We start from the raw sequence: 144,179 nt of genomic DNA, 5'->3' as shown, positions 1-144,179 counted from the left end.
ACGCCAGGCCTCCCTGTCCATCACCAACTCCCGGAGTTCACTCAAACTCATGTCCATCGAGTTGGTGATGCCATGCAGCCATCTCATTCTCTGTCGTCCCCTTCTCCTCCTGCCCCCAACCCCTCCCAGCATCAGAGTCTTTTCCAGTGAGTCAACTCTTCGCATGAGGTGGCCAAAGTATTGGAGTTTCAGCTTTAGCATCAGTCCTTCCAATGAACACCCAGGATTGATCTCCTTTAGAATGGACTGGTTGGATCTCCTTGCAGTTCAAGGGACTCTCAAGAGTCTTCTCCAGCACCACAGTTCAAAAGCATCAATTCTTCGGCGATCAGCTTTCTTCACAGTCCAACTCTCACATCCATACATGACCACGGGAAAAACCATAGCCTTGACTAGATGGACTTTTGTTGGCAAAGTCATGTCTCTGCTTTTTAATATGCTATCTAAGTTGGCCATAACTTTCCTTCCAAGGAGTAAGCGTCTTTTAATTTCATGCTGCAATCAGCATCCACAGTGATTTTGGAGCCCCAAAAAATAAAGTCTGGCACTGCTTCCACTGTTTCCCCATCTATTTCCCATGAAGTGATGGGACCAGATGCCATGATCTTTGTTTTCTGAATGTTGAGCTTCAAGCCAACTTTTTCACTCTCCTCTTTCACTTTCATCAAGAGGCTTTTTAGTTCCTCTTCACTTTCTGCCATAAGGGTGGTGTCATCTGCATATCTGAGGTTATTGATATTTCTCTCGGCAATCTTGATTCCAGTTTGTGCTTCTTCTAGCCCAGCGTTACTCATGATGTACTCTGCATATAAGTTAAATAAGCAGGGTGACAATATACAGCTTCGATGTACTCCTTTTCCTATTTGGAACCAGTCTGTTGTTCCATGTCCAGTTAGTTGCTTCCTGACCTGCATACAGGTTTCTCAGGAGGCAGGTCAGGTGGTCTGGTATTCCTATCTCTTGAAGAATTTTCCACAGCTTATTGTGATCCACACAGTCAAAGGCTTTGGCATAGTCAATAAAGCAGAAATAGATGTTTTTCTGGAACTCTCTTGCTTTTTCCATGATCCAGCGCATGTTGGCAATTTGATCTCGGGTTCCTCTGCCTTTTCTAAAACCAGCTTGAACATCTGGAAGTTTGCGGTTCACATATTACTGAAGCCTGGCTTGGAGAATTTTGAGCATGACTTTACTAGCGTGTGAGATGAGTGCAAATGTGCGGTAGTTTGAGCATTCTTTGGCATTGCCTTTCTTTGGGATTGGAATGAAAACTGACCTTTTCCAGTCCCGTGGCCACTGCTGAGTTTTCCAAATTGGCTGGCATATTCAGTGCAGCACTTTCACAGCATCATCTTTCAGGATTTGAAATAGCTCAACTGGAATTCCATCACCTCCACTGGCTTTGTTCGTAGAGATGCTTTCTAAGACCCACTTAACTTCACATTCCAAGATGTCTGGCTCTAGGTGAGTGATCACACCATCATGATTATCTTGGTCATGAAGATCTTTTTTGTACAGTTCTTCTGTGTATTCTTGCCACCTCTTCTTAATATCTTCTGCTTCTGTTAGGTCCATACCATTTCTGTCCTTTATGGAGCCCATCTTTGCATGAAATGTTCCCTTGGTATCTCTAATTTTCTTGAAGAGATCTCTTGTCTTTCCTATTCTGTTGTTTTCCTCTGTTTCTTTGCATTGATCGCTGAGGAAGGCTTTCTTATCTCTCCTCTGCTTCTGCTGCTAAGTCACTTCAGTCATGTCCGACTCTGTGCGACCCCATAGATGGCAGCCCACCCGGCTCCCCCGTCCCTGGGATTCTCCAGGCAAGAACACTGGAGTGGGCTGCCATTTCCTTCTCCACAGTAGCGTCTAATTGTTTGCGACCCCATGGACTGTAGCCCGCCAGGCTCCTCTGTCCATGGGATTCTCCAGGCCAGAATACTGGAGTGGGTTGCCATGCCCTCCTCCAGGGGATCTTCCAAACCTAGGGATCGAACCTAGGTCTCCCACATTGCAGGCGGATTCTTCACCACCTGAGCCACCAGGGAAGCCCATACATATCAATAGTTACCTTAAATATAAATGGATTAAATGCACCAACCAAAAGATATAGACTGGCTGGGCAGATGAAAACATGTGCATGTATGCACTTCCACTTACCACATCATTCTGCTTGACCCTCCAAATTGTATGTAATTATTTTATATTGTTACATTAATCATATTCCCATCATGGCCTGCAGTTATAATTATCTTTAATTTTTTGTCTGGTTACTGATTGTAAAGTTCACAAACATTTTTTACTATTGTGATTATGTAATTATTACTCACTTAATACCACTGTATCAGGAATGGTCAGCAGAAAAGTAATAAAATTCTATATCACCAAAACTACCATTTAATAAACAAACAAACCTGTAATCATTTTTAAAAATCCAGCTGTATATCAGAATTATCTTGGAATTTTTTTGAAAATTACAAATGTCTAGGTATCACTTTTTTTTCTCCAAAGCTCCAGATATGTTTCTAATGAGCAGCCGTGTTTAAAAACAACTGGACAATATGATGGTTTCTTACTTTTAACTAGTTTGTTTCATTTTTTCTTTTTTCTATTCAGTGCTTCCATTTCATTTATGTTTTCCAATTTCTCCATCTCTTTTTTGATGTTCTTTCTCAAGCCTTTATCAAGCACAGTAGAAAAGCTTTTGTATACATATATAGAGATAGTACGTATAATATATATATTTTAGAAACATGAACTTTTGCCTAATGAAAACATTTATGACATTTTGATTCCACATGTTTGAGTTAGTATGAATAGATGCTAGATTTCTAATTTAAAAAAATAGATATGCAATAAGCAACAAAAGTTTACTCTATGGCACAGGGAACAATAGTATGTTGTAATAACCTATAATGGAAAATAATTTTTAAAATAATTTATGTGTATATGTATAACTGAATCACTTTGATGTGTACTTGAAACATTGTAAGTCAACTATACCTCAATAAAATATATATATTAAAAAAAAATGCTGACTGCCCCAGTGAACCCAGAGACCCCCTTCCTGACTTCTGCTCTCTCTCAGCCTCCCGGGCACCAGCTGTCTGCAGGCTCTGGGCAAAACCTGGACTCAGCTCTCTTTCAAGAGTCACACAAATGTGCATCACCTTTAACCCCGCAGTCCCACACCTGAGAATGCATCCTAAGGGAATAAACCTCAGAGAATGAAAAAGCTCTTAAAGTTTCTGCATTCTATCTAACAGCAGGAAATGAAGGAACCTACGAATCTAGCTCTTGAGCACTGGTAAGCAGCACACCCCTTTGAAGAGCTAATTGGGAAGATCGTTGCAACATGCAAAAGCCGTGTTGAATGCAAAATTGCACTGGGCAGGAGACCGGCTGTGAAAATGTTGTTTTATGTGCCTGTAGAGGCCTGGAGAGGAACTGGGGGAAAAAAGAAAACCGAAACACCCACTTACTAGGTTTGGGATTGCGGATGATTCTTTTTCTGACTTCCAATACTGTTGTAACATTGTTTGTGTAAAAAACATGAGTATATAATAATAGTACTTATTATTAGTCTTGCGTTCAGGAAAGGCTTCTGAAGGTGCTTATTCAAAGCAGGTGTAAGTGAGCACAGGTCCTCACGTGGGCTGCCTCTGTGGCATATTTGCATTTGAAAGAAGCTGAAGTTTCAGGCAAACAGTCGTCTTCAGGCTGGGGCAGCAGAGCTATTTTACAGGCAGGGCAAGGCCCCGCAGCCCTCCCCTGTGAACCAACACCCACCCTCACAGGCAGGCAGCCTTCTCAGTCAGTGTGCCCCCTTTATGGGGCAACGGGAGAAGGGAGAACTTACAGGTTACTCAGCCTCTGAGCTTCACCTGCTCTGCACAACAATAAGAATACCTGTGGGGTCAAACAGGAACACCCGACTAGGTTCAAAGCTCGTGGGAGAGCTGAGCCCAGGCGGGTCTCAGCCAAGGGCAAGGGCCTCCTCCCCTCCACTTTCAGGTCTGTCCCCTGAGGAGGGGACCCAGTGCTATCTAGAACCACCCCAGCAGCCTGGATGGGCAAGGACACTTGCAGGAACAGGAGTGGGACAGAGGGCTGACTCGAGGGAGGAGGGGAGCTGGCACCGGGCCTGAGGCTTTCTTAACGTCTGGATGTGGACCTTTTGAAGTCTGTTCTCAGGAAAAGCCAGAGAAGCCTTGCTGTGTTCTCTGTCCCCACCCAGCTCAGGAGTGCTGAGAGGTGGGGGCAGAAAAGTTCCTCTGTGCTCTCCTGGGGCTTGAAGCTGGGCAGGGCGGCGCCAGACAGCTGATGAGCCCTGTGAAGTACCCTGCCGCTTAAGGCCTGGACACCCAGATTTACACAAAACATTTAGCAGAGCAAAGTCTTCACTTTGACAGGAGGACTGTTTTTTTTAAGTGTTTAGAATTTTTAATGATGTGAAATAATGATCATAAGATATTATCTCTAAGCAAACAGGTTGAAATAAATAATACTAACATAATCCCAACTTTCTAAATCAGTGTGTATGTCTGGTTATAAAAGAAATGTACTACCATGTGTAAAACAACCAGTACTACCATGTGTCAAACTTCCAGTGGGAAGTTGCTCTATAGCACAGGGAGATCAGCTCAGTCCTCTCTGATGACCCAGAGGGGAGGGATGGAGTTGGTGAGCGAGGGAGATTCAAGAGGGAGGGGAATATGACAGGAGGATTTCAAGAGATAGTCATAATCACTGTTTACCAAGCTCTTAATACAGACTAGGTACCCAGAGCTCTATAGACATGGAATCTCATTTAATGATCACTAAGAGTCATGACTATCTTTGTCCCCATTTCATAGACTGGAAAGTTAAGGTAGTGACTTAAGGTCGCACAGCTGGGACTCAGGACTGGTCCAAAGTTTGTGCCATCAACTTCTGTGCTACACTGTCTTCCTTGAGGATCAGAGGGTGCATTTCAATTTCCAGAAATGAAATATATGTACCATTTTTCCTGGAACATGTCGGCTCTGAGGTCCACCACAGCATATACCCTACAGGTACACTGAAAATATGACTTGTTCACACTAGCCAACCAATCTTGAGGCTTTCACAGGATCAAGCCTTTGAGAAATGGTCCACTTACAGGAAATAGGGTGTACTTGTAGTCAGTTTCCTACATTAGAAAACAGGGGTGTAGAGATCTATTAACTGTTGTAGGAACAGTGAGCTCCAAAGAGGGCGAGTTACTTCCATGAAATACAGGCTGAATCTGCATTAGATTGCCATCTGCCCTGCTGGAGTTTCTTCCTCCTCAGAGGTTGTTGTACAACTATTTTTGAGGTGGTTTCTGAATAAATATTAAAAGATCCGTTTGGGTCCAGCCTGTGTCAGACCTACCCTGCATCGTTTGTTGTGTTTGCCTTTTAAAGGTTTAAGTGCAGCATCTTTTAACACACCCATCTGGGAATCTGCTAAAAGCAAGTGGTCAACTTTGTCCTCACTCTCAAGTAACTTTCTGCACCACAGTTGGGTTTTCGAATACTCCTGAAACCCCTGCTCAATATTTTAGCATGGGGAGGGAGCTGCTAAAGAGAGGGAGAAGATAATTGAGGGCTGTGTAAATATTTAATTTAGCCCCAAACTGGTATCCTTAATTACAGAACATTGACATGTTTATCATAATATTCCCAAGTCTAACTAATGACAAACAGCCTTTTCTCAGGCTCACTTCAAAGCCCCGGTCAGAAGACACAAGGCCAAGCCTCTTCCCGTTACTTGCATGCTCTGTTCCCTCCAGCCTCCTAGCCCCGGCCCACATTAACCTCCACCTTCCTGGTTTGTCCTTCTCACCCAGGGTCAAATGGGATGGATTGAATCTCTGCTTACAGATGGGGAAACTGAGGCTTAAAGGCTCAGGGAAGCTGATGGAGCTCAGGTCTTCTCACCTAGATCCTGAGTTTTTTCTGCTCCTACTTCAGTGTGCACAGTGAGGCCCCCTAGATGCCTGGGGTCCCCACAACTCCTCCCCTCCATTCCCTGTAATGAATGACTAAATCAAGTCAGCAAATTGCACAGAGAGAAAGGGCCATGTAAGACCTAAAGCCTCACCCAGGCCTGCCAGGGCTGGGGCCAGGGCCCTCTGGGTAAGTGCCAGGCAATCAGACAGTCAGCACCGGCCCACCCCTGCAGCCCAGGCCCTGGCGGCAGCTCCCGTCTCACACCCTCCACCGCTGCCCTCACTCACCCTTCCAGGGCCTGGAACTTCATGCCTTACCGCTGGTTCTCTCATGACAGCCTGACAACCTAGCAACCCGGTAAGGCTGGCTTTGCCAGCCCACATTGCAGATCAAGTCACTGGGGAGGCGCAGAGTAGGGAGGTGGCGTGTTCAGGGTTATGCACTTGGCAAATGACTGAATCAGGACTTGACCCCAAAGAGCAGGTTCTGCAGACACCAAGCTCTCCAGAGGCCCCCCGTCTTCCTCTAATAGCCCTTCTTTGGATTGTGGGGCTGCTTTCCCCAGCATTTGGTGAGGGTGGCTGGCTGGGCTCCATCCTCAAATCTGAGCCTCATCTGCCCAACATACACTGCACCTGTCCATTTCCAGGTGCTGCGAATCACTGTGAGGTCCCATCATCTTGGAACCAGGTCAGATGCTTTATTTATTCTTTCTTCAGATCCTTGCTGACCATCTGCTCTGGGACAGGGGGTGTGGGAGGCTGAACAATGGTACCTCAAAGATGCTCCCGTCCTAATCCCAGATCCTCCGGATATGTTACCTTCCACAGTGAAAAGGATTTTGCAGATGTGATTAAGTTAAGGATCTCAAGAAGGGAAGATTGTCCTGGATTATCAGAGTGGGTCCCTTGTAATTGCAAGGGGTCTTACAAGAGGGAGGCAGGAGGGTCAGAGATCCGAGGAAGAGTGTGACAGTGAAACTAGAGGTCGGAGGGAATGCAGCCACAAGCCGAGGAATGTGAGCAGCCTCTGAAAGCCAGAAAAGGCAAGGAAACTGATTTTTCTCTAGAGCCTCCAGAAAGAACACATTTGTACCAACACCTTGATCTTAGCCCAGGAGACTGCTCTTGGGCTTCTGACCTCCAGAACCATAAGACAATAAATCTGAATTGTTTTAAGCCTTTGTGTTTGTGGAGATTTGTTATAGCTGCACTGTTGTTACTGTGTTTAGTCTCTCAGTTGTATCCAGCTCTTTGTGACCCTGTAGACTGTAGCCCACCAGGCTCCTCTGTTCATGGGGATTCTTCAGGAAAGAATACTGGAGTGGGTTGCCATACCCTCCTCCAGGGGATCTCCCCAACCCAAGGGTCGAACACAACTCTCCTGCTTGGCAGATGGATTCTTTACCATTGAGCCTCCCAGGAAGCCCTATAGCCGCATTAGGAAACTGATATAGATACCAAGCTAAATGAGATGTGGTCCCTTACCTCTAGGAGTCCTTTATGGGGCTGTGCAGAATCCCCTGCAGGGCTTATTTTTGTTTGTTTGTTTGTTTTGTTTTGAGGCAGGAATAGTGACTTTATTCAGAAATTTGGGCATCTGAGAAGATGGCAGATTGGAGAAGGGTCAGATGGTAAAGAATCTGCCTGCATTGGAGGAGGCCTGGGTTCCTCCCCAGGGTTCGATCCCTCAGTTGGAAAGATCCCCTGGAGAATGGAAAGGCAACCCACTCCAGTATTCTTGCCTGGAGAATCCCATGGACAGAGGAGCCTGGTGGGCTATAGTCTGCTGCCACTGCTGCTGCTAAGTCACTTCAGTAGTGTCCGACTCTGTGCGACCCCATAGACGTTAGCCCACCAGGCTCCCCTGTCCCTGGGATTTTCCAGGCAAGAACACAGGAGCAGGTTGCCATTTCCTTCTCCAATGCATGAAAGTGAAAAGTGAAAGTGAAGTCGCTCAGTCGTGTCCGACTCTTAGTGACCCCATGAACTGCAGCCCACCAGGCTCCTCTGTCCATGGGATTTTCCAGGCAAGAGCAATGTAGTGGGTTGCCATTGCCTTCTCCGGGGCTATAGTCTACGCGATGGCAAAGAGTCGGACAGAACTGAGTGACTTTCACTTGCACTTGGAGTCCTAGAGTACCATCTAATAGGGTCTGGATGCAGGCTTCTTTGATGGTACAGACAGGCAGAGGAGGTAAGGAAGTAAAGCTGGAGGGCTTGTTAAGCACAGTTCCTGGGCCCTACTCACAGAGTTTCTGATTCAGTAGAGATCACTGAAATCACCCCACTACACTGTGGGGTGTAGTGAGAGTCTGCACTCTGACAAGCTCCCAGGAGATGCTGAGGCGGCCGGCTAGGGAAAGACACTGTGAGGACGTCTGCTGTACAACAGACGTCCTCAAGGTTTAATGTGCTTCAGCCGTCCTGGGGACCTCATGAACATCGCAGGTTCTGAAGCTAATTTGTTCATTTGTTTGTTGCTGTTCATTGCCTGAACTCTTTAGACTGTCAGATCCTAAAAGCAGCACCTCTGCCGCTGCTGTTAGAGCAGGGCCTGGTAAGAGCTCTGTGATAAACATCTGCTGTTAGGATGGGAGGATGAGCAAGGGTCTGGAGCTCAGCGGAGCAGTTTAGGCCAGACATGGTGATGTCGGTGTCCTGAGTGCCCTTGCCGTTGCCACAGGGTGGATGAAACCCCAGGGGGACAGAATGAAGATCAGGAAGGAAAGGGGGTGGGAGGGGTCTGTGAGGACCCCTCATAGGAGAGGGTAGCATGAGTGTCCACAGTGGAAGAGTGCCTGGGGGACAGGGGTCTTCTTCCTCGGTGGCCCACTGCAAAGACCCAGCTTTGCAGTGCAGGTGACGCGCGTTTCACCTGTGGTCAGGGTGCTAAGCTCCCACGTGCCGTGGAGCAGCTAAGCCCACATGCCCCGACTCCTGAGCCCCGGTGCCCCAGAGCTGGCGCACCACAACTAGAGTGTGTGGGCCACCACGAAGGATCCCGCGCTGCAGTAACAAGGGTCCCGAGCCCCACAGTTAAGCCAAGTACATAAATAAAACGGAAGTCTCTTATCATTGTCATATTCAGAAACGAGCCCTGTTCACATTTCTTTGCATTTCCATCTTTATCAAATACATGTACGTAACACACACACTTTTCCTTCACATTGGGATATAGACTGTTTGTATGTTTAAATCCTGTTTCTTTTACTTAACACATTGTCCCATAAGTATTTTCCATGTTACTTTGAAGAGCAAAATATAATTTTGAAGAGTGGATAAAATGCCTTGGCACACATGCTCTTTAATCTAACCATACCCTTGTTTTTGAGATTCTAAGTTGTTGCACTGTGGTTTTCATTTGAATCACCTTAAGGCAAACAAGGTTCAACATCTTTCATGTGTTTATTTGCCTTATTTCTTCTTTGGCAAAGTGCCTGTTGAAATCTTTTGCCTATTTTTGTACTGGATTATTTCTTTTCCTATTGTTGAGTCCCTTATATATTCTGAGCATAAGTCGTTTGTCACAGATGTGATCTGTAAATATTTCCTCCCAGTCTGTGTTTTCATTTTCAGTGTCTTTTGTAGAGTAACGGGATTTTTTTTTTCATTTTTAAAAAGTAATTACTTTTAACTATTTTACTTTACAATATTGTGGTGGTTTTTGCCATACATTGACATGAATCAGCCAAGGGTGTACATGTGTCCCCCATCCTGACCCCCTCCCACCTCCCTCCCCATCCCATCCCTCAGGGTTGTCCCAGTGCACTGGCTTTGAGTGCCCTGTTTCATGCATCGAACTTCAACTGGTCATCTATTTCACATATGGTCATATACATGTTTCAGTGCTATTCTCTCAAATCATCCCACCCTCGCCTTCTCCCACAGAGTCCAACAGTCTGTTCTTTATCTGTGTCTCTTTTGCTGTCTCGCGTATAGGATCATCGCTACCGTCTTTCTAAATTCCGTATATATGCGTTAGTATACTGCATTGGTGCTTTTCTTTCTGACTTATTCACTCTGTGTAAGAGCAATGGGTTTTAATGATGAACTGATGAAGCTCAATTTATCAATTCTGTTTTCTTTTAAAGATTATGCTTTTGATATCTGAGGACTCTTTACCTAACCCAAGGTCACAAATGTTTTCTCCTATATCTTCTACAAGTTCTGTAGGTTTGCATTTTACATTTACAACTATGATTCATTTTGTAGTTAACTTTGTATATGGTACAGAGTATGTGAGGTCTCTCTTTTTATCTTGCCAATATATGTCGAATTGTCTCAATCACTCATGCACTCATACAAAGCACGTGAGTGTGCAACCTGGGGCTGACATATTCCCATTTACACACAGCATGAACACAGGAAGTTGCCTTTGCACCCCACTCCCACACCAGGGGAGACTGTGCTTGGCAAGAAGTGCCCTCGGCCCTTGCCCTGTTTCCAGCCTCCCGACTCTGCAAAAGAAGTTACACCACCTCCCTGGGCCTGGGTTTCATCATCTGTACATGGCAGTAACAATCCTGACCTCACTGGGTTGCTGTGAGGCTGTGGAGGTATGACTTGGAAGCAGGATTCTAGACACACACACACACACACAAACTGAGGAGCTTTATCAGGCAAGAAGATGGGTCTGAGTGACAGTCTGTGGTGGAGGGGCAGGGTTGGCTTGAATGGGACAGGTGTTCCTTTTTAAATCCACTTTTATGCATTTTAAAATTGAAATATAGTTAATTTACATGTGTTAGTTTCAAGTATACATCAAAGTGATTCAGTCTCACACACACACATATATCCTTTTTCAGATTATTTTCCATTATTGGTTATTATATTGTTCCCTGTGCTATACAGTAGGTCCTTGCTGTTTATTGATTTTACATATAGCAGTGCCTACATGTTGATCCCAAACTCCTAATTTATCTCTCCTCACTCTATCCCCTTTGGTAACATAGTCTGTTTTCTATGTCTGAGCGTCTATTTTTGTTTTGTAAATAAGCTCACTTGTATCGTTTTAAAAAGCCTGACATATAAGTGATAGCATATGTTCTTCCTCTTTCTCTGTCTGACTGACTTCACTTGGTTGATTATCTCTAGGTCCATCCACATTGCTGAAAATGACAATTGTTCATCCTTTTTAAGGCTGAGAGCTATTCCATTATATGTCTGCACCCCATCTTTATCCATTCATCTGTCGGTGGACACTTAGGTTGGTTTCATGTCTTGGTTATTGTCAATAGTGCTGCTATGAACATTGGAGTGCATATCTCATTTTGAATTAGAGTTTTCTTCAGATATATGCCCAGGAGTGAGATTCTAGAAAGAACGGTAGTTCTTTCTAGCTTCAGTTTTTTAAGGAATCTCTATACTGTTCTCCATCGGAGAAGGCAATGGCAAGCCACTCCAGTTCTCTTGCCTAGAAAATCCCATGGACGGAGGAGCCTGGTAGGCTGCAGTCCATGGGGTCGCTATGAGTTGGACACGACTGGGCGACTTCACTTTCACTTTTCACTTTCACGCATTGGAGAAGGAAATGGCAACCCACTCCAGTGTTCTTGCCTGGAAAATCCCAGGGACGGGAGAGCGAGCCTGGTGGGCTGCCATCTATGGGGTTGCACAGAGTTGGACACGACTGAAGCGACTCAGCAGCAGCAGCAGCATACTGTTCTCCATGGTGGCTGTACCAATTTACAGTCCCATCAATTATGTGGGACAAGAATTCTTGATAGATTTCTAGTGAACCATATCTCGGCAAACCCTGAGAAGCAGCTACAAAAAAACTGCCGGGAGTTTGCTCTATTCTTTGTTTTCCTGTAGTGAAAAGGGTTTCCATTGCAGTCTGAGGCATTGAGGTTGCTGCTGCTAAGTCACTTCAGTCGTGTCCGACTCTGTGCGACCCCATAGACGGAAGCCCACCAGGCTCCCCCGTCCCTGGGATTCTCCAGGCAAGAACACTGGAGTGGGTTGCCATTTCCTTCTCCAATGTGTGAAAGTGAAAAGTGAAAGTGAAGTCGCTCAGCCATGTCCGACTTGTAGCGACCCCATGGACTGCAGCCTACCAGGCTCCTCCGTCCATGGGATTTTCTAGGCAAGAGAAATGGAGTGGGGTGCCATTGCCTTCTCCGGAGGCATTGAGGTTAGCCATCAGGAAAAGCTTTCCCTCTAACAGAGGAAAAAGTGAAAATGGATAACTGAGTTATTGGTGTAGGGAGTAGCGTGCGTCTTTCCTGATTGCACCTGTCCAGACTTCCTTCCTTGTGGGATCCAGCTGGGCCTCTTCATGCTTGGGTCTTGCTCTGATGCAGGCAGTTTGCCCGAAAAAGGTCTTGCTGCCCTGCAGGTGGCGCCCTTGTGCTGGCCGAGCAGGTACCCAGCTCTGCTTCAGTTCAGTTCAGTCGCTCAGTCGTATCTGACTCTTTACGACACCATGGACTGCAGCACACCAGGCCTCCCTATCCATCGCCAACTCCTGGAGTTTACTCAAACTCATGTCCATTGAGTCGGTGATGCTATCCAACCATCTCATCCGCTGTTGTCCCCTTCTCCTCCTGCCTTCAGTCTTTCCCAGCATCAGGGTCTTTTCAAATGAGTCAGTTCTTCACATCAGGTGGCCAAAGTACTGGACTTTGAGCGTCAGCATCAGTCCTTCCAAAGAATATTCAGGACTGATTTCCTTTAGGATGGACTGGTTGGATCTCCTTGCAGTCCAAGGGACTCTCAAGAGTCTTCTCCAACACCACAGTTCAAAAGTATCAGTTCTTCGGCACTCAGCTTTCTTTATAGTCCAATTCTATATTGGACTATATTGGTCCAATCCCACGCTGGGGATTTGGGAATGTATGTATATACACCTAATATAAGTTAAGAGCATCTCTAATGAAAATGCAGTAGTTTGAGCATTCTTTGGCATTGTCTTTCTTTAGGATTGGAATGAAAACTGACCTTTTCCAGTCCTGTGGCCACTGCTGAGTTTTCCAAATTGGCTGGCATATTGAGTGCAGCACTTTCACAGCATCATCTTTCAGGATTTGAAATAGCTCAACTGGAATTCCATCACCTCCACTAGCTTTGTTTGTAGTGATGCTTTCTAAGACCCACTTGACTTCACCTTCGAAGATGTCTGGCTCTAGGTGAGTGATCACACCATCGAGATTATCTTGGTCATTAAGCTCTTTTTTGTACAATTCTTCTGTGTATTCTTGCCACTTCTTCTTAATATCTTCTGCTTCTGTTAGGTCCGTACCATTTCTGTCCTTTATCAAGCCCATCTTTGCATGAAATGTTCCCTTGGTATCTCTAATTTTCTTGAAGAGATCTCTAATCTTTCCCATTCCATTGTTTTCCTCAATTTCTTTGCACTCACCACTGAGGAAGGCTTTCTTATCTCTCCTTGCTATTCTTTGGAACATTGCATTCCAATGGTTATGTCTTTCCTTTTCTCCTTTGCCTTTCACTTCTCTTCTATTCACAGCTATTTGTAAGGCCTCCTCAGACAACCATTTTGCCTTTTTGCATTTCTTTTCCTTGGGGATGGTCTTGATCCTGTACAATGTCATGAACCTCCGTCCATAGTTCTTTAGGCACTCTATCAGATCTAATCCCTTGAATCTATTTGTCACTTCCACTGTATAATTGCAAGGGATTTGATTTAGGTCATACCAGAATGGTCGGTTTTCCCTTTCTTCAATTTAAGTCTGAATTTGGCAATAAGGGGTTCATGCATGAGCTCCACCATCTGCCAGTGTGGTCCCCACCTTGTGCCCCACAGAGCCTCAGGCTAGGGGTTGCAGAACCCCAGGCCTCAGGCCTGAGTGAACCAGAAGTAGCTGCTGTGGCATCAATGTGAAGGAGAAAACTCTGGGTTTGGGGCTACTGATCTGCCCAAAACAGCTCAGGGGCCCATCCTGTGTGCCTCTCCTAGGGTGGCACACAGTGTGTGCTGACTTAGGAAAACCCAGCACAAACCTTCACTCTGCCTCTCACTGCCTGAGGACACTCGGACGCACCCTTAGTTTCTGTTTCCCGTCCAAAGAGGTGAATGATCCCTCCTCCTTCATAAGGCCATCAGAACACCTAATAAGCACTTAACAGATGTTAGCAATATTGTTATTCAACAAACATGATGTATCAAAGCTTCAGGAAAGGTTATACTGCCAACTAGATGGATCCTGAATGCTAGAATCACAGTGGTCTTATTTTTAGAAAATATTAAAGAAAATTTAATTACAATCTCAAAAAACTAAGTTGAAAATTCCAGGTTTAAGTAACTTTGATTTTATGCTTTGATATCCATTACTTATCATTTGCATTTGGCCTTTAAAGTCTAATAGATATGTTTTAATATTTTAGAAAAAATAAATTTTTCACATACATTTTTAAAAAAGTTAATTTTTACAACTGACTTAATTTACATTTCTATGATGAAAATGCATTCAAATTTTATACTCTGGATGTAATTCATCTTCTTTTTAATCCTTTGGATCATTGAGAAGGAGTGCAAATAGACATCATGATAGAAAGAGCAATTATGGAAGTGGAACTCAGACCCAAAAAGGCACAAAGAAACAGAAAATCTTGAAAAAGACAGTCTGCTCAAAATGTAAAACACTGCCAAAAACAAGTGAGCAGATTTCACTGTACCCCTCCTCCCAAACAAACCCACTTATAATACTAGAAATGAAAAAGGAGATGAATAAGCTGCCAACTGTGGATAGTTTTCAATAAAGATAATAAGAAAAGTGGATGGGATGTTCTTAAAAGAATAAATTTATGAGCTTATATTCAGCCAAACATCATGTTTTATTTGGGGTGGAGAAAGTCACGAATATATAGAGACCAAAATAATAAAGCCTAGGTTTAGTAGAAATGACTAGAATCTTGATGCCAAAATAGACAGGTAAGATGGATTTTTTAAAAAATAAGGCAAAATAATTGCCTAGGACATCAAACTCAAAATGAAATCATTAACTTGGAGGGTAAGAAATGAAAAATGAAATTGAACCTAATTTTTTGAAGTGATTATTACTCAGCTCTGTTAGACTGTACTGGGGAAGGTCACATTTGAGTGACTGACATTTACTGTGTGAGGTTTTTTTTAATATTGGTTATTTGGTGTGCTGGGTCTCAGGGGCTGCAGGCAGCGCCCTCCCTTGTGGCACACAGACAGCCTACTTGCGGCTTGTGGATTCCGGAGCACGAGGGCTCAGTGGTTGTGGCGCTCTGGCTGAGTTGCTCCACGGCACTTGGTATTTTAGTTCCCTGACCAGGGTTCAAACCCACGTCCCCTGAATTGCAAAGTGGATTCTTAACCACTGGACCACCAGGGAAGTCCCTATTATGTGAATTTTGAACTACAGCAAAACAAAACAAAGTAAAAATTAAAGAGAATTTCATTGATTTTACACCTTTTATAGAAAGACCACCAGGGAGTTCACAAGAGTAAAGATTTCGATTAAAGTAACAAACTGAATAAAGCGCTTTCACATTAGGCATGACTTTTTAAAAACTGTCAAGTGTAAATCTACAATGATGCCACTGACATGATCATAAAGAAAACAGGGGTCTGAGCCAGAATTTTCACCCAAAATGCGAAGCAAGCTTTGTGTTATGTACAGCTCATGGTTTCAATTTGTTGTAGGGGATGTGGTTTCAATTGTGCCAGTGCATAGCATTCTTTGGACAATTCAAGGATTATATATGACATTTTATGTATCTGTCCCAAGGCAGAACATCTTGATGAAACACCTATTTGACTCACAGACTTGGTGGGAATGCCAGCAAGCAGTTTTTAAACTTGTCTTATAATCTGGACAAAATGCAGTGTCACTGGAAGAATTCAATGAAACACCAGATGATCCTCAAATAAAGAGCAAACCATGGACTTTGGCAGAATATGAAGGTATCTTTAAAAGTCTGTTAATTATGTACTTGCCACTAATAATGTTAGCAAAAGGTTATTTTTAAAAACAAACAAATTTAAATTGGATGTGTCATATTTTAAAGGACTAAAAATATTTTTAAATGCTTAGAGAAAAAAGTTTTTGTAAGTAGAACGTTCATATACAATATGTAATAAAACTAATAAAATGTAAGGAAACTAGAACGCAGAAATAAAACACTCATATGACTGTAAAAGAGAAGATTCACATCCACAAAGTCCAGTTTATAGAGTCTATTTTCTGACCATTGTGGATTAAGGCAGAATCTCAACTTCGAGATTTAGACAAATGAGCAAAATACTGGTATTTTGGGCTTTCTTTATAATGTCCCAGTGTTGAAAAATATAAAAGAACTTAAGAAATATTGCATGGATTCTTCATGCTAATCAAGGAATGTAAATTAACATATTGCTGCCTTTATCAGAAACTTGTCTATGAAAAAATACCAGCGGCATTAAAGAGTGTGCTTGGGCATAGTCTATCACAACCTCCCTGCCTCATCACAGACCTGCAACAAATACTTTATGGTCTGGCATTTGGGGTAGCACCAAACTAGATACTGATTCAGGAGGTGCTGAAATGTATATATACATATTTTTTGACCATGCTGCATGGCATGTGGGATCTTAGTTCCCGACCAGGAATTGAACTGTGACCCCCTGCATTGGAAGCTCAGAGTCTTAACCATTGGACAGTCAAGAAGTCCCCAAGAGATGTTGAAATCTATAATGAGAGAAATTTATAGGGGAAAATTAGAATATTATGTAACATATTATTATCATCATTATTTCTTGTTATAATGATGAGTGGAAAAGTTGGCTTAAAACTCAACCTTCAGAAAACTAAGATCATGGCATCTGGTCCCATTACTTCATGGCAAATAGATGGGGAAACAATGGAAACAGTGAGAAACTTTAATTTTTTGGGCTCTAAGATCACTGTAGATGGTGACTGCAGCCATGAAATTAAAAGACGCTTGCTCCTTGGAAGAAAATCTATGACCAACCTAGACAGCTTATTAAAAAGCAGAGACATTACTTTATCAACAAAGGTCCATCTAGTCAAAGCTACAGTTTTTCCAGTGGTCATGTATGGATGTGAGAGTTGGACTATAAAGAAGGCTGAGTGTCGAAGAATTAATGTTTTTGAACTGTGGTGTTGGAGAAGACTCTTGAGAGTCCCTTGGACTCCAAGGAGATCCAACCAGTCAATCTTAAAGGAAATCAGTCCTGAATATTCATTGGAAGGACTGATGCTGATGCTGAAAGTCCAGTAATTTGGCCACCTGATGCGAAGAACTGACTCATTTGAAAAGACCCTGATGCTGGGAAAGGTTGAAGACAGGAGGAGAAGGGGATGACAGAGGATGAGGTGGTTGGGTGGCACCACCAACACAATGGACATAAGTTTGAGAAAGCTCCGGGAGTTGGTGATGGACAGGGAGGCCTGGCGTGCTGCAGTCCATGGGGCTGCAAAGAGTCGGATGTGACTGAGCGACTGAACTGAACTGAATAAGCTTATTACATGATTTGAACATGTAAAATTTATGATTCACTTCTGAATCTAAGGACCACTTTAAGGAATATACAACTAATTCCAGTAGTTATTGTCTCAAAAAATTGAAGTGTCTCCACACAGAACTTAAAGAAAAACTAAGAACTCAAGAAAGGCTGTCTAGCTTGTCGTTTCTGTCAGTAGAATACAATTTTGTTACCTATTATTTAACATACTGATTTTGTTGAAATAAGAGAAAATTTATGCACTAAATGAATAATGTATTTGTTGTTGTTCAGTCACTCAGTCACGTCTGACCCTTTGCAACCCCATGGACTGCAGCACACCAGGCTTCCCTGTACTTCACTATCTCCCAGAGTTTGCTCAAACTCACGTCCATTGAGTTGACGATGCCATCCAACCATTTCATCCTCTGTTGCCCTCTTCTCCTCCTGCCCTCGACAGTCTTTCAAATATTATTAGCCCATTAACAGAACACTCAGATGTACATGTGTGCTAAGTTGCTTGACTTGTGTCTGACTCTTTGTGACCCTTTGGACGGTAGCCCTCCAGGCTCCCTGTCCATAAGATTCTCCAGGCAGAATACTGGGGTAGGTTGCCATTTCCTTCTCCAGGGGATCTTCCCAACACAGGGATCGAACCAGCGTCTCTTACATCTTTTGCATTGCAGGCAGGTTCTTTACCGCTGAGCCACCAGGGAACCCCCAGATGTACATGGTAATGATTAAATCCAGTCACCTTTGATATTTTACTAACTTTCAGCCATAAAAAAACCAGCTTTCCCAACACAACATTGTTAATCAACTATACTCCAATATAAAATAAAAAGCTAAGAAAAAAAAAACCAGTTTTTAGTCCCATGAAAAATACTATTTTTCAATTTTGTCATTATTAAGGTATATTTGTCAAGGTAGGAATTGAAAACAATTTTCTTTAAAGAAGCTGTGCACCTGATTGAGGACCTTCAAATATTTAGTCATGTGATAGGTGGGCCTCCATTTGCACTCTTGTTCCAGGCCCCAGAAAGGTTAGGAGGCCTCCTGAAAATTCTTCTTCAGAGAGGCTGTAAGGCATAACAGGGAACTCCTGAGTGCGGAACCAGAGGACCCAGCTTACTGGACTTATTTTCATTCCTCATTCATGAATCAGCAGTAACACGGCCTGCCTCACAGCGCTGTTTAGAAATTGTGGGACATATACGTGGAAGTGCTTCTTGACATGGAGACAATTCTCCAGGTGGAAACTCTTGTCCAAGAGCACTGGTTTCATGCCTTACCTCCTTCCTATAGACTGGCTCGTCCCAGCAGTTGACTCAGTGAAAGATCTAGGCCATGGTATTTTATACCACAGGCTTCCTCTTATGCCCAGTTGATCCAAGGGTGTTCAGGTGACCTACAACTTAAGAGTAGACAGAGCTGAGCCAGATCAGAGAATATTTCCATCCTCCCATCAATTCTCTCCCCTCCCCAGGACATCCTGTGCGCACCCAGAAACTCAGGAGTGCCGCTGATTCTCTCTATTCTGCCCGCTCTCTGGCCCCACCCTAGCTCTCCATCTCATAAACGGAGTCTCAACTGTCTTGTGGCATAAGCTAAGAAATCGTTAGAGACTTGTTAAGTCTTTTATCTAACACAGAAAAACTGAGATGGCTAAATTAGACAGGTTATCATCTTCGACATGAAAGAATCAAATATTCCTGATCAAATTTAGAACAAAAATTGACCCTGGAAAGTGGACTTGGTAGAAATAAGGTCACAGAAGAGAACTTGCCATGACGGACTCTATCAGTGAAATCTAGTACTGACCAAATTGTGATCTATGAACCGTATTTCTGACAGGAAACTTAGGTGAAAAAGAATTAGTCCCCATGAAAATAGGTTCAGTCAACTCAAAATGAAAAAAGCGAAAAAATTGGAAATGGCTTAACTGGGCTTTATAGAAAATTGATCAAGGAATTAAATTGACTTAATGGAGTCCTTTCCGGAAAGCCTTTTCCCAAGGAAAATTCATCAAAGTCAGTGTACTTCCTAGCTACATCTTTGTGTTCAAAATGTCTCCAGTGGATTCTCTCTGGAATCTTCATTTGGAGACTAGGACAAGTGGCCCACGGAGGCTGCACCTGAGACATCACAGTGTAGGTGCAGAGGGACTTGGAGAGTGTGGGCAGAGCCCTTTCCCCATAAAAATGTACTGCATTGGTATTAAGACAAATATAATCCGGACTGGATTCATTGTTTTATATTCACTAGTATTATGTTCATTTTTTCTTCTGATATTAGAAGAAATTAACATTAAAGCACTTGTGTGGGTTCCTAAAAAGCACTGTGTGCCCTAGGCACTGTGGCTACTGGATAAACTGGCTGTGGTCGGGGACCTGGTCAAGGGTAAGCAGGAAAGTCTGGATGAATCTGGGTGTAGGAGATGGGGCTCTGACTTCATCTTCTTCATGGAAGTTGCCAGAGTGACAGCTCCCAGCCCAGCCTTCTTGCAGCTGCTCTGTTTTTCTCAAGGCTTGGTTTCCACTCACTTATCTCCACAGTGAATGTTTCATCTCTCTCCCTGGATTTCTGTTCTTGCAACCTTAAGACCCCAACTAAACAATTCTAAGGCCCTCTCCCCACACTCATGAAGCCCCTCTCAGCAATCCATGTCGTGGTTGCCCTGCCCCAGTTGAACTGGCAGTGTGGAGGAAAGCCAGTGTGCACGTGGTCCCTTCCCTGACTCAGCCGTGTGTTCCTGGGCTGAGACTGGCTCTTTCTCTTTAGACCCCGTTGGGTACTTGAGTACCTCCTGCCTGCCAGCCCCTGGGGCATAGGCCCTCAGGCACAGCATTAAACAAGACAGACCTGACCTCCAGCAGCTTGTTCATGGCCAGCTGAGGGCAGTTTTTCTCAGCCTCAGGTCTACTGACACCTGGGCTGGATAATTCTTTGCTGTGGGTGGCCATCCCATGTGTTGTAGGATGTTCAGCAACACTCCTAGCCTCTACTCTCTAGATGCCTGCCCCAAACTTTGGCCATGAAAATATCTACCGCCAGGTTCCTCTGTCCATGGGATTCTCCAGGCAAGAATACTGGAGTGGATTGCTATGCTCTCCTCCAGGGGATCTTTCCAACCCAGGAATCAAACTGGCATCATTGGCAGGCAGGTTCTTTACCACTGGCGCCACCTGGAAAGCCCAAAATATCTGCTGCTACTGCTGCTGCTGCTGCTAAGTCGCTTCAGTCGTGTCCGACTCTGTGCGACCCCATAGACGGCAGCCCACCAGGCTCCCCTGTCCCTGGGATTCTCCAGGCAAGAATACTGGAGTGGGTTGCCATTTCCTTCTCCAGGGGATCTGCAGACAATGCTAAATGTCCCCTAGGTGGCAGACATTGCCCGAGTGAGAACCACTGGTTTAGAGAATGGGTGTTGACAGCTGAGTCAAAGGACTCAGGCATTACAATACAGCTCATCACGGGTCCCTTCAGAATGCCCACAGGAGCTGGAGGGGAGAGTGATGCAGTTTAGGCTGTCAGAGATGCTTCATCGCTGAAGTGCGGCTTTAATTTGGATCTCGGAGCTGAGCTTTGGCAGAACTGTCACAGCACAGAGGAGAAGAACTGAGGTAACCCTTATCATGTAAAATTGAGAAATGCTAATGGTCCAGTAGGAACGATGGGGGTTAGATAATGGGTAGATCTCATTATCAACTGGGGGTGAGGGCTGGTGTAAATACCTAGGAAATTCTAAGATAATGCCAGGTTTGTTATTGTTTAGTTGCCAACTTGTGTCCAACTCTTTATGACCCCATGGACTGTAGCCCACCAGGCTCCTCTGTCCATGGGATTTCCCAGGCAAGAATACTGGAACAGGTTGTCATTTTCTTCTCCAGGGGATCTTCCCCCCGAGGGATCAAACCAGTGTCTCCTGTATGGGCAGGAGGATTCTTTACTACTGAGCTACCAGGGAAGCCCAATACTTTAGGTCACCCATGAGTTAAATCTAGTTTAAAAATGTGTTCTGTTTGGTTCATCTAGTAAAACTTTAAGGTTTTTTTCTCTCTTTTTTGAAAAACTATTTTTGGTGGTGCTGGGTCTTTGTTGATGCATGTGGGCTTTCTCTAGCTGCAGCAGGTGGGGGCTCCTCTCTAGCTGTGGTGTGTGGGCTTCTCTTGTTGTGGGGCATGGACTCTAGGGTGCGTGGCCTTCAGTAGTTGTGGCACACAGGCTTCGTTGCCCTGAGGCATGTGGAATCTTCATGTTCCCAGGAATTGAACCCATGTCCTTTGCATAGGCAGGTGGATTCCCAACCACAGGACCACCAGAGAAGTCCCCAGCAAAACACTCTTAAAAAGGATGCAGCCACTCCATTTATACCAAGGTATACAATGGCAAGCCACTCCAGTACTCTTGCCTAGAAAATCCCATGGATGGAGGAGCCTGGTAGGCTGCAGTCCGTGGGGTCGCTAAGGGTCGGACACGACTGAGCGACTTCACTTTCACTTTTCACTTTCACACATTGGAGAAGGAAATGGCAGCCCACTCCTGTGTTCTTGCCTGGAGAATCCCAGGGACGGGGGAGCCTGGTGGGCTTTGGTCTATGGGGTCACACAGAGTTGGACATGACTGAAGTGACTTAGCAGCAGCAGCAGCAGCAGCAGCATACGATGTTACCAACAGCTTACAATTTAGTTCATATTTTGACTGGAATCAGAGTTTAGCCCAAGAGTCTCTAATTTCAAGGGTAGCTTGCTGGGGGTGAGAGAAGGGTGGGAGATAACTTTGGGGAGGGGTCTGTGAGGTGGGGCTTACGGGAACGGGCAGGGGTCCTAGCTTTAAACTCCAAGCCCTTTTCCTAAACTGAGAATTGGAATTATTCTTTGAACCACAAGACAGCTGGGGCATTTCTTCTGGGTGGTTCCAGTGTGGGGAGAGAGTCTCCTTCCCACTGAAAAGACAGCAGCTGTGTGTGGTTTCCCCGACTTCTCTGGGTTTTCTGTTAACCTTACTTCTCTGTAGCTTTTGCCCTCAGGATCTGCTGGGCCCACCAGGCCTGGGCTGAGTTCTGAATTTCCCAAAGGGGTGAGCAGGCTGCACTGCATATGTGTTTGTGTGTACACACTCACACACATGGGGCTGGGGCTCACTGTGACCCTGACCCATCTCCCAGAGAATTCAGTGCTGAGGACTCTGGGGAGCTGGTTTGTTTGGGGGGATGGAGTAAATGAGAAGCTGCAGGGAGGCCTGCATTCTGCCGTTAAAGGGAATGCCCACTCCACTGGTCCCCTAGGACCACCTTAAGGATAAACTTAAGGATAAGGATGAACGGAAAGATGCTAAAAAGTTTAATGTAGCAAGTTTCTTTAGAATTTCATTAATGCGAATTCTGATTTGAAATTTGTAATATTTTAAAATATTTTGTTTTCATAGCAGACCATACAATATGTGTGCCTCCTGAATCTGTTACCTCACTGATTACAGAGGGCAGGGACTCATTCTTACTCATCACTGTCTTCCCAGCAGCTGGCAGTGCCTGGTAACTGCTGCTATGAATCCTTTCAGATGCTTCCTGTGCATTTTCATATGTGTGTGCACATGCGCACACACACACTCTACTTAGATCCTACTCTGTAGCATACAGAGTTTTGAAAGTCCATTATGGAAGACAGTACACAGCAGGAGGGTGTTGGAGAGGTTTGGAAGGGCTGCAGTGCTAAGTCATCCAAAATCTAATGTAAATAGTCCAGGGGTGCAGATTAAGCAGGGCACACATCAAGGAGACCTGATCACTGAAGAAACCTCCTTTTTCTGGGCTCTTCTAATCATTTAGTGGAGCAAGTATCCATTTCAGCAGTTCTGATAGCATCCACAGATGAAATGGGCTCATTTCCCCATCTTGGGCCAACACTGAGGCTGTGACCTGCATCCCTAGTCGAGCCCCCTGTGGTGGAGTCAGGAGATAGTGGATCATGGTTATTGCTTGGGGATGATGGTTTGGAACATGGAATCTGGGGGCAGACATACCACACTGTCAAATTACTGAATGACTTCTGGCAAATTGTTTGACTTCTCCAAGTTCGTTTTTTCATCTGTGAAGTTCACATAGTACTTCCTCCTGAGACTGACAAAATAATTAAAAGGCGAGCACATGGAGTCCTTTTGCCTGAACCCACTACTGCTTGGCTCTGATTTGAGGAGGGAGAGGCTACGCAAAGCCCATCAAAGGAAGAACACTTTCAGCTGTGGCTCAGGGCAGGCATAGCATCTTCTTACCTTTGCTGTCCTGGGACAGGGAACACGTGAAAAGAGTTGCATGACCTTGAGAGAGCTGCTTAAACCGTGTTTTGTTTTCTCATCTACCACCTGAGTTAGGCCAAGCTGTACATGAGGTTGAGTTTGGGGGACAACAGTGGTACTTATTCCCGAGCAAAAATGATCTAGAAACACCAACCCAGAACCATAGTTTGCTGTACCCTGACGCTCAGAGCTCTGAATATTTACTCTAGCTGATAAGCTACCTGGGTAACACTTTCTGGTGGGTGTTTCCAGATGGAGGCAGAATCTCTTTTTGTTGCCCACAGGAGTGGAGATGTTGCGCTCTTCTCCTGATTACCTTGCCGCACCACTGATGGAATCTGGGAATTGGTTTGGGGCCTCCCACCCTATATTCCACTGAATTGCAGAGATTTCATTTCACTGGCATTAAAAAAAGAAAGGCAGAATAACAGGCAATAAATTAAGATCATGCACTTTTGCTAAAGACCCCACAACCCCCACTGGATCTCAGGGACTTCGGGTGAAGAATCCATCTGCAATGCAAGAGGCACAGGAGACCTAGGTTCGATCCCTGGGTCAGGAAGATCTTCTAGAGGAGGTAATGGCAACCCACTCCAGTAGTCTTGCCTGAAGAATTCCATGGACAGAGGAGCTTGGTGGGCTATAGCCCATGGAGTTGCAAAGAGTCGGTCGGACACAACTGAGCAACTGAGCACACTAGTCCCACCCAAAATTAACACTACTAGATTTTCTAAACTGAAACAGAGCAGTCATTCTTACCTCCGGGTGCTGATGAGAACAGAGCAAAATCCCAGGAAGGCACTGGCTCTTCCAGGTGCTCAGCTTAGAGGCATTGTGTGTGGGGTTGCCTGATAACATCCTACCTGAACTGTGTGTTTACCACCAGTTTGTGGGTTGCTCTATTTCTGATCCTTCACAGGACTTTCTTCTTTTGCTGTTCTCTTGGCTACAGCTCCTCCTTGATGGTTTACTTTGCAGTCCTGTCATTTCACAAAATCCTACTCCTGAAAAAGGATTAGCAAAATTACACAGTGTAGCTGCTACTTAACATTCAGGAAATGCAGCATCCACACACAAGTTACCAATCGTACTTACCAGATGGTAACTGTATCTTTTCCACCAGAAAGTGAGCAGCAAACACTGAAACTCATCACTAGTACATTTAAATTCACATCCATTTTTGATTTGACATCCTTGAGTTGGTATAATGAAAGCCAGTATTTTATCCCCTATTGTTCACTATTTATAATAGCTGCAGTAATACAGACTTGATATTTTTTTAAATTGTCATAAAAAAAATCTCACCATAACCTACAATTTTGATATATTCTGCATCTGAATATACTTTTTGCAATACTTCACAGTTCTATATTCAGAATTGGCTAATAGAAATGGCACATGGCAGGAAGGATAAAAATCTAGCAGTTAATGATAGTGTCCATATATTTTTCTAGAAACACTGCTTAAGTTTATTGATTACTTTATGGTAGTTTATTTAAAAAACTTTAAGATCAACCAGTTCTCTCTTATTGGACTATATTAGCAGCTGATGCCCAGGGGTGGAGTAAGTTCCTGATGTGATAACAGCAGAGCCAGAGAGCCGTTTTCTGAGTCCTAGGTCTAGATTTCAGCTCACTGAACATGCCCTAAAGATCTGAGTTCTGGCCTTAGCTGGGGATCAACAAATTAAATGGCAACCCTGGCTAATTCAGTTTTTGTGCACTTAATGAGTAAAGAGTGGTTGCTAATGGGCTGAATTGTGTCCCAATTCCATGGTGAAGTCCTAACCACTAGGACCTCAGATTGTGACTGTATTTGAAGAGAGGACCTTTCAAGAGGTGGTGGTGGTTTTGTCGCTAAATCATGTCCGACTCTTGTGACCCCATGGGTTGTAGCCTGCCAGGCTCCTCTGTCCATGGGATTCTCCAGGCAAGAATACTGGAGTGGGTTGCCATTTCCTTCTCCAGCAGATCTTCCTGACCCAGGGATCGAACCTAGGTCTCCTGCATTGCAGGCAGATTCTTTACCAACTGAGCTTGAAGGGAAGCCTCTTATAGAGGTAGCTAAGGTAAAATGAGGTTTGTGAATCAATGGGCCCAGGTTTAGTATGACAGGTTAGAAAACAGGCAATACACAGAGGGATGACCATGTGAGGATACAGTAAGAAGGTGGTCATCTGCTGCCAAGGGAAGAGGCCTCAGAAGAAACCAACCCTATGACATCTGGATTTTGGACTTATAGCCTCTAGAACTGCAAAGAAATAAATTCCCACTATTTAAGTCACACATTTCTGTGGCATTTTAAAAAATGGCAGCCCGAGCAAATACAGTAGTCCAGACTAAAGGAAAATGTAGAACTCACATTGTTTTTGTTTGTAACAGAAACACTATGTCGTCAAGCAGGATTCTTATAGAACCACAGCAGAATGCAGCAGGCCTCAGAAATGCATTGGATCCAGGGCCTGGAGCACTGCCAAGATTCTGTTCTCATCTCAGCTTTTCACTGTATATCTGCTTCAGTTTTTTCTTTTTTAATCCATCCCAATTTCCAGTTCCTGGGAAGAGACTGATTGGCCGATTGAATGAGGGACACACCCTGTCTACAGTCATGCCAGAGGAGGCAGTCACAGGGCACACAGTGGCCATTAGAGTCCTCTGGAGACAGAGGAAGCATTCTCAGCAAAGCAGAGCTCACCAGACCATGAGATAGGTTCTCTGTAGCATGGAGGGTCTGACCCACCTCAAGGGCTATAGGGAAGCTAATATGTGATGCTCAGTGTGCTGAAGTGGAACCATTGATGTATTAACTGTTTGGCTACAAATAGCAAACTTAAGGCAAGAGCAGCCTGAGACCTCATTCAGACCAAGGACTGCTTGAATCCTGATGACTGTTTCCCAACTAAGGATGAGAAAGAAGGAAGAAATGCCAACAATGCTGATTAGCAGCCTGTCAAAGGATACACACTCATCAGCTAGAAAAAGGTGACTGGTGATCAACTGGAATTCCAATATACAAATGGTGTGGAATATTTATAATCTAAAAAATAATGTGCAATGAAACATAACAGAAAGCCAGATTGGTCTCTGATTTCATACATATTTGGGAGCCTAAATCATTACTCTCTGAAAGGAAGAGGGGAAAAGATTAAGTAATGCTTTTTGTTCTAGAGAAGAGGGTAACATGGAAAATACAAGAACAAATTTTCAATTAAATCAGAATGAGTCAAAAATGGTTACCAGCCTGAATTGGCATGGGAAACGACATCCTCACCACTGTCATGGCACCCTGCTTTCGCTCACATTACCTCTTCTTCTTGCAGTTGGTACCCAAGCCTAAAGCCTGTGCTTAGCTCCATCTCCTCTGTAACACCCTCCCTGACTGACCATTATCATTTGGCATTTTATTTTTCTGAAACTGTTTGTGGACCTTGTGTTCTCCACCGCCTCACCCAGGACTAAACCTCCTTAAGGTGAAGGCCCATATGATATTCCCCAATTTGTCTTTAAGGGTCTTGGGGCTTCCCTGGTGGCTCAGAGGTTAAAGCGTCTGCCTCCAATGCGGGAGACCCGAGTTCGATCCCTGGGTCGGGAAGATCCCCTGGAGAAGGAAACGGTAACCCACTCCAGTATTCTTGCCTGGTGAATCCCATGGACAGAGAAGCCTGGTAGGCTACAGCCCACGGGGTCGCAAAGAGTCAGACACGACTGAGTGACAGAACGGAACGGAACACCTCTCACAAACATTTGTTGCGTGACTAGTTGCCACCAGCCGAACCAAAAATGGTCAGAAATCTGCTTGCTGGGCTCAAGTAATCTTAGAATAAACAGAGAAGAGAAACATCCAGGTATAGTCCTTTTAAGATAAAAACTTTATTTTACAATTATATAAAGCAGCTTTACATTAAGCACAAACAATCCATTTACTTTGTATAGAAACAAAATACCTTTCCATCTGCAAAAAATCAAGTTTTGCTGTATATAAAACTAACATGTGCACATTGTGCTTAAACTGCAAAGTCTGTACAGCTTTACAGAGGACTACCCTTCAGAAGGGCATCCAGTAAACACTTTATTGCATATTTAACGTACGGTCTATGACCCACATGTACAATGGAGAAACAAGAAAAACAATCATGAGGAGAATGACAATAGCAGCTTTCAGTGAAACTTTTGCACACCTATAAAGAAAAAGGACTGCCACATCTGAAGAGTTGTGCTTGTGTGTCATTTCTTGTATTTGCTCACGTACACTGGATGGTTTTTGGATGAAGCCTTTATGTACAGTAACTCTGAAAGGATCCAACTTGACCTCTATCTGGAAACTTTTGGCTGGTTTTATAACTGAAGTGGCAATAGATTTAATTAAACATCAAAGCTAACTCAAGATAAGTGTAAACAACTAATACCCATAATCTTGGAACAAGGAAAAATTTAAAGAATTAAAAAAAAAAACGGTAAAATACCTTCCCCATTCTCTCTAATCTCATACTAAACACTTTGCATGATTTAAAACCTTAGAAAACTCCATATGCTTAGGAACAAAAATGACGGATGGTCTTGGACAGTGTTTCTCCACATGTGTCCCTCAGATCATTTGCCTCAGAATTGCCTGAATGCGTCTTTTCAGAATGCAGACTACCATGCCTCACGGGCAGACTTACTGGATAGCTGGGACCTGTCTTTCAGTGAGCCCCCGGGTGGCCCTGAGGCGTTCTGAAGGTTGAGAGCCACTGGTCTGCACTGCCAGGGATGCTGCAGGTCCAACGCATCCTCTTTGAAAATTCCAGGGTCACAGGAAAAATCTAGTTGCTGCTGCAACATGGAAGGCAGTATGAGACCAACAGCAAAGAAACTGCAATGCCATTTCTAGCTCAGAAGATCTTTCTGTTTTCAGTGAGAAAAGACAGCCACATTGTTAAGGCACTGATATTTGTCACAGAAGCAGTACCATACTGTTTTCACTGATTCCCTCAATCGGAAGTAGCAGTATGCAAACAGAAGGCAGAAATCTGGACTGCTGTAAATAATAACAAATACAATGGAGTAAAAAGGATTTCCAGACTGGAGAAAGTTTATTTTTGAGAGGTGAAAATAAAAAAAAGGAGTCTAGATATTCTTGTTGAGACATCTAATGTATGAAGACTACAAAGGTCAACAGCTAAGGGGAAACCTAATACCCCACAACTGTTGTGTTGTGGCATAATTGATTTGTGGTCATATTAACTGGGAGTTTCAACTTACTTTTCCATGGCCAGTTTCCATGGGCTTCCCTGGTGGCTCAGATGGTAAAGACTCTGTCTGCAATGCAGGAGACCCAGGTTCAATCCCTGGGTTGGGAAGATTCCCTGGAGCAAGGGAATGGCTACTCACTCTAGTATTCTTGCCTTGAGTATTCCATGGACAGAGGAGCCTGGCGGGCTACAGTCCATGAGGTCACAAAGAGTTGGACACGACTTAGTGACTAACCCTTTCATGTCAGTTGTAGGTCCTCGTTCTGGCTGCTGATACAACATATATTTTGCACAAAGGCATGTATGCATTTTCTCATTTCTGAGTGGTGTTAGTAGGCTGAGTTCAGTCAAGATGCAGTGGGCAGGCAGGTGCCCACCTCGCTCTTGATGTTCATTTCATATAGGTCACACACACTGCACTGCATGTGTCAGACTCAGTCCTCTGAAAGTACCGGATCTCATATTTCCAATCTGTATAAGTTATTGTATTGATTTAACGTACTGTCATACACTGAAACAGAGACAGCAAAATCAACCTCCCTCAGTTCTGACCTACTGCCTAAGTCCTAGAGCAGACACTGCCCAGGGTATGAGGGCTATGATGCCTATTTATGTGAGGTATGTGGAATATAAAATCAAAATAAAGGTCTGATTACACATGAACAGCTAATATAGTAGCATCACTTTTATCCAAGAGCTGAAATAATTTAAAATTAAAAACTGCAAAGAAAAGACACCAATACAGAAAAGTTTGGAAAGCTTACACAAAAACTATATATTTTGTGTACATCAATAGTTTGGAAAGCTGTAGACCAAGAATGACCTAAGTAGGAAAAAAATCTGCTACAATCCTTATAATATCTGACCTAATATTTTTCTTTAAAGGGGAAAAGAATCTAGAAAAGGCAGTGGTAGTGGACTTATTAAAATTACTACCTCCTCCCCAAATTTAGGTTTATAGTAAAATTTCCCAAGTGTCCCCAAACTGTCCCCCCAAAATAGACAAAACTCCCGAGTGTAGTCTGAAATGAAATACAAAATTTGAGATAGTGGCAAAAAGAAACCACCACAATGGGGGAAGAGGAGGGGTATGCTGATTATCAAATCTTTACTGATTGTAGATCGTTTCATAAAACAGGTGACATTTTTGTTCTGTTTTGTAATTTCTTGTGCAGTCAACAAGTTTCATTTTAGTTGTGCTTACATTATATAACTGTGAAGCCTGAACACTGGTTGTGTTTTTAATTTACACACTTCAAACAAACCACAAATTCAAAATATTCTCCATATATAACAACTTGAACAAATGCAACAAATGCTCATCCACCCCTAAGAAATTAATTTATAGAAAAGAAAGATCATTTTTAAAGTTGCACACAGTCCACTATTCAGGCTACAAGTACATATTTACTGTATTTTAGCACATTATTTTTTTAAAGTCTGCTTTCAACATAAACATAAATAACCACATTTTAAAAGAGCCCCATACTAAGTTTTCAGACAAGTGCTGGACAACTGGCCATTAAGAGCTACTTACCATTGTCTTTCCCAAATCGAGAGAACTGGACTACCTGTGGAACTGAACAGGGAGATAAGCAAGGCCATGTTAAATATCTTCATTCAGCCGACTGACTAAACACTTTTCTGCTCTAAATGCCACCAACATTCTAAACACTAAACCCATGGAATGCAATTATCTCAAAAGACTGGTTTTAAGGATCATTTATCACTTTGATGTAATCCACAAAAACCTAGTATACAACCTTTTAAAATGTGCCTATGCTCTGCTGACATAGAGCCTCTAGTTTCTGTGTACAGCAGAGGCTGACGTAGGATTTTGGTTCTGAGCTCTAGTTGTGCTTTGCCCGGCTGCCTTTAAGGTAGCTCTTCCACCTCTTCACAAATTCTTTGAAGATTGGGGACTCATCAATGGTGCTGAGCAGCTGCAGTTGATTGATGTGGGTGGTGTGATAGTCCCAGCGGGCCAGGTTGGGGGCAATGCCCAGCATGAAGTGCCGGAGGTCATAGATGGTTCCTGAGCCAGTGTCATACAAGGGGAGCATGGCTTTAAGGGATTCCATGCCACGCTCATACAAGGACCTCGCTTCTTTCCCGAGTTTTTCCCCTGCAGTTTCTTTTAAGTCATATAGCCCAATTAAAGAATACATAAAGCCATTTAAAACAAAAGAGCTAGGTGTAGTTGGATATTCTTCATACCAGTCATGTCTATTCATAAACACAGCCTTGACTCCATGCTGCTCTGACAGAAACTTGTAAGGGGCTGTTGCCCTTAAAGCTGAATTGAGGAATATATGGTCTTTTGTTAACAGATAGGCCCTGACTAATGTAGAAATGGCTTGCCCTTGGGCCATGGCGGAGTACCACCCTGGCTCTAAAGACCTGAAACCTTCCCCTAACTTACGGGTCACCATAATTGGCCAGCCGCCTTTCTCATCCTGGTTCCTCACCAGCCAGTCACTGGCAGCGAAGAAGGCAGCCATGTGGGCTGTGGTAGAGATGGTAATGTTGTCAAGGAAGCCCTTCCCTTTCGCAATCAACCTAACCACCTTCTTGGGCATTATTCTCGTTGGCTTGACAGCTTTTGTGTTGGAAAGACCCACTCCTTTCCTGAGGTCAGTGACCAGGTCCCTGGTAACCGTGCTCCATGATGTTCTGGGCCCGATGCCATAGTATATGTCTCTTTCTTTAAAAGCAATTAGCTGGGTATTTGAGACATAATGTACAGTGAAGAGCTGATTCTTTTCTGTCGTCTCCAGAACCACAGACACACTTCCATTTGTTAAGAACTTGAGGTCAAATGAAATAATAAAATCTTTTGTGTTCCCCAGTTGCAAGGATACACCTTCACTGGTTTCTGTAGGGGAAAAAATATACCAAAAAAATACTGGTTAGAATAAAAGGTCTCTCTCTGTATTTAAAAGTTACTTGCAATTCATCCTTGATAACCACTGACCATACAAAATTAATACATCAATATTTTATATGTTGAATTATTATTTTTTAATTTTTATTTTTACTAAGTTAACCATAAACAAATGGCTGAATTGTTGAGTCCACGATGGCTTGTGAGCATCAGACCAAAGCTCTTTTACCTTTTGGCCTGTCTAGTTTACGTTCGGAGAAGGCAATGGCAACCCACTCCAGCACTCTTACCTGAAAAATCCCATGGACGGAGGAGCCTGGTAGGCTGCAGTCCATGGGGTCGCGAAGAGTCGGACACGACTGAGCGACTTCACTTTCACTTTTCACTTTCACACATTGGAGAAGGAAATGGCAACCCACTCCAGTGTTCTTGCCTGGAGAATCCCAGGGACGGCGGAGCCTTGTGGGCTGCCGTCTATGGGGTCACACAGAGTCGGACACGACTGCAGCGACTTAGCAGCAGCAGCAGCAGCAGTTTACATTAGAGGGGTTAATGGCCTTAGCAGATAGCTAAGGTACTGTGGTCAAACTGCCTTTTCTAGATCAAAAATTGGTTGATCAATAATCAATCACTGTCTCATATACCCATTCTACAAAAAGAAAAAAAAATAGCCAAAAGCTGGTTCAACACATAGTATTACAAGAAAGAGGCTAGAAGAAAAGAATGGTTAGACATAAATTGATGGAATAGACAATTATGGAAGTTGTATGGAGAATGAGAACATCTTAGACTTAAACATCAAATGATGCTTTGAGTAACATTTTGAAAACCAATTTCAAAATTTTTTTTTGGCTATGCTGCCTGCTTGTGGGATCGTAGTTCCCCCAGCAGCAACTGAACCCAGCTCTTCACAGTAGAAGCATGGAGTCCTAAACACTGGACTGCCAGGGAATTCCTTAAAAATTTTTTATTTAATTAATATTTGGTAAGTATTTACTGTGTTCTAAGTGCTTTACACATTAATTCATTTAGCCATTATAACAACTACAAGAGCAGTGCTATTATTACTCTTTATGGATGATGAACAGAGACAGGAAAGTTAAGTAACTTGCCTAAGGTACAAAGAGTTGAACCCAGGTTGTTTAGTCTGGCTCTATAAAGTACATGCTCTTAGTCACCCATCGTTGCTGGAAATGATAGGTTTGTTTTCAGACATTCACTGGAATTGTGAATAAAACTTCTGGAAATTAAGCAATGGGTTCCTGTAGTCAACAAAAAGTGAGGAATACTGGGGGAGATGGAGGGGAAAGCATAGGTTTTGGAGTTAAACAAACCTAGTTTGAATTATTAACTCCACCACTTACTAGCTTTGAGATGTTCAACAAGATACACCTTTGAGCCTCGGTTTCTTCATGTATTAAGTAGAGATAATATTACTTTGCAAGGAAACTGTGAGGAATAAAAAGAAAAAGGATAGTGGCTCGGAACATAGTAAAAAACAATGATGATAATTGTGAAGCCAAAGGTTTCAGAGACTGAAAAAACAGTAAGAGCTGTTCTATTTGGCAAAAAGTCAAACAGGAAATTTCTCTTGCATATCTATAGCATGAAGACAGCTGACTCTCGGAAAGTTGACTTCTATGATTAAAAGAAACTAAGCATATTAAAACCAAACTAGCAGCAGCCGGAGAAGGCAATGGCAAGCCACTCCAGTACTCTTGCCTGGAGAATCCCATGGATGGAGGAGTCTGATGGGCTGCAGTCCATGGGGTCGCTAGGAGTCGGACACGACTGAGCGACTTCACTTTCACACATTGGAGAAGGAAATGGCAACCCACTCCAGTGTTCTTGCCTGGAGAATCCCAGGGACGGAGCAGCCTGGTGGGCTTCCGTCTATGGGGTCACACAGAGTCGGACACGACTGAAGTGACTTAGCAGCAGCAGCAGCAGCAGCAGCAGCAGGAAGAAGAAGGAAGAAGAAATCGAACAACAAAATGTTTCTTCTTCCTGTTGCTGCTGCTGTTTGGTTATAATATGCTCAGTTTCTTTTACAGCTCTAAATAGAACAGAATTCAAGACATGGTTCTAAAAAGCTTCCCAGCCCTTGAGGAGATCAAGATGAGGGCTGCTGTTTTCCACCCTAATCCAGACTACACTATTCATCAGTGTAAAAATAAGCCCTCTAGATGCACCCAAAATCAAAAGTCCTTTTTAGTCTAAGCATTTTCCTGCTACAAGCCATAAGCTAAATATTCTTAAACATCTCCATGTACTTTCTCACCCAGCCAAGCCTGTTGTTTTACAATAGGCAAAGATGCTCTGTGTACTAGAATATCACAGAATGCCACAGGATAAAAGAAGTTTTAGTCACAGAATAAAAAACTAAAGGTCACTCATTATTTGTACTGCATTAAACACACATAAATCCATTACCTAAAGCCATCTAGAATGAGTAGATTTGTATTGTGGCTTTCAAGGTCTGTGAATTACACAGCCATCAATAAAGGACAAGGAGAGAATACAGAAAAGGTCTTCTAACCTTTTCTTTCTTTTTATTTACCAACTGGCAAGGCTGGTGGGAGGAAGGATGAGTTCTGTTCTTGACAACATTTCTCCACAGAAACCTAAGCCTGAGGTGCTAACTAAAATTATTCCATTGTCTTTTTAACTAATGAACTCATTAATTCTCATGGATATTGATTAGTGGAGAGAAATACATTACATCCCAATTAATGAGACTGTCTTAGTAAAAGGGGAAATGTTGCATAAAGTTAATTTGATTTTATAAAAGATTTTATTAATGAAATGGCTTTATATGAAGTTTGAAACAATCTAGCACATTAACAAAATTCCACATAGGAAGCAGGCCTGGTTGGTAATGCTATATTAGCTTGAAAAAATAAAAAGCTACTGGTAAAAAATAGGCAAAAGAAAGGATGGCTCTCTCTAGAAAGAAAATTTTCTACTTTAATGCAAAATAGTTTGAAAATTAAAGGATGAATACTACGGTGAAATATTAAACTGAGGAACTTCATTCCTGTGGGATAGAGATCTCTGGAAGGAGAAAGCCCTCATGCAGTAAACTGGTTCTTGTGACTTGGCTCTTCACACAGTAAATATTCCTTATATAACCTTGAAGTTAATAGCTGATCCATTTTTAGATTTCATTTGGGTGACACTATTTGTGTAATATCAAGGCATCTGCTAATGTGATTTTTACAACCACAAAAACCATTTTAAGGGAGTATCAGGTGCCATAAATCAACATAAAATTAGCAAACACACATAAAGCAGGACTTACCTGGAGCAATGAACTGTTTAACATTGGTGAATCTTGACTTATCAGCCACACTAGCCATAAAGCAGCCCTTGGGCACAGTCCAGTCATTGGGCTTGCTGTTTTTGTCCCTGTCTTCTGCTGTTTCATATACCTCTATATGAGGGGGTTTCTCAGTTAGATTCTTGCTGTAGTGACTTAATCCATACTGTGCAATCTGGATTGGGTAGAAATAGCCTTGAGGTCCCCACTGTGTAGATAAAGGTACACCTATAAAATAGAGAAACAAAATAAATAACTATCTCCAGACATTCATAATCCTATTCTGAATACCACTTTTCACTGTTTTACTTCCCAGGATTATACAGCAACTTTAAAGCTTCCTTATTACACTGTTTTCATAATTACTAAAAATAGTACCAAATTAACCAGAAATGAAAACCAAAATTAGTTTATTCATTCTTATTCATTATTTGTTGACAGATAACAATTCATTGTTGTAAACTATGTTTTAAGGACTGATTTTTAATGAGTGCTACTCTTGCTCATAGCTATAGATGTCATTTTTCATAATTCTATTTCATCATTCAAGTTCTATATAATTTAAACACATATATTGATAGTTAACAATTACCTGTTTTATTCTAGAGTATTAAACCTGAAATTTTCTTAACATATGTACTTAACAGTCAAGTTAATTATATATTCATCCTTCCCTCCAATGTCAAGATTTGGTCTAGCAACTATATCATCAGATGGTTAAAGTATTTGCTTAAGAAGCCAGCTATGACTACACAACTTAAAGTATAAACAATTTGCAATTCTTTCTCACATCCCTCATGTCAAAATGTAATTCCTGAGAATAAGGAGTACTTTTTTTTTTTTTAATGAATTACGGTTGTATATTTAACCATGGATTTTTTTAAAAATACATTTTAAAAAATTTATTTGGCTGTCCCAGGTCTTAGTTGCAGCATGTGGAATCTAGTTCCCCTACCAGGGATTGATCCCAGGCCCCCTCCATTGGGAGTCTTAACCACTGGACCACAAGGGAAGCCCCTTAACCATAGATTTTTGATAAATTCATTAATGGATTACCTCTTGTAAAGTTCTAAGTAAAACTTTCTAACGTTTGGTATGAGTGTTTACTGTAGTAATTGCTTACATGGGAAATACGGTAATACCACACTGTACAGAATATTTTATTATTGCATCATGGTGTATGTGTTTAGAGATAAACTCTTATTTGGAGTCCTAAAATAAGTTAACAAGCAACAGACGGGCACAGCAGAAACCAGGAACTTTTAAAACCATATGCCTTTTGGTGTAGTTTCAAAATAGTTTAAGGAATTGGGGACCATATAGGGTAAGAAACCTAGGCTGCAGATAGGCTTTCTAACTTCAATATTCTTTCTCCAAGAATCTTTATTTTTTCAAAAGATTTTCACTGAGTAAAAGGAAGGTTTATACTATCTTATTATATGGGTAATAACTATGATAATGTGCAACTGGCCTAAGAAGTGACAGACCAATCAATGGAACAGAATAGTAGGCCAGAAACATACTCTAGTTTTAAAATATTTAGTATAATGATAAAGATTTTATCATTGATCAGCAGGGGAAAGAAGATTCAATAAATGTTAGGGGGAAAAACATCTAAAATTAGACCTTGGCTTTGTACCATTTGTCAAAATATAAATCAGCTTAGAGGGACTAAAAAATTAAATATAAAAATACAAAACCCTAAAACTATTAGAGAAAATAAAGATGAATAGCTGATCATGGCATGGCAAATTATTTTCTAAGCATAAAAGTAGTAATTTTTTAAAAATTCCTAAGTTTAGTAAATAGGAGTAAAAATTTCTAAAACTAACAAATCATAAGTAAAATGAAAAGACAGTCAAATTAAAGAAAATATCTTTAACAAATGTAACAAGATGCTACTACCCTTGCTATATGTATATAAAAGGTCTCATGATATATTTTTCCAAAAAACACTAATCACAACAAAAAGAGAGGGGAGAGAAAATCAAGGCCATTCTATAACAGTTAAAAGGATATGAAAAAGATACCTGACCTCACTAATTGCTACAGAAAGCAAATTATGAGATCCCTTTGTAAATGACAGATTAAAAAATACTGTTTCATGATGGCAGGAGTGAGATGATGAGTACCCTTATACTCTGCTACCAGAAGCATGAATAGGGTCAACCTTCTTGGAAAATAGTTTGGTAAAACTGACTGATACTATTTGGCAAGGTAATTTATTTCCTAGGGGAACAACTCTGAGAATACATTTAAAACAGTAAATGATTAACTATGAACCATTAACTATATACCATTATGTATAATGACAAAAAATATATGACCTAACTATCCAACTAAAGAGCAAGGTTCCATACATTATTCCATACATTTTTATGGAATGTCCTGATTATGAGTATTAATGCTTAAAATGCTAAATAAATATTCATTAACAAGAGGAAATAATGCTGTTGAGGGGAAAAAATACAAAATCCACTACAGAGCATGATTCTAAACTGTTTAAAAAAATGTATATATACAACAACAACAAAAAGACTGGAAAAAACATCAAAATATTAACAGTGGTTATAGGTGTTTTTCACTTTTTCTTTAGCATTTAGGCACCTACTAAGCTTACACATGTTTAAAAACTACTGGGGGAAAAAGGTTTGGCAATGGAGAACTTTCAAGTCTCTAACAAATTACCCTCTTGAACACTGCACAATAAATATCACTACAGCTATGTTAAAACATATACCTAGGTATAAAGACCTTCTGAGAATATACAAAAATGGTAATCATTATCTTGAATAGTAAGAATCTATATGAATTTGGCCCCTTCCTTCTACTAAACATTCTGTAAAGATATTACAAAAATTAAAATATTAAGATATGAACATTACTTTTTATAACAAAATGAGAAAAATGAAATAAAACTCAAACCAAGCAATTTTAAAACACATTAAGTTCTTTCCTTTGATTAAATTATATACTTTAAAGTCAAACTCAGTTTGGCTTTCTGATCAATTCTAGGTTTGAAATATAAATTCCAAAACATCCATAAGGAAACCCTCAGTGCTCCAAATTTTAAAGACAAGGAAAGACAATATAGACAGCAGACTGTAGGAGTTCCAATATAGGTTCAGAGAAAATGGTACTATGTATTATCTTGTTCTGAGAACTTTAACCCTTCAACCAGAAATCATACCTGGCTAATCTGATAACAAGACAGCACTGGTACATTGATGGGTTCGCTGGATGGTCTGTCTCCCTTTCCCATCTCCTCTCATAGGATAATAACTGTTTATTTTAATGCAAAATTTCTGGAGATGCCGTGCCTTGACTTTACTGATAATTTCCAGGGCAGGTTAATAGCATAATCCTATTTAATCAGGTAAGATCTCACTGGAGCCCTTAAATCACCATCTAGAAAGCTGTCCAAGGTTCAGGTTTAACCTGTTCCTCCCTGCTAAGTCAGAGTGGTGATAGGTCTCTTGATAACAAGCTGTGTAAGTACTGGCTATGTAATTAACACTTACAGTCACTTATTTCTCAACACAGTCTGGATAGAAAAATGCAGTGGAGTAGACGGATACCAACCTTCAACCCCACTTATGCACTTGACTCTGTCTCGGACTTCCACATTGTAGCCTTCAAAGGACATAAACACACCATCAGGGTGATAAGGGGCTCTTTGTGCATAGACTTTGGAATAGCTATGAGAGAATTCAAACCGATCATAGCCATCATACTGAACCACCTTTCCATAAACGTCAAAGTATTTCTCTACCCAGGTGAATGGAAGAAAGACTTCATTCCCTTCTCGTCTCCCTTTAATTGTGTGTTCATCATTTATGAGGCAGTCAATTTCTTCATATTTGAGCCCTAACACCTTGCTTCCCCCATTGTTATTGAAGCCCCCAACAACAGGGGGCGCTTTCTGCTGTTCCTGAGGGAAGGCCTCCTCAGACTGCTTGGCCATGTGGTTCACATTGTTGTTGCTCTCAGACGCGGCCCCTCTTTTTTCTAAGGCATCCACTCTGAAGCCACTACTCAAGTGCCGTGGAACCTGGATCGCTTTGTCACTGGAACACTTATTCCACAAAAGTACTGTGACCAAAGTGAAGAGTGCGCAGATGATAATCAAAGTCTTATAGTTGACCCGAGCTGCCAAGCAACGCATATTCAGACCATACCTATGGAGGCAAGAAGAAAAATTCACACAAAGATGTACTACTGACATTTCACAGGATAAGGCTTACTTTTTTTATACTGAACCACCATACTAGGGCAGTTTTATTAACTGCATGTAATCTGATCACACTTAAAATTACTAACTCAAACTCTTCAGCAGAGACAAAGAAAAGGAAGAGATGCTTCCCCCTCTCAAGATGCTCAGTTAGCACGATCCTCTAAAGCAAAGATTCCCAAACTTTCCCTGTTTGTGCCTCCCTTGGATTCTTAATAATTTTTTCACAAAGCCTCTATGTCAAAAGAAATACCTATTCCTTCCAATTATGAAATAGGTGGGCTCCAACAACTTAATACATGCTTTTGTCCTAACTGAGTAGCTGTTTGGAAAAATATAATAGGTCTTGTCGAGGTAAATACTGACATCTATGGCGCCAAATCCAGCAATGCTCATTCTGTGTTACCTCTCAGGAGCATAAAACAGTAAATGGCTCTTTCCTTTCTGAAATACTTTCTTTCCTGACTTCCAGGGCACCGTTCTTTCTTGGTTCTCCTTATACCCCACTAGATGCTCCTCCTGGTCATCTTCGATCATTCCTTCTCATCTCCCTGAATCTTAATGTTGAAATGTCTTAGGGTTCAAGTCCTCAGACCTCTTCTTTATCTCTATTCACTCCCAGGTGATCTCACCCATGAATCACATGGCGTTAAATACAATTTATATGTTGACTTTCCCCCAAATTCTATCTCCAGGCCAGATCTTTCTTCAGAACTGCAGGCATACGTGTGTATGTGCCAATTCAAGTAACTGACATCTTTATTTGGAGGTCAGATGGATTTCTGAAACATAACATTCAAAATTTATTCCCTAAGCTTTCCCCTCAACCTGTTGTTTTACTGGTCAGACCAGAAATACTGAGTCCTTTTTTGTTCACCCCAAATCCAACCAGTCGGGAAATCCTGTTGGCCCTACCTTTAAATTATATCCAGATTCGAATCATTTTCACCAACTCCACGGTTAACACCATAGCAGAGCCACTGCGATCTTTCACTTAGAACACTGCAATGATGGGAGCTTCCCAGCTGTTGCAGTGGTTAAGAATCTACCTGCCAATGCGGGAGACACGGGTTTGATCCTTGGGTCAGGAAGATCCCCTGGAGTAAGAAATGGCAACCCACTCCAGTATTCTTGCCTGGAAGAATCCATGGACAGCAGAGCCTGGCAAACTACAGTCCATGGGGTCACAAAGAGTTGGACACAACCAAGTGACTGAGCACACTGTAATGATGTCTAAACTGCTCTCCCTGCTTTTTACCCTTGATCTACCATTCTGCCCCAAAGTCTACTGTCAACATAGCACTCAGAACGATGCATTTAAATATAAGCCAGATCATGTCATTCCAGTCATGATGGGAGAAGATGATGATGCTGTTGCCCCTACCGGTCTTGTGGTATACCAACCAGTTGTGACTGTATATAGTAGTACTGGCTTGCTTGTTGCTGGGGTCATTGGGAAATATGGAGAACTATAGGTTAGTTTTATGTGCAACATATGGAATATCTCAGTATACTGAAAGTAAAGAGTGTAGACTTATTGCTGTTTGCTATAGTAGCTCTAATTTATTTCATGGTGTAAATCTACAACTACTCATTTTATGGTTGTAATCCTTCTTTCCCCTTTTCCTCTCAATAAACCCTTCTGGCAGCAATGAGATTTTTAAAAAATCAAACTGTTAAAAGAAAAGGTTTAATGAAAAACTACATAATGATTTTCTGTTTTTCAGGAAAGCTGATGATGAATGTGTAATTCACTCACTTCTTTTAATTCCAAGAGGAGGTAAACCCTGAGCCCTTGCATGTCTGAAAGCAACTTAATTCTGCTCTCACCTTTGATTAATAGTTTGGCAGGATACAGAATCCTTGGGTTGCATACGATTTTCTTTCTAAATGCTGAAGGCAATATTTTACTTTCTTAAAGCATTACCAGCTACTGATGAGAGGTCTGATTTCAGTCTGATACATGTCATTTTGTGCATAACTTCCCTCTGGATCTTGTTTACCCTAGGACTTCTTCAGTTTTACAAAAATGTGTTACAGTGTGATATTTAATTCACTATTTCAGAATGGTGTCCTCTTTCAATCTGAAGCCTTACATTCTCTTATTCTTATTCAACAGATGTAGTATCCTTTTGCAGCTCTGAGTATGTCAGAGTTCTGTTCTCGTAAGTTTCTCTGATATCTCTATTTTCTTTAGTGGTAATTTTCCTGGTTATTTTAGTCTCTTTTGCAGTATTCGCTTTCCTGACATGCTTGTGATCTTTGGTTACTCACTCATCTTTAGGCTTGAATGACTCATGAGTCAACACAGATTTCCTCTGTTATTGTGAAGATGGTCTGATTTCTAGCTAGACTTCTCTCCAGAGAGGAGCTCTGTGTGGGCTAGGTACAGGCTGAGTGGTACTGTTCCTTTAGGGTGTGTGGGTGGGGACCCAGCAGGCCCTCTAAGTGCCAGAATGAAGATGACTTTTTCTTTTGTTCTGGGGACATAACTTGTACTCTAGAAGCCTTAGCTTTTCCCAATTTCTCTAAAGAAAGCCTGGCAAGATGTGGGCTCAATCCCTAGGTTGGGAAGATCTCCCAGAGGAGGGTATGACAATGCATTCCAGTATTCTTGCCTGGAGAATCTCATGGAGAGAGGAGTCTGGTGGGCTAAGGTCCATAGGGTCACAAAGAGTAGGACATGACTGAAGCACCTTAGCATGCATACATGCCAGCTATGTGCAGTTCAAGTGCAGGGATGAGAGATAAGGAGAAGGAGGGTAGAGCTGTGTATTCTAGTAGTCAAAAAGAAATCCAGAAATATGTTCAATTATCATTCTTTGGGAATCTTCCCATTTCTTGTTATTGACTTCATTTCTTATTATTGACTTCATTTCTTATTTCTATCTATTTTATTTCAGTGGGGCAACAGGAGGGAAGGGAAGCAAAGATATGGGCTCGATCCAACTTGGAAATCGTACACAGACTGTAAGAACCAGAATCCAATAATATATTTTATCATCTGCATTTACAATGAGAAAACATGTTGAATGCCAAAAAAAAAAAAAATGTGGAACAAGCAAATCTTCATAAGTCATGTATTTATAAACTGAGGATTTCCTTATATAGCAGCATGGGCAAACTGATAATAATAGGTGATGTTTCCTAAAAAAAAAAAAAAAAGAACCCTCCATTAAAAACATTTATGTGGCAACTTCTGAATTATCTGTCAGCTATACCTAACATTTAGACCAGTTTAAACAGAAATATAAAGCTTTTGTCCTTTGAGATGCACTCTTCCTCAATGACCCAAAAGACCTGCTTATGGAACTAGCAGGCTACCATTATGATGAGGCACATGATGGAAAAATAAAGAAAAAACAAAATTAAAAACTTTCAATAACTTTTACATCCAGATTTTTAAGCAATTAGGAAAAAAAAATAAAAACAATCAAGGCTTCTCAGAGAAATCATTCTGAAAGGTCCCCCTTCCCCATTAAGTCAAAGTTGTGAGAATTATGACTGACATTGACTGAAATGGTGAATCAATAAATGTTATCTGACTCATAACATTCAGAAAAGGAGAAAGCCAGAAAAGATATTTATGTCATCGTTTGATAAAAATATGTAACTAAGTGAAAGAATTTATTTATCGAGTCTTTGCAGGAGAACAAACCAATAGTCCCAGATGATAAAAAATTCCATTTTACAGAAAATGTATGGCTAATAATGTGGAAGAAAAAAATCAAAATCAGAAAATTAGCATATATGATTCCTCATGCAATTATTAATTTAGGCAAGTATTATACCCAGGCATATGTTTGATAGGGACTTAATGATTCATACTGTGTGCAAAGTAACACCAAGTACATTATTTCCTAGTCACAAGGAGAAAAAGGTGAAACTCTACAATGAAGGGATCAGTCATCACCCTAAGTCAGTAGTCAAATTCAGTCTCATTAATGATGACCCATCCAGATATTGTGCCTCTTGATAAGTTAAAAAATACATAGCCTGTTGCATATCCCAGATAAAAATGTTTAACTTGGATCTCTTAAGCCCTATGATTAAACTTTGAGTTAACAGAAAATACAAGGGACAGAGGAACAAGTTAAATGCAGATGCAACCACTACATCTAGAAAATGAAACATCCTGCAGGTGAATTGGCTCCATCCCCTCAATAAATTAATGGCATGAAAAGAAAAAGGAAATTGGGTTAGATTTTTTAAAAAAGAGACTTAAGGACTATAACAACCACATGTGAAACTTGGTCTGAAGCTGGGAAATTTGACTATGGCCTAGGTAAGAAGAAAAGATGATGTTACGAAATAGCACATATAGTACGATTTTACAATTTTCCATGAATATATTTACTGTTTTTTTAAAACCATATAATAGAAAATTAAGAAGATCAAAGTCACTTTTGTTAAAATATTAAACGTAAATTTTGAGTTAAAATATTTTGTTTTCAAAACAGACACTGACATTTTTTGGAGGGGAGGATGGAGAGAAAGAAAACTCTTGAGTATTCACATGCAGCACTAACTACCAAACAGGCTTATCTAAAGGTAAGTGCAAAAATTTTATTATGTTTCTCAGATTATAAAAGTAGACTTCATTGACATTTTGCTAAGTATAAGTGATGCTGCTGCTAAGTCACTTCAGTCGTGTCCAACTCTGTGTGACCCCATAGACGGCAGCCCACCAGGCTCCCCCGTCCCTGGGATTCTCCAGGCAAGAACACTGGAGTGGGTTGCCATTTCCTTCTCCGATGTGTGAAAGTGAAAAGTGAAAGTGAAGTCGCTCAGTCATGTCTGACTTATAGCGACCCCATGGACTGCAGCCCACCAGGCTCCTCCGTCCATGGGATTTTCTAGGCAAGAGTACTGGAGTGGCTTGCCTTTGCCTTCTCCAAGTATAAGTGATAGTAACTTTAAAAGCTAAAACCAGGGTTTTCTGCTGAGTAGTGATAAGCTTCCTACTCATTTTAAAGCCTTCGCTACATCCAGGAATTAGAGTAACCTTTCAAGTTAAAGGGGAAAAAAGTAAATAAATTAAAAAACCATGAAAGCTTATGTACTGCTGATCTTAAATATTTATTTCATTAGAGACACAATACAATAAAATTTAGTAACTTCAGAGATCTAAAATAGGAAATAACATTCAGTAAACATCAAAAAGAAACTGTAGTAACTTATTCGCTGAAACCGTTAAAAATTAAGTAAAGCAAAATAAAACTTAGAAACTAAGTTTCTAAGCTTCTCCTTTGGGAGAGCAAACAGTTCTCTTCCAAAATGATTTGCAATTCAAAGAAATTTTCCTGATACTTACTTTTCAAATTCATTTTCCTAGTTGAATATTTCAAGAAATTTAGTAAACATGAAAACTGGATATCACCATGAGTTTTTAAATTGTGAAGATCATATTTCAGTTAAGAACAACCTTTAAATAAATTTGTAAAGGAGTTCAGTGACAGAAATTATCAGCTTTTTCTTTCCTCTGAATAATGTAGACCAAAGCTTGCCTGCCCATTATTTTCTCTTATTTATTTACATATCTAACAACTAATACTCTTGTAATCCTTTGGTCTTCCCTGGTGGCTCAGACAGTGAAGAATCTGCCTGCAATGCAGGAGATCTGGGTTCAGTCCCTAGGTCAGGAAGATTCCCTGCAGAAGGAAATGGCAACCCACTCCAGTATTCTTGCCTGGAGAATTCTATGGACAGATGAACCTGGCGGGCTACAGTCCATAGGGTCACAGAAGAGTCAGACACAACTGAGTGACTAACACTTTCAACACTTTCAATCCTTTGGTACCAAGTAAACAGAAGGAATAGCAGTTGCTCAATAATCAAACTGGTTCAATCAGTACCTATTCAGCAGCTAACATGTGGCAGGTAAGGCACAATTCCTGTCCCTAAAGGCCAGGTTGGTAGGAAACATAGGCATGAACACAATAATGCAATAACACACCAACTGTAAAAAAAGAAAAGTTATAAAGAATGTGCTATGAAACACTGTAACATTTTAAGTATGAAGGAAAGTGGGTACACTGACAGTCAAGCATGCTCGGAATCAGGTGTTTCCATTTGCCATCTCCTCTGCTTGGAAACTTGTTTCCCGAGATATCCACCTGGCTTGCTCCCTTCTTCTTCAGGTCACTGCTTAAGAGTTACTTTATTAGAAAGACTCTTTCTGACCACCTTATCCTAAGTAGGAGTTCTCACCCCATCTTCTCTAGGTTCCTGATTTTTCTTCATAGAATTTATCATTACTTGATATTTTTGTTGCTGTTGTTGTTCAATCACTAAATCATGTCCGACTCTTCACAACACCATAGACTGCAGCATGCCAGGCTCCCCTGTCCTTCACTATATCCCAGAGTTGTTCAGATTCATATCCACTGAGCTGGTGATGCTATCCAACCATCTCATCCTCTGTCATCCCCTTCTCTTCTTGCCCTAAATCTTTGCCAGCATCAGGGTCTTTTCAAATGAGTCAGATCTTTGCATCAGGTAGTCAAAGTATTGGAGCTTCAGCTTCAGCATCAGTCCTTTCAATGAATATTTATGGTGGATTTCCTTTAGGATTGACTGGTTGGATCTCCTTGCAGTCCCAGGGACTCTCAGAGTCTTCTCCAACACCACAGTTCAAAAGCATCAATTCTTTGGCACTCAGCTTTCTTTATGGTCCAACTCTCATATTATACATGACTACTGGAAAAACCATAGCTTTGACTAGACAGACCTTTGTCGGCAAAGAAACATCTCTGCTTTCTAATATTCTGTCTAGGTTGATCATAACTTTTCTTCCAAAGAGCAAGCTTTTTTAAAATTTCATGGCTACAGTCACCATCTGCATTGACTCTGGAGCCCAAGAAAATAAAGTCTCTCAGTTTCCATGGGAAACTGTTTCCCCATCCATTTGCCATGAAGTGAGGGACTGGATGCCATGATCTTAGGTTTTTGAATGTTGAGTTTTAATCCAGCTTTTTCACTCTCCTCTTTCACTTTCATCAAGAGTTTCTTTAGTTCCTCTTCACTTTTTGTCATAAGGGTGGTGTCATCTGAGGTTATTGATATTCCTCCCAGCAATCTTCATGTATATATAATAATCAGAATCTAAAATACTTCCTTTACCCCCCAAAAGTGCCTCATGCCCCTTTATAGTCATTCCCTTTCTGCCACTACTGATCTTTTATCCCTAAAATTTTTCTTTTTCCAGAATGTCATATAAATGAAATCATATTAAGTGGCCTTTTGTGTCTGGCTTCTTGCTCTTAGAAAAATGCTTTAAGGGTCATCCATGTTGTTGGTGATATCAGGCATCAGTTTATTGCCGAGTTGTATTCCATTGTATAGATGAACCACAGTTATTTACCCAGTCACCAGATGATAAGCATTTAGTTTATTTCCAGTTTGGGATTATTATGAATAAACTGCTAAAAACATTCATGTTTATAACCTGTTTAGTTTTAGAGTATTTGGGTTAATATGGCATTATCTTGAGAACCTGGCATTCTGTTGAGTGACTAATTCATGGATTCCTTAGTCCTAAATAATCTAAAATATGAACCCTCTATTAGAAATTAGAGATGAAGAAACTTGTTGACTGTTTTCAATGATAATTTGGAAGGTATTTACTATATGGCATTTGGGACATACTTTTTATTTAATTTAGCATGCTGTAGTAGTAAAACAATAAATAATACTTAGTAGAGTATATAGAAAATGTAGTATAATGGCAAACACTGGACTAAGAATTTAGAAATTGAGTTCTAGTCATTTAATCTGGTTTCAATTTCCAACTCTACCTTTTATTAGACTTCAGACACATTGTGACTTTGAACAAATTAGTAACATTCTCTGCATTAAGAAAGACAGAAGTAATATTTCCACATTTTTAAGAATATTCATCTCTCATTTAGTCCTAAAGACCACCCTATGAGGTACCTATGACCTAAACAGTGCTAGTCCTATTTTACTGGTGAGTTAACCAAGATTCACAGAAGTGAAGCAATGGGCAATGGTTGAGTCAACAATTGACTCCATATCAGTTTTTTTCTGGAAAATTGAGATAATACTCTTAAATGTGATTCCATTAATAAGACTCAAAACTGCTTCTCTCTTGCTTCCTCTCCCCCTCCCCCTCTTTTAAATTGAAATATAGTTGATTTACCATGTTGTGTTTCTGGTGTACAGCATGGTGATTCAGTTATATATATGTATATATTATTTTTCTTTATGGTTTACTACAGGATACTGAATATAGTTACCTGTGCTACACAGTTGTTGCTTAGTCACTAAGTTGTGTCTGACTCTTGTGCAATCCCATGGGCTGCAGCCTACCAGGCTCCTCTGTCCATTGAATTTCCTGGGCAAGAATACTGGAGTGGGTTGCCATTTCTTCTCCAGGAGATCTTCCCAACCCAGGGATTGAACCCAAATCTTCTACACTGGCAGGCAAATTCTTTACCATTGAGCCACCAGGGAAGCCCTGCCCTATACAGTAGGGCTTTGTTATTTGCATATGTTCTCCTTCACTTTTTGTAACAGTCCCTCTTTCCTTGTCTCCTGTCCACCTATTCTGCTATCTCTTAAGAGAAATCTAAAACATGGGGGCTAACCTTACCATGTTTATTTTTTAATTGCAAAAGATTATATACTGGCAAAGGGCTGGAACATTCATTCTTCTTTTTATCATAAACATTAGAAAAACACTAAGTTGACTAGCAAATATTTGATCGAATTTCACAGTATAGTCTCACAACCTGACAGATCATTCTCACATGATTCCTGTTAGCACATTCTCTCAACCATTTTTCCCAATGTGATTCTTACTGCATTGCTTTGTGCAGTAGCTCAAAACTGCATTCTACTACTTCTGTATCACAGTCAGCCCAATTACTCACGTTTGAAAACCAGCTTGGCTGCTAATTTCTTCCACATACAACTTCTTCTTCATGGCCAAGACTCTATCTTTCTGCCTTATGGTTGTTTAAAATTACTGTAAGTAAGCAAGTTGATGAATATTTCCCCTTCTGTCATTCGTTTTGCAGGATTACACCAAACTTGATAAAAACTTATTATCAGCGACTCTATTCTGTAGAACTTCTTAGGATAGTTCTACCAATTTGTCCTGTAAAGTCCTCCTATGCATGAACCATGCAGAGTAAACACATCATTAGGTTTTCTTTCTCTTGGCTTTCCTAATGAGGGTAGAAATCTTATACAGCTGGAGAAGCCTGGTATTCCTTCCCAAACTGATTTATTTACATAGCACATGCTTCATTTGACACTTGCTTAGAAGATGCAGAGAGCTTTTTTAGTTAAGTACTGTACAGTATTTCAAAGGACATTATAGCTACGCTATAGCTGTTCAGTTTTTCCGGATACAAAGCTGCTCTTTGCTCTTTAAAAAACATTCCTATCCTAGTTCTTTAAATTACTGCTTTCAGAATTCTTTATATTACTGCTAGAGAGAATTAAGCTGTATACATTTAGAAGCTCTTTTCAGAAACAAATTTTGGTTTCAGAAGCTGCTGCATAAAGCCAGAAGTTTAAAATGTCGGCACAAACCAAGGGCAAGTAATTCTGCTCTTATCTAGTTGGTGAGAAAATAAATAGTGATTTGGAGTCAGATAATATACTGCTGTAGTCTGACATAAAGAACCTATGCTTAGAAGCCAGGTAAATCTAGGTTTAAATCCCATTATGTGCTTGCTGACAATTTTTCTTCTGCAGAGTTAAAAACTACTGTTTCCTCAAGTATATGCTAGTGGTAACAAGAACTTCTTTATAGAGTTTGATTCCAGTAACTGAAAGTATGTACAGTACCTGTATGTGCTTAGTCGTTCAGTCATGTGCAGTTCTTTCAAACCCATGGATTGTAGCCCACCAGGCCCCTCTGTTCATGGGGATTCTCCAGACAAGAATACTGGAGTGGGTTGCCATTTCTTCCTCCAGGGGATCTTCCCAACCCAGGGATCGGACCCAGGTCTCCCACATTGCAGGCAGATTCTTTACCATCTGAGCCACTAGGTAAATCTACTCTTTAAATAATTCCTTTCCCGGTAATCTTTCCCCTATACCCTCAAAAAAGAACAACTTCCTTTATCACTCAAATGTGATTTGTTGTTGTTAATCTAAAAATGTCTCCTGAAGGTTTGAGACAGATGAACGTAGGAGGGTTGACCTCCTCAATAGTACTGATAATCATTTTCAGCACAAACTCTGGACTATAGGAAGACTAGATTGCCATAAGATTAGTTCGAAAATGTATGTGACCATAAACACTGTGACCAGACACAGACCTTCAGTGTGACGGAATAAGGCACACTCCATTTTAATATTTTATATTTTTGAAGTATCTACTACAGTGAACATGGATAAGACATCCTACTGAGAGACGTGTTCATTTAGAAAGATATAAAGTGCATGGGTCCTTGCTTATGTAGCTGTATATTAGATCTAGACTGCCTAATTATGGTTCTCTTTTACATGAGTAGAAAATACCAAGAGGTGGAACATATAAGGGTTTATTTCTGGTGTCTGTTACTAGCAGCACAACCTAATCCATACTGATTCAGATATCAGTCTGGATACAGGCATCTGACTTACCTCAGGTCACCACTGAGATACCTTAAAATAGTACACTAGCATTTAAACATGGAAAAGGCACATTCATACACCTGAGATACAGAAATGTCAAGGAATTTCTATTAGAAATAACCTAGATATTCCCACTGAAAGCAACTAGAACTCTTTGAAGAATGGTTGTTTTGGATCTTTGGTGGGAAGTGTACATGATGACCCTGGGATACCTTGTCATAGAAGAAATCAAGAAAGCTCTCAGAAACTATTTTGTTGTTCAGTCACTTCAGTTCAGTTCAGTCGCTCAGTCGTGTCTGACTCTTTGCGACCCCATGAATCACAGCATGCCAGGCCTCCCTGTCCATCACCAACTCCCGGAGTTCACTCAAACTCATGTCCACAGAGTCGGTGATGCCATCCAGCCATCTCATTCTCTGTCGTCCCCTTCTCCTCCTGCCCCCAATCCCTCCCAGCATCAGAGTCTTTTCCAGTGAGTCAACTCTTCGCATGAGGTGGCCAAAGTATTGCAGTTTCAGCTTCAGCATCAGTCCTTCCAATGAACACCCAGGACTGATCTCCCTTAGAATGGACTGGTTGGATCTCCTTGCAGTCCAAGGGACTCTCAAGAGTCTTCTCCAACACCACAGTTCAAAAGCATCAATTCTTCGGCGATCAGCTTTCTTCACAGTCCAACTCTCACATCCATACATGACCACGGGAAAAACCATAGCTTTGACTAGAAGGACCTTGGTTGGCAAAGTAATGTCTCTGCTTTTTAACGTGCTATCTAGGCTGGTCATAACTTTCCTTCCAAGGAGTAAGCGTCTTTTAATTTCATGGCTGCAATCAGCATCTGCAGTGATTTTGGAGCCCAAAAAAATAAAGTCTGACACTGTTTCCACTGTTTCCCCATCTATTTCCCATGAAGTGATGGGAGTGGATACCATGATCTTATTTTTCTGTGTGTTGAGCTTTAAGCCAACTTTTTCACTCTCCTCTTTCACTTTCATCAAGAGGCTCTTTAGTTTTTCTTCACTTTCTTCCATAAGGGTGGTGTCATTTTCATATCTGAGGTTATTGATATTTCTCCCGGCAATCTTGATTCCAGCTTTTGGTTCTTCCAGCCCAGCGTTTCTCAAGATGTACTCTGCATAGAAGTTAAATAAGCAGTGTGACAATATACAGCCTTGATGTACTCCTTTTCCTATTTGGAACCAGTCTGTTGTTCTATGTCCAGTTCTAACTGTTGCTTCCTGACCTGCATACAAGTTTCTCAAGAGGCAGGTCACGTGGTCTGGTATTCTCATCTCTTTCAGAATTTTCCACAGTTTATTGTGATCCACACAGTCAAAGACTTTGGCATAGTCAATAAAGCAGAAACAGATGTTTTTCTGGAACTCTCTTGCTTTTTCCATGATCCAACAGATGTTGGCAATTTGATCGCTGGTTCCTCTGCCTTTTCTAAAACCAGCTTGAACATCTGGAAGTTCACGGTTCACGTATTGCTGAAGCCTGGCTTGGAGAAATTTGAGCATGACTTTACTAGTGTGTGAGATGAGTGCAACTGTGCTATAGTTTGAGCATTCTTTGGCATTGTCTTTCTTTGGGATTGGAATGAAAACTGACCTTTTCCAGTCCTGTGGCCACTGCTGAGTTTTCCTAATTTGTTGACATATTGAGTGCAGCACTTTCACAGCATCATCTTTTAGGATTTGAAATATCTCAACTGGAAGTCCATCACCTCTACCAGCTTTGTTCATAGTGATGCTTCCTAAGGCCCACTTGACTTCATATACCAGGATGTCTGGCTTTAGGTGAGTGTGAGTGATCACACCATCATGATTATCTGGGTTGTGAAGATCTTTTTTGTACAGATCTTCTGTGTATTCTTGCCACCTCTTCTTTATATCTTCTTCTTCTGTTAGGTCTGTACCATTTCTGTCCTTTATTGAGCCCATCTTTGCATGAAATGTTCCCTTGGTATCTCTAATTTTCTTGATGAGATCTCTAGTCTTTCCCATTCTATTGTTTACCTCTGTTTCTTTGCACTGATAGGTGAGGAAGGCTTTCTTATCTCTCCTTGCTATTCTTTGGAACTCCGCATTCAAACAGGTATATCTTTCCTTTTCTCCTTTGCTTTTCGCTTCTCTTCTTTTCTCAGCTATTTGTAAGGCCTCCTCAGACAGACATTTTGCTTTTTTGCATTTCTTTTCCATGGAGATGGTCTTGATCCCTGTCTCCTGTACAATGTCACAAACCTCCGTCCACAGTTCATCAGTCACTCTGTCAGATCTAGTCCCTTAAATCTATTTCTCCCTTCCACTGTATAGTCATACGGGATTTGATTTAGGTCATACCTGAATGGTCTAGTGGTTTTCCCCACTTTCTTCTATTTAAGTCTGAATTTGGCAATAAGGAGTTCATGATCTGAGCTACAGTCAGCTCCTGGTCTTGTTTTTGCTGACTGTATAGAGCTTCTCCATCTTTGGCTGCAAAGAATATAATCAATCTGATTTCGGTGTTGGCCATCTGGTGATGCCCATGTGTAGCGTCTTCTCGTGTTGCTGGAAGAAGGTGTTTGCTATGACCAGTGCATTCTCTTGGCAAAACTCTCTTAGCCTTTGCCCCACTTCATTCTGCACTCCAAGGCCAAATTTGCCTGCTACTCCAAGTGTTTCTTGGCTTCCTGCTTTTGCATTCCAGTCCCCTGTAATGAAAAGGACATCTTTTTGGGGTGTTAGTTCTAAAAGGTCTTGTAGATCTTCATACATATGATAGGTCTTTACATATGATAAAACTGAGGCTTTATGATATTAAGTAATTCACCTAGCTCATGTGATTATTTGATGGTTCACTTGAGATCTGAACTCCAAACTGTGCTCTGATATTCACAGGGTATCTTTGAGCAGACATATATTTTATTTCAGAAACTGAATAGTACCCTTTCCGAGGAGATATTCTAAATTATAACAGGTTACCAGATTGTGAATTAAGCTTTGACATTAACAGATCTTATTGTAAATAAAGCTGGATTATGTCCCTGAATCGATAGTTAACATAGGTAAAGTACAATTTTAGGAAAAGTTACCCAGTTATTTTAAAAATATATTAGCATTTCTGAATGAAGTTACTTGTAACTTTTGAATTTTCTTCAAATCCAGCAGTATAATTACATGCCATGTTACTATTAGAAAAGAATATAAAGTCATAATTATGAATATTTATGTAGGTTTCCCAGGTGGCGCCAGTGGTAAATAATCACCTGCTGATGCAGGAGACATAAGAGACATGGGTTCCATCCTTGGATCTGGAGGATCCCCTGGAGTAGGAAATAGCAACCCACTCCAGTATTCTTGCCTGAAAAATTCAACAGACAGCTAACGTCTATGAGGTTGCAAAGAATCGGACATGACTGAGCAATTGAGCACACATGTGCTTGTATATGACACACCGGTAGCACAGTAAAGCTACCCGGTCTGCAGGTGGGTTAGGACAATTAAGCTCTTGAAAATATGGCTCCCATTGGCCCTACAAATCTAGCAACATCTTATAAAATCACTACGATGCTTCATTTCTGCTAATAATTATTATGATATTCTGAGATAGCTTGTTGAAGTGAAACCTTTCTCCAGAGATAAAAATGGAGCTTAACAACAGTTTCATCATAATTTGAGGCATTGAAAAATGATGTACTGGTGTCCTAAAAACTCCACAGCAGCAGTATTTGTAAGAAGAGTAATTAGCATTAGTATAAGGAGTTCGGGAATAAAAAATTAGAAATCTTCAGATTAAAAAATTTTTATTTCACAATTGTCTTCTTATTATCCATGGGGAGTGGGGAGGGAGAGGGAGGTTGGTAAGAAAAGAGAAACAAAGAAAAACCCAGAATAGAAAAAAAAAAAACTTTTTTTCTACTTAGTTTAATTTCTGGTAAGAACATATAATCTTGGACATAGATTATTTGTAATTACTCTTGGAATGAAAATTACCCATAACATCAAAGCTCAAATTTATCTGTTCAGTTGCTTACTCAACAAATCTGTTTTGAAGCAACATAAACCAATGTTGGCTTTGTCCCTGTCCTCTGTTTTAGTGAACCTCTTATGGGCTAATATACCTTAGTCTCTTCATCTGTAAAATGTGAATAGTATAATATAGTATAAACTCCCTGCTCAATTTCTTTGAGATGTTTGTCTAGGAATATAATCTTACTTGAAGCACTGTGAGCCACTTGTATCAAAGATTATTTTAACTTTGTTATTTTTTTTAATGGACTAGCAGAATTACTGTTTCAAGTTGTCCTTTATTTTGAGTAGTTGCCAGGGAATATTGTGTGTTTGCATTATTGGAAGAGTCCTGACCATCAAAAGTATTAAGCAGTTCTCCTTTGAATTAGAGCTATCACAGAATACTTAAACATTTGTGTAATTTAAATCTTGGTCTCTCAAGCAGTAAACAGATGGAACATTACTAACAACAGTAATTAAATTATAAATCCGTTTTTAAACAGAGTTGGCCAATATTCAGCATCAGAATCCATATTCTGTTGTATCAGTTATGTTCATTTTTATTTGGATTATGATTTCAGAATACCCAAAAATGAAGGGGAAAAAAAAGCAAAACTGTCTATTTCAGATGTCTGTTATTTTTTAAAATTGTATGCTTAACAGTATTCATTCAATACATATTTATTGAATGCCTGCTTGAACCATGCACATTTTGAGGCACTGGGGATTTAGCAATGACCAAGAGAAACAAAATCTCAAACCTTGTGGAACTTACATTATAGTGGATTGGAGAGGGTTTATAATCTAAATGTGCATAATATCAAGTAATGCAAGCCCCTTCACCACGACAAGGCTCTGATCCAAGAAGGCAAGATTGTCTGAGGAGGCTTTACAAACAGAAGGCAAGCAAAAGGCAAGGGAGAAAGGGAAAGATATACTCAGCTGAATGCAGAGTTCTAGAGAATAGCAAGGAGAGATGAAAAGTGAAAGCTGCTCAGTCGTGTCTGACTCTTTACAACCCCATGGACTATACAGTCCATGGAATTCTCCAGGCCAGAATACTGGAGTGGGTAGCTGTTCCCTTCTCCAGGGGATCTTCTCAACCCAGGTGTTGAACCCAGGTCTCCCACATTGCAGGCAAATTCGCTACCAGCTGAGCTACCAAGGAAGTTCAAGGAGAGATAAGGCCATTTTAATGAACAATGCAAAGAAATAAAGGAAAACAACAGAATGGGAAAGACTAAAGATCTCTTCAAAAAAATTGGAGATATCAAAAGAACATTTCATGCAAAGATGGGCATGATAAAGAAAAGAAACAACAGCAACCCAAAAGAAGCAGAAGAGATTAAGAGGTAGCAAGAATACACAGAAGAACAATGTAAAAAAGATCACAATAACCTGGATTACCATGATGGTGTGGTCGCTCACCTAGAGTCAGACATCCTGGAATGTGAAGTCAAGTGGGCCTTAGGCAGCATTACCACAAACAAAGTTAGTAGAGGTGATGGAATTCCAGTTGAGCTATTTCAAATCCTAAAAGATGGTGCTGTTAAAGTGCTGCACTCAGTATGTCAGCACTTTGGAAAACTCAGCAGTGGCCACAGGACTGAAAAAGGTCAGTTTTCATTTCAATCCCAAAGACAATATCAAAGAATGTTCAAACTATCATACAATTAGGCTCATTTTGCATGCTAGTAAGGTTATGCTAAAAATCTTTCATCCTAGGCTTCAGCAGTAGGTGAACCGAGAACTTCAGATGTACAAAGCTGGATTTAGAAAAAGCAGAGGAACTAGAAGTCAGATTGCCAACATTCGTTGGATGATAGAGAAAGCAAGGAAATTTCAGAAAAACATTTTTACTTCTGCTTCATTGATTACACTAAAGCCTTTGACTGTGTGGATCATGACAAACTGGAAAATTCTTCAAGAGACTGAGAATACCAGAGCACCTTACCTGCCTCCTGAGAAATCTATAAGCAGGTCAAGAAGCAACAGTTAGAACTGGACATGGAAAAATGGACTGGTTCCAAATTGGGAAAGCAGTATGTCAAGGCTGCATATTGTTACCTTGTTTATTTAGCTTCTATGCAGAGTACATCATGTGAAATGCCAGGCTGGATGAATCACAAGCTGGAATCAAGATTGCCAAGAGAAATATCAATAATCTCAGATACACAGATGACACTACTCTAATGGCAGGAAGTGAAAAGGAACTAAAGAGCCTCTTGATAAAGGTGAAAGAGGAGAGTGAAAAGAACTCAGCATTCAGAAAATTAATATCATGGCATCTGGTCCCATCACTTCATGGCAATAAAAGGGGAAACAGTGGAAGCAGTGACAGATTTTCTTCTGTTGGCCTCCAAAATCACTGTGGATGGTGACTGCAGCCATGAAATTAAAAGACACTTGCTCCTTGGAAGGAAAGCTATGATAGTGTATTTAAAAGCAGAGACATCACTTTGCCAACAAAGGTGATGTTGGAAAAGATTGAAGGCAGGTGGAGAAGGGGATGACAAAGGATGAGATGGTTGGATGGCATTGCTGACTTGATGGACATGAGTTTGAGCAAGCTATGGGAGTTGGTAATGGACAGGGAAGCCGGGTGTGCTGCAGTCCATGGGGTCACAAAGAGTCAGGCACAACTGAGTGACTGAACTGACATCTGTCAAAACTCATCTAACTGTACACTTTGAAAGGGGTGCATTTTACTGTATATAAAGTATACCTCAATAAATCTGACTTTTCAAACAACATATAAAATTAATCAAGAATAAATGCATTGCCACTGGCTTTTGGGGGTAATAAATGTTACGAAAACACCAAAGAAACTAATAAAATATGTCAAATAAGCAAAAAGATAGCTTATTTTGGAAAAATTCTGAGATTTTGAGTCTCATAGACTTAAATTTGAATACTGGAAAAATAGGTAATGTTGAACAAGTTAGGTAAGCTTTCCAAATCTCAATTTTCTCATCTGTAAAGCTGGAATAATACCTTCTATTGTATAAAGTAGTTGTAAGATTAATCTCACAATTTGGTTCCTACCACACAGTAGGCAAACAAAGTAAAGTGTCTATGTATGAAGTGGTACCTCTTTTTTAAAGTCAATAAAAAGTAATTTTCATCTGTCTATATCAGTCTTTCAGTCAACATGTATTAAACATCTATTATATGCTATATTAACATTTTCCCAAATAAGCAATCTCAAAACAGAGAGAAGCATGAACGTCCCCTGAAATGAACACATTTTTCTAAGCTTCTGCAATTTTTATTATCTCAGAAAAGTTGATAAGAACAGCAATCAAAAAAACACAATCTGCTTTTCCACAGAATGATACACTGGTAAGGAACATAAGTTTTATCAGCAATAAATGTGAATTAAATAAGATTTAAGCTAAGATTTCCAAGATGTACAATTTTCTAAACAAATAGGAAGGTTACCAAATTAAATTAATTTCAACATTGTAGGAACTTTCATTTAACTTGTACTTAAGACCTTTCTGTGTGCTAAGCAAAGGGTATAGATATTTTGTGGGTTTAAAGTTTGAGATGAATGTAAATTACACAGAAATTCCACTTACCTAAATAAATAAGGTGACTGAAGTAGAAATAAAATGTATCCCCAAATCGTATTTCTTAATGTATAGAAATATATTTCTGTACATTTTCTAAGGGTTGAAATGAAGTTTTCAGTGACATTTAAATAAACAATCTCAGCAATGGAATTATTTACAAAGGTGAAACTTGAATTACAAACATTTGGCAAACATATATCTTGTTTTTCTTCCCAAATCAAAATCTTGCCCTGCACATATGTATGTATCATGTATATTTCACATATATGTATATATACACAAACACATACACATACTTTGTCCCTGCAACAAGCCCCATCATATGCCCATACACACATTTTTTAAAAAACTGCTCCTTCAAAATACAGCAAATATTGACTAAACAATAAGAAATTAAGATGATATACAAATCTTCTCTTTACTCTAAAGCCAAAAACAAAGCAGCTATGGCCTCCAAAGGATCCAATAGGAATCTGCATTATAAACTGAGCTCTTCTCTATGATGCACATTTGTAATAATAATAGAGATCATTCTTTTCTGCTATTGCTAAAACTCTGTCTCTAGGCAGCGGAGTGAATTTAAAAGAAGCTTAACATTACACACTAAATTTGAAGACATGGCACCAATGTTTTCCACCTCTTTAATATTGCCTGGGGAAGGGGAGGGGGGCTCAAGCAAATTACTGATGGCTATTTCTTGACTGGAAACTCAAGTCTTCTAGCACTTTCTTGGTGTAAATTTACAGCTTGAATGCAAAAATCAAACAAAGGGACTTTACCGATAAGCTAAAAATAAACATAAAATCCATGAAACTTTCATTTCTCTTTCTGCACTTTATCACAAGAAGTAACTAAAGAGGTCATAGGAATTTGTTCATTTCAAGATTCTGAGGGATCATAATGAGTTTTTTTTTTTTTTTAACATGTTTTTCATGTACTTTAGAAACTAAAACTCCTAGAGTTTATAGAGCACCCTAAAGTTAAATATGCCCAACTTGAACATTTTTCTGTAAGCAACTTCTTAAGATCACTCATCAAATTCTAAGTCAGTATACTTTCCTTCAGCCTTAGAAGGAAAATTACCCTAAAATACCTAAATATGGATATTCTACAATCTTTAATAACGCCAAATTAATGATTTCTTTACATTATTAGGAAACTGTTACTCATTTGTATATTCTCTGCCTCATTCCTTCCTGTTGCTGCTGCTGCTAAGTCACTTCAGTCGTGTCCGACTCTGTGCGAGCCCATAGACAGCAGCCCACCAGGCTCCCCTGTCCCTGGGATTCTCTAGGCAAGAACACTGGAGTGGGTTGCCATTTCCTTCTCCAATGTGTGAAGGTGAAAAGCGAAAGTGAAGTGGCTCAGTCATGTCCAACTCGTAGTGACCCCATGGACTGCAGCCCACCAGGATCCTCCATCCATGGGATTTTCTAGGCAAGAGTACTGGAGTGGCTTGCCATTGCTTTCTCCGCTGCTCCTCCCCAAATACTATTAATACATCCTCCACTCAAACAGAAACTCTCTCAAATAGTCTATGATTTCAGACTAATCTTAAGTGTGTAACTCTTTCAGGATGAATTTCCTATACGCCCTCATTGTTGCATTTATATCAGAAAATAACTCCTTAAGGAGAGAAACCATATGTGAATGGATTTTTTCCCCTTCCAAAGTGCCTAGTACAATATTGGCACTTTTTTTTTCTTTCCATATAACAGTCTAACTATTCTTGGAATACACTTGAATAAATTTTTATGAACATAATTCCCGCCTCAAATTCTACTTTGCCAGCCTAAACATGGAGTTACTTTTTTTTCCCTGTGAGAAGTAGCCAGTTTGGTAAGTATAAAGGATCCCAAGCTCTGCAACAGTGAAAAACATTTAGACAGCAATGATTCAATTTTTTTAAAAAAGTACCTGACATCTTTAAGACAACTGGCAGAATAAGATGATCAGAAATTTCTGTTTTCACTACAAATAAACCTAGGAGGAAGGAAAATGGGCACGTAAGTGTACACAAAACACAAGCGCACACACACACACACAGAGGATTCATGTAGTTACACAAACCCCATTATATGAAGTGACAAGATTTGTTTTCCTGGGAAAACATAACAATATTATGTATTTCATTCAAGGCGCTGTTGCCTAGCAGTATCACACCGGTTATTTAGGCTATAATATTACATCTGGGTTAGTCCATAGCTGCTAATGACCATACTCAACCATTCTACCTGACTGATACTATTGTCTTGACCAGTAAACATAATGGGCTTCCCTGGTGGCTCAGACAGTAAAGAATCCGCCTGCAATGCAGGAGACCCGGGTTAATTCCTGGGTTGGGAAGATCCCCTGGAGAAGGAAATGGCAACCACTCCAGATTCTTGCCTGGAGAATTCCATGGACAGAGGAGCTTGATGGGCTACAGTCCATGGGATCACAGAGTCGGACACGACTGAGCAACTAATACTTTCACTTTCATCAATACACTATCTGCATAAAGAAAGTTTTCCTCTAGCTTAAATAATTAGAAATATGTTATTTTACATAAGAAGAGGTGACAAGAATACACAGAACTGTACAAAAAGATCTTCACGACCAAGATAATCAGGATGGTGTGATCACTCACCTAGAGCCAGACATCCTGGAATGTGAAGTCAAGTGGGTCTTAGAAAGCATCACTACAAACAAAGCTAGTGCAAGTGATGGAATTCCAGTTGAGCTATTTCAAATCCTGAAAGATGATGCTGTCAAAGTGCTACACTCAATATGCCAGCCAATTTGGAAAACTCAGCAGTGGCCACAGGACTGGAAAAGGTCAGTTTTCATTCCAATCCCAAAGAAAGGCAATGCCAAAGAATGCTCAAACTACCGCACAATTGCACTCATCTCACACACTAGTAAAGTCATGCTCAAAATTCTCCAAGTCAGGCTTCAGCAATATGTGAACCGTGAACTTCCAGATGTTCAAGCTGGTTTTAGAAAAGGCAGAGGAACCAGAGATCAAATTGCCAACATGCGCTGGATCATGGAAAAAGCAAGAGAGTTCCAGAAAAACATCTATTTCTGCTTCATTGACTATGCCAAAGCCTTTGACTGTGTGGATCACAATAAGCTGTGGAAAATTCTGAAAGAGATGGGAATACCAGACCACCTGACCTGCCTCTTGAGAAATCTATATGCAGGTCAGGAAGCAACAATTAGAACTGGACATGGAACAACAGACTGGTTCCAAATAGGAAAAGGAGTACGTCAAGGTTGTATATTGTCACCCTGCTTATTTAACTTATATGCAGAGTACATCATGAGGAACACTGGGCTGGAAGAAACACAAGCTGGAATCAAGATTGCCGGGAGAAATATCAATAACCTCAGATATGGAGGTGACACCACCCTTATGGCAGAAAGTGAAGAGGAACTAAAAAGCCTCTTGATAAAAGTGAAAGAGGAGAGTGAAAAAGTTGGCTTGAAGCTCAACATTCAGAAAACAAAGATCATGGCATCTGATCCCATCACTTCATGGGAAATAGATGGGGAAACAGTGTCAGACTTTATTTTTTTGGGCTCCAAAATCACTGTGGATGCTGATTGCAGCCATGAAATTAAAAGACGCTTACTCCTTGGAAGGAAAGTTATGACCAACCTAGATAGCATATTAAAAAGCAGAGACATTACTTTGCCAACAAAGGTCCGTCTAGTCAAGGCTATGGTTTTTCCCGTGGTCATGCATGGATGTGGGAGTTGGACTGTGAAGAAAGATGATCGCCGAAGAATTGATGCTTTTGAACTGTGGTGTTGGAGAAGACTCTTGAGAGTCCCTTGGACTGCAAGGAGATCCAACCAGTCCATTCTAAGGGAGATCAGTCCTGGGTGTTCATTGGAAGGACTGATACTGAAGATGAAGCTCTAATACTTTGGCCACCCCATTCAAAGAGTTTACTCACTGGAAAAGACTCTGATGCTGGGAGGGATTGGGGGCAGGAGGAGAAGGGGAAGACAGAGAATGAGATGGCTGGATGGCATCACCGACTCAATGGACATGAGTTTGAGTAAACTCCGGGAATTGGTGATGGACAGGGAGGCCTGGCGTGCTGTGATTCATGGGGTCGCAAAGAGTTGGACATGACTGAGCGACTGAACTGAACTGACATCAAATAAAAAAAAAACCTCTGATCACTCAGACAATAACCTGTTTTACTTCATCCAAAGATTTATATGAAAAAATGAAATACATATATATCCTAAATGGGTAATGCTAACAAGCATAACATATCAAAAAAGGGTATTGAATCCTGTCAAATGGTTTTCTCTGCATCTATGAAATAATCATATGATTTTTGTCGTCTATTTTGTTAATGTGTCATTTAGGCCCGTATTTCTTTACTGATGTTCTGTCTGGATGATTTATCTGTTGATATAAATGGGGTGTTAAAAAGTCCCCTACTAATGTGTTACTGTCAATTTCTCCCTTTGAGTCTGTTAATTGCTTTACATGATTTGGTGCTCCTATGTTAGATGTCTTCTTGGTGGATTGTTCCCTTTATCATTATATTATGCCCATCTCTGTCTCCAGCTACCTTTTAAGGCCTGAAGTCTATTGTATCTAATATGACCATGCCTATGTTCACTTTCTTTTACCTGCCATTTAGAGTATCATCTTCCATCCCCATGAACCTATGTTTGTATTTAGAACTGAGATGAGTCTCCTAGAGGCAGCATATTGTTGGACCTTGTTTTTGAACACATTGAGCCAATCTATGTCTTCTGATTGGACTCTCAAGAGTTCCCCAACACCACAGTTCAAAAGCATCAATTCTTTGGTGCTTATCCTTCTTTATGGTCTAACTCTCACATCTGTACATGACTACTGGTAAAACCATAGCCTTGACTAGCCAGACTTTGTCGGCAAAGTGATGGCTCTGCTTTTTAATACACTGTCGAGGTTTGTCATAGCTTCCCTTCCAAGGAGCAAGTGTCTTTTAATTTCTTGGCTTCAGTCACAAATGCAGTGATTTTGGAGCCCAAGAAAATCTGTCACTGTTTCCATTTTTTCCCCATCGATTTGCCATGAAGTGATGGGACTGGATGCCATTATGTTTGTTTTTTGAATGTTGAGTTTTAAGCCAGCTTTTTTATTCTCCTCTTTCACCTTCAGGCTCTTTATTTATAGCTGCTGCTGCTGCTAAGTCAATTCAGTCGTGTCTGACTCGTAGTGACTCCATGAACTACAGCCCACCAGGCTCCTCTGTCCATTGGATTTTCCAGGCAAAAGTACTGGAGTGGGGTGCCATTGCCTTCTCCATTATTTATAGCTATCTATGATTATTTTAAGTTCCTGACCTCTTAAAATCAAATGCATCTAGACAACTCTGCATTTTTACTCCCCGCCCCCTACAATTATATAGATATTTACTACTTTTGTCTTTTAATGTTCCTGCTAGCTTTCTGTGTGGTTATTTACTATCTTCACCATGTATTTGCCTTTACTGATGAGCTTTTTCCTTTCAACTTTCTGGTTGTGGCCTTTTCTTTTTTGCTTAGAGAACCTCTTTAATATTTCTTGTGAAGCTGGTTTGGCTGTGCTAGACTCCTTTAGTTTTTGTTTTGTCTGTAAAACTTTTGAGTTGTCAAATCCGAATGCAAGTCTTTCTGGGTAGAGTATTCTTGACTGTAGGGTTTTTTTCCTTTCATCACTTCAAATACATCGTGTCACTTCTTGTCTGCAGAGTTTCTGCGGAAAAATCAGCCAATAGCCTTATAGGAGTTCCCTTGTATGTAACTTGCTTTTTCATTGCTGCTTTCAATATTCTCTATAATTTTTAATCATTTAAATTATGTCTTGGCATGATCCTCTTTGGATCAGTTCTGTACTTCCTAGATCTGGATGTCTCTTTCCCAGGTTAGAGAAATTTTCAGTTATTATGTCTTAAAATATGTTCTCTGGCCCTTTCCCTGGGAGGCATTCCCATACTGGTACCTACAGGCTGGTGAGCAGGGACAGGGCTAGGTCCTGGGCCTAATAAGCTAAAGAGAGGATTTCAAAATGGTGATCACTAGCACACGGGTGTCCCCAGGGTGAGCTCCAGCTGCCTCCAGCCTCTGTGGGAAGCACTCTAAGATCAGCATGCACGTCTGACTCAAGCTGCTTTCAAATTATTTCTGCCCTGGGTCTGGGAGAGTGTGAAATTTTTGTGTACACACTTCAAGAGTGGAGTCTCTATTTTCCACAGCCCTCTGGGTCTCCTGAAAAGTAAGCCCCACTGGCCTTCAAAGTCAAATGTTCTCTGGGTTTATCTTCCTGGCCTAGGACTGTAGGCCTGGGGAGTCCAACATGGGGCTCAGATCACTCTTTCCTTGGGGAGAACTTCTTCAATTGCAATTATTCTATTTCTCAGTCACTCAACTGGGAGTATAAGTCTTAACTGTACTGCAATTTCACACCTCTATCTGTCTCATTGTAGTTCCTTCTCACCTTTAGTTGAAGAAGATTTTTTCTAGTAGATTTCAGTCTTTCTTATCAGTAGTTGTTCTGTAAATAGTTGCAGTTTTGATGTGTCAATGAGAAGAGGTGAGCCTGGGGTCTTCTTAATCTGCCATTCTGCTTGGTGTTATGCAGTTTTCTTTTGATTGGTGCATATATAGTGTATATTTTCTCACCTGTTTACTTTTAACTTGTATCTTTCAAACTAGGTTTCTTGTAGGTAGTACGTAATTGAGTCTTCTTTGCTTTAAATATAATTGTACTATCACTTTTAATTGGAATGTTTATACCATTTACATTTAATGTGATTATATGGTTGGATTTAAATCTCTATCTTGATATTTATTTGTCTAACCTTTACTTTCTTCTCTTTTTATTTTTTACCTGCCAGTTTCTGAGCATTTTTTTTAATGATTTTATTTCCTCTACCACTAACTTATCAGCTATACCTCTTTTTTCTTCTACTTATGTTGAAAGTACCACAATATATTATTCTTCTTGATTTAAACAATTATCTTTAGGAAAAAAATTCTTTAATGAAGGAGAAAAGGCTTTTATATCCACCTACATGTTTACTTTTCATAGTGCTGCTCATTTCTTTTCAAAGTTGTAAATTTCCATCTGGTATCATTTTCTTTCTACCTAAAGAACTATTTTTAACATTTCTGACATTGCAGGTATGTTTGTGACAAATTCTCTAAGCTTTGTTTATACCTGAAAGTCTTTATTTTGCCTTAATTTTCAGGAGATCTTTTTTGCCAGATACAGAGTTCTAGATTGAGTGGGGCAGATTTTGTTTTTAAAATTTTTAATTCCAGTACTTTAAGATGCCACTTCTGGCATGTTTAGTTTCTGACAAGCAGTTTGCAGTAAGTTTTAAATATTTGCTTGTCTGTCATTTAAGATGAGTCCTACCCCCTACCCCACCTTCGCTGTTTTTAAGAATATTTTCAAGATTTTTGTCATTCGTTTCAGCAATTTTTGTGCCTGGTTCTTCTGTTTAGAGATTTGTGAACTCCTGCAATCATTAGCTTTACAGTTTTTTAAATCAAACTTGGTAAATGTTTGTCCATCATTTCTTGAAATAGTCTGTCTCCCCATCTCCTTCTGAAACTTGTTATACTTATATTAAACTGCTTGATATTGCCCCACAGCTTACTGGCGCTGTCTTTTTCTTCTTTTTCTCCCAAGCTCTTTTTCGTACTTGGTGTTTCATTTTAGATAATTGCTACTGCTATGTTTTCAGATTTTAACTAATTCTTTTCTCCTGCAATCTGCTGTATTTTTCATTTCAGATATTGTGTTTTTCATCTCTAGAAGTTCTATTTGGGTTTTTCTTTTTAAAAATAACTTCCATGTCTCTTCTTGGCATGTTCATGTTTCCCTCTACCTTCCTGAACATATGGAGTATACTTACAATTGCTGCTTTAACATCCTCGTCTGCTAATTCAATCATATGTGTCGTTTCTTTCTCTCTTCTTATTGGTTGATTTTGTCCCAGTTATGGGTCATACTTTCCTGCTTCTTTGCATGTCTGGTAATTTTTTTTAGGACACAAGACATTATTTTACATTGTTTGGTACTGGATTTTTATTTCAGATTTGTTTTGGATATATTTTTTGCTTCACTGTATGGATATGTAGCATTTTTAAAAAGCAAAAAATGGTCTTTATAACATGAATCAATGAACAAATGAATCTGTGCAATTTATTTATTTATTCACCCTCAACAACTTTTTTTTTTTTAATTTTTGGGTGCACACTGTGGCATGTGGGACCTTGGTTCCCTGAATAGGGATTGAACCCGTGCCCCCTTCACCGGGTGCCCCCTTCACTGGAAGGCAGAATCTTAACCACTGGACTGCCGGGTAAGTGACTACCCTCAATAAATTTTTAAGTATACAGTATTGTTAAATATAAGCTCAATGTTATACAGGTGATCTCTAGTACTTTTTCATCTTTCATAATGAAATTTATACTCATTGAACAACAACTCCCCATTTCCTTTTCCCTCCTGTCCCCAGCAATCACGTTCTGCTTCCGTGAGTTTGACTACTTTACACATCACATATAAGTAGAATCATGCAGTATTTGTCTTTCTGTAACTTATTTATTTCACTTAGCATAACATCCTCAAGGTTCACTCATGTTGTTGCATGACAGAATTCCACCACTTGAAGGCTGAATAATATACATATATTGTACTTATTATTATTATACAATAATATACTGTATATATACGTATATACCACCATTTTCTTTATTCATTCATCTACTGATGGACATTTGGGTTGCTTTCACCTCTTGGTTACTGAATAATGCTTCAATTAACATATAAGTGCAAATAACTCTTCAAGATCCTGATTTCAATGATTTTGGATAAATACCTAGAAATGGGATTGCTGCACCTCACGGTATGGATATTTTTTCTTTTCTTTTTTTTTTGCATTAAGTGTTTTTGAGTTTTGTCCTGTCTGTAGTTATATAACTTGGAAATGGTTTGACCATTTCAAGGCTTACTTTTAACCTTTGTTAAGTGGGGCCAGAGTAGATTCTAGTCCAGGGCAATACCCTTAAGACTTTACCCAATGCCTGTCTATCAGGAAGTCTTTCCACTCTGACCGTTGCCCTCCATGCACCTCTGTCCATGGGATTCTCCAAGCAAGAATACTGGAGTGAGCTGCCAATTCCTTCTCCAGGGGATCTTCCTGACCCAGGAATCGAACCAGGTCTCCTGTTCTGGGCTTCTCTGATAGCTCAGTTGGTAAAGAATCCACCTGCAATGTGGGAGACCTGGGTTAGATCCCTGGACTGGGAAGATCCCCTGGGAAAAGGAAAAGGCTACCCACTCCAGTATTCTGGCCTGGAGAATTTCATGGACTGTATAATCTATGGGGTGGCAAAGTGTTGGACATGACTAAGTGACTTTTACTTTCATTTTCTTTACCAACTGAGCTACAAGGGAAGCCCCTTAACACCAATACATTTCATTTAATTACTACGCCATTGTCTTGCTGCCACTTAAAAAGCTTCAAGTCATTTGTAGCTGACTTCACAGGGGCAAGTGTTAATTACAACAGGGGCAAGCATTAATTACAAAACCACCTCATGAAATATTGTTCTTCTACAGGGCACATTCTAACTCAAGCATGACTGAAAAGGATAATCTTCCATGTAAATATAAATTCTCTGTCTCTTCTTGTGCCATAAAGATGTAAACTTTGGCTATCAGTCCAAATATATTTTTATTTTTTTAAATATTAAACTTTTAAAGTAAACTTTTAATCACAATCTAGTACACTTAGTGTACAGCTTGATTAATTTCATAAAGTGAATGCACCCATGTAACCATACTCAGGCCAAGATATATACTGCTGCTGCTGCTGCTGCTAAGTCACTTCAGTCAAATTTGGTTTAACACTCAGAACTCAAAATAGGAAAAAAAAAAAAAGAGGGAAAACCATATCTCCTAAACAGATTCTATCAAATAGAGGTATTTAATAAGATTTACCCAGTCATGATTTTATTAAATGCTTATAGCAAACTATCAGTAGAATAGAACTTCCTTAACCAGCTACACAGAAGATCATCTTGTACTATTTCCTTGGCAAAACCCTTCTCCCCAAAGTAACAACTCTCCTGTCTTCTAACACAATAAATTGCCTCCCTCCCCCCGCCCCACCCCGCTATTTTTAAACTTCGTATAGCTGGAATGATATAAAATGTATACTGTTTTGTGACTGACTTTTTCCCCTGAACATTATGTTCCTGAGATTCATCCACATAGTTGTGTACTGCAATATTTCATTTCCTCTTGTTGTACAGTACTCCATTGTACAAATATACCACTATTTAGTTATCCAGTTCATTGTTGAATATTTAGATTGTTTACAGTTTTGGGCTATGTGAATATTGCTCTATGAACACTGTTATACATGTGTTTTCAGTTCGGTTCAGTTGCTCAGTCATGTCTGACTCTTTGCGACCCCATGGACTACAGCACGCCAGGCTTTCCTGACCATCACCAACTCCTGAAGCTTGCTCAAACTCATGTCCATCAAGTCAGTGATGCAATCCAACCATCTCATCCTCTGTCATCCCCTTCTCCTCCTGCCTTCTAGCATTTCTGCTGGATATATAACTAAGAGTGAAATTGTAAGGTCATGTGGTGTGAGTATGAGTAAGTTAAGCTTTAGATATAAAAAATGTTTAAAGGTATTAACCGGAGTGGTTAAAGCAATTTATATTCCCATGAAGTGTGGAAAATATGTTGCAGATACATTGTAATCTCACAAACAACTGGTATCCTCAGTCTTTTAACAAGATATATGTAATACAAATTGCAAATACCCTTTTCCACTCTGTGGCTTGCCTTTTCATTCTTAATGGTGTCTTTTAATGGACAGATTTTCTTAATTTTAATGTAGTACAGTGTATAATTTTTTCTTTTTATTGTTAATGCCACATGTATTCAATTTGAGAATCTTTGCCTCTTCCAGGGTCACAAAGATAATGTTTTCTTTCAGAAGCTTTATTATTTTACTTTTCATATCTATAATTTATTCTGATTTCTTCATATGATTTGAAGTCAAGATTCATCTTCTTTCCCCCCACATGGGTATCTATCTAACTGACCTAGCACAATTTATTGAAAAGAATGTTCCTTCCTCTCTGCACTGCAATGTTATCTTTGATATAAATCAAGGGTCGGTATAATGTGTGCATCTGTTGGCTCCATTTTGCTTCATTCACTATTTGTCTTCTCTTGTGTCAGAATCATGTTGTCTTTACTACTGTTGCTTTATAATAAATCTTGATATCCTATAGTAAATATCCTCCAGTTTTGTTATTCAAGACTATCTTAGCTATTCTCGATCCTTTGCATTTTTATAATTTAAGAATCAGCTTGTCAATTTTAAAACCTAACAAACAAATCTTCAGGGATATTGCTTGAGACTACCCTGAATCTATGTGGGGAGAATTGAAATCACAGACCACTGACTCTTTTAATCCATAACTGATATCTTTTTCTTTTGTCTTAATTTTTCCTAATAATGTCTTACATTTTTTAGTGAAGAGGTCTTTTTTTATTAATTTTGTATATTTGATATTTTCAATATACTAATATGGCATTATTTTTAAAGTTTTACTTTTTGTTTGTTTGTTGCTATTAAATGGGCCTAAGATTGATCTTGTTTACCAACATTGTATCTGGCAATCTTGCAATACTGAAATTAACTTTTTAATTCTATCAGTTTATAGATTCTTTCAAACTTTCTCTGTAACAATCAGGTCATCTATAAATAATTGCAGTTTAATTTCTCTTTCTAATCATTATGCATCCCCACTTACTGCATGTCAAGGCCAACCCTGTCAATAGAACTTCCTGTGATAACATAAGTGTTCTATATTTGTGGTATATAGTAGCCACTAGTCACATGTGCCTTTTGAGCACCTGCCACGTGGCCAGTGTGACTGATAATCTATAATTTTAACTAATTAGAATCTAAATTGCCAAATATGGTATCGGACAGTTCAGATCTAGGATCTTCAATATAATGGTAATACAACACTTTATAGCAGGGATCTTGTTTTAATCCTGATCGAAAGATAAATAAACGCCTCCAGTATTTTGCCACTATATGTGATACTTGCTTTAGATTTGCAGGGGAAGCAACTAACACACTCTGTCAGACTGAAGAAGGAATAGTTTGCTACAAGCATTTTAAAAAATCATAAGTGGGTAAATTTTATCAAATACTATTTGATAAACCAATTGAGATGATGCATTCTCTCTCTTTTCCTATTAATTTTAGTCATTTACATGCACTGAATTCTGAATGTTATAACAAACTTACGCTGCTATAGTAAATTCAACTTGATCATGACATCTATTTCTTGATTGATCTATCTAGATTTGATTTGCTAATATTTTTAGAATGTGTTCACCCATGTTCACAAGAGCAATGGATTTGAAATTCTCCTTTCTTATGATGTCTTTATCAGGTTTTGGTATTAAGGTTATGCAAGCCTCAAAACAGACTGGGAAATATTTTCTTTTTATTCTCTGAAAGCATTTTAGTAATATTGACGTTATTTCTTCTGAAAATTCCTTAGAAGAATTTACCTGAGAGGCCACCTGGGCCTAAAGATTTCTTTGTGGAAAAGTTTCAAATTACAGGCTCAATTTCACTAATATATATGGAACTACCCAAGTTATTAATCTCCTATAAATTTTAGCAAACTTTTTTCCTAGGAATTTGTCCATTTCATCTAAGTTTTTAACTCCTCTGGCATAAAGTTATTTTTAAAATCCTCTTGCTGCTGCTGCTGCTGCTAAGTCACTTCAGTCGTGTCCGACTCTGTGTGACCCCATAGACGGAAGCCCACCAGGCTCCCCCGTCCCTGGGATTCTCCAGGCAAGAACAATGGAGTGGGTTGCCATTTCCTTCTCCAATGTGTGAAAGTGAAAAGTGAAAGTGAAGTCACTCAGTCATGTCCGACCCTTAGCGACCCCACGGACTGCAGCCTACCAGGCTCCTCCATCCGTGGGATTTTCTAGGCAAGAGTACTGGAGTGGCTTGCCATTGCCTCATCTTAAATTAGTAAAAATGCTCATTTAAAAGGTGACTGAGGGACTTCCCAATGGTACAGTGGATAAGAATTTGCCTACCAATGCAGGGGACACAGGTTGGATCCTTGGTCCTGGAAGATTCCACATGCCTTGGAGCAACTAATCCTGTGTGCCACAAATTCTGAGCTTGCATGACACACTACTAAGCCTGCATGCTACTACTACTAAAGACTATGCACCTAGAGCCTGTGCTCCCCAACAAGAGAAGCCACTACAATGAGAAGCCCGTGCACCATGACAGAGTAGTCCCAACTCGCCACAACTAGAGAAAGCCCGTGTGCAGCAAGGAAGACCTGCTGCTGCTCAGTCGCTTCAGTCGTGTCCGACTCTATGCGACCCCATAGACTGCAGACTACCAGGCTCCCCCGTCCCTGGGATTCTCCAGGCAAGAACACTGTAATGGGTTGCCATTGCCTTCTCCAATGCAGGAAAGTGAAAACTGAAAGTGAAGTCGCTCAGTCATGTCTGACTCTTCGCGACCCCATGGACTGCAGACTACCAGGCTCCTCCGTCCATGGGATTCTCCAGGCAAGAGTACTGGAGTGGGTTGCTGTGGCCTTCTCTGAAGGAAGACCTAGAACAACCCAAATAAATACATAAATAATTAAATTTTTTTTTAAAGATGCTGGATTGGCTATATTATTGTTGCAGATTTTCCTATCTTCTGCATCTGTATAACTGAGATGGACAAGGCTTATACAGACCAGGAGTTTATGAGATACTTACAAAAATACTCTATCTGCAATGTCTACCTTAATATAGTACTCAGAATTCCATCTATCATGACATTTCCAACAATAGCAGTGTTTGGAACTTTGCGAAAATCTTACTTATTATTACTTCTAAAATGTTAATAGTTTGGAACAAAAATGACATTGTGTCAAAGACCTATTCTTATCCAACTCACCTAAAGATAAGCACTTTAGTGACAGAAAATGTCATGATCACAAGATAGTCTAATTACTATATCTGTGTGTGTGTGTGTGTGTGTGTGCACTAAGTCACTTCAGTTGTGTCCAACTCCTTGCAACCCTGTGGACCTTAGCCCACCAGGCTCCTCTGTCCATGGAATTCTCCAGGCAAGAATACTGGAGTGGGTTGCCATGCCCTCCTCCAGGGGATCTTCCCAACCCAGGGATGGAACCCACATCTCTTATGTCTCCTGCATTGGCAGGTGGATTCTTTACCACTAGTGCTAACTAGGAAGTCCAATTACTATATCTAATAATGAAGAATTGAAATACATGTGTGTAAGTGTGTAAATTTCACATGTGTAAGACCAAGAAGCTGTATAGCATAGTAAAGAATGCAGGCTTTTAACTGTTGCTTCTGGGTTTGAATCTTGACTCTATCACTTATTAACTCTGTGTCTCTAAGAAAGTTTTTAACTTGCTTATATCTCAGTTTCCTCATATACCATATGGGTTTAAAGAATAACTAGTTCATAGGATAGGATTAAATGAGTTAATGTATATAGTGTTTAAATCAATGCCAGGCACATAGAAAATAATCACACTAAATTTTTAAGAAGTGAGACAGTCTTTAATAATTAAAAAAGTAAATCAAAGTTCAAAATTTTAAATTATACATAGTTCACAGGAAGCTGTACACACTTCCAACCTAATTCTATCCAAGTCTGAAAACCTTCACTACTTCACAAAATAATAATATGCTTTATATGATGACCCAATCAATAAGTTTCTATTGAACACTTATTAGGCACGGGGATGTAAAAACAAGGGACATAACAAAACCTTAAACCGGCCCCTTAAAACCTTATAAGCAATATTAACAAACAAATAGTTTAGAATAAAAGACCATATATAATTAAGTTCTAAATTTTGTGGTAAAAAACATAAATCCTGACTAAAAAGACAGGGAATTCCATGAGGACTGATTCAAGGATGCCTAGTGTACTACACGCATCCCCAAAAGTAAGTAAGGGCTTACTCTGCATCATGCCAAGTTTTTTCTTATTGTTGTATAGTCGCTAAGTCCTGTCTGACACTTTGCGACTCCATGGACTGTAACCTGACAGGCTCCTCTGTCCATGTGATTTCCCACGCAATAATACTGGAGTGGGTTGCCATTTCCTTTTCCAGGTGATCTTCCTGACCCAGGGATCAAATCCATATCTCCTGTAATGGCAGGCGGATTCTTTACCATGAAGCCACCAGGGAAGCCCATGAAAAGTCATAAAAAAGACCAAAGAATCTAACCTTTCCCTACCATCATACAAAAAAGAACAATAGCAAAATAAAGTTTAAAAATAAAGTTTAAAAAATATTTGGCTAATATTGTAGTCTGTTGGGGCTTCCCTGGCAGCTCAGTCAGTAAAGAAACTGCCTGAAGTACAGGAGACCCAGGTTCAATCCCTGGGTCAGGAAGATCCCCTGGAAAAGGAAATGGCAACTCACTTCAGTCTTCTTGCCTGGAGAACCCTATGGACAGAGAAGCCTGGCAGGCTACAGTCCGTGGGGTCACAAAAGTCGGACACAACTGAGTGACTAAACCACCACCACCACACTTTTTACATACGGTGTGCTACTATAGGTATATGCAGTACTTTAAGCACAAAATTTCACCAGCATAGCTGGGCTGTATTGCCCATTCTAAAGATAAAAGACAAAATGCAAACCACTACTTATTAGTTAAGAACCAGAAAAGAAAAGCAGACCACCACACCTTTTACATGAGGTTGGCATGCATGCTCGTTGCTCCAGTTGTGTTTGTGACCCTATGGACTGAAGACCACCAGGGTTCTCAGTCCATGGGATTCTCCAGGCAAGAATACTGGAGTGGGTTGCCATGCTCCACTCCGGGGGATCTTCCCAACACAGGGACTGAACCCACATCTCTTATGTCTCCTGCATTGGCAGGCAGGTTCTTTACCACTGAGCCACTGGGGAAGCCCAAATTAGGCTTAGTACTGACATGATTTCTGATACAAGAATCAGAAAGCTGAGAACAGTCTTAGAAACCACAGACCAGTTACTTAATTTACAGAATGAAGGGGGGAAAAAATCTATAGAACTTTGAAGTCACACTCCACCAACATTAGAACTCAACTCTTCTGATTTCTATGACTGTGCTTGCCATTTCAACTTACTGCTTTTATTGATCTACCTGCTGCTGCTGCTGCTGCTAAGTCACTTCAGTCGTGTCCGACTCTGTGTGACCCCATAGACGGAAGCCCACCAGGCTCCCCCATCCCTGGGATTCTCCAGGCAAGAACAATGGAGTGGGTTGCCATTTCCTTCTCCAATGTGTGAAAGTGAAAAGTGAAAGTGAAGTCGCTCAGTCATGTCCGACCCTTAGCGACCCCATGGACTGCAGCCTACCAGGCTCCTCCATCCATGGGATTTTCTAGGCAATAGTACTGCAACACTGAAATAAACAGAGAGAAGCAGATTATGCTTTTATGTCATCCTATGTAATATGCTTTTATGTCATCCTATGTAATATGCTTTTGAACTGTGGCATTGGAGAAGACTCTTAAGAGTCCCTTGGGCTGCAAGGAGATCAAACCAGTCAATCTTAAAGGAAATCAGTCCTGAATAGTCATTGGAAGGACTGATGCTGATACTGAAGCTCCAGTACTCTGGCCACCTAATGCAAAGAACGGACTCATTGGAAAAGACCCTGATGCTGGGAAAGACTGAAGGCAGAAGGAGAAGGGGACAACAGAGGATGAGATAGTTGAAAGTCATCACTGACTCTATGGACATGAGTTTGAGCAAGCTTCAGGAGTTGGTGATAGACAGGGAAGCCAGCAGTGCTGCAGTCCATGGGGTCGTAGAGTAGGACACGACTGAGCAGCTGAACTGAACTAATGTAATACTGTAAGATATTTTGCCCTAGAAGTGGAACAAAAGAAATACTGCATTCTGGACTTTTCCCTTACCAAATACCAACTAAAATTTAGCACTTTCAAAATAAAAAGTCTATGGTTTGATCACTTACAGGTATTGAAACAATTTTGCATACAATTTTATCATATTTAATATATTTTCTATATTTACTGAGATTTTAATATGCTAGAAATGAATACATAGCAACTGGCCTATATACAAATTTATGTTAAGTATACAATAAGACCACTAACGTAACAAAAGTGCTAAGAAAAACTCTTACAACAATTCTATATATGGTCTTAATTTTGACAGTATAACACTGTTACAGGGTAAAATACCATTAAGATAAAGATGGCTTAATCATTGTGCAAATGGGATTTATTGTTCTACCATAACATGAGCTTATTGACATAATAGTTTAAAGATTTATTTGCAGCTATACAACACTTTGAGAATCTTTTTTCTAAGAGTTTAATTAGAATACTAAAAAGTTACTGCAAGTATCTTGACTTTTTGAGATGAATATTTTTACTGCTAACACCAATGCAGGCATGTATTACTTCTGATTCATAATGATTTTTACTTTCAAGAAAGCTATATCATTAATATTAGAGAATAATTCCTGAGACATCAATTGGAGATTCAGTCATATGATTAGAATATAACACGTAAAATAGATTTTCCAAAAGTGAAGCCCCTTAAGGTTGAAGTAAACACTACATAAGGTTGAGATAGTCTCAGTTTTATATAATTATTATTTTCCCTCCTAGTGGCTTAAAAGTTTAGATAGATTTTCTAATAATTCACAATACTTTTCTAATATTAGAAGAAGCAGTATACATAACGGAAAAGCATGTAGACTTTCAGGCCAGAAAATAAAAGTTCAAAGTCTAAGTGTGCCACTACTAGTTGTATCACCTTGGATAAATTTTCCCTATTTGCGAAATGTGGACATACTGTGTAGGCTAACTGTGAGGATTAAATAATATGGAAAAGGAAATGCCTGACTTGGAGTCAATGAAAGAACAGCTGCTCAAAGAAGTTAAACTCCATCCTTCCTCAATCCTCCAATTTCGGAATAATGACTTCAACACTGAAAGGTAAAAGTGGTATTGTCAACTAACACATAAGCACAGCTACTTGTAGTTGCTACTTAATAGTCTCAGATGCTAAAGTATACTCAACTGAAGTCACAAAGTTCACCTTCCTAACCTATAAACAAGGAAGTAGGCTGCCATCAAGGCCTTAAAAAAACAAAATCCTACACTTTTTTTTTTCTATTCAGGAAAAGGGAAGAAGGAAATAAAAAATGTTACATATACATATATATTTATAACCTCATCTGGTGTTCTGAGACCAATTCCAGTGCCAGTGTGTATATGTGGGGGAGGGGATTGCCCTACATACAACCAGGCAAGTCCCAGGACACCAGCAGGGCATCCAAGAATTCAACTCAATTCTGACCATCTACCTGGAGACAGAATCAGATTCCATAGGTGGGTTCAGCCCCACAAAATGGCCGTCTACTTCAGAGGCCAATCATAAGTCCTGGTTGTTACCTGTACTTCTGACTAACTGGCTATACATAAGAGGTTTCCACAACCCTTCCTCAAGTTTGATTTATTTGCTGAATGGTTTACTGCCTCAAAGAAACACTTTACTTGCTGGATTGCCAGTTTATTATAAAAGGATATGATGAAAGATACAAATAACATTCAGATGGAAAGGATGTATAGGACAAAGTACGGGAAAAGGGAGTAAAGCTTTCATGCTCTCTGAGCTCGCCATTCCCTCCAAATCTCCAGGTGTTCACCAACACGGAAGCTCTCTGAACTCTCTCCTTTTGAGTTCTTATGGAGGCTTCACTACATAGGTTGCTGCTGCTGCTGCTGCTAAGTCGCTTCAGTCATGTCCGACTCTGTGCGACCCCATAGACGGCAGCCGACCAGGCTCCGCCGTCCCTGGGATTCTCTAGGCATGCCTGATTAAATCATTGGCCACTGGTGACTGATTTAACCCCAAGCCCCTCTCCCAGGACCTCAGGGGTGAGATTAAAGTTCCAACTCTCTAATTACACAGTTGGTTCTACTGGCAACAAGTCTCCATCCTTGAGTAGGGAACAAAAGTTACCTTCCCTGAAGCATTTTCAGGAATTAAGGACAAGAGACCAAATATTATCCCATTGCTCTTACTGCTCAGAAAATACCAAGGGCTTTGGGAGCTGTGAACTAGAAACTGTGGTGAGAAATTTTTCCTATAAATCACAATAGTACCTTTTTTCCTCTTTAACAAGGCTAGGAAAACACTTTATCTTATTTATATCTAATTTACAAAGAGAGCCTGCCAGGGTACAATAATGTAAGATACGTGCAGTGATCAAAGCTGCCACTAGAAAGATCTGCATTTTTCAATTTTAAACTTGCAGGTTTAGATTCAGATTGTCATCATCATAACAACCACCCTGGATTTAGCCACTAGATATATCAGTGTCGTAATCATACTACCAAATATGATACTTCAAGAGATGTGCTTATTCTAAAGAAGATAAGAAAGTCATCCTCTCATTTGTAAAATTTCTAACCCAAACATCATTTTCAGAATCTGACTGTGTAAAAAGTAAAATACTGCTTAGGCTGGCTTTCTCCTACAGAAATAAGGGGTAACTTAGTTAACCAGAATCTGTTTCAAGAGAATCAATCATAATTACCCAAACAATGCAACAGAAATGCTATCCTTTAAGGCATACAGCATTTTCCCAAATTCAGCATGTATTTTATGCAATATATTAAGTTCTTAAGAGGAGTTTTAACAGCAAACAAACAGAAAAATCTATTTAAATAACATGATGTCCATGCATATATTCTAATAGATTAAGTACATAGGTCTTTACAAAACCGAAAGAATAAATACAAAGCTCAAATAGGGTAAAAATCACTCACTAAAGCTAAAAAAAAGTCACTCAAGTTTAAAAATTGAAACTTGGTATGACTTTATTCCATTCTGATAAAGCCTAATGTAAGCTAGGAACTCGGTTACTGAATTACAGGTTTTTTAGCAGTAGTCTTTGAAATGACAGAAAGTAGGTGATGAGCATTCCACACCTTTTTATTAATTCAGCTCAATGAAGCAATATTTATAAATGTATTTTTAAGCGGTCAGGCAATGTAAATTTTTATATAAAGTGGGCCAAGTTTAAAAACATGCATTTCTAATCTCTTTCACCTAACATTAACTGATTAGTTTTGAGAATATACCGAAAGTTTCATATATTGACAGACATTTCAAGAAAATATCAGGTTTGTTTGATGATTTGGTAGTCACAGAGGAAAAGATCTCACTGAAGAGTCTAACATTTCTTTCTCTAAAATGACATTTGTTAATCCAAAATCAACCATTAGCATTAGCAGAGTTTATTATATTTTACCTTGCAAGTCTTTTAGTAGATATTTTACCTTGCAAGTCTCAGATCGAATAGAGCCAAATATTCAGAGGTGATGGCAACTAGTACAATAAAAAATATACTAAAAAAGATACTATTCACCCTGTTGATCATAAAAGGAGAAAATCAAGAGAAATGAAGAGAGACCAGCTGCCTATCCACAAACATAACGGATGGTAGAGCAACATCATTAGTCACTGGGGAAATGCAAATTAAAACCACAAGATACCACGAAGTATATTAGAACAGACAAAAACAAACTGACAATACTGAAGTGGTGACAAGGATGCAGAGGAGCAGGAACTTTCATGCACTGATCAGTCAGTCTGAGGCACCAGGAAAGCCTGCAAAACTGTATAACTACCTGAGAAAAAAGATCACCAGTTTCTTATAAAGTTAAAAACATATTTAAAATGATGAGGTCCATAAACCCATTCCAAGGTATTTACACAAGTGAAAAAAAAAACAAAAATATTATAGACACAAAAACTTTTATGTAAATGTAAACACTTACATAAATGTAAAATAGTACTTTTATTCATAACTGTGCCCAAAGCTGAAACCAACCCATGTGTCCCTCAAAAGGTAAATGGATAAACAAACTGTGGCAATACAAAAGAATGATACTTGGCAATAAAAAAAGAACAAACGAATGATTTATGCAACAGATGGATTAATATTAAATGCATTTTAAGTGGGGGGAAAAAAACCAGTCCTAAGAAACTATTTTTATGTGATTCCATTCATATGAAATTCTAGAATAGGCTAACTGAAGGCACAGGAAACACATTAAAGGTTTCCAAGGTTTGGAATGGGAAAAAAAGTTGACAACAAAGGGATTTGTGGAGTGATTAACTGTTATTGGTAGATACATGATCTATACATTTCTCAAAACCCAGAAAAATGCGTAACATAAAGAGAAACTTTACTGGATATACATTAAAAAAAAACAAACCAGGGTGTCAGAGAACCAAAGATGGAATGTAAACTGTGATAAATGAATCTAACTAAATGCATTACAAATGAATGACACAGCAGACAGAAGGAGATATGGAAGAAAAGACCTGACTTAACTAACTTTGGAAAAGAGCTAGGCACTGTGAGAATAAGAAAATGTGGCAAGAATATACAGAAGAACTATACAAAAGAGATCTTAATGACCCAGATAACCACAATGGTGTGATCACTGGCCTAGAGCCAGACATCCTGGAATGTGAGGTCAAGTGGGCCTTAGAAAGTACCACTACAAACAATGCTAGTAGAGGTGATGGAATGCCAGTTGAGCTATTTCAAGTCCTAAAAGATGATGCTGTGAAAGTGCTGCATTCAATATGTCAGCCAATTTAGAAAACTCTACAGTGGCCATAGGACTGGAAAAGGTCAGTTTTCATTCCAATCCCAAAGAAAGGCAATGCCAAAGAATGTTCAAACTACTGCACAACTGCACTCATCTCACGCTAGCAAAGTAATGCTCAAAATTCTCCAAGCCAGGCTTCAACAGTATGTGAACCGAGAAGTTCTAGATGTTCAAGCTGGACTTAGAAAAGGCAGAGGAACCAGAGATCAAATTGCCAACATGCGCTGGATCATTGAAAAAGCAAGAGAATTCCAGAAAAACATCTACTTCTGTTTTACTGATTACACCAAAGCCTTTGACTGTGTGGATCACAACAAACTGTGGAAAATTCTTAAAGAAATGGGAATACCAGTATGCAGGTCAAGAAGCAACTGTTAGAACCAGACATAGAACAACAGACTGGTTCCAAATTGGGAAACGAGATGTCAAGGCTGTATATTGTCACCCTGCTTATTTAACTTAGGTGCAGAGTACATCATGAGAAATGCCTGGCTGGATGAAGCACAAGCTGCAATCAAGATTGCAGGGAGAAATATCAGTAACCTCAGATACACAGATGACACCACCCTTAAGGCAGAAAGCGAAGAACTAAAGAGCCTCTTGATGACAGTGAAAGAGGAGAGTGAAAAAGCTGGCTTAAAATTCAACATTCAAAAAACTAAGATCGTGGTATCCAGTCCCATCACTTGATGGCAAATAGATGGGGAAACAATGGAAACAGTGACAGACTTTATTTTCTTGGGCTCCAAAATCACTGCAGATGCTGACTGCAGCCGTGAAATTAAAAGAAATTTCTTGCTCCTTGGAAGAAAAGCTATGACCAACCTAGACAGTGTATTAAAAAGCAGAGACATTATCTTGCCAACAAAGGTGCGTCTAGTCAAAGCTGTGGTTTTTCCAGTAGTCTTTTGTGTGGATGTGAGAGCTGTACCATAAAGAAAGCTAAGCGCCGAAGAATTGATGCTTTTGAATTGTGGTGTTGGAGAAGACTCTTAAAGAGTCCCTTGGACAGAAAGGAGATCCAACCAGTCAATCCTAAAAGAAATCAGTCCTGAATATTCACTGGAAGGACTGATGCTGAAGCTCCAATACTTTGGCCACCCGATGAAAAGAACTGACTCACTGGAAAAGACCCTGATGCTGGGAAAGACTGAAGGCAGGAGGAGAAGGAGACTGCAGAGGATGAGATGGTTGAATGGCATCACCAACACAATGGATGTGAGTTTGAACAAGCCCCGGGAGTTGGTGATGGACAGGAAAGCCAGGCGTGCTGAAGTCCATGGGGTCGCAAAGAGTCAGACACTACTGAGCGGACTGACTGAAAGTCACCTTAGAAAACAGTTTGTCAATTTCTTATAAACTTATATTCTTACCATATGATCCAGCAGTCCCACTACTATGTATTTACCAAGGAGAAATGAAAACTCACAGAAGCCTTACACCAATGTTTATTACATCTCTACTCAAAATAGCTGAAAACTTGAAACAATTCAAAATCCTTTAACAAATGAATAGATAAACAAACTGTGGTACATCCACCCAACTGAATACCACTCAGCAATACAAAAGAAATACTGATATATAAAACACAGCAGAAAAATCTTAAGGCATTATGCTGAGTGTATGCATGCATAATAGTCTCAAATGGCTACATTCTGTATGATTCCATTCAATAGCCATTCTTCATAAGACAAAACTAAAACAGCAAGGTGTGCCAAGGTTAATGGGTGGGATGGGGTGATACAACTACAAAGTAATAGCACAAAGCAGTTTTATGAACTAATGGAAGTGTCTGGATACTGACTGTGTATTCATGATGGTTACATGAACCTATACACATGTTAAAATTCATCAACTGTACACATAAATGGTCAATTTTACTGCATGTTTTATTTTTAAAAATTCTGATACTTAAATAAACTTTAAGTCATCAAAGTTTTTCCAGGAGGTTTAGCTTGGATTTTTATAGTCTGTAAAAATCCTCTTGTTTATTCTGGTGACTTTTAAGATAGCAAGTGACAAATGTCTCAGCTTAGTCCTGACATGTAGAATCATTGGAGGAGCAATAGCCTAATCATCAGTTACTTTAGGCAGTGCATCACCTGCAGAAGCATTTAATCTGCTAACGATCATTACCACACCTAACTGAAGGGTAAATCCTGGCATCTACTTAATGGCATCAAAAAAACTTTCATTAAAGTTTTTCTTCTTCTTTAAAAATACTAGTCAAAGAATTCCAGGGAGTGAAAAAATGTGATTAGTTCTTCCTCGGTTGCATAGAGAGCATTCTAAAAATGAAAAGGTCAATCATTTGTTTCCACCCTTATTATCAGGGAAAAAAATTGTTTTATTTGAATAATTAGGACAGAATAAAACAAGAATGTAAACCAGCTAACATTTCAGAATTAATTCTACTCTTCTGCAAGAGTTTGTCTGTATTAGTTTGTCAACTAATACAGTAGTACTATAAGCTTCCATTATATTATGCATACTCAGCACAAAACATTCAAATCCACAACTACAGAAATTTAAAAAGTTAAGGGCAAAGGTACTACCCTTCTTGAACATCTTTATCATACTATTTAATCTATATGATTTCCAAGTTCATCTTAGGTTTTATTTTTTTTAAATCATATTTAGTCACTGCTGCTGCTGCTGCTAAGTCGCTTCAGTCGTGTCCGACTCTGTGCGACCCCATAGACGGCAGCTGACCAGGCTCCACCATCCCTGGGATTCTCCAGGCAAGAACACTGGAGTGGGTTGCCATGTCCTTCTCCAACGTGTGAAAGTGAAAAGTGAAAGTTAAGTCGCTCAGTCGTGTCTGACTCTTAGCGACCCCATGGACTGCAGCCCACCAGGCTCCTCTGTCCATGCGATTTTCTAGGCAAGAGTACTGGAGTGATTTGCCATTGCCTTCTTCACTACTTATATTTAAATAAAACAATGATCAGTTATTTTTAAGGATATAATTGTTCTCAGTTGTGCTAGTAAATTTAGCAACAATTTTGCATTGCTGTATTTTATTGAAAAGAATCAGATTTTTTTTTAAAGCCAGTCTGCAATCACACTAATTTCAAATGGAAAACAAAAACCTCTATGAGGAACAGTTTTTGCCTAAAGGCCTTTGTTTTTCTAATACTACATTCAACTAGAAGTAAAATGGCTTGTTTTAAGAATTCACCTTTATTTTCCCCAGAAACGCATTTAGAAAAATATATAACTTACACATGGAACCATACCCTTTCTAACTGAAGTCATTTGTGTGCAGTTACTGTGATGGTTCAGTAAGGCCAGTTAAATTTTGATAATCCATTAAAACAATGCCTACTGTAAATCTGTATGTTTATTCCTCCATGTAATCTTCTCAGTGGCTGTTCACTGTACTAAACAAAGGCTACTTTAATAATTCAAATCTGACTTCTAAAGATGCAATGGACCTGTCAAAAGCTTTCAGTTAAGTCAGTAAATTTCATCTGTCTCCCATGTCATTGCATACTTTTAAGTTATTCTGATATTTTAATGTCAAAAACCAAGGACGATTTTTTCCCCTCTCTTTGTAAAAGAATCAAGAGAACCTCAGTCATTTTTATTATTGAAATGTTAATACTTCCAGCTTTCTTCAAATGTTTCCATTTAATAAGAATCTTTGCATATGAACTAAATCCAATAGCACAGATGTTCCTAAGACAATGAAGCATCAAAAAAAAAAAAAGTCTGCAGAAATCAACATTATCTAGTACATTAAACTTTTAAACACTGTGTATGTGTGCTCAGTCACTTCAGTTGTGTCCGACTCTTTGCGACCATATGGACTGTAGCCCTCTAGGTTCCTCCGTCCATGGGATTTTCCAGGCAACAATACTGGAGTGAGTTGCCATGACCTTCTCCAGGAGATCTTCCTGACACCTTAAACTTTTAAAGGTTACAGTATATTAAACCACCTCAATAAAACAGAATTAGCTATCATCTTCCTTCACCCAAGTTAATATCACCCAAACACAATATGACAAAATCCCCTTTATACAGGCAAATCAAATAAATTTTCCATCCACTACAAAATCTGGTCAGAAATGAAATCTCGTATAAATATATTTAGGCTATTTGGAGAGTCACGTTGATAGGACATTATCCATAAATAATGTTAAACTGACAAAGAATCATGAAGGAATTCTAGATATAGAGCTTGGTATTTATTGCAATTAAGAAGGTATCCTAAGACTTCATGTGATATTTACCCTTTGTAGCTCAAACTATGTAACAAGTATATTTATAGCCCCTTACCAACAGTTCTGATAAAAAGTCCTGTGATGGTCACCTCTGAAATTAAAGGCTAGGTATGTTGTCTGAGAGACTGATCATATACTATCTATGGGGCTTCCCTAGTGGCTCAGTGGTAAAGAATCCACCTGCCGATGCGGAAGAGGAGGGTTTGATATGTGCATCAGGAAGATTCCCTGGAGGAAGAAATGGCAAATCCCAAGGACAGAGGAACCTGGTGGGCTACAGTCCATGAGATCACAAAAGACTTGGACACAACTTAGAGACTAACAACAACAATATTATCTATAAATCTTACACACCTGCACTTACTCCAACCCATTGTTATTATTAAAGTTCCCCCTCTGCTGCTTCTGGAAACTACATAATATATACTTCTAACTCTGACCATCATTGAAAAAATTAAAAATAACTGTCATTACAAGTCTTTAAACAACTAAGAAGAATCCTGTGGTTTTGGAGAAGTAAATGATAACCCACTCCAGTATTCTTACCTGGAAAATCCCATAGACAAAGGATCCTAGGAGGCTACAGTCCATGGGTTCTCTATAAAGAGTTGGACACAACTTAGTGACCAAACAACAACAACCTCCACACACAGCAGAGTGAGCTCTGAAAAACAAACTTAAGCATCTAACTTTCCTCCTCCTGCAGATTCTTCAGTGGCTTCTAGTTGCCTTTGGAATAAAGTCTTAAAACCAAAGACCTTGCATAAATCAGCCTCTGCTTGGCATCATCCCCTCTTCATTCCCTATGTTCCAGTCATTTTGGCTGGCTTTCTGTTCACTAAATGTCTTCCTGCCTCAGAGCCAGCACACAGGCTGTTCTTTCTGCTTGCAACATTCTTCCATTTCCCACCTTGCCAATCCGAAGTGTTTCTTCCTCATGGAGACCTTGTCTGACTTCTCTACATAGGTCAAGACTTCCTCTTCAATCTCTTAGCACCAGGCCTATTTAAGAACATTTATTACAATAAACCCAGGCCTCCCGCATTGCAGGCAGAGGCTTTAACCTCTAAGCCACCAGGGGAGCCCCACTTATTACAACAGTGATGGTTAAACTACGGATGGAATTGGCTGTCTGGCTGCTAGACTGTAAGCTCATGAGGGCAGACAGAGTGTCCATCTTGTTCACTGTTGTATTTCCAGTGTTGGGCACATAGTTGATGCTCAATAAATTGTGATGAGAAAAAAAAAGAATCCTGTGGTTTTCCATAAAGAGTAAGCTGATACCCAGTACCCAGTGGGAACACAATAGAAACTGTATATGAGGAAGACAGCTCCAAGAGTAGTGTTTACAAATAGAACATCTTTTTGTTATTTTAAACGTCTACCCAGCCACATAAAAACTATATTGAAAGCTTACTTTAATGTGCTTCTTGGTTGTCAATTCATCACTGCCTTTTGATGAATAACAGTTTAAAGCAACTGCCGATTTTTTTTTATTGGGTAAATAATTACTTTCTGGCTACTGAATTCAGGGAAAAGAAACCAAAAGTTTGCCACTTAAAACAGAGATAACATTTGTAACTGCCTTTAGCACTTCAGTGTTTTTACTGAGAAAAGAAAAATGGAATACAATAATTCTTAATGCCTTTTTAAAAATTTTTCAGTAGGTATCTGATTAAATCTTACATTATCATCTGAGTCTAGATTGCTGAACTCAAAACTCCTTTCTGCTTTCAGAGAATTCATGTAACCATGAAATATGTGAAGAATCCTTTATAAAGCACTGCTTGTTTTTGTAGGTATACGGCTATATACAAGGGTAGAGACTGGGTCATGTCTTGTCTGTTTACCACGATAAGCCCAGGTGCTTATTACTTACTGCAATGCCTAGCACAAATAATTCAAAAATGATTTTCTGACTAAATGAAGACCTTCAACAGCTATGTCAATACTGCTACTTGGCTTCCTTCAGTGACCTAGCCCCTTCTGATAAGCAGAATAATGGCCCTACAAAGGTGTCATTGTCCTTTCCCCTCGTACCCCCAGCCAAGCTTTCTTTACTTGGCAAAAAAGACTTCCTGTTATAATTAAGGTTAAGGACACCAAGATGGGGAGATTATCTAGGATTATGCAACTCGGTCTAATCACATGAGTCCTTTGAAGCTGAAGAGAAAGACAGACAGTGGGTCAGACAGATACGACTGAGGAGACAGAGACAAAGAGGAGATAAGGGAAGCATGAAAGAGACCTGACCTGCTGTTGCTGGCGCTGAAAGCGGGGGAAGGCCTCAAGGCAAGGAATGAGAGTGGTCTCCAGGAGCTGGGAAGGGCTCTTATCTGACACCAGCATGGCAACTGGGATGTAAATCCCCCAACTGCAAGGAAAAGATACCTGCCCTACAGCCTCTAGAAAGGAATATCATCCTGATGAAATCTTGATTTTAGTCTAGTGGGATCCTGATATTATCCTACTGACCTACAGAACTGTCAGATAACACATTTCTGTTGTTTAAGCCACTAAATCTGTAGTGATTTGCTATGGTAGGAATAGAAAACTAATATATCCCCTTTAACCTCACTCTAGCAACTCAAATACAGCCTCTCACTATCACCTTGACACAACTTCAATAAAAAATCTAAAATTCTTAAAAGCTTCAATCTGATCACAATCTCCTATTCCTGACTCTTCTACTCCAGTCTCATACCTGTCATTATGAAGGAAAGCTCTTATTTTTCTTTAAAAAAAGGGATATCTTGAAACAAATGTTACTTACCCAGCATGAATTAGTATTTTCTAGTTACAACGCTTGGTCAGCATTGTACCAAAAAGTACATGACAGCACCACAGAATGATTATAACCAAACTGCAAATTTCACATTCCTTACAACATGCAATATGAAGGATATACACAGAAATGTGTTATTAAACCAACAAGTGTGTCAAATTTCGAGTTTCTTTCAAAGGAAAAGTCTTTTGGTTTTAAATCTGGAACCATTTCTTTGCCTCCTGATATTTATATACTTGCCCTAAAAGTATTAAAAACAACATCATAAACAATCTGTTTAACAGTAATTAGAATTTTATCTAGTTAAAACAACAGCAGAGCATGCTACAACACAGATGGCACAAGACTTTCTCCTTGTCTGATCAATGTCAAAAAACTGTTCTATTTCATGATTAAGAAGAATTTTGTCACAGGCTATCTCATTTACAAAATATACACTAGTCAGTGAAGAAAACAACTTTAATGAAAGCCTTTGTTCAGCAGAACTCTTGGCTATTTCTCAATGTAAAGACGTCTCTTACTGCCCAGATAAAACCTAGCCAAACACATGATTAAGGAATCAGAATGGACAGAAGTCTATACTATTGATTTCACTCTGGTTCCAAGTCCTTAAGCACACTAATTCCTTATGGAACAGTTCCCAAACTTGGCGCTTTTAAAAATCCCAATGATCAAGTTCCACTGGATAGCAATTAACTCAAAATGTCTGAGGATGGGACAGGCGTATTTTTAAAGATCCCCTAAATGGTTCCAATATAGTTTATTACTGGCAATGTGGCATGGTGCAATGCACTTAATGGAATCAGTAGGCCTGGGATCTGGCACTGGCTCTGCCAACAGCAAGCTCGGGCACATTACTGGATAGCCATTTCCTCATCTGTAGAAAGTTATGGTTGGAAAAATCATTCCTAATATCTGGCATATTACAAATCTAGGATGAGATTCCTTAGTTCTCTTCTAAAAATTAAATTGCCTTGACATTGAAACTATGCAAAAAAAAAAAAAAAACTGAATCCATGATCTGATACTTAGTCCAACTATTACGGGCTTATTTTTGTAAGGAAAGATTATTTTACAGTAAGCTTCAAATTTAGCTATACTTTAATTCCACAGAGTTTCATATATTGCTATATCTATCCAGGTCATAAAATGACATGTGTTGGCAATGACTGGGAAGCTTAAATTATCTCAAAATATAGCTTGCTATTAGACTATTTCTGGAATTTTCATCAAATTATATACTATACATATTCTGATTTTCTTAAATAGCATTCCTGGTTTCATAAATATAAAACAATTTTACCTTTTCACTAAATATTAAGTTACTTCATAAAAGCACATCATTAATGACACCAGGAACATGGGAAAAGAATCCCTTTGTAGCAAGCTACCATCTGATAGTTTCAAACTGAATCCTCACCATTGGCCAGCCCTCTTACAAACGTATGCTACCTGTTATGTATGCTTGGGAAAAGGTTAATTCACTCAACACGAGAAGCATTCTACAGTACCAGAGTCTGAGGACTGGGTGACAGACTTCCTAGATGCACCTCCAATGATCCCTGCTTCCTGGTACTCACATGCTTGTGTAACCCCTACTCCTCTGAGTGTGGGATGGGTTTTGAGATTTCCTTCTAAAGAATATGGCAAAAGTAATGGGATGTCACCTGTCTGTGGCTGCATTATAAAACTGTGATGTCCTTCTTGCTAGCATTCTTCTTTCCTGGCACTCTTTTTGCCCTCTCATGTGCTTACTTGAAGGGAGATGCTCTAAGGAGAGGTCCAGGTGGTAAGGAACCACAGGAAGCCTCTGGCCAGCAGCCCAATGGGGAAATGAATTCTGCCAACAACCATGTGAGTGAGCTAGGAAGTGGATCCTTTCACGGCAAGCTTTTAGAGTAATGCAAACCGAGTCAACACATTGATTTCTGTCTTATAAGAGACCCACCTGGGAAGCTCAGTGGTAAAGAATCCGCCTGCTAATGCAGGAGACTTGGGTTTGATCTCTAGGTTGGGAAGATCCCCTGGAGAAGGAAATGGCAACCTACTTCAGTATTCTTGCCTGGGAAATTCCAGGGACAGAGAAGCCTTGTGGGCTACAGTCCGTAGAGTTGCCAAGAGTCGGACAGACAGCATGCACAAGAGACTCACCTAGGCCACTTCTGCATTCTTGGCCCACTGTGAGATAATAAATGTCATTTGGGGCTCAGTTTTGATGGTAGTTTATTATGCAGCAATAGGTAACTAAGATAGGTTATGTAGCAATGAATAAAAACACTATACTGAAGAAACCAAGACCTGCATAATGTATAGGTTCAAGGTATTAACAATCTAGTAATGGCTGAGAGACATGTAAATAAATGTAATAAAGTGTTTTAGGCTCTTTTGACAGAACTGCACGTATGGAGGGTATGGTGCAGACATAAAAAAGGTTCTGTGTCAGAAGTAAACAGGCATTAAAGTTATTTAAAAGGGAGAAGTGTGAGTTATAAGCATAAAAGTAGGAAATACTAATACAATGGTCAGTTTAGGAAACCACAGGTCATCCAGTAAGACTGGAACATAGAGAAAAGAGATGATTATTCATCTCCCAACTTCAAACATGTACAAACATTTACAGGTAGCATAACAGTCAAAGAGGTGTCCAGCACTGCATACAGCATAATTTTAGCAACGGTAGTGCAGTAGACTCAAGCTACACTAGACTACATATCATCACTTTATTATGGAATTCCATCACTAATTATGAATAAACTGGTCCATGTTCCAAGACAGGATGTGGCCAACCCTTCCACTGTATACTAGATCCCAATTCTCTCCCACTAGATCCTAATTTTCTCCCATTAGACCCCAATTTTCTCTCAAGGAAATTGCTTAGCAATTCTCTCTTCTCTCTGCTGCACTGTCAAATATTCTCTCTCTCGGACTACAAGGAGATCCAACCAGTCCATCCTAAAGGAGATCAATCCTGGATGTTCATTGGAAGGACTGATGCTGAAGCTGAAACTCCAATACTTTGGCCACCTGATGCGAAAAGCTAACTCATTTGAAAAGACCCTGATGCTGGGAAAGATTGAGGGCAGGAGGAGAAGGGGACGACGGAGGATGAGATTGTTGGATGGCATCACTGACTCAATGCATATGGGTTTGAGTGGACTCCGGGAGTTGGTGATGGACAGGGAGGCTTGGCGTGCTGCAGTCAGTGGGGTTAGAACCAGACATGAAAAAACAGACTGGTTCCAAATCCAAAGGAGTACATCAAGGCTGTATATTGTCATCCTGCTTATTTAACTTAGATGCAGAGTACATCATGCAAAATGTCGGGCTGGATGAAGCACAAGCTGCAATCAAGATTGCAGAGAGAAATATCAATAACCTCAGGTATGCAGATGACACCACTCTTATGGCAGAAAGTAAACGGGAACTTACTTTACTAAAAGAGTATCTTGATGAAGGTCAAAGAGGAAGGTGAAGAAGTTGGCTTAAAACTCAACATTCCAAAAAACTAAGGTCATGGCATCCAGTCCCATCACTTCATGCCAAATAGATGGAGAAACAATGGAAACAGTGACAAAGACTTTATTTTCTTGGGCTCCAAAATCACTGCAGATGCTGACTACAGCCATGAAATTAAAAGACGCTTGCTCCTTGGAAGAAAAGCTATGACCAACCTAGACAGCATATTAAAAAGCAGAGACATTACTTTGCCGACAAAGGTCCATCTAGTCAAGCTATGGTTTTCTAGTAGTTTTGTATGGATGTGAGAGTTGGATCATAGAGAAAGCTGAGCACCGAAGAATTGATGCTTTTTAATTGTGCTGTTGGAGAAGACTCCTGAGAGTTCCTTGGACTTCAAGGAGATCCAACCAGTCCATACTAAAGGAAATTAGTCCTGAATATTCATTGGAAGGACTGATACTGAAGCTGAAGCACCAATACTTTGGCCACCTGATGCAAAGAACTGACTCACTGGGAAAGACCCTGATGCTGGGAAAGATTGAAGGCAGGAAGAGAAGAGGACGACAGAGGATGAGATGGTTGGATGGCATCACTGACTTGATGGACATGAGTTTGAACAGGCTCCAGGCTCCAGGAGTTGGTGATGGACAGGGAAGCCTGGTGTGATGCAGTGCATGGGGTCACAAAGAGTTGGACACAACTGTGCAACTGAACTAAACTGAGTGTTGTGGAACAGTACCTGGCAATAGCATGCACTGTATACATATTTGTTTAATGAAAGACGAAAGAAACCAAGGAGATTTGCTCACTGATCTCTTCTAATACAGGGGAGTAATTTGAATAACTTCAAAGGTACCAAAATATTACGTTCATATTTCAATCAGTGTGATTACACTGTGACAGATATAACTCCCTAATTACAGTCATACTGGGCTTATATTAAATTAGTTTGAATTGCCCATACTACATACTAATTAGGAGCGGAAGAGTAGTCCAGAATCATGCTAGACAAAAGGAACAATTAGACTGATTTTAAAAATAACTTTCCATAGATAATCCAAAGTGGAAAAACCACAGAATGTAACTGGTCTGATGTTTTGTTTGAACTTTTTGTTTAAAAAAAAAAAAGAACTTACAAAATGTAGGAGTAGAAAAGAGGACAAGTAAAAATTTCAATCAAATTGTATTAGTGAAAAAAAATTTTTTTGTGGGGGAGATTTTATAAATTTTCTCATCAGTAACTTGTTTAGTTGCTAAATTGTGAATGACTCTTTTCCAACCCCAGGGATTGCAGCTCACCAGGTTCCTCTATCATTGGGATTTTCCAGGCAAGAATACTGCAGTGGGTTGCCATGTCATTCTCCAGGGTTTCTTCCCAACCCAGGGATCAAACCCTCTTGCATTGGCAGGTGGATTCTTTACCGCTGAGCCACCTGGGAAGTCCCATTGGTAACTTATAACCTTTATCTAAGACATCATCATATGTTTTCCATCCATTTCCTAACCTATATCTTCTTCATTTTCCTTTTTCTAAACTACCAGTGACAAAAAAAATAAACTATTTAGATGAAACTATATTCACACAGTCTCCCAAAGAACAGGACTTAATTGGACTGAGATACAGAAATTTTATTTTTATTTGTAGTGTTTTACACTTTTTCCAAAGTGCTTTCACATCTTTATGATCTTCATACTGACAAGTATAATAAGCAGACAGATATTATCACAACCTCTCCCACATACTTACACTTCTTACAGATGGGAAAAATTTTGAGTCTCAAAGAGATTAACTGACTTGCTCAAGGTCACAAAGCTATAAGTGGCTCAACCTTGACTAAACTCAGTTCTTTCAAATCTAAGTCCACTGTTTTCTATCATAATGATGTATTATTTCACTCAACAATTAAAGAAAGGTACCACTGCATAAGTCTATAAAGACTTGACTGTAAAAGCATGTTCCTTCAAGATTGGGGATTTTTACATTTCAATCTATTATAAAAGTGCTTTGAAGATGGCACAAATGTACTAATATTCTTGGAGAGAAAAAAAGGAAAAAAAAAAGAAATCAATAATAATCAATTAAAGAAAATTTAGGATCCAAAGCAATAGTAACATGAGACTGTTTATTCTGTGCATACAAGTTCAATGTTTTAGAACCTCTGAACCATCAAATAGATACCTGAGACCACTGCACCAGACAGGAAGCCATTTAACAGAGGCCATTCCAGGTAAAATCACTATCACTATAACTCACACTAGATTCATATCTGACTAACCCTAGAAATCTGGACTGAAAAATATAAGAATGAATGTTTTTTGCCTTCTCTCCAAGACTTAGCTCAGTTTCAGATAAACAAATGGCCCCATAACTCATTTCACCTGTATTTCTTTCTGGTCTTCTCTAATATTCCAAGACGAAGAAAGAGGAATTCCTTTTACATTTCAGCTGTACCATAAAGCAATCCAAAAATGGGTCAAAAGTCAAAAGAACTCAAAAACAGTACAATTCCATGTGAGATCAAAAGCTTTATTTTTCTCATCATCAGAGCGTAACTGTGTCTCTGACCCTGATTAAAATTCTCTAAAATGAAACAAGACTCATTTCTGAAGCCAAAACAGGCTGACTTGGAACTCTCAAAGTGCAAATAAGGTTGCAAGCCCAGTGGGTAATGGCACACATGGAACTAATAGAATCTGGCCCAGGTTGGGAGAGCCCCAGGGCCAGGACAGACTAACCTAAAAACATGTAAGCCCTCAGTAGATGTAGTTGGCTCTATGGAACAGTATTTGCCACCTCAGATACTCTTTTCTTTCTCCCATTTCTCAGCCAATCCTGAGGAACTGACATGTTACATTAGACTTTACTACAGTTCCTTCAAGAAAATAAGTGGCTGGAGAGAAGCTAAAATAATTACAAAGATTAAAAAAAAAAAAAAAAACCCTGAAACCTACACTAAAGGAAATACATGATCTAGACTTAATAGTGATTTTGAACCAAGGTCCTAGGTAATGAAGATGATCTTTGTCTGGAATATCCCCTGTAAAGCCTAAAATAAAGTGAAGAAAGCAAGGGGGCACAAAATTTAAGGAGGCACTGATTCCAAAGGCTGTTCAAGTTTAGAGCTGGCACCTGAGTGTGAGTGCCTCCATACATTTTGTACCCTAAATGCCCCATTTGCCTCACTCTATTTAGAGCCCCAATCCACTATGAAAGATACATATAATCACCAAAGACATAGCAGACTTTGTGACTACAGCAAGAACCTGAGCAGAATTTGAAGTCAGATCCTGATCACATTCATCATGGTTATCTTCTGAGCACAGTAAGAAAAGAACAGGAGAGGCTTGACATTTTTGCATATATTCTGAAATAAAGTTGTCTCAGAAAAAGGAAAAGCTTATAGAAAAACGTAAAAGTTTAGTGCTTACAGGGAGATTTCCATTTTGGATATGAAAAAAGGATCTGAAATTACCCTTCTGTGTAAACAACTAGAAATTATAAAAAATATTTAAAACAATTATTTTCTGATGCTGAACAAAGGGATACTGCAATCTCAGACTACTGCCCTAAAAGGGCAGTAAATGAGAGAGTCCTTCAGCTTTCTGCCTGAAAGCGGGCTCTTTACCACTAGTGCCACCTGAGAAGCCATGGACTGAAACCCACCAGGCTCCTCTTTCCATGGAATTCTCCAGGCAATACTGGAGTGTGTTGCCATATCCTTCTCCAGGAGATCTTTCCGATCTAGGTTTCCCACATTGCAGGCAGATTCTTTATCATCTAACAGGGAAGTCCGCAAGATTAGTAAACTAAAAGATACAGGAAAAAAACTACTCAAAAAAAGTAGATAAAGGGGAAAAAAAGACATCCCTTTCCCCAAAATGAACAGTCTCAGTAACTTATGGGACAGAAAGCAATCTAACATGTTTAACTGAAGCATGAAGACAAAAGAGGTAGGGCAGCTCTGGAAAAAATAATGGCGGAGAAAAAATGTCAATTTGTGAAAACCACAAACACATTTCCACGAAGTTCAAGGAATTCACATACAATAAAGATAAGAATCATCACAGATTTCTCCTCAAAAGGTCTGCAAACCAGAAGACAACAAAATGTTCCACGTGACTCTACTGGGAGAACAATCCTGGAAGCTTGTGTTTTGTTTTCTCCAGACTTTATCCATGGACTTTTGCCCTTTGCTAATGTCAGAGTTGGACTGTGAAGAAAGCTGAGCGCTGAAGAATTGATGCTTTTGAACTGTGGTGTTGGAGAAGACTCTTGAAAGTCCCTTGGACTGCAAGGAGATACAACCAGTCCATTCTAAAGGAGATTAGTCCTGGGTGTTCGTTGGAAGGACTGATGCTAAAGCTGAAACTCCAATACTCTGGCCACCTCATGCAAAGAGTTGACTCACTGGAAAAGACTCTGATGCTGGGAGGGATTGGGGGCAGGAGGAGAAGGGGACGACAGAGAATGAGATGGCTGGATGGCATCACCGACTCAGTGGACATGAGTTTCAGTGAATTCCAGGAATTGGTGATGGACAGGGAGGCCTGGTGTGCTATGATTCATGGGGCCACAAAGAGTCGGACACGACTGAGCGACTGAACTGAACTGAATCTGGCTTTATATCTTTTCACTATAATAAATCCTGAGTACAACTGTATGTTCAGTCCTGAGAGTCCTCCTGGTGAACTACCACACCGAAGGCAGTCCTGGAGACTCCTGACACACTAAAATTAAGTACCTAGCTAAAACATCTTTCTGCAATGTTGATGAAATACTTTTTCAGACAAAGAAAAGATGAAAGAATCTGTCACCAGCAGACATGGACAATTTAAAATGCTGAGGAAGAATTTTTGCATAAGAAAAATGATAGTAGACAAAAATGTGACTCTACAAAGGAATGAAGAGCACTTAAATGAGCAAATTTGTGCATAAATGTACATTTTCTTTCTTATTTTTAAAGGCAACTACCTCAAAACAAAAAGGTGAATGATATCAACTGAAGAAGCACAAATCCTGTTTCACCAAGAGTAATAAGATAAAAAGAGAAACTATATTTAATACTCTATAATTTATTAACATATTCAAGTTCAATATGTACATTAACTAAGACATGATAAATATATTAGTTATTTTAAAAGTCAAACTCCTTAGGATCATTTTAACTTCATTCAACTCCAAATACAAAGTTTTGATTTTTATAGTTCTCAGCAATGATATGTGACATCTCCTTTAGTAACAACAACAGAATTCTACCCACATTTCTGTGTGAAACCCCAGAGTCCTCTTCAAGAAAGGAAGACAACGAAGTTCATATGAGAAAACAGTCAATAACTGGAGCAAATAAATATATCCATCATACCCTCCAAGCCACATAAAGCACTTTAGTTTACGATTGTACTCCATAGACGGTATCTTCAAAAACATCTTTGACCCAAAAAACCATAGCAAAAATCTGAAGTAAAAAAAATTCTGGGGAATACTTACTTGAAAAGTAGTGGTAGGATACACTAGGTAGAATCAAGTATTCAAATAGCTGTTCTATTACAATACCTATTTTATCCATTAAGAATCTAATTTGAAAACAGTTATACCCATCCCTTGGGATTCCCAGGTAGGCCAGCAGTAAAAAAAAATCTGCCTGCCAACGCAGGAGACACAAGAGACATGGGTTGGATGCCTGAATCAGGAAGACTCCCTGGAGTAGGAAAGAACAACCCACTCCAGTATTCTTGCCTGGAAAATTCCATGGACAAAGGAACCTGGTGATATGAAGAGCTGACTCACTGGAAGAGACCCTGATGCTGGGAAAGACTGAAGGCAGGGGAAGGCGACGACAGAGAATGAGATGATTGGATGGCATCACCAATTCAATGGACACGAGTTTGAGTAAATTCCAGGAGATGGTGAAGGACACAGAAGCCTGGTGTGCTGCAGGCCATGGGGTCGCAAAGAGTTGGACACTGAGCGACTGAACAACAAAAAAGTCAGTCACAACTGAACAACTGAGCACAGCACACACATCCCGTATCATCTACTGATACATCTTGAAAACTTAGTATCTAAGATCAATTATTCATTTTTTATTTAGGTTTCCCTCCCTTTAACTCTTTTTAGTTAATGTAATAATTAAAACAATTTAAAACTGTATGCTACTCTGTACTCAATCTCTTGAACTGAAAATCACATCACTTCACTCCTATAAGAACAATTTGGTGAGAAGACAGGTACTATTTTCTCAGCTTATAGAGAAGACAGTTGAAGGTCTAAGAGATGAAGTGATCTGTCCATAAACACAAAACTAGAATGTAGTGAAGTTAGGATTAAACAGAACCTTAATCATAATCCAGTTCACTTTCTATTTTATCACAATGCTCCAGGCAACTTTTTAAGAGAGAAAGGAGATACAAATCGAATCACTAAAGTCTCCATGTAAATGGTAAATAAGGCAATTACCGGAAGGTGAAAAAGGTTAAATATTATGGGTATCAATGAGACAGAGATTCAAATTCGCCAACTGTCTTCAGTCTTTTCACTACTCTTGTTTTTCTCTTTTTACAGACAGAAATGCTTAATAATTGCTGTATTGCTTTATATGGTAGAAAGTTCTGAACATGGGCAACTATACCAGTATATATGACTAAGCACATTTTGACTCATTACAGAAATATAAAGGAAAAAGGACTAATTAAAAAACCTCAGAGCACTAGGACACAACTAAAGTAGACACCGTGACTGCTTCACTATCTATTTCAATGCCATTCAACTCTCAGTGGAGTGACCTGGGGAACTGACTTCAGCTCAAAGGTAGGCCTGTCCCACTGCCAGAAACTGATTCGGAAGTGAAGAGAAACTGTGCCAATGAAATATGAAAAAAAGTTTTATGGCATCTTCTGGTTAAGTTTGTCCTTTCTGATAAAAGGAAGCCAGACTGTTTCTTATTTGTAGAACATATGGTTCCTTCCTGGCAACCCATCAGACAACTACAAAGAGAATCCTGTTTGGTACAAAGCCAGCATTCTGGAGAGCAGAGTGGAACAATGGAAAGAATCTAAATCCTTGGTGTCTTCATTAAGGTAATGACCGACTAATTCTGAAACCTACTGTGCTTCTGAACTTCCAATTATGTTATAAATCTCCTTACTGGGTGGGGCTGTTTGAACTGGGCTTTCTGATATTTAAGAGATGAAAGAAGCCTAACTAAAACCGACACTGAGATTAATACACCTCATTGATAAGAACGTTCAAACTACATCATTACTGCACTCATTTAACATGCTAGCAAAATGAAGTCGCTCAGTTGTGTCCAACTCTTTGGACCATGGACTGTAGCCTACCAGGCTCCTCAGTCAATGGAATTTTCCAGGCAAGAGTAGTGGAGCAGATTGCCATTTCCTTCTTCAGGGGATCTTCCTAACCCAGGGATCGAACCCGGGTCTTCTGCAGTGCAGGCAGACGCTTTACCATCTGAGCCACCAGGGAAGCCCACACGCTAGCAAAGTAATTTTGAACATGCTAGCAAAATAATGCTCAAAATTCTCCAAGCTAGGCTTTAACAGTATGTAAACCAAGAACTTCCAGATGTTCAAGCTGGATTTAGAAAAGGCAGAGGAACCAAAGATCAAACTGCCAACATCCGCTGGATCACTGAAAAAGCAAAAGAATTAAAAAAAAAATCTACTTCTGCTTCATTCACTACACTAAGCCTTTCAAATGCATGGATCACAACAAACTGCGGAAAATTCTTCAAGAGATGGGGAATACCAGACCACCTGACCTGCCTCCTGAGAAATCTGTATGCAGGTCAAGGAGCAACTGTTAGAACCAGACATGAAAAAACAGACTGGTTCCAAATCCAAAGGAGTACATCAAGGCTGTACATTGTCACCCTGCTTATTTAACTTAGATGCAGAGTACATCACGCGAAATGTCGGGCTGGATGAAGCACAAGCTGCAATCAAGATTGCAGAGAGAAATATCAATAACCTCAGATATGCAGATGACACCACTCTTATGGCAGAAAGCAAAGAGGAACTAAAGAGCCTCTTGATGAAAGAAAACTGGCTTAAAACTCAACATTTAAAAAACTAAGATCATGGCATCCAGTCCCATCACTTCATGGCAAATAGATGGAGAACAATAGAAACAGTGTCGGATTTATTTTTTTGGGCTCCAAAATCACTGCAGATGCTGACTGCAGCCATGAAATTAAAAGACGCTTGCTCCTTGGAAGAAAAGCTATGACAAACCTAGACAGCATATTAAAAAGCAGAGGCATTACTTTACCAACAAAGATCCATATAGTCAAAGCTATGGCTTTTCCATTAGTCATGTATGGATGTGAGAGTTGGACTATAAAGAAAGCTGAATGTCAAAGAATTGATGCTTTTGAACTGTGGTATTGGAGAAGACTCTTGAGAGTCCATTGGACTGCAAGGAGATCAAACCAGTCTATCCTAAAGGAAATCAATCCTGAATATTCATTGGAAGGATTGATACTGAAGCTGAAACTCCAATACTTTGGCCGCCTGATGTGAAAAGCTGAATCACTGGAAAAGACCCTGATGCTGGAAGACTGAAGGCAGGAGGAGAAGGGGATGACAGAGGATGAAATGGTTGGACGGCATCACCGACTCGATGGACATGTGTTTGAGCAAGCTCTGGGAGACAGTGAAGGACAGGGAAGCCTAGCATGCCGCAGCCCATGTGGTTGCAGAGTTGGACACAACTGGGACACTGAACAACAACTGACAGACAACAAAAGGTGCCTAAGAACTAAGATGAGTTCTTGAAATATTTAAAGATTTTAAAAACACTGTTATAAGTAGGTAATTTAGATTTAGTAACATAAAATAGATAAAACAAATTATAGATCTGGAAAAGAAATAGATCACCTCTATGTTTATTTTTTACAATTATAATTTTTCTCTGATTTGGAGTCCTGAAAAACTTGGGAGGGATGCAGGGTTCACAAGGGAGATGTCATTATTTTGAACTGCATGCCCAGAGCTACGACTTGTTATTAACGGTTCAATAGGAATCCAGGAAATATTAAGCCAAGACCCTACTGATTTCAGTCTTGGGGCTGAAATTTTCTGGATGCTAAAATACAGAGAATGCTTGTAAATCCTAAGTACTATGAAAGGGATACAGCTACAAAGACATTAAACAGAAATAAAACTTAAATTCCAAATCTGCACTTTAAGTTTTGCTGTTTTCCAACATTAGAACCTTCTATGCCTCTATCTGATCTGATCTGATGCCTCTATTTACTATTCTTCGCCAGCTCAAATGGTTACAGTCATTCTTGCTCTAACTACCAGCTTGGCTCTCCCTCACTACTGCTTCCCCAGAAGCTTTCTCAAAGGCTATGTTTTCTCTCCCAGTTCTTCAAAGAACTGGGCTTGGAGGTGAGGCAGGTATCCTCCCCACTCACTGCCCCACTCCAAACTATTCTACCTCACTATTCCCTAAAAACACCTAACTTGGAATCTCTTATTATCAGACTATAACAATTTACTGCCTCTCCTTACTGCAGTTATGTACCAAGCCCTAAACTTCATTTCTTGAAAATTTTAGATACTTGCTCACTACACCCTCTCTAAAGTTATTACTGTCATAATGCTTCAGTTCAGTTCAGTTGCTCAGTCGTGTCCGACTCTCCGCGACCCCATGAATCACAGCACGCCAGGCCTCCCTGTCCATCACCAACTCCCAGAGTTCACTCAAACTCACGTCCACAGAGTCGGTGATGCCATCCAGCCATCTCATTCTCTGTCATCCCCTTCTCCTCCCGCCCCCAACCTTTCCCAGCATCAGAGTCTTTTCCAGTGAGTCAACTCGTCGCATGAGGTGGCCAAAGTATTGGAGTTTCAGCTTTAGCATCAGTCCTTTCAATGAACACCCAGGATTGATCTCCTTTAGAATGGACTGGTTGGATCTCCTTGCAGTATAAGGGACTCTCAAGAGTCTTCTCCAACACCACAGTTCAAAGGCATCAATTCTTCGGCCATCAGCTTTCTTCACAGTCCAACTCTCACATCCATACATGACCACAGGAAAAACCATAGCCTTGACTAGACGGACCTTTGTTGGCAAAGTAATGTCTTTGCTTTTTAATATACTATCAAGGTTGGTCATAACTTTCCTTGCAATCAGCATCTGCAGTGATTTTGGAGCCCAAAAAATAAAGTCTGACATGGTTTCCACTGTTTTTCATATATTTCCCATGAAGTGACGGGACCAGATGCCATGATCTTTGTTTTCTGAATGTTGAGTTTCAAGCCAACCTTCTCATTCTCCTCTTTCACTTTCATCAAGAGGCTTTTTAGTTCCTCTTCACTTTCTGCCATAATGCTTAGGAATCTCAACATCCACACACACAATCCTTCCCAAATTCTTACTCATCAATTCCTTTACATCCTCTTCTCCAACAAACACACTCCCAATCCCATTTCAAATGCTCACTCCCAAGGTCATACCTTAGACCTACTTAGTATTAATGAGCGCAATCCCTATAAAGTATCACTTTCAAGAATTACATCCCAACTACCAGCTCACTCCCCCAATAGCCTAACTCCAACAATCCCAAGAGATATGCAGTCCATTAAGCCTATATCTCTTCACTTCTGTGCACCTCCCCAAGTCCTCAATACCTTTCTTACCCAAGTTCAATACACATTCAATCATTTAATTAGTCCCCTCCCTTGGAGACACCCTATAATACTTGTCCCTTCTCTTTGTCAATCTTCCTTGACTAAAACTGGTACCAATCCAATTTTCTGCATATTCCACATTAGAACCCACATAGCCGAATGTGGTAATAAGGACACACAAACACACAGACGCACACACACATGATGTATGATAATTGGTTTCCCTTTAAATTCATGATCAGGAACCTCAAATGAGACATTAATGCTGCCTAGCAATTTCATTTTACTTTTGTGACTCATTCATTCTGCCACTGTCCTACGTGACTAATTTACTTTTATCCACTTAAACTTCCATTGCCTTCCCTCTCATTCTTATTCATTTGATGACCTTGTTCACTATTTCATTGAAAAAACAGAAGCAATAAGAAAAGAACTTCCACAACCTCTCAAAACTATATCGACCCACCTAACTGGATCTGTGCTCACATATTCTCATTTCTCTTTCATTACCATTCTGGACTATCTCTGATCCTGACCTTTTTACCTGTGCACTAGATCTTCACTAACCACCACCATCATCACTCTCCTTACCTAATCATATTTTCCCTGTCTACTGCATCTTTCCCAGACCCCTACAAACATGTGAATTTTCCCATCTAAAAAACAAAAATTTCTTCTGAACATCTCAAGCTACTTACTACATTTCTTTTATCCTTCATTAGCAATTTGCTCAGAAGAATCATTGTTTCTGCCTGTCTACAATTTCTCACTTCCTTTTCTCAAGAAGCCATTCCAATCACTTTCTCCCACCATTCTACCAAATCTGCTACTGTCAGAACCACTAGCAAATTCCACGTTGCCAAATACAACAACCAGTTCTCAGCTCCTCATATCATCTGAACTGTCAGGAGCATTTGCCAGAGATTCATCACTCCTTCCTTCCTTCACTCTGTCTCCCTCTTTCTTCCCCTAGCAACGACTCTTATTGCCTCTACCTTCAAAACACCAATTACTTACCATCTCCACTGCCACCACAGTGGTCTAAGTTACCATCTCTCACCTAGATTATTGCAACAGCCTCCTAAGTGGTTTTACTGCTTGTGTCCCTGTCTTCCTTCAGTCTGCTCTCAAGACAGTAGGCAGAATAGTTCTTTAAAAGGAAACTCTAATCACATCCCTATTATGTTCAAATTCATCCAAAGTCCTTCTATATCACACACCACTTAGCCTAAAAGTGTAGGTCCTTAAACTAACATGTGAGACCTGGACTGATTTAACCATCACCTGCCCACTGCCACCGCCCTGACTGCATCCTCCACTTACCCCTTTACTCCACTGTGAACAGGCTCTCGGAATCAAATACCTCAGGCATGCTCCAGCCTCAAGGACTTGGCATTTGCTATTTTCCTGGATCTACACCTTTATATTTGTCTGCATACCTCATTCACAGACTGCCTTCATGCCATTATTTAAATGTAACCTTCAGCAGTGAATTTTCCTAGCAATACTTTGAAGTGCAACCACTCCAATACTCAACTCCACTCTCCCTGTTTTATTTTCCCTCTTTGTTACTTATCATTTAAAATGCTAGTAACGGTAGCATGTTATCCTTTTTTATCATCACTGATGTGTTTCCACGGCCTGGAATAAAGTGGTCATAAAACATTTGCTAAATAAATGAAACCATTTCCCTCCTTCAAAGATGATATCAAATTATCCACAGTATCAAGATTATATAGAAATGGGCCAATGAAAATCTCTCTCTCAACTTTAAATACATCCAGTTAGTAGCTGGTTTATGTAGGATTAGAACTAGAGCTAGTTCAACTAATAACTATACCAATGTTGTTTCCGTGAAGATTTTTCTGATCTCTCTCTTGTAATCTCTGATCACCTTGAGCTCTCAAAGCAATAAATATGTTCTGCCCTTTTGGCACTTGCCAAGTTCTGTTCTTTGTTCAGGATTGTTTGCATATCTTTATTATCTCCCCATAAACCTGTATATACATCCAAGTACCCCATCATCTCTATCTTAATACCTTTAGTATTTACCACAGTAGTCTATTCTCAGTAGAGTCTCAAAATATTTGTTGAAGTGAATATGTAAGTCAGTCAAGAAAAGGATGAAAGTCAAATAGAAACAAGTGCTAGAAAACAAACTATTCAGTTTTGTTTATGGCAATATTGAGGCCTGAGAAGCAGAGATATTGACTGATTTAGCAGATTTTATTCATAAACAAGTTATATACCTAAAATTTACAATGTGACTGCTTAGCTTGGGGTTCAAGTAAAGGATTTTGGGAAATCTGTGAATATTTTGAAATTACACATAAAGTTTCCTTCTGGGCTGCAACGTTTAAGATATTCTCAAAGAAGTCTACTAAGAAAGCAGTTGCAAGCAAACTTTTTAAGGAAACCATTTTAAAGTTGCACTTCCTATTATTTTCTAACGTGGTACTGACTGAATTAGTACTTTTAAAAAATTTAATGAATGACTCCAGAACACATTTCACTACAATTTAAATTTTATAATTCTTCAAAATCCCATGACTAATCAGATGGCTAACTACAGCACTCCACTTAAGAATGGCGCATTGCATTTACCTTGTTTCTGAAATAGTAAATTCTAGAATATGCAATTTTATTATGTAAAATCATAGCTCAACATCAATACCATATTTTCCAGACTACAACATAGATATTATGTCAGTATTATGGCATCACAGATATTAATTCTGTTTAGAAAAACAAAGATAATTATTACCTGACCCTGGCTTGACATTTTTCTTTAACAAAAGATTTGATCCCAGGAAGGTGGTTTGGACTAAATCATTAGTAAAATACATTCAATGCAATTTAACAGTAGAAATAAAAGCAAAATGAAAGTTCACATAAGTTTGCATTTTACCTTAAAAAAAGAAAAACTTTACAAAACAGATTATAAGCCTTAGGTTTTCTCAAAGGGAAAACAAAGTTTTTGTTTGTTTTGTTTTGATTTAAATACAAAGGATTCTAACAACCCAACAAAATAATCTTTGAATATTCGCCTAACAAATTCCTAAATGTATCTAAGGAAATGGAAGGATTTTTTTAAATTAATAATTCATAGTCCCTGTCATAATGAAGTTTAAACAGAGGAATGAATGGTTTCATATGTCTTAAAACACAAATCATATGTTAAACGTAGTGCCTTAGTCTGTTCAGGTTGCTACAACAAACTACCACACACTGGGTAGCTTAAACAACAAATAGTTATTTCTCACAGTTCAGGAGGGTGGGAAGACCAAGATTAAGGCACCAGCAGATTCCATGTCTCGTGAGGACCTTCATCCTGGTTCACGAATGATCTTTTTGTCATGTCCTCACATGATACAAAGCAAATATGCCCCCTTAAATCTTTTTATAGAGGTCTTATTAAGTGCAAGGTACTGAATATACCCTCAAGGAGCATATAGTCAGCTCTATATGCAGCTCAAGACTGCAGCCAATATACCAAGACCGTACTCAAGTATTAGAAAACCCACCATGCCCAGCCCCTGGATGGTAGAACCCTATGTGCCAAGTCACCTGGTTTACCTAAACTAAATGAGATACAGTCTCTCTCCCTGTAATTTGGAAAACGACACAAAGAGAGTGACTAAGTTAAATACAGTGACCTTGGAAGTAAGAGGAAACATATTGAGTTGGAGATAGTGCCATGGCATGTCAAACCATGTACAACCCAAAGTTATGAGGTAACAGGTAATACGAGGATACAGAGGGACCTACAATGCAGAAAAAAGAATGGGATAGGCATGCAGAAAGAAGCAAAGACAGACAGCATATAGCACCAAGAGAGAAGAAAGAAGCTACAATCATTCACTTTACTAGAATGCCTCTCATGGAGCACAGTTATATTTTATTTTCACTCCTTGGTCACTGGTGAGATTGCTCATTCAACAACAGGGAAATTGGTTTATTCACTATAGACAATGGAACACTAGACAAACATCAAAAAAACCTTGCTTTCAAAAACGTTTTATCATATGGAAACATGTTGATGAATATTGGTAAAAGAGCAAAATAAAAAAAATTATACATGCATAATAATGCCTTTTGTTTGTATGTTTAAAGGCACAGATAAAAAACAGTGCATAGGAAAAAACAATAGAAGAAAACAAACCCAACAGTAAACAGTGGCTGGTCTTGGAGGCAGGAAATACAGTTGAAATTTGTGTTCTACAAATATATTCCAGCAAACTGATAATAAAATTAACACTGCAAAAAGCAAGTGAGGTTACAGCAGGCAAAATGTAAATACTCAAATTGCACACAGATGTTGTGTGGTTATTTAAATATTGTACACTTAATATTCACACAAATACTTCCACATTCTAAAAACTGATTTTGAAAAAAAAATTTGTTCCTTCCCTTAAATGACGAAACTTTTTTCTCTTATTTTATTCTTCTTCCTAGTCTTTTTTTCGGGTACATTTTGGCTATTATCACTAATCAATGATAACATTTCCATTCTTAAAAGAAGCATACACATACTTAATACAAGCTGGGTTTCGCAAAGCAGAGGAACCAGAGACCAAATTGCCAACACTAGTTAGATCGTAGAGAAAGCAACTGAACCCCAGAAAAACATCTACTTCTGCTTCATTGATTATGCTAAAGCCTTCAACTCTGTGAATCACAACATACTGTGGAAAATTTTTAAACAGAGGGGAATACCAGCCCACCTTACCTGTCTCCTGAGAACCTGTATGCATAAAGAAGCAACAGTTACAACTAGACATGGAACAATGGACTGGTTCAAGGTTGGGAAAGGAGTATGTCAAGGCAGTATATTGTCACCATATCTATTTAACTTAAATGCAGAGTACATCATGCAAAATGCCAAGCCGGATGAAGTGCAAGCTGGAATTAAAACTGCTAGGAGAAATATGAACATCAGATACCACTCTACTGACAGAAAGTGAAGAGGAACTAAAGAGCCTCTTGATGAGGGTCAGAGAGGAATGAAAAAGCTGATATAAACTCAACACTCAAAAAACAAAGATCACGGCATCCAGTCCCATCACTTCATGGCAAACAGATGGAGAAACAATGAAAACAGTGACAGGCTTTATTTTCCTGGGCTTCAAAATCACTGCAGATGGTGACTCAAGCCATGAAATTAAAAGATGCTTGCTCCTTAGAAGAAAGTGTCAAAGTCTCTCCGTCGTGTCTGACTCTTTGCAACCTCATGGGCTGTAGCCTGCCAGGTTCCTCTGTCCATGAAATTCTCCAGGCAAGAATACTGGAGTGGGCAGCTGTTCCCTTCTCCAGGGGAATCTTCCCAAACCAGGGATTGAACCCAGGTCTCCCACATTGCAGGCGGATTCTTTACCGTCTGAGCCACCAGGGAAGCCCAAGAATAGTGGACTGGGTAGCCTATCCCTTCTCCAGGGGATCTTCTTGACCCAGATGTCAAACTACGGTCTCTTGCACTGCAGGCGGATTCTTTACCAGCTGAGCTACCAGGGACCTTAGAAGAAAAACTATGACAAATCTAGAAAGCGTATTAAAAAGCAGAGACATCATTTTGCCAACAAAGGTATATATAGTCAAAGCTATGGTTTTCCAGTAGTCATGTATGGATGTGAGAGTTGGACCATAAAGAAAGCTGAGTGCAGAAGAATTGATGCTTTTGACCTGTGGTGTTGAAGAAGACTCCTGAGAGTTCCTTGGATGACAAGGAGATCCAACCAGTCAATCCTAAAGGAAATCAGTCCTGAATATTCATTGGAAGGACTGATAGTGAAGCTGAAGCTCCAATATTTTGGCCACCTGATGAAAAGAGCCGACTGGCTGGAAAAAACCCTGATGCTCGGAAGGATTAAAGGCAAAAGGAGAACGTGTCAGCAGAGGATGAAATGGTTAGATGGCATCATCAACTCAATGGACATGAATCTGAGCAAACGCCGGGAGACAGTCAAGGACAGGGTAACCTGGCGTGTTGTAGTCCACAGGGTAACAAAGAGTTGGACACAATTTAGTGACTGAACGACGACAACAAGACCTTTTTTGTAAATGTGTCATTATTTAGAAAAACTGCAGCTTTGCACTACTGTTTTATTTAATCCAGGACAATGTACGATAAGTCAACTAGTAAATAACATATATGTGCCAAACATTTTCAGTTCAAGTGGGCTAAGCTCACTGACTTGTCAAGATGTATTGACAGAGTAAAAAAAATAAAATAAAACATAAAAACAAAACTAAAATCTTCAATTTCTAACCAAAACAGAGAAACAAGGACTAAATTTACTCTCTAGTCTGAAAACAGAAAACGAAAATATATTGAACAGTTTCAAGATATTGGCTATCAGGCAATGTAGGGCAGTGATCCCTGAAATGAGAAACACTTAAAGATAAGCCCTATTATTAGCCCTATCTTCCCCTTCCGGCCTTGAGAGAGTTTCCAACCCATGGTGCAGGAAGGGAGAACTGAGGCAGAGCACAACACACTCTTTGAGTTTAGATGGAGCTGAAAGTCTAAGTCTAAAAGACAAAGGCAACTAGAGTTAACAGAATGCAGTACTAGAGAAGTACAAGGTGAGTACAGAGAGACAGAACACCAGGGATTATACCACATGTAACAACTTGGATGGATTTCAAGGGAACTACGCTGAATTTTTAAAATGCCAATCTCCAAGGTTACATACTGTATGATTTCACTCATATAACATCTGGGAATGACAAAACAGTAATGGAGACAGATAAGTGGTTGGCAGAGGTTGGGGATCTTTTTGGTGACGGAATAGTACTGTATCTCAATTGTGATGGTGATTATTCAGAGCTACACTTGATAAAGGGGCTTCCCCAGTGGCTCAGCAGTAAGAATCCACCTGCAATGCAGGAGCTACAGGAGATGTGGGTTCAATCCCTGAGTCAGGAAGATACCCTGGAGGAGGGCATGGCAACCCACTCCAGTATTCTTGCCTGGAGAATCCCACGGACAGAGGAGCCTGGCAGGCTACAGTCCACGGGGTTGCAAAGCATGAGAATAACTGAAGCAACTGAAAATGCATGCACACTTGATAAAATTGCAAAAAAACATATACACAAATGAAAACATGTAAAACTGGTCAAACAGGAGTAAGATCTGTAGATTGTACTAATATCAATTTCCTGGTTTTGATATTGTATTACAGTTATTTAAAATATTACCACTGAGGGGAATTGGATAAAAGATACATAGGACCTCTCTATACTAATTTTGCAAGTTCCTATGAAGCTATAATTACTTCAAAATTAAAAAAAAAACTTTTTACAATACACTCCTGACCAAAAAGAAAAATTCAATAAGTATAAAAGTGCACCAGACCATCTTACCTGCCTCCTGAGAAACCTGTACGCAGGTCAAGAAGCAACAGAAACAGACATGGAACAACTGACTGGTTCCAAATTGGGAAAGGAGTACATCAAGGCTGTATATTGTCACCCTGCTTATTTAACTTAGATGCACAGTACATCATGAGAAATGACAGGCTGGATGAAGCACAAGCTGGAATCAAGATTGCCAGGAGAAATATTAATAACCTCAGATATGCAGATGACACCACTCTTATGGAAGAAAGCGAAGAGGAACTAAAGAGCTTCTTGATGAAGGTGAAAGAAGAGAGTGAAAAAGCTGGCTTAAATTACAACTCGACATTCAAAAACCAAAGACCATGGCATCCAGTCCCATCACTTCATAGCAAATAGATGGGAAAGCAGTGTAAACAGTGACAGGCTATTTTCTTGGGCTCCAAAATCACTGTAGATGCTGATTGCAGCCATGAAATTAAAAGACGCTTGCTCCTTGGAAGAAAAGCTATGACAAATCTAGACAGCAGTATTAAAAAGCTATGGTTTTTCCAGTAGTACGGATGTGAGAGTTGGACTATAAAGACGGCTGAGTGCCGAAGAATTCATGCTTTTGAACTGTAGTGTTGGAGAAGACTTTTGACAGTCCCTTGGACTACAAGCAGATCAAACCAATCAATCCTAAAGGAAATCAATTCCAAATCTTCATCTGAAGGACTGATGCCAAAGTTGAAGCTCCAATACTCTGGCCACCTGATGCGAACAGCTGACTCACTGGAAAAGACTGAAGGCAGGAGAAGAAGGGGGTGGCAGAGGACAAGAAGGTTGGATGGCAACACCTACTCAAGGGACATGAGTTTGAGAAAACTCCAGGAGATGGTGAAGGATAGGAAAACGTGGCATGCTGCAGTCCATGGGGTCGCAAAAAGTTGGACAAGACTCAGCGACTGAACAGCAACAATAAAAGTGTACACAACTAAACCAAATCAGTCTTACTGGGATCTCAGACTTCCAATCTCCTAACTCTTCTCCAGAAAAATCTATGCACATAGAAACATAAATGTTTATTAGTGGGTGAATATGCATTTTATTTAAACTGACACATACATATCTTTTTTGGAGTAATGTCAGCATACCATAGCACTGTCTTGTCACTGTTTTTCACCGAATAGTAGGTCTTAGAGATAAGCTCATATAGACAAACACTTTTTTCTTTCTTATGGTTATATGACATCCCATTGTATAATTGTATCATTAGCTATTTAACCAGACTCATATTAAGAGCCATTTAAGGCTTCCTTAGACAGCATATTAAAAAGCAGAGACATAACTTTGCCAACAAAGGTCTGTCTAGTCAAGGCTATGGCTTTTCCAGTAGTCATGTATGGATGTGAGAGTTGGACTATAAAGAAAGCTGAGCGCAGAAGAATTGATGCTTTTGAACTGTGATGTTGGAGAAGACTGTTGAGAGTCCCTTGGACTGCAAGGAGATCCAACCAGTCCATCCTAAAGGAAATCAGTTCTGGGTGTTCATTGGAAGGACTGATGTTGCAGCTGAAACTCCAATATTTTGACCACCTGATGCGAAGAGCTGACTCATTTGAAAAGACCGTGATGCTGGGAAAGACTGAAGGCAGGAGGAGAAGGGGACAACAGAGGATGAGATGGTTAGATGGCATCACTGACTCAATGGACATGAGTTTGAGTGAACTCCGGGAGTTGGTGATGGACAGGGAGGCCTGGCGAGCGGCGGTTCATGGGGTCACAAAGAGTCAGTCATGACTGAGCGGCTGAACTGAACTGAACTGAATGACTCAGCTGGTACAGAATCCCCCTGCAATGCGGGAGACCTGGGTTTGATCCCTGGGTTGGGAAGACCCCCTGGATAAGGGAACAGCTAACCATTCCAGTATCCTGGCCTAGAGAAAACATAAACTGTATAGTCCATGATGTCACAAAGAGTCGGACAGCCTGAGTCACTTTCACTTTCAGGGCTTCTGGCAATATAATGAATACTACAATGAACAAAGATAAATTCTTTGGCTTATATCTGGATTCTTTTCTTTGTGTGTGTGTATGTGTGTTTGTGTGTGTCTATCTATTATAGATTTTTGGTGTTTGGTTACCATGACTGGTTTGATCTCCTTGCTGTCTGAGGGATCTCAAGAGTCTTCTCCAGCATCGCAGTTCGAAGACATCAATTCTTTGGCACTCTGCCTTCTTTACAGTCCAGCTCTCACAACTGTACATGACCACTGGGAAGACCATAGACTTGACTATACAGACTTTTTCGGCAAAGTGTAGTCTCTGTTTTTCAACAATGTGCTTAGATTTGTCACAGCTTTCCTGCCAAGAAGCAATTGTCTTCTGACTTCACGGCTGCAGTCACCATCCACAGTGATTTTAGAGCCCAAGAGAGGAATCTGACACTTCTTCCTCCTTTTCCCCTTCTATTTGCCATGAAGTGATGAGACCTGATGCCATGATCTTAGATTTTTTAATACTGAGTTTAAAGCCAGTTTTTTCACTCTTTTTTCACCCTCAAGAGGCTCTTTAGTTCCTCTTCGCTTTCTGCCGTTAGAGTGCTATTTGCATATCTGACATTATTGATGTTTCCCATCTTGATTCCAGCTTGTAACTCATCCAACCCAGCATTTCTCATGATGTGCTCAATATACAGGTTAATAAACACAGTGACAGCAGACAGCTCTGTCATAATCCTTTCTCAATCCTGAACCAATCAGTTGTTCCATACAGGGTTCTGCTACTTCTTGACCTGCATATAGGTTTCTCAGAAGACAGGTAAGATGGTCTGGTATTTTCATCTCTGTAAGAGCTTCCCACAGTTTGTTATAATCCACATAGCCAAGACTTTAGCATAGTCGATGAAACAGAGAGAGATTTTTTTTTTTCTATAATTCCCTTGCTTTCTTTATGATCCAGCGAATGTTGGCAATCTGATCTTTCGTTCTTCTGCCTTTTCTAAACCCAGCTTGGAAATCTGGAAGTTCTTGGTTCACGTAAAGCTGAAGACTAGCATGCAAGATTTTAAGCATGACCTTACTAGCATGGGAGATGAGCACAACTGTCCAACAGTTTGAACATTCTTTAATACTACCCTTCTTGGGAAATGGGATGAGGACTGATCTTTTCCAGTCCTATGGCCACTGCTGGGTCTTCCAGATTTGCTGACATATTGAGTGCCAACACTCTGATACCATCATCCTTTAAAGTTTTGAATAGCTCTACTGGAATTCCATTGCATCCACTAGTTTTATTGGCAGCAGTGCTTCCTAAGGCCCACAACACTTCACACTCCAGAATGTCTGGCTCTGGATGACAGACCACACCATTGGAGTTATCCGATTCATTAAGATCTTTTTTGCACAGTTCTTCTATGTATTCTTTCCATCTCTTCTTGATCTCTTCTGCGTCTACTAAGTCTCTACAGTTTCTCTCTTTCATTGCGTCCATCTTTGGGCAAAATGTTCCCTTGATACTTCCAATTTTCCTGAAGAGATCCCTAGTCTTTCCCCTTCTGTTGTTTTCCTCTATTTTTATGCACTGTTCATTGAAAAAGGCCTTCTTGTCTTTCTTTGCTACTTCTTTGGATCTCTGAGATTAGTTGGATGTACCTTTCCCTTTCTCCTCTGCTTTTTGCTTCTTTCTTCAGCTATTTGTAAAGCCTCCTTAGATTACTACTTTGCCGTCCTGTTTTTCTTTTTCTTTGGGATGGTTTTGTTCGCTGCCTCCTGTACAATATTACAGACCTCCATCCATAGTTCTTTAGGCACACTGTTTACTAGATCTTATCCCTGTTTGATCTAAGTCATACCTGGCTGGCCTAGGGGTTTTTCCTGCTTTCTTTAGTCTAAGCCTGAATTTTGCTATGAAAAGCTGATAATCTGAGCCATCATACAAAAATATGATAAAAGGCTATCAAATGCTATCTGTATAAACTTTTGGGGTCCTTTTCCTCATTTGTAAAACAGGGCTAAATGAGGCAATCTATATAAGGTGTTTAAGTCTACCCTGAACAAAATTTAAAATCCAACAAACGTAGCTATAATTCTAAATATATTATGGCCAGAGCATCTCCTGATGTACCTACCAGTTTACGTGTGTGCTAAGTCGTGTCTGATTCTTTGCGACCACATGGACAGTAGCCCACCAGGCTCCACTGTCCATGGGATTCTCCAGGCACGAATATTGGATTGGGTTGCTATGTCCTCCTCCAGGGGATCCTTCCAACCCAGGGATCAAAACCATGTCTCTTATGTCTCCTGCACTGGCAGGTGGATTCTTTACAACTAGTGCCACAAGTGAGGCTAGTGCGGCAAGACTTGTCCTCTGTGACCCCAAGCTGGCTCCCAGTGATGAGTGCCTTCTAAATATATACCAAAATAAACCAAAATATATAATATTATATACCAAAATATGTATGTTCAATAATCTGAGAATTTGTTCAGGAATGACACCAAGATCATCAGTTTATTATTATTACCTGCAACATTTACTTATTTTCCAACATTGTGTATCAGTAGCTAAAACACTCTGCTGTTGCTGCTGCTGCTAAGTCGCTTCAGTCGTGTCCAACTCTGTGCGACCCCATAGACAGCAGCCCACCAGGCTCCCCCGTCCGGGATTCTCCAGGTAAGAACACTGGAGTGGGTTGCCACTTCCTTCTCCAATGCATGAAGTGAAAAGTGAAACTGAAATCGCTCAGTTGTGACCCCATGGACTGCAAAAAAAATCTGTTGTATTCTTTTTAAAAATCAGAATTAATTCCTTATTTTTAATAAATCTGCCATGGTTACACAAGGTGTTAACATTAGGAGAAAGCTGGGTGAATTCTTTATACTATGCAATTCTCTATATTCTGTAATATATATACAGACATATAACTATTTCAAAATTAAATGTTTTTTTAATCAAAAAGTTCTTTTCCTGCCTCTGTTTTTCTTAAAGTGAAGTGAAAGTCACTCAGTCGTGTCTGACTCTTTGCGACCCCATGGACTATACAGTCCATGGAATTCTCCAGGCCAGAATCTTTTTGAGCTTTTTGAATCTGGGGTGGGTAGCCTTTCCCTCCTCCAGGGGATCTTCCCAACCCAGGGATCGAACCCAGGTCTTCCGTGTTGAAGGCGGATTCTTTACCAGCTGAGCCACAAGGGAAGGTTTTCTTAAAACCACTCAAATATTACCAACCACTGCTGCTGCTGCTGCTAAGTCACTTCAGTCGTGTCCGACTCTGTGTGACCCCATAGACAGAAGCCCACCAGGCTCCCCCATCCCTGGGATTCTCCAGGCAAGAACACTGGAGTGGGTTGCCATTTCCTTCTCCAATGTGTGAAAGTGAAAAGTGAAAGTGAAGTCGCTCAGTCATGTCTGACTCATAGCGACCCCATGGACTGCAGCCTACCAGGCTCCTCCATCCATGGGATTTTCTAGGCAAGAGTACTGGAGTGGCTTGCCATTGCCTTCTCCGTTACCAACCACTAGTTGGTGCAAATTCTTTATCAGTCTTTCAGTTCAGTTCAGTCGCTCAGTCGTGTCCGACTCTCCGCGACCCCATGAATCACAGCATGCCAGGCCTCCCTGTCCATCACAAACTCCCGGAGTACACTCAAACTCATGTCCACAGAGTCGGTGATGCCATCCAGCCATCTCATTCTCTGTCGTCCCCTTCTCCTCCCGCCCCCAACCTTTCCCAGCATCAGAGTCTTTTCCAGTGAGTCAACTTGTCGCATGAGGTGGCCAAAGTATTGCAGCTTCAGCTTTAGCATCAGTCCCTCCAATGAACATCAAGGATTGATCTCCCTTAGAATGGACTGGTTGGATCTCCTTGCAGTTATAAGGGACTCTCAAGAGTCTTCTCCAACACCACAGTTCAAAAGCATCGATTCTTCGGCGGTCAGCTTTCTTCACAGTCCAACTCTCACATCCATACATGACCACGGGAAAAACCATTGCCTTGACTAGACGGACCTTGGTTGGCAAAGTAATGTGTCTGCTTTTTAATATACTATCAAGGTTGGTCATAACTTTCCTTCCAAGGAGCAAGCGTCTTTTAATTTCATGGCTGCAATCAGCATCTGCAGTGATTTTGGAGCCCAAAAAAATAAAGTCTGACACTGTTTCCACTGTTTTTCCATCTATTTCCCATGAAGTGATGCGACCAGATGCCATGATCTTTGTTTTCTGAATGTTGAGCTTCAAGCCAACCTTTTCACTCTCCTCTTTCACTTTCATCAAGAGGCTTTTGAGTTCCTCTTCACTTTCTGCCATAAGGGTAGTGTCATCTGCATATCTGAGGTTATTGATATTTCTTACAGCCTTATAATTAATCTGAAATAGGAGACATGAATTCAGCAAATAGAAACTCTCATTATACCCCTAACTTATCTTGGGCCACAAACAGTTAGTATTCAGTAAACAATTTTTTTTTTAATTTTTAGATATTTTTAATTTTATTTTTAGAAACAAGGGCATAAAAAAAAAAAACTCTCCCCAAAGCAATTGTCTTTTCCCTAAAGCTCTAAAGTTCTGTACAACCAATTAAACCAATTTTTTCTGATTCTTATTTATTTTTATTTATTCTTTATTATTCTTATTCTTAAATTCTTATTTCTTATTCTTAAATCACTTATTTAGCAGCAGCCTCCAAGTCAAGCTCAAAAAGATTTTTGACTATATGAGACAAATTAGTACTTAAACTATTAGCATGAAAATCTTTAAAAAATATATTTTAAAATACTTTGTATCATGGCTAATTAGTTTTTGAATTAGGAAATAAGAGTTCAGGGAAATAATGAATTTAATTTATAACTATTCAAGCTCAAACTTTCACTGTTAAGCAACAAAGTCATGAAAATTCTGCTAAAAATGTACTTGCCAAAGAAATCCTAAAATATCTAATAACAAAGTATCTTGCCCCTAAGTATCTCAAAACAGCTTTTGTACTTTAAAGAGTTTCTTTCAGGCATCAACTGTCTAATTTTCAAAAACCTGGCTTTCCTTTTTGGAATAGTACTACAGAATCGGTACTATAAACAGAGTTCTATTGTCAAAGAATTGATCCAATAATAAAAAGAGCTAAGGCCACTTGTCTTATAGAAAATTACAGCCAAATGCTGCCAAACCCTGCTTTTCTTCCTTCTGGGACAGTAGCCAGATACTAATCATTTTTAGACCCTTTCTAATTTTTAGTACACAATTTAGTACACAATACCACATCTGAACTAGACAGTATTTTAATGAATGTTCTCCATAATTTGTCTAATGTTTTGGCACACACACACACTTGATTTACAATACCTTGAAAGTACCTATAAAAAAGTTGTAACAGCGAGAGACGCCCGGCTCCCGGCGGCGCAGACGCGGGAGACGCCCGGCTCCCGGCGGCGCAGACGCGGGAGACGCCCGGCTCCCGGCGGCGCAGACGCGGGAGACGCCCGGCTCCCGGCGCAACCGACCACGTGCAGAATCGTGGCTGAGAGAAGCTGCTCCGCGCCCAGGGTTAGGGCCGTGGCCGAGAGGAGCTGTACCACGTCCAGGAGGCGGTGGCTGCTTGGGCACCTGAGGGCCGAGAGGAGCTGATCCACATTCAAAGCAGGAGGGGCGGCCTTGAGGAGATACCCCTCGTCCAAGGTAAGGTACAGCGGCTGCGCCTTGCTGGAGCAGCTGGGAAGAGATACTCCACGACCAAGTGGAATATAAGAATCCAGTGTTCTGGGGAGGAAGGAACAAGATGGCGAGACCACTTTCTTCCCCACAAATTCATCAAAAGAACATTTGAACGTGGAGTAAAGTCCACAAAACAACTTCTGAATACTGGCAGAGGACATCAGGCTCCCAGAAAAGCAGCCCATTGTCTTCTAAAGGAAAGAGAAGAAATCCAGCTCCACCCACCAGAACACTGACACATGCTTCCCTAACCAGGGAACCCGGACAAGTCACCTGTCCAACCGCACACACAGCGAAGAAACTACATAATAAAGAGAACTCCACAAACTGCAAGAAGAGGGAAAGGACACCCCAAGCAAAGCAATATAAGCAAGATGAAGAGGCAGAGAAATACCCAGCAAGTAAAGGAACAAGATAATTGCCCACCAACACAAACAAAAGAAGAAGATATAGGGAATCTACCTGATAAAGAATTTCGAATTTTGATGGTGAAAATGATTCAAAATCTTGAAAGTAAAATGGAGTTACAGATAAATAACCTGGAGAAAAGGATTGAGAAGATGGAAGAAAGATTTAATAAGGACTTAGAAGAAATAAAAAAGTCAATATACAATGAATAATGCAATAGATGAGATCAGAAACACTCTGGAGGGAACAAACAGTAGAATAACAGAGGCAGAAGACAGGATAAGTGAACTAGAAGATAGAATTATAGAAATAAATGAAACAGAGAGGAAAAAAGAAAAACGAATTAAAAGAAATGAGGACAATATTAGAGACCTCTGGGACAATGTTAAACGCTCCAACATTCGAATCATAGGAGTCCCAGAAGAAGAAGACAAAAAGAAAGACCATGAGAGAATACTTGAGGAGATAATAGTTGAAAACTTCCCTAAAATAGGGAAAGAAATAATCACCCAAGTCCAAGAAATCCAGAGAGTCCCCAACAGGATAAACCCAAGGCGAAATACTCCAAGACACATATTAATCAAATTAACAAAGATCAAACACAAAGAACAAATATTAAAAGCAGCAAGGGAAAAGCAGCAAATAACACTCAAGGGGATTCCCATAAGGATAACAGCTGATCTTTCAACAGAAACTCTTCAGGCCAGAAGGGAGTGGCAAGATATACTTAAAGTGATGAAAGAAAATAACCTACAGCCCAGATTACTATACCCAGCAAGGATCTCATTCAAATATGAAGGAGAAATCAAAAGCTTTACAGACAAGCAAAAGCTGAGGGAATTCAGCATCAGCAAACCAGCTCTCCAACAAATGCTAAAGGATCTTCTATAGACAGGAATCACAGAAAGAGTGTATAAACTTGAACCCAAAGCAATAAAGAAAATGGCTACGGGATCCTACTTTTCAATAATTACCTTAAACGTAAATGGGTTGAATGCCCCAACCAAAAGACAAAGGCTGGCTGAATGGATACAAAAACAAAACCCCCATATATGTTGTCTACAAGAGACCCACCTCAAAACGAGGGACGCATACAGACTGAAAGTGAAGGGCTGGAAAAAGATAGTCCATGCAAATAGAGACCAAAAGAAAGCAGGAGTAGCAATACTCATATCAGATAAAATAGACTTTAAAACAAAGGCTGTGAAACGAGACAAAGAAGGAAACTACATAATGATCAAAGGATCAATCCAAGAAGAAGATATAACAATTATAAATGTTTATGCACCTAACATAGGAGCACCGCAATATGTAAGACAATTACTAACAAGTATGAAAGGGGAAATTAACAATAACACAATAATAGTGGGAGATTTTAACACCCCACTTACATCTATGGATAGATCAACTAAACAGAAAATTAACAAGGAAACACAATCTTTAAATGATATAATAGAACAGTTAGACCTAATAGATATCTATAGGACATTTCACCCCAAAACAATGAATTTCACCTTTTTCTCAAGCGCACACGGAACCTTTTCCAGGATAGATCACATCCTGGGACATAAATCTAGCCTAGGTAAATTCAAAAAAATTGAAATCATTCCAAGCATCTTTTCTGACCACAATGCAGTAAGATTAGATCTCAATTACAGGAGAATAACTATTAAAAGTGCCAACATATGGAGACTGAACAACACGCTGCTGAATAATGAACAAATCATAGAAGAAATCAAAAGAGACATCAAAATATGCATAGAAATGAATGAAAATGAAAACACAACAACCCAAAACCTCTGGGACACTGTAAAAGCAGTGCTAAGGGGGAAGTTCATAGCAATACAGGCACACCTCAAGAAACAAGAAAAAAGTCAACTAAATAACCTAACTCTACATCTAAAGCAACTAGAAAAGGAAGAAATGAAGAACCCCAGGGTCAGTAGAAGGAAAGAAATCATAAAAATTAGGGCAGAGATAAATGCAAAAGAAACAAAAGAGACCATAGCAAAAATCAACAAAGCCAAAAGCTGGTTCTTTGAGAAGGTGAATAAAATTGACAAACCACTAGCCAGACTCATCAAGAAACAAAGGGAGAAGAACCAAATCAATAAAATTAGAAATGAAAATGGAGAGATCACAACTGACAACACAGAAATACAAAGGATTATTAGAGAATACTATCAGCAATTATATGGCAATAAAATGAATAACCTGGAAGAAATGGACAAATTCCTAGAAAAGTACAACTTTCCAAAACTGAACCAGGAAGAAACAGAAAATCTGAACAAACCCATCACAAGCACGGAAATTGAAAATGTAATCAAAAATCTCCCAGCAAACAAAAGCCCAGGTCCAGACGGCTTCACAGCTGAATTCTACCAAAAATTTAGAGAAGAGCTAACACCTATTCTACTCAAACTCTTCCAGAAAATAGCTGAGGAAGGGAAACTTCCAAACTCATTCTATGAGGCCTGCTGCTGCTGCTGCTGCTGCTGCTGCTAAGTCACTTCAGTCGTGTCCGACTCTGTGTGACCCCATAGACGGAAGTCCACCAGGCTCCCCCATCCCTGGGATTCTCCAGGCAAGAACACTGGAGTGGGTTGCCATTTCCTTCTCCAATGTGTGAAAGTGAAAAGTGAAAGTGAAGTCGCTCAGTCGTGTCTGACCCTTAGCGACCCCATGGACTGCAGCCTACCAGGCTCCTCCATCCATGAGGCCACCATCACCCTAATCCCAAAACCTGGTAAAGACCCCACAAAAAAAGAAAACTACAGGCCAATATCACTGATGAACATAGATGCAAAAATCCTTAACAAAATTCTAGCAATCAGAATCCAACAACACATTAAGAAGATCATACATCATGACCAAGTGGGCTTTATCCCAGGAATGCAAGGATTCTTCAATATACGCAAATCAATCAACGTAATACACCACATTAACAAACTGAAAAATAAAAATCATATGATTATCTCAATAGATGCAGAGAAAGCCTTCGACAAAATTCAACATCCATTTTTGATAAAAACCCTCCAGAAAGTGGGAATTGAAGGAACATACCTCAACATAATAAAAGCTATATATGACAAACCCACAGCAAACATTATCCTCAATGGTGAAAAACTGAAAGCATTTCCCCTAAAGTCAGGAACAAGACAAGGGTGCCCACTCTCACCACTACTATTCAACATAGTTCTGGAAGTTTTGGCCACAGCAATCAGAGCAGAAAAAGACATAAAAGGAATACAAATTGGAAAAGAAGAAGTAAAGCTTTCACTGTTCGCTGATGACATGATCCTCTACACAGAAAACCCTAAAGACTCTACCAGAAAACTACTAGAGCTAATCAATGATTACAGTAAAGTTGCAGGATATAAAATCAACACACAGAAATCCCTTGCATTCCTATACACTAATAATGAGAAAATAGAAAGAGAAATTAAGGAAACTATTCCATTCACTGTTGCAACGAAAACAATTAAATACTTAGGAATATATCTACCTAAGGAAACAAAAGACTTGTACATAGAAAACTATAAAACACTAGTGAAAGTAATCAAAGAGGACACTAATAGATGGAGAAATATACCGTGTTCGTGGATTGGAAGAATAAATATTGTAAAAATGAGTATACTACCCAAAGTAATTTATACATTCAATGCAATCCCTATCAAGCTACCAACAATATTTTTCACAGAACTAGAACAAATAATCTCACAATTTGTATGGAAATACAAAAAACCTCGAATAGCCAAAGCAATTTTGAGGAAGAAGAATGGAACTGGGGGAATTAACCTGCCGGACTTCAGGCTCTATTACAAAGCCACAATCATCAAGACAGTATGGTACTGGCATAAAGACAGAAATATAGATCAATGGAACAAAATAGAAAGCCCAGAGATAAACCCATGCTCCTATGGACACCTTATCTTCGACAAAGGAGGCAAGAATATAAAATGGAGAAAAGACAGTCTCTTTAACAAGTGGTGCTGGGAAAACTGGTCAGCCACTTGTAAAAGAATGAAACTAGAACACTTCTTAACACCATACACCAAAATAAACTCAAAATGGATTAAAGATCTAAATGTAAGACCAGAAACTATAAAACTCCTAGAGGAGAACGTAGGCAAAACACTCTCCAACATAAATCACAGCAGGATCCTCCAAGACCCACCTCCCAGAATATTGGAAATAAAAGCAAAAATAAACAAATGGGACCTAATTAAAATCAAAAGCTTCTGCACAGCAAAGGAAACTCTAAGCAAGGTGAAAAGACAGCCTTCAGAATGGGAGAAAATAATAGCAAATGAAGCAACTGATAAAGGATTAATCTCCAAATTATACAAGCAGCTCCTGCAGCTTAATTCCAGAAAACTAAGTGACCCAATCAAACAATGGGCCAAAGAACTAAACAGACATTTCTCCAAAGAAGACATAAAGATGGCTAACAAACACATGAAAAAATGCTCAACATCCCTCATCATCAGAGAAATGCAAATCAAAACCACAATGAGATACCATTTCACACCAGTCAGAATGGCTGCTATCCAAAAGTCTACATGCAATAAATGCTGGAGAGGGTGTGGAGAGAAGGGAACCCTCTTACACTGTTGGTGGGAATGCAAACTAGTACAGCCACTATGGAGAACAGTGTGGAGATTCCTCAGAAAACTGGAAATAGAACTGCCATATGATCCAGCGATCGCACTCCTGGGCATACACACCGAGGAAACCAGAATTGAAAGAGACACATGTACTCCAATGTTCATTGCAGCACTGTTTATAATAGCCAGGACATGGAAGCAACCTAGATGTCCATCTGCAGATGAATGGATAAGAAAGCTTTGGTACATATACACAATGGAGTATTTCTCAGCCATCAAAAAGAATGCATTTGAATCAGTTTTAATGAGGTGGATGAAATTGGAGCCAATTATACAGAGTGAAGTAAGCCAGAAAGAAAAACATCAATACTGTATATTAACGCATATATATGGAATTTAGAAAAATGGTAACCTGAACCCTGTATAAGAGACTGCAAAAGAGACATAGGCATTTAGAACAGTCTTTGGGACTCTGTGGGAGAGGGTGAAGGTGGAATGATTGGGGAGAATGGAATTGTAGCATGTATATTATCATAAGTGACCAGTCCAGGTTCGACGCATAAATTTTCCTCTGTTCAATTATATTCTTTCTTATTAAAAAAAAAAAGTTGTAACAGTAGTTGTCTCTGTGGCAACTGTTTGGGTCCTTGAATTTTGTAAGTTTTTTTAATAACTATTAAAGAAATTAATTTATCTATTAACAGAAAAAACTACTATAATAAAACATTAATTCTAGTTAAAATATTTTACCTTATAAAATAATGCATGTGGTTTTGCTTATTAAATTTGGATTAAAATTTTTTTTAATTTATTTATTTTGGGGGCCACACTACACAGCATGAGGGATCTTGGTTCCCTGACCAGGGACTGATTATGCCCTCTACAGTGGAAACATGGAGTCTTAACCACTAGACTGCCAGGGAATTCCCTATAAAAGGTAATTTTTGAGAGTAATACTGATACTGGTATGTAAACTGGGATAACCTTTCTAGAAAATAATATGGCAGTGTTTAATTTTTTTAAGGTCTTAGCTTATGAACTGAACATTTTTATTCTCATCCTAAGAAAATAATCAAGTATGGAGAAACACAAAGATTTTCTTCAGTGTTCTCTGAAGAGGAAAAAAATATTCAATAATTGGGAATGATTAAACCATTACACATTAATTCAATAGAATTTTATGCTGCTATTAAAAATTCAGTTTTGAAGCAATTTTAACAAAGTAGGAAATTTTTTATTATATAAATTCATGACAGGAGGATAAACAGTATACAAATGAATCAATATATTCATGGAATGATGAAGAATGTGTACCATAATGTTAGTTAAGCTTGTATTTGAGCTGAAGCATTAGATTTTGTTTTTTGCATTTCTCCAAGTATTTAAAATGAGTCCTTAAAAACTTATAAAATTAGGCGGGAAAAAACAAGCTATACACACACACATTCTTAAGTTTATAATACTGCAAAACTGATGTGATATTTAAACAGATGAAATAAAACTTTCTAATTAATAACATTTATGAAAGCTGATGACAACCTAACTCAAATTACTAAGTATCATTAAGATCACTCCTACTATACAATAAGTACTACCAGCTGGCTTATTTTTAATCAATAAAAAGACAACTCTGGACTATTATACAGTACAACATGAACAAAAATCAAATTCTATCAAACAGGATTAACAAAGTAATTATGAGTTAAATTGTAATAATACTTATTTTATTACAAACAAGAATATCCCTGGAAGAAAAAACTGATTAAACATATAACATCTAAATTAATAAATAAAACCAAACTTTCCCTTTAAAAGAACTGAATCTGATAGTGGGAAAAAACAGTAATTATTAATGGATGGGTTAACTGTAATTTCTCAGACATTAATCTGTATAGTTTCAAATGGAGATTGAGTTTACCTCTAAAGATTATTTCCACTACTCCACCACTACTGCCCCCCCAAAATAAAAAAATCTCATAAGGTCACCTTTCTGCTTAGCACTCTTCAGTGGGATACCACTGCTTTAAGTTCAAATTCCTTATATTAGTTATAAGATCCTCCATGATATGGTCCCTGCTTTCACTCCCTACTCCTTCCTTCTCTCTTGCTTCCCAGGCTCTGGCCCAGAGGTTTGCAAAGTGTGATCCTGGAACCACAACATCTCCACTACCTGTGAACATGTAAGAACTCCAAATTCCTGAGCCTCACTCCTACCAGGAGATTCATACTCTCGCTGCAGCTTGAAAATCACTGCTTTAACCTTCCTGAATTGTCTGCAGATTCCCAAGTCTATCTTGCTCTCCCTCTGGAAATGCAGCTCCCCACCTACAGTGCTTTTACCCCATTCCCTGCTAGGTATCTCATCCACCTTATTTCCTACTCATCTTTCAAGTCTTAGCTAAGAAATCACCCCAAAAGAGAACTGAAAGCGTCCCCCAAATTAGAAAAATATTTCTCATGACCTCTCTTATTACCATAGGGGCTCTCATTTGCATTCTTCACCAACTAAAGCCATTTCTAAAATTACTCCCTGGTAGCTCAGATGGTGATCCACACAGTCAAAGGCTTTGGCATAGTCAATGAAGCAGAAATAGATATTTTTCTGGAACTCTCTTGCTTTCTCCATGATCCAGCGAATGTTGGCAATTCTGTGGAAAATTCTGAAAGATATGGGAATCCCAGACCACCTGACCTGCCTCTTGAGAAACCTGTATGCAGGTCAGGAAGCAACAGTCAGAACTGGACATGGAACAACAGACTGGTTCCAAATAGGAAAAGGAGTACGTCAAGGCTGTATATTGTCACCTTGCTTATTTAACTTATATGCAGAGTACAGCATGAGGAATGCTGGGCTGGAAGAAGCACAAGCTGGAATCAAGATTGCTGGGAGAAATATCAATAACCTCAGATATGCAGATGACACTACCCTTATGGCAGAAAGTGAAGAGGAACTCAAAAGCCTCTTGATAAAAGTGAAAGAGGAGAGTGAAAAGGTTGGCTTGAAGCTCAACATTCAGAAAACAAAGATCATGGCATCTGGTCCCATCACTTCATGGGAAATAGATGGAAAAACAGTGGAAACAGTGTCAGACTTTATTTTTTTGGGCTCCAAAATCACTGCAGATGCTGATTGCAGCCATGAAATTAAAAGATGCTTACTCTTTGGAAGGAAAGTTATGACCAACCTTGATAGTATATTAAAAAGCAGACACATTACTTTGCCAACCAAGGTCCTTCTAGTCAAGGCAATGGTTTTTCCCGTGGTCATGTATGGATGTGAGAGTTGGACTGTGAAGAAAGTTGATCGCCGAAGAGTTGATGATTTTAAACTGTGGTGTTGGAGAAGACTCTTGTGAGTCCCCTGTACTGCAAGGAGATCCAACCAGTCCATTCTAAAAGAGATCAATCCTGGGTGTTCATTGGAAGGACTGATGCTAAAGCTGAAGCTGCAATACTTTGGCCACCTCATGCGACGAGTTGACTCACTGGAAAAGACTCTGATGCTGGGAAAGGTTGGGGGTGGGAGGAGAAGTGGACGACCGAGAATGAGATGGCTGGATGGCATCACTGACTCTGTGGACATGAGTTTGTGTGAACTCTGGGAGTTGGTGATGGACAGCGAGGCCTGGCGTGCTGTGATTCATGGGGTCGCGGAGAGTCAGACACGACTGAGCGACTGAACTGAACTGAACTGAGCTCAGATGGTAAAGAATCTGCCTGCAGTGCAGGAGACCTGGATTCAATCCCTGTGTCAAGAAGATCCCCTGGAGAAGGAAATGGCTACCCACTCCAGTATTCTTGCCTGGAGAATTCCATGGACAGAGAAGACTGGAAGGCTACAGTCCTTGGGTCACAAAGAGTTGGACATGACTGAGCGACTAAGCATGCACACAATCAAAGAAAAGAAAGCCTTTACTTGACATATTCCAAAACATAACTTACACAGTCGTATAAATGATTTCCAACTGTATAGAATAGTAAAAAATATATATCTACACACACACATTTATATAAAATATATATACATGTATATATAAAATACATATAGTAGAACCAAATTGTTGAAAAGAAATGACATTTTAATGTGGAGAAAATAAAAAACTGTCAACCAGTTCTGAAACTCACACCTTAAAATTAACTATTTTGAATTTTCTCTTTTCTGGATATATTTCACCCATCTTCTAGAAACAATATGGTTTTAAAAAAGGTTAACCAAAAGGAAAGAGAAATGTGTAGAATCTGGACAAAGTTAAGTGCTACATGTTTTATGTCAGATGTAAGAACAAAAATATGGACCAGAAGCTGTTCTCCAACATTTTTTAATAAGTTTGAGATCATCTTACAGTACATGATTAGTCAATAATTTATCTTCAGTCATTTAATGATCATCTAGTATGTGCTAGATGCTTCTGCCTGCAAGTAGGAGACCTGGGCTCAATCCTTAGATCAGGAAGATCCCCTGGAGAAGGGAATGGCAACCAACTCCAGTATTCTTACCTGGAGAATCCCAAGGACAGAAGAATCTGCAGGCTGCTGTCCATGGGGGCCACAAAGAGTCAGACACAACTGAGCAACTAACACACGTTCACTTTTCAGCATGTGCTAAGGACCATATGGAATTAAGAATTTTATGTGGAGATGTATTTATCTTTCTATACATGGGCTCCCTGGTGGCTCAGTGGTAAAGAATCTGCCTGCCAATGCAGGAGATGTGGGTTCAAGCCCTGGATCAGGAAGATCCCCTGAAGAAGGAAATAGCAACTCACTCAAGTATTCTTGCCTGGGGAATCCCATGGACAGAGAAGACTGGTGGGCTAGATTCCATGGGTTGCAAAAGAGTTGGACACAACTTAGTGACTAAATAACAACAGCACTATACACACACACACACAGAGATGAGATTAACTTTTTTAGACAAGAAATGAATCTTTATGCTCACAAAAAGATAGGTACAAAATTGTTCTTAGAAGCTTTGTTCCTAGAAGTTAAAACCTGGAAATAGCCCAAATGTGTATAAACAGTACAACAACAATATATATATATATATATATTCATACAACAATAGAATGCTACACAGCAATGAAAAAGAATGAAGTCCTGCTAACTTAAAAAATGATTTGGTTCCATTTATATGAAGTTTAAGAAAAGCAAAACTATTGTGATAGAAGTCAGAATAGTGGTTACCTTTGGGAAGTACTGACTAGAAGGAATAAGAAAAATTGCTAAGGTAATAGAAGTATTCTATACTTGGTTCTTGGTGATTACACAATGACATATGTAGAAGTTCTTATGTCATGATTTCTATACTGTATACAATTTAAGTATTAGAAAAAATTTTTTAATGGAAAAGAAAGTTCCTCTTGCTCCATGCCAGCCAGCAAGAAAGAGAGAGGTTAGATCAAACAATCTTACTGCTTGAAAGTTTGATTATTGTATTCATTTAACAAATACGTGAGCAGCTACTTCACAACAGGTAATATTCTGCGTGCTGGGGATATAGCACTAAATAAAAAGGGTAAAAATCCCTGCCCTCATGGACCTTATGTGATAGTAGGGGATATACAGTAGAAAGATAATAAAAACACAAAGTATGTGGGACTGCAGAAAAGCACAAAAAAAGACACAAAGCAAGGAAAAGGGATAGAAGGGTATGCATGGGAGGGATGCTGTAATTTTAACAAGGCAGACTTTTACAAAAGAGGTGATACCTTAATTCTGACCTGAAGGAAGGAATGGAGGGAGACACGCAGATATCTGGAAGACTATGTTCCAGGCCTTCTGAAACAGCAAGGAGGCCACTGCAGCTGAAGGGACATGAACATGGGTTACATTAAAAAAAAAAAATTATACACACACATGGCCAGATATTCTTTTCCTTAGTCTTTCCCTCCAACTCTTCATTTAAACACTAACTTAAACCAAACCTTTTCTACATAGAAACTTCTACAACCACTAGCCCAGTCCACATTTACCTTCTTCTGAGCCCCTGGAGTTGCATCTCTATATACTGCATTGCAGTTAAATACTTACTGCCTTCCACTCCCAATAAACTAAGCCTCTTCAGGGCATTGACTAGATTTTATGATTTTTTGTATCCCTATTAGTTACATGGTTGGCATGTAAACAGTTACTGTTATTAGGCTGCTGCTAATAACTTCATCAGGCAGATCAGTAAGCTGTGAATATATTTTTGAAAATAAAAAAGAGGAAGGAAAGAAACCAAGTCTAGGGAACCATGTGAGTGAAGAGGCAATGAGACATCTCCATGTGTCATGATCCAAAGACAGGATTTTCTCTGAGCCATGTCCTTAAGACTCTGAGATCCTCATCATCATTTTTCTGAAAGCCACTCTAGGCTTTTTTCCTTGGCCGGGGAGTGGGAGGGTAGGGCGAGAATCAGGCACTTGCTTTTCTTTCAAATAATAGTTTTACAATACCAATGGTCATAACAAGCTTAATAACAACAACAAATCTTCAGATCAGATCAGATCAGATCAGTCGCTCAGTCGTGTCCGACTTTCCGCGACCCCATGAATCACAGCACGCCAGGCCTCCCTGTCCATCACCAATTCCCGGAGTACACTCAAACTCATGTCCACAGAGTCGGTGATGCCATCCAGCCATCTCATTCTCCATCGTCCCCTTCTCCTCCCGCCCCCAACCTTTCCCAGCATCAGAGTCTTTTCCAGTGAGTCAACTCGTCGCATGAGGTGGCCAAAGTATTGCAGTTTCAGCTTTAGCATCAGTCCCTCCAATGAACATCCAGGACTGATCTCCTTTAGAATGGACTGGTTGGATCTCCTCGCAGTATAAGGGACTCTCAAGAGTCTTCTCCAACACCACAGTTCAAAAGCATCAATTCTTCGGCGATCAGCCTTCTTCACAGTCCAACTCTCACATCCATACATGACCACGGGAAAAACCATTGCCTTGACTAGAAGGACCTTGGTTGGCAAAGTAATGTCTCTGCTTTTTAATATACTATCAAGGTTGGTCATAACTTTCCTTCCAAGGAGCAAGCGTCTTTTAATTTCATGCCAGATGTTCAAGCAGGTTTTAGAAAAGGCAGAGGAACCAGAGATCAAATTGCCAACATCCGCTGGATCATGGAGAAAGCAAGAGAGTTTCAGAAAAACATCTATTTCTGCTTCATTGACTATGCCAAAGCCTTTGACTGTGTCGATCACAATAAACTGTGGAACATTATGAAAGAGATGGGAATCCCAGACCACCTGACCTGCCTCTTGAGAAACCTGTATGCAGGTCAGGAAGCAACAGTCAGAACTGGACATGGAACAACAGACTGGTTCCAAATAGGAAAAGGTGTACGTCAAGGCTGTATATTGTCACCTTGCTTATTTAACTTATATGCAGAGTACATCATGAGGAACGCTGGGCTGGAAGAAGCACAAGCTGGAATCAAGATTGCTGGGAGAAATATCAATAACCTCAGATATGCAGATGACACTACCCTTATGGCAGAAAGTGAAGAGGAACTCAAAAGCCTCTTGATGAAAGTGAAAGAGGAGAGTGAAAAGGTTGGCTTGAAGCTCAACATTCAGAAAACAAAGATCATGGCATCTGGTCCCATCACTTCATGGGAAATAGATGGAAAAACAGTGGAAACAGTGTCAGACTTTATTTTTTTTGGGCTCCAAAATCACTGCAGATGCTGATTGCAGCCATGAAATTAAAAGACACTTGCTCCTTGGAAGGAAAGTTATGACAACAAATCTTAACCAAGTACAAAGCTGTGTGATCTTGAGCAAGTCATTTAACTATTCTTGTGTATGTCAGTTCCCTCATATGTTAACTCTAGAAGCTGGATTAAGGCAATGGCAAGCCACTCCAGTACTCTTGCCTGGAAAATCCCATGGATGGAGGAGCCTGGTGGGCTGCAGTCCATGGGGTCGCTAGGGGTCGGACACGACTGAGCGACTTCACTTTCACTTTTCACTTTCACACATTGGAGAAGGAAATGGCAACCCACTCCAGTGTTCTTGCCTGGAGAGTCCCAGGGATGGGGGAGCCTGGTGGGCTTCCATCTATGGGGTCACACAGAGTCAGACACGACTGAAGTGACTTAGCAGCAGCAGCAGCAAACTCCAATCAATCTCAAATGTTCTACTTCAGCTTTTTTTCAAAATAGCTGAAAGGATAAACCTTACACTCTACTTCTTCAATTTAAAAAATGAGTAAAATATCTATTAATAGTTATAAATACACTAAATTCACATACAGAAAGCAATGTAGTATTTTTTTTTTTAGTTTGAAGGACAATTGCTTCACAAAGTTTTGTTGTTTTTTGCCAAGTATCAACATGAATCAATGTAGTATTTCTAAAAAGCACAGAATCTGGAATTAGACAGACCTGGAGCTAGTTATAGCCTGCTTCTTAACTTCCTCAGAAAATTAACTAAATTTTTAGGATTTGTTTTGAGAATGAAAGGTAATGTATGTAAAGTGAAAGTGTGAAAGTGTTAATCGCTCAGTCCTGTCTGACTCTTTGCAACCCCAAGGGCTGCAGCCTGCCAGACTCCTATGTACATGGGATTCTCCAGGCAAGAATACTGGAGTGGGTTGCTATGCCCTCCTTCGAGGGATTGAACCCTTGTCTCCAGCACTGTAGGCAGATTGTTTACCGTCTGAGCTACCCAGGAAGCCCAATGTATATAAAGAAACTATTAAACCAATATAAAAACCCATATACATCAGCAAAAATCATTTCCTGTACAGAAAGCAGAAAAGGTAAAATATCCACCAAATCACTGATGTACAAGATCTGAAATACAGAAACCAGTTCACAACTCTCTTAGCAATTTTAGATACTGTGATTAGTGTTTGCCTCAAAATTCTGCCCGACTTTTCTGCAAGTTTAACAGTTAACACCTAACTCCTATGGTGCTGGTAATCTCTCTTCTTAAATATGAGGATAAGTACTATAGACCTAATATCAGTTGCAGTCATGGGGCAAGAGAACAAGATAATTTAGAAAGCCCAACGTTTTAGAAAAATGGAGCAAGACTGAGATCTGCAATTAATTCAGACATTTGGAAGATACTAAGCTTGGCACTAAGAGTTCAAATCTGTAATGAGAGCCAATTGTGTAAAATAAGCAATAAACATTCAATAAGTAATGAGACAAATGTGTGTGTGCGAGCGTGCGTGCATGCTCAATCGTGTCCAACTCTTTGTGACCCTATGAACTGTAGCCCAACAGGCTCCTCTGTCCATGGAATTTTCCAGGCAAGAATACTGGAGCAGGTTGCCATTTCCTACTCTAAGGGATCTTTCTGACCCAGGGATTGAGCCCACATTTCTTATGTCTTCTATATTGGCAGGTGGATTCTTTAGCACTGTGCTACCTGGGAAGCCCCAATAAGACAAATATATATCTGCTTTTGAGTCCTGGAAGAGAGACACACAATTATAGCATACTAATAAACAAAGGGAAAGAATGAACAAGACATAGTAAATAACTCAGTGGGGCTGGATGAGGGAGGACCAGAGCACGCAGAAGACTCAAAAGGCAGAGAGCACTTAAGTTATATCTTGAAAAATCGGTAGACTGTCAGTAAGATAGGAGAAGGAAAGGCATTCTGAGTAGGAGGGAGAATATATAAGAAGGTTCTCAGTTAGGAAATGGTATGGCTCTTTCAGTAAACTGACGGTATTAGTACAGTTGGAGTTTGAGATGTATGATGCTAGAAATGCAGGAGATGAGCCAGATGATGAAGGGCCTTGTAACCATAGAACTAAATACTGTAGTTAAGGGAGACGTATAAGTTTTAAGAAAAAAGCACCGAACATATTCGCATTTTAGAAAAATTACCTTGGCAGTAGTGTAAAGGGGGTCAACCACTAGAGACCTCATTCTACACACAGAATTAAATAAGGACATTACATTATCATATAAATACTCCATTACAGAACCAGGGATCAGAAAGAAAAATAATAGATAAAATTTAGCTTTAACAGATAAAGCTAAATTATCAAAAGAAAGTCATTTACCTTCATGAATGTATATTCTTGAATTAAATAGTTCCTATATATCTTAAAAAAGAAGAGGCCTAAAATTAGGTATGATAAATAAAAATTACATGGAACTAGTTGTACCCTGAGAACTAGTGACTCTTATAGCATCTATCGGTTTTTGTACATATAATATTGTAGATGTGCAATATAAAAACCATGGAATATAAACCCTGGCACTCGAGTTTATATTGATTACTGACAGGGACTGCTCTTTCTTTCATTTTATATGTATAGAAACTGAGGCCCTGAAAGACTAAGGAATAATCCAAGATCATATGGTTAGTAGCACAGTTTGAGACCAGAATTTCATGTCTTATGATTTCCTTTCTATAAACTGGCTTAGTATGTCTCATCTATGACTTTAGAATTTTGAATGATAATCCAAAAGACACTCTGGTATTATCATTTTTTAGCAGTGTAATAATGAATTATAAACTATTTTTATGCTTCATATCCCTCACAAGAAAACGTTTCTATTAGATGTCCATATGTCTAACCAAAAAAAAAAAAAAAACCCATCCTGAAATCTATGCCACAATAAAAGACCTGCTGCCCCACCACAGCAGGAGGGGGCACCACAAAAATACAACTTATTCTTCTCGAGAGTCTAAAAAGACTTTTAAGAAGTCTTTTTAGAAAAAAAAAGAAATTTAAAATAAAGGCCAAAGATTAATTTATCTTCATACAATTAAATATCCAACATCTTTAACATGTTTACACATTTTATTGGGGCTTCAGTCTTTTACCTTATTCTGTTGTGTTCCCCTCCCCATCCCATTCCTGTAATTTTAGATAACTGAAATATATTTTTCCTTCACTAGTACACACAGAAGTGGCAACACTGACAAAAAGCCTGTGCAACATTTCACAAATTTGCACCGTGACCAAAATGTTTTAATTTTCAGACTTCTCTAATTAACACCTAAATAATGTCTGCTCATTGAAATAAATTCAAATAGTATAAAAGCAGATAATTCTGGTAAAGAATCCGCCTGCAATTCAGGAGACTTGGGTTTGATACCTGGGTTGGGAAGATCCCCTGGAGGATGGCATGGCAACCCACTCCAGTATTCTTGCCTGGAGAATCCCCATAGACAGAGGAACCTGGCGGACGATGGTCCATGGTGTCCCAAAGAGTCGGACAAGACTGAGTGACTAAGTACAGCACAGCACATATAATTAATAACTCCTTTCCATGTCTTTGCAACTCTCTCCTAAAGAATTCCCCAAACACTTTTAAGTTTGATGTTTATCCTTACAGATTTTATGCTTATATAACAGAGGCTGCTAATACCAGTTATATTATCAGAGGTTAATGTTTAAGTGAGCTGAACCCCAAAACTATCCTGTTTATTTCTCTCTTATCAGCATCTCAATTATTTTATGTATTTGTTGTCTCTTTCTCTTGATACAGGTTTATGAGAGCTGTAATCACTGTACATGGAGGTACACACCATGCTGTGACACCTAGCAGATAATCAAATATTTGTTGATTGATCAGTATGTTTACTTAGAAATTATGAAAGCTGCCTTTTAAAAAGTTACTGAAATCCACTTAATTTATCACTGGCTTTTAAAAATAATGGGGAAACAAAGGTCTGCTTAGGGTTTTTTTGGCTGTGATTCCAATCAAACATCTGCTCAACTGATCAGTTTTGATAGTTACAAAAGTCAAACAGGCATTTTGGTTTAATTTACAACCAAAACGAAAACCAAACTAAAACAAAACCCTAAAACACTTAAACTTTTCAGAATTATATATTGCTGTATAGAATTCCCTGTTTTTTCTCTTTAATTTTTTAAATTTATTTATTTATGGCTGCCCTGGGTCTTCACTGCTATACATGTGCTTTCTCTAGTCACGGTGAGCAGGGGCTAGTCTTCACTGCGGTGTGAGGGCTTCCCGCTGCATTGGCTTCTCTTGTTGCACGGCACAGGCTCTAGGAGAGTGGACTCAGTAGTTGTGGCGCATGGGCTTACTTGCAGGTCTTCGGGGATGAAACCTATGTCCCTTGCATTGGCAGGTGGATTCTTAACCACTGGACCACCAGGGAAGCCCCCTTGTTTTTTAAAATGATTATAAAAGTCAAGAATTAAATATACTATCACTAATGTTTCTGGTTCTAAGATCAAAAGAAATGTCATTAAAAGAAAACTGTCACTCAAAAAAAAAAAAAAGATTAAAGTAGGCAAAATTTCCTGCTTTGCCATACTCAAATTTGTCTGTTTATCCCAAATTACAGAATTACTATAAGTACAGGTTCCATCAAATCAAGCCACATCAGACTTGATTTACAGGCCTCTATGATAAAGGAGCTATCTAACCAGGGGAACGGTCAAGCAAAAGCACAGGCTTTCTGACTTAAACATTTAAAGGAAAAAAAAAAAAGAACATATACATGCATACAGGTCATTTTATTTGAATTCCATCTAAGTCTGGACTAGTTACCAAGGACTCTGCATATGAGTCAAGACTAACTGTATACAATAAAACTGTTAAGCAGGATTATTTAAAAGAGTTCTGTTAGCCATCCTTACAGGTCTTAAACCACGGTGTTGCAGAGCTCTAGCTTTGGGACTTCGAATTCCAATGCGTTACTTGGAGGCTGAACTTGAACTGATTTCTCTACACAAATGCTTTACAAACGACAGAGAGAAGCCAGAACACAGTTTCCAGCACTACCTGACTGCCTAACACTCGGGCAGGACTTCAGGACAGACCTAATAATGCAGGATCAGCAAAGTAGACCCTAACCTAGGAAAGGAAGCCAAAACCGCACAGCCTTCCCTATCCTCAGTGGCTTCCACGCTCACCCGAAGGACATTCGCCTCCTACGTGTCTACATGCCCACTTAAGGTGCTGTCTGCCACTCTGGTTCCCAGAGGAGAGAAATCAGCACGCCCCGACAGGGATCCCGGGGCAGAGAGAAGAAAACTGCAGAACAATCCCACTATTTCTCCAACTAGGCAACTACACGGATCAATCCTTCAACTAAACGTTGAGTAAATCTCATCTGGAAAGAGATCTGTTCCAGGATGCTGACCAGCCACAGATTATGAACTCGAGATGTCACCAGAGTTCCCTTCCCGCCACGAGCCGATCCAGCGCCTGCAGAGCCGCGCCCTCCCTTCGAGATCTCCCGTGGACACGCTAACTCGCCCTGTCGCCCCCGAAAAGACTGGGGACCATGCCAGGTTACCGCCCCACTCTGGGCAAACTAGAAACCCCAATAAAGACGCTGGTCTCCGCCGTAAACCCTTCCAACCCCAGCAGCCCCACCAAGGCGGTCCCAGTCCCTGCAGGACGCAGATACATCCCCCTCCCGCCCGAGGACCCCGATAAACAGACAGAACCCCAATACACTGCTTCTTTATCCCAGGAATGTGAAAAAAGAAGCCCACTCCTGCTCAAAGTACCCCCAAGATCCCATACATCTGCCCCTTCGGAGACCTAGGACCTGGCTAAAACTGAATCCTCTGCCCCTAAAAGAGCCTTAGACCGCGATGAAAGGACCCCTTGTCCCGGAACCCCGCTATACCACCTCAAGGAACCGAAGGATCCTGGTAAATCTCCTTCGACCCCAAAGACCCGGGACCCAAACCACTGCCACCCATCCGAACCCCAAGCCGGAAGAGACCCCAGACCCCCAATAAACCGCCTCCTCACCCGGAGAAGCCCTGGCACCCGCTCCACCGCCCTTGGGCGTCCGCACCCGGATCCCACCCCACCGCGTCCTCGCCCTCCTCACTCCCGAGCCCCGCCAAGCCTCGCGCACACCAGGCAGCGCCGCGCTGCCCGCGGAGCCGCCCCCGTCAGGAGCCCGCCTGCCCGGGTTGCTCCGTGTCCCCGCTCCCCGACCGCTCCTCAGCGGAGACGCGCTCCGGGCTTCCTCACCTGGGCAGCGTCGTAGGGCAAGCGGACCGGGGAACCCTGAGGAAGAGAAGGAGGCGGCAGAGAAGGGGCGGCCCAGGCCTGCGTCTGCCGCAGCTCCAACCCCTCCGCGAGGAAGCGCCTGTGTGAGGAGAGCCCTCCCGCTCCGCGCGCAGCCTGGAGACAGAGCCTCAGCCGTACCCGCTGCTCTTCCCGCGAGATCCCAGCCACAGGGAGGGGCGGGGCCACGGCGAGGGGCGGCCGCAGTGAGTCGAGTGACAACTCTGAGAGCCTGTTGGCGGCAGCGCGGGAGGCGGGACTTGGAGCCTAATACTACCAATCGCAAAATAGGAAAGGTGATTCTCCCACCCCTTCTTCTCTCCCCCGCCCCGCATCAATAAACCAGGGGCAAGAGCCGTGACATTTAAGTAGTCAGGGGCAGAGGAAGTTCTTGGGAAGGAATCTTGGATGGAGAATCTTGGCTTGTGTCTAGTCCTGGTTAGGCTCCGAATATATATCTGGTTAGGGAAGGTGGTTTTCACTCTGCCGTGAGCGGAAGCGCTGTTACCCTTGGTTACAGCGCGGCCTGAAGTGCTTAAGAGGCACACTTCTTCCTGGTTGAAGGCACACCCTCCTCGGGTTACCCAGGTCTAAACCTGTTTTTCCCCCTCTCTGGGCCTCTCCTCCCTTTCCACCTCTGACAGGGCGCCATTGTTGAGATGCCCGTGTTTTCTCAACCCCTACTAGGGTCGTCTGGTCTGACAAAAGACTCCCTTCCAACTGGTGTTTATTTATACTGAAAGCCTTCTAGAAAAGTAAATCTCACTGAGTCATCGTTATAACAAATTCCAAAATTACATGAAAAGTTGTGTCTCTGTGGACACCAGTGTCTGGCGCACTCAGGGCGCTGAATAAATGTAAAAAGAAAGACTGAAGAATATGATATTTAAATACAGTCTTCTCTCAATATCCTGCGGTATTTGTTCCAGGATACTTGCAGCTACTAAAATAGTGGATGCTCAAGTCCTTTATGTAAAAATGACTGTAGTATTTGCATATAACCTATCGCCTATATACTTTAAATTGTCTCTAAATTACTTATAATACCTAATACAATGTAAATACTATGTAAATAGTTGCTGCTGCAACTTTTTAGAACTTTTCTGGAATTTTTTCCCTGAATATCATGATTGGATGAATCCACAGATAAGGTGATCAACTATGTAAGAAATCTTAGACCTGCTCCAGAAAATTCAGGCTTTCCTAGTCTTTCCAATACAGTGACAGCCAATTTCTTCACCCTTAAGTCCAGTCTCTTGATTAGGATATCTGAGCTATAGTCTGCATTCATTTCTTTTACCACAACAAATCCTTTCTCCTCATCAAGGTTAATCCCTGCACTGTGCCCTGGATGGCCACCATTCCCAGATTTTGATTACTCAAACTATCCTTTCCCTGATCTCACTGTTCCCCTCTAATCTAGCTCTTTTTTCCCACAGACACCTTTGCACAGAACAAAACAACCCAACCTCCTCCAACTTTTCAGATAACTCTTTAAATTGTATTTGCTGTCTTTACTTTTCATCTCTTATTTTCCCCACTACAATGCTGTTTACACCCACACAATGGTCTGAACTTTCAGGGGTCACAAAGGACGTCATTCCTCTTTCTATTTGGGGGCATCTTTCCCAATGACCATTCTGCAGCCTTTTGACAATGCCAGCCATCTCCTCCTTGGTTACTTGCCTAACTACTTTCTCCTGATTCTTTAGCTACTCTTCTATTTTTTTTTTTCCTGGATACTCTTTCCTCGTTTAAAGACTGTTGCATATTGACATCTCCTTATAGCTATATACCTTGTGCATGAAAACAAAAATGGCTTCCACACAGCTCCACACTTTGAGTGTCAATGAGTGGCTCAGAAAAAAAGCTGTTAGAAGAATCCAGAGGAGGAGACATGACTGTGAGGCTGGGTGTTTAAATAGTAGTTGGCCTATACAAATGCAGAGCAGAAGCAAAAGTTTTTCAGAGAAAATAGAGTGAACCCAAGCACAGAGGAGAGGATGAAGGCCAAGCCTGGATCTGAGTGGACCAGAATGGTCCACGGAGGATTCCTGCAGAAGAGCAGTGGAAGGTAAGTTTAGGGGAGAGCCAATAGTAAAGGACCTTAAAAAAACAGGCCAAGCTAATTCAACTTGATTCTGTATCAAATGAGATACCAGAGCCAACCCTAGCAGCTGTACGGCTTACAAAAGTCTACACAAGGGGGGCCACATATCAAATGTCTAAATAGTATGAAAAGTTATAAAACAAGCTAACAAACTATAAATTTAATATATATATATGCCTAGTTGCTCAGTTGTGTCTGACTCTTTGCAACCCCATGGACTTTAGCCTGCCAGTTTTCCTTGTCCTTGGGATTTTCCAGGCAAGAATACTGGAGTGGGTTGCCATTTCCTACTCCAGATACGTATGTGTTGTGTGTGTGTGTGTATATATATATCAGTTCAGTTCAGTTCAGTCACTAAGTTGTGTCCAACTCTTTGCAACCCCATGGACTGCAGCACACCAGTCTTCCCTGTCCATCGCCAACTTCCGGAGTTTCCTCAAACTCATGTCCATCAAGTCACTGATGCCATCCAACCATCTCATCCTCTGTCGTCTCCTTCTCCTCCCGCTTTCAGTCTTTCCCAGCATCAGGGTCTTTTCCAGTGAGTCAGTTCTTCGCATCAGGTGGCCAAAGTATTGGCATTTCAGCTTCAGCATCAGTCCTTCCAATGAATATTCAGAAGTGATTTCCTTTAGGATTGACTGGTTGGATCTCCCTGAAGTCCAAGGGACTCCCAAGAGTCTTCTCCAACACCACAATTCAAAAGCATCAATTCTTCGGTGCTCAACTTTCTCTGTGATCCGACTCTCACATCCATACATGACTACTGGAAAAACCATAGCCTTGACTAGACGGACCTTTGTTGGCAAAGTAATGTCTCTGCTTTTTAATATGCTATCTAGGTTGGTCATAGCTTTTCTTCCAAGGAGCAAGCGTCTTTTAATTTCATGGCTGCAGTCACCACCTGCAGTGATTTTGGAGCCCCCCAAAATAAAGTCTGACGCTGTTTCCCTGTCTATGTGCCATGAAGTGATGGGACCAGATGCCATGATCTTAGTTTTCTGAATGTTGAGTTTTAAGCCAACTTTTCACTCTCGTCTTACATTTTCATCAACAGGCTCTTTAGTTCTTCTTTGCTTTCTGCCATAAGTGTGGTGTCATCTGTGTAGTCTGAGGTTATTGATAGTTCTCCCAGCAATCTTGATTCCATGTTGTGCTTCATCCAGCCCAGCATTTCGCATAATGTATTCTGCATATAAGTTAAATAAGCAGAGTGACAATATACACTCATGTCCCCTGTAGTGAAACATTAGAGTCTTAACCCCTGGACCACCAGGCAAGTCCTCTATATATCTTCCTTTGCCTAGACAAACTTAGCTAACAACTTGGAGGACCATGTCCAAACTTAGGATTCTGGGACTTCCTCTTGGATCAGAGAGCTAGTCCTCACATAGAGTGGTCTTACCTCTTTGCCTTCCACAGTTCAGCTGCACGCTGCAAAGTAACCCCACTCTATGGGTACCCCAGCCTACATGTCCAAACTCCATTCCCACTTTGCCCTCTACAAAATTGTAATCTCTTAGCTGTTCCACGAGTCCAGGAATTTATACTTCAGATCTAGGGGAGGAAGCTCACAAAAGCCCTGGAAGCAGACTCAGGACCATTGGGGCAGAGAATTTTGCCTTCCAGTTACCTGGAACGAGGTCCAAAGGGGTGAAGTCAACTGCAGCTGGGCATATTCCTTTGGTTTGATGAACTCCTGTGTCGGAATACAGCTGGAGAAGGACCAGAGCAGGGCCCCTTAAAGGGAGGCCCCTCCCACCTGCATCTAAGGTGGTAGCAGATAGCCGCAGAGCCCCTGCCTGTCTTTAGTAGGGCAAAGACATATATAGTATCTGAAATATAAATCTGTTTATTTTCTATTTCCCACCTCCTCTTGCACTGGTATCTTTTTTTAATGTTTTAATTTTACAATTAAAATCCAGCTGTGCTGGATCTTCGTTGTTGCATGCAGGCTTTTCTCTAGTTACAGTGAGTAGGGGCTACTCTCTAGTTGTGAGCATGGGTTTTTCATTGCAGTGGCCTCTCTTGTTGCAGAGCACAGAGTCTAGGGCACATGGGCGCAGTATTTGTTGTTCCCAGGCTCTAGAGCACAAGCTCAATAGTTGTGGCGTGTGGGCTTAGTTGCTCTGCAGCGTGTGGGATCTTCCTGGATGTGAGTGATTCACTTCTAGCAAAGAGAACATGGCAGAACTATTGACAGCATATGATTTCTGAGGTTAGGTCATAAGAGACATTGCAAGTTCTTCCTTAGTCTGTCTATTTGATCACTTACTCTAGAGGAAACCTCTGGAGGAAGTCAGCTACCATGCCATAAGGTTTCAATCAGGGATCGAACCTGTGTCTCCTGCATTGCCAAGTGGATTCTTTACCACTGAGCTGCCATGGAAGCCCTTGCACTGATATCTTAATGGCAGGAATGTACTGGAAAGAAAACTCTATTCTTGACTCCACTCTCTCCTTTTGCGGCGTCTTCTTTCCAGTGCCTTGTTTCACAAAGTGTACTATTCTATAACTCCCTTATTAATCAGTGTCTCAGAAACCTGGATGTCTCCAAATGTGAGAAAAGAGAAAAGCTGTGAAGCACTCTTAGCCTAGACTGGAACTTGGAATACTCACATTTGACTTCTAAATTAAAATGATTTGGAAACAGAAACTCCTTAAGAGGCCCAGTGTGAAGGGTACACAGGCAGGATGAGTACCAAAAAGGCAGTAAGCCACCACAGACGGGGGCAGCCCTCTCACCACCTGTCTTTGTGGCATGATGCTTTGCTCTGTGGCCTCACAGTCATGCCCTATCCTCATGACCTCTCCATCTGGTACCTAGTGCTGTACCAGCACATTGTATGTTAAGAACTGCCAGGGAGCCAGAACCACCATGGTTTCTGTTTTCAAGATCCAAGGCTTGAATTCTGCCCATGGATCCTGTATATCTCTTGGCGGTGCTGCGGATGATTTCAGCAGGAGGCTCTGGCACTTCTTAATCCCAGGACCAATGTCTTCTCATAGCCTCACTCTTGCTCCCCCATCTGTGGCTGGTCTTCGCCAACCAGCAGCAGAACAGAACCAGCTAACTTCGTACTCAGGTCTTACCATCTGCTGCCTGTGTCCAACCCATTAGTCCAGGTGAGTACAATCCAACACTTCTATTTCTTTCTGTCCCTTCCATTCTTGCTGCCATCCCCCTCTCTGAGCATGCACCGGGGAAAGCTTTCACCTGGCCACTGCATATTCATGAGGGGCATGGAAGACAGTATCATTGGAGAATCTGGAAGAAGAAATTTGGCTCTCCCAGACCCCACCTCCGCTCCTCCCTTTTCAAGCTTTGGAGGAGCACCTAACTGTTAAAGTTACAAGGCTGAACTTCTACATGAATTACCCCAAGATTGAGAAAGCAGTATTCATCTGTCCGTTTTGCTGTCCACAGTCTGAACCTCTGAGTTTCCTTTGTTTTGCAAATACCTAGTTACAAGGGGGAGAATCAAGAGGGGGTGGTGGTGGTGGTGGTTCAGTCGCTAAGTTGTGTCTGACTCTTTGCAACCCCATGAACTGCAGCAAGCCAGGCTTCCCTGTCCTCCACTATCTCCTTTTTAAATATATCCACAAAACTTTTGATACATCTCCCTTCAAGTGGCAGAGCTCTTCCCTTTGAGTGTGGGCATGACCAAGTGAGTGATTCACTTCTAACAGAGAGAACATTAGCAGAAGTGACAGGATATGACTTCTGAGATTTAGGTCATAAGAGGCATTGCAGCTTATTCCTTAGTTTCTTTCTTTGATCACTCACTCTGGAGGAAGCCAACTGTGATGCCATATGCCATAAGGACATTCAAGCAGAGGCCAACATGGCAAGAAACTTAGGCCTCCAGCTAACAGCTATGTTTGAGTGAGCCATCACGGAAGGCCCAGCCCAGCTTCAGTTAAGCCTTCAGATGCCTGCAACCCAAGGCCAACACCTTGAGCTAACCTTAATATGAGCCAGGACCACTCAGATAAACCTCTCCCCGATTCTACACAGAAACTGTGTGAGATAACATGTGTCTATTCTTTTTTTAATTGAAATATTGTTGATTTGGGGGACTTCCCTGGTGGCTTAATGGTAAAGAATCTGCCTGCCAATGCCAGAGACGCTGATTCAATCATTGGGTCACGAAGATCCCCTGGAGAAGGAAGAGGCAACCCATTCCAGTATTCTTGCCTGGAAAATCCCATGGATAGAGGAGCATGGGGCTGCAAAAGAGTCAGACATGACTCATCTACTGAATGACAATATAGTTGATTTACAAAGTTGTATTAGTTTCAGGTTATAAGTCTGTTGTTTTAAGTCACTTCCTTTTGGCATCATTTGTTATGCACCAATAGATAATACAAAAGTGTTGAGAATAGTGTAGTCTAATCCTACTCCTGGACAAACATCTGAAAACTCACATCAGGCGGTAACACTGCCTGAAGAGCAGGGTACAGTGGATTTGTAGACATAATGGTGTATCTAAAATTCAAGTGGCGCTAGTGGCACTACACCAAAAATAAGTGGAAGAAATCATTTCTTGGTGGAAATAAAGATTCTGGGGCCTTCAGACTATTAAGAGCATCACAACATCTGGGAGATTGCAATAATCATGGAGTCATTTGGAGGCAGTTAATAGCAGGTCTTGAGCAGGAAGGACACTTTTCACTCTCAGAAGCTGAGAGTGCTTCACAAACATACTGCTGTCATACAAATTTATGGTAAAGTATATGTTTCCACAAAAACAGAGGTGGAAATGTCCTCAAACATCCTCTTACCCATCCATATTAGCCAAGAATAAAAAGTTGAAATTTCCACCTATAGGGGCCCTGTCAAAATGAAATTGACATCCTGACACCATTAAGTACCCATGTGAGAGCAGAGTATATTTGACAGCAAGAAGACTGAAATTCTTCCTTGAATATAAAACTGTATTTCTGAAGTCTTAACATTGTGAATTAAGATTCAGTGGGAGAGCAATTTCCCTATTAAATAAAATATGAGGAAAAGACATAAAAAGGAGACCAGTTAACTGAATTGCATACATTGCCTGTCTAAATTCATCTTACATCTGTAAGAACCATCTAGATGGGCTACATATACAAAGAGTCAAATACTTTACTAACTGACCAGAATATAACTTAGAGCTAAGAAGATATACCTGAGGTTTATTTGCAGCTCCATTACTCAAACAATCATAACACAGATGTGGGATCTATCATTTCCTTTAGCAGTAAGAGCAAAAAGTAAGTCTTTAAACAAGGCCCTAGAAACACTCTAAATTCTATCTTTCTTCTCAATACCTCATCACCAAATTTTTAAAGTCAGCAAATATTCACTGAATGGCTACTAAGTACAAAGCATTGTGAAGATGCAGAGTATAAGCCACAGTTCCTGCCATTAAAAAAGAAAATCATAGAAACGAGATGAGAATCCAAAACATGTCATGCCTTGCATGCAGTAATCACTAGCAGGTAAGTTGATGAAAAAGCCTCCTGTGCAGTCACTCTTGGTTACCTAGGCAACAGCGAGAACCGCACCCCCTCCGTTTTTCTAACAGAACCCTGCCTTTGTTCAGAATGTTCTCAGTCCCAGAAATGAACCTCGTTTGAACTAATCCAGTTTCAGCTCATCCATTCCCCTTTGCCAGATATTCATCTTCCCTGCATCTTCATCACGTGATCCAAGTTTCCTGGATGGTCTCTAGGGAAACTATCCTTTTTCTAGGAAAGTCCTCCTCCATCTGCTCCCTTCTTCCTTCTGCTTGGAATACTGGCATTAAGATGTGGTGTCTGAGGCTCTGGTGACCATGGAGAAACAAGGCCATGGTGATAAATAAGTAGTGTAAACAAAAAGAGCGTTAGGAATTCAGAGCCAGGAGAACCCACTTACATTTGGAGTGGTAGAATGGATAGCTGTTGTTTTTGCCTGCCTGGTTTCCATTTCCTCTTCTGGAAACAGTATCTAAATTTTCCTTTGGGGACCCACCCAACCCCCATTGTCTGTTAATGCAGTTCTGTGAGGTTTACACTGCCTGTTTGTCCAGAAATGGACAAATGACCCAGACCAGGTTAATCAGAGTACCATAGCAATAGGTTCATGATGGGTATGTGACCCATCCTTCTTTAGGACTTTTGTTGGAACTTTTAACAACGAGAAGTTCGTTTTTCCCAAGGTTGTTAAGTTGGTAGGATTTTAACCTTGAGTTTATGGGGTTCCCATGAAACTTATTGTCACCCACTCCCTGGTAAAACTAACTCAGAAAGAAATCAACAGATCAAAGAATCAGCAGAATCCGGACAGAATGATTCTTGATAATATTTTACCTAAAGTCATATTTAAACTCTACACCCGGACTTATCAATTACATGAACCAATAAATTCTTTTTCTTTCTTAAACCCATGTGAGATTAGCCTCATCACTTACAGCTGAAAGTGTTCTAACGCAGGTGGCTAGGGATCGTCATACAGAGAAAATGGAACATAAGCTGTACTCTCCACATGGCTTGAAGTTTGGTAACAGAAGAGAAGGGGGTGCTTCTGAGTGGAGTAAATAATGTAAACAAAACTTAGTGAATAAAAATGTCATGGTGGAACAAACAGTTTACTTTACAGAATAAATGAATACAGAAATTTAGGTCAGAATCAGAATACAGGTGGGCTTGAAGGCTAGGGGGAGTCTGAGCTTTATTCTGTAGCCAACTCTTTTAAGCCAAAGAGTCACCTGGTCAGATCAGTGTTTGGGGAAAATTAATCCAGTAGGATCTAACAGGGTGGACTTGGGAAAGCTCAAGTGTGAGACAATGAGAATAGAATCCAAGTACAGAGTCTGCCCAAGAGGAGAGGCCCTTGACAGTAGGTGACCACTTTGCAGGGCAGGGCTAATCAGTTTTTAAATTACCAAATAATAAATAAGGAAACTCTTGATGAAGTTTTGACTTAGAGGCATGGTACTTCGGATTAGTAAGTACTCACGATTAGTACCTACAAAGTACTTATGATTGACCATGTATATGGCCAATATCACAGATATTTACTGTGAGCCCAGCATTCCGCCAGATGCTTGGTACATAATAATAAACATGACAGCTGTAAAGACCAGTTGATGAGGTATATGTCCATGAGACAAGTAACTGAACACAACTATGGATGTTTCATACATCCATGAAACAATTAACTGAACACAACAATTTTCAGGTGCTCTGAAAATTATTGGGTGCTATGAGATCATGTATCAGGGAACCTAATCCCAGTCTCACTAGGAGTCTGGGAAGGCTCCCCAGAAGTAGTAACATTTAAAATGGGCCTTGAAGTAGGAACAGGAGTTATTGTGGTGAAAGGGGTTGATGACTAGAATACTCCAAGTAGAAACATGTTAAGATTAGATGGTATTTCTATCAAAGATTCGACAAAATTCCAATGTGGTTTTCTTCCAATGGAGCAGAAAGAGTCTAAAGAGTAAAGTATGAGGCTGGATTATGCAGGGTCTTGTGTGCAATGAAAAGGATTTGGAGCTCTGTCTGAAGAGCAGTGTTAGCATATTTTCTCAAAAAGGAATCAGTGAAGGGACCAGTCTCATGCATGTTCCAAGTGGGTGGTCGCCAAGTGGTGGGACGTAAGGTTTTGGAGAAGGTTCCTGCTTGCAAACTGCTGACTAAGATTTATTGA

General features: G+C 40.1%; 1 protein-coding gene across 11 annotated transcripts; it reads right to left on the bottom strand.

Moving 5' to 3' along the window:
• Window positions 1-25,782: 25,782 nt before the first annotated feature.
• On the bottom strand, window positions 25,783-134,555 carry GLCE (glucuronic acid epimerase). Of its 11 annotated transcripts, none has more exons than XM_055435389.2 (6): window positions 134,359-134,555; window positions 126,149-126,232; window positions 59,420-59,485; window positions 38,697-39,292; window positions 35,097-35,342; window positions 25,783-31,786 (listed from the first exon to the last, which is right to left on the bottom strand). In XM_055435389.2, the coding sequence occupies exons 4-6, from the start codon at window positions 39,277-39,279 to the stop codon at window positions 30,762-30,764; spliced, it is 1,854 nt and encodes a 617-aa protein (XP_055291364.1). In that variant the 5' UTR covers window positions 39,280-39,292; window positions 59,420-59,485; window positions 126,149-126,232; window positions 134,359-134,555; the 3' UTR covers window positions 25,783-30,761. The 11 variants fall into 11 exon arrangements, 10 of the variants coding, with proteins under 10 accessions (XP_055291364.1, XP_055291359.1, XP_055291366.1 ...); XM_055435384.2 differs by having other exon boundaries at window positions 126,137-126,232; window positions 134,359-134,374; XR_016038282.1 differs by lacking the exons at window positions 59,420-59,485; window positions 126,149-126,232 and having other exon boundaries at window positions 25,783-28,492; window positions 30,449-31,786.
• Between the last annotated feature and the right edge of the window lie 9,624 nt (window positions 134,556-144,179).

Source organism: Moschus berezovskii, chromosome 9, assembly GCF_049115385.1.
Source record: "Moschus berezovskii isolate FMDL1 chromosome 9, NW_MosBer_1.0, whole genome shotgun sequence".
In the NCBI taxonomy this organism is placed as follows: Eukaryota; Metazoa; Chordata; class Mammalia; order Artiodactyla; family Moschidae; genus Moschus; species Moschus berezovskii.
This window is presented reverse-complemented; position numbering and strand designations above follow the sequence as displayed.

What these genes read in the sequence shown, in the direction of transcription:
- GLCE (XM_055435389.2), bottom strand. Translation starts at nt 39,279, where the DNA reads ATGCGTTGCTTGGCAGCTCGGGTCAACTATAAGACTTTGATTATCATC. An exon ending in GTGCATAAGTGGGGTTGAAG is followed by an intron (nt 35,343 to 38,696) that starts GTTGGTATCCGT and finishes TCTATTTTATAG; the next exon opens with GTGTACCTTTATCTACACAG. An exon ending in TAAACAGTTCATTGCTCCAG is followed by an intron (nt 31,787 to 35,096) that starts GTAAGTCCTGCT and finishes TTTCCCCTACAG; the next exon opens with AAACCAGTGAAGGTGTATCC.